The sequence below is a fragment of the Amblyomma americanum genome, chromosome 3 (genome assembly GCF_052857255.1).
Source record: "Amblyomma americanum isolate KBUSLIRL-KWMA chromosome 3, ASM5285725v1, whole genome shotgun sequence".
NCBI classification, from domain to species: Eukaryota; Metazoa; Arthropoda; class Arachnida; order Ixodida; family Ixodidae; genus Amblyomma; species Amblyomma americanum.
In genome coordinates, this window is record NC_135499.1 from 70,029,727 (window position 1) to 70,157,726 (window position 128,000).

At 47.1% G+C, this 128,000-nt stretch overlaps 1 protein-coding gene across 1 annotated transcript; it reads left to right on the forward strand.

Moving 5' to 3' along the window:
- Positions 1-29,868: 29,868 nt before the first annotated feature.
- LOC144124655 (arylsulfatase B-like) lies at positions 29,869-104,169 on the forward strand. Its single transcript, XM_077657465.1, has 11 exons — positions 29,869-29,966; positions 32,692-33,043; positions 69,064-69,223; positions 72,992-73,104; positions 76,666-76,776; positions 81,589-81,720; positions 84,239-84,365; positions 94,597-94,896; positions 96,508-96,779; positions 98,159-98,341; positions 103,890-104,169. Exons 2-11 carry the CDS (start codon positions 32,702-32,704, stop codon positions 104,028-104,030), a joined length of 1,881 nt encoding a protein of 626 aa, XP_077513591.1. The 5' UTR covers positions 29,869-29,966; positions 32,692-32,701; the 3' UTR covers positions 104,031-104,169.
- The last annotated feature ends 23,831 nt before the right edge of the window (positions 104,170-128,000 follow it).

Below are 128,000 nucleotides of genomic sequence, written 5' to 3' on the forward strand. Positions count from 1 at the left end.
CGGCACTCCGCATCCGCTACACCCATGACTCTCCCGCCAAGCCAACTATGTGCTACGACGCCACTTGCGGCTTTATCATATCTTCGGCGGCTGCTACTGCACCGGGCTGTTGAATGCCACACTGTAAAATGTCCGTGAATTGCTTCAAGTGCAACGAACCGGTGGAATCTGATGACGCATCAGTTGTCTGCACTGAATGCTTTTACAGCTTCCATGTCGGTGCGTGTTCAGGGCTGCAGGAAACAGTTGTCCGCACAAGGGGAGATGCAGCTCGTAAAAGCTATAAATGCCCACTCTGTCGTTCAGGCAAATCGCGGCAAACGCCTAAAGAAAAAAAGAGCGAGGAGGACGGAGTCGATGCTATCATGTTTGCAAATCTTGTTAAACAGGTAAATGAACTGTCATGCCTGAAGGCGACCGTTGCTGATCTCGAGGCTTCGGTGGAAATGATGTCATCAAAGTATGATGAGCTATTGGCTCGTGTGGACAAACAAGACCAAACAATCGAGAGCTTGCTAAAGCGCGTCGAGAAGGTAGAAGGTGGTCAACAGGTCGAGTTACGTCAACTAAAGGAGGACATGAACACGTTAGAACAGCACAGCCGTGCCCTCAACCTAGAAATCCACGGAGTTCAGAGCTGTCCAGGCGAGAACTTGCTATCAAAAGTGAACGAAGTGGCCGAAAAGATAAAGCTACCCGCGGTGACCCAACAGGAAGTTAACGATTTGCACAGACTGCCGGCTAAGGGCTCTAAAATTCCCATAATCCTTGTTCGCTTTGCCAACAAAGGCACACGCGATGAATGTCTTAGGAACAGGAACGAACTGCGGACAGATGAGAAGTGCTGCATATACCTGAACGAGAACCTCACAAAGCGGAATAGGCAACTGTTGCAGCGTGCAAAGACGTGGGCCGATGACCATGGATTCCGTTTTGCATGGTACAGACATGGTAGAATTTACGTGAGGAAAGAAAGCGGCGAAACCGCCTATCTAATCAAAGATGAGTGTGATCTTGACAAGATCGTGACCTAAGCCGCTACCACTTCGAAGTGCGGATAACACAAGCGAACAACAAAAATGAGTTTTTCCTACCTGCTCCCTGAGGAACTAAAAGACGTTCTTGGTTTGAAGTACCATTCATTATTTAAATGTTTTCATATAAATACGCGGTCGCTAAATAATAAACTTTCGGAAATAGAGCTGTTGTTATCTTCATTTCATTTCAGCAATGATGTTATCATGTTCACCGAAACTTGGTTGTCTGATGACGAGACGTTCATTCTGCCCCACTATAAGAGCTTTTTTCTTAACCGCAGCAGTCGTCGTGGCGGCGGCGGGTCTTTGCTTGTAAGCAACGAACTGAAATCTGACACGCTTGATCAATATTGTGTTTGCAGTGATGACTATGAGATATTGACTGTAATTACCGGCGACATGGTTCTCTCTGTAATCTACCGACCACCAGACGGAAACATTTCGAACTTCATTAATTTCATTGACCACTTTCTTGCCTTTATGAATGAAAAAAAGTTAAAGATAATACTTGGTGGTGACCTGAATTTAGACATGATGTGTGACAATATTCATACGCGATGTTTCAATGTTGTGGTTAAGAGCAATAACTGTGAAAATGTCATTTCTAAACCAACTCGTGTTACTTGTTCTACTGAAACTTTACTTGATCTCTTTATTACAAATTATGACACCTCATGTGTTGAATCAGAAGTACTGCTATGTGACATTAGTGACCACCTTGGTATATTTATGGGTGTTGAAAAGACTAACCGCCATAAAAAAACAAAGTCATGTCACGCTACCCAGTTCGTCTCTGAAAAAAGCTTAGAAATGTTCCGCGATGATATTAGCAACGCAGATTTCTCTGAGCTGTATTCTATGGAAGACTGCAACGTCGCCTATGAATTGTTTATTGATACTGTGAAAAAAGTGTACGCAAAGCATTTTCCATATGTAACCAAAAGGCAATCGACACGTATAAGAAAACCATGGATTACACGTGATTTATTAAAGCGAATAAAGGAAAAACACAAAATATACAATAACTTTATCAAATGTAGAGATCCTGCAGTGTTTACAACATTTAAAGCCTATCGAAATAAGCTAAACAAAGATATTAGGCTTGCTAGAGATCGATATTTCTGTGAATATTTTGAAGGATGTAGTAATAATTCAGACCTGCTATGGAAAAAACTTAATTCGCTGTTGAAGCCCTCGAGAAAGGAAGGCGCTATTGAAACCATAACATGTGGCGATAATGTCCTCACGGGTGCCGCTATGTCGAACGCTTTTAACAGCTTTTTCACAGATGTCACAAGCATGCCTTGTGACAATACTGACTACCCCTACATTAATGATCGCTTAGAAAATAGCTTGTTCCTTCATTCTGTTTCTGAGGCTGAGGTTGTGTCGGCATTTTTGGAACTTTCTAATAGTTCGGCCTGTGATGCGGACGATATCCAGGTCAAGCCAATTAAGTTTGTTATAGACATATTATCATCGCCACTAAGTTATTTTTTCAACTTATGTTTTTTAAAGGGCATATTTCCAAATAAAATGCAGGTGGCTAAAGTAGTAGTTATTTACAAGAAAGGTGACAAGAACTCCCTTGGAAATTACAGACCTATTTCTTTGCTCCCTGTCTTTTCTAAAGGCTTAGAAAAGCTTATCTTCTCTCGACTGCAAAAATTCATAGAAAAAAATGATATTATAACAGGATGGCAGTTTGGATTTCGGAAGAATAAATCCACTGAGCTTGCGCTTCTTCACGAGAAAGAATATATCCTAAACAGTTTTGAAAAGAAACATATCGTGCTAGCTACCTTCGTAGATTTCAAAAAAGCATTTGATTCTCTAAATCACGAACTGCTGATTAGAAAGCTTGAAATGTATGGAATTAGAGGTCTTCCTCTGCAACTTTTAAACTCTTATCTTTCTAATCGTGCACAATATACAACCATTAATGGTATTGAGTCTTCTTTAAAGAATATAAAATGTGGAGTGCCGCAGGGTAGCATATTGGGGCCTTTGCTCTCAACTTATTTATTAACGACATAGTAAACATCACCGACCAAGCATCGTTTTTTATTTATGCAGACGACACAAGTATTTTCCTCTCAACGAATGACTGCGATTCCCTGATAGACAAAGGAAACAATATTTTATGCCAACTAAACACCTGGACAGAACTAAATGGGTTAAAAATAAATGTGAATAAAAGCAAGGCTGTTATCTTCCGACCAAGGAATAAACTTCTGCATACAAATAAAAAGCTACTACTTAATTCAGAGGAGATTGAGATAGTAGAAAAATTTAAAACACTTGGAGTCGTCTTTCACGAAACAATGTCATGGGACCATCATGTAGATACTATCTTGCCTAAACTCGCTCGAGTCGTAGGACACCTATATCGCCTGAAAACAATGCTTCCTTCGAGGATTAAGGAGCTCATATACAAATCGTTGTTTTTGTCCCATTTAAATTATTGTCACCTTGTCTGGGGCATGACCACTCTGAATAATCTAGACAAAATTTATCTACTTCAAAAGAAAGCGATAAGGTGCATATTCCAGCTTAGTTTCAACCAGCATACAAACCAGTACTTTGAAGATGCATGTATTATGAAAATTTTTGACATCTATAGTTTTCAACTGCTTTCGAGATATAAGAAGGAGCTACTTCGTCATACTGTTTATTTGGGGAGACTGGCCTCCCTAACGCCGAGCGAGAAGCTGTATAACACTAGACAACACTACCCGTGGCAGACTAAAACTCCAAGAACAAACTACGGATTACAAATGATTGCCTTCCAGTTGCCTAAACACCTAAACACGTTACATCATAATAATATTGACATAATTAGTACGCCGATCCGTGACCTTTGTAAACATTTCCTGTGTTTCAAAAATTAGTCTGCTTTTATAATCTTTTCATTTTTCCTTTTTATTCAGTGTTTGCATCAAAAGTTTGTAGTACTAATTTGGTTATTGTGATACTGTTGCACAATATGTATTCTTTGTTCCGCTGATGCCTTTGTATATGTAGGGGCCGAGGGCTCGTCAAGCCTTGCTGGGTTTTTTCCTCGGCCCTTTTCATCGTTGTGATGAATAAATCTCTATTATTATTATTATTATTAACCCAGTTATTTCGTGATACCTTGAGTGGCGGTTCAATGCAACCACGCGCCCCACCTGACAGCGGCGAAGTTGGCCCAAGGCATAACTCACTGGCTGTGTGCCTTGCGCGGCAATGTCTTATCGGGAGTTTTTGGCGGCTATAGAAACATAACTACGGGGTTGCTAGGAATCTTCGCCTATATGCCGACGATACAACTCTAGTATTAGCAAATCGCGATGAATCCGCCGTGATTGGTATAGTAAAAATAGAACTACGAGAGGGAGAGATCGAAACATAGAACGGAAAGGGCAGGGAGGTTAACTAGGTTAGCCATGCCACCATACATGTGTAAACTGGAAGAAAAGGAGAGAAAGGAAGGCAAGAGAGGAAATAAAGATCAGTTTTACACATGAAATTACGAAATATACTTTGTAAATGTGTTTATTCGAAGCGCAGGTCGGTGGGCTTCCGTCGAACGGTGACACGACGGACACACTCACACGCGTCACTCGAAAATCCCAGCTGCACTTCGTCTACTTCTTTGATGCGCTGCTTAAACTCCTGCCGGTCGATCCCATTACAATTATTTCCCCGCCCAAAAAGGAACCATCCTGGTGACTTACGGGGAGGAAAGCATGTCCGGATCATAATAACGCTTGAGGCGCTCGACGTGCACAGTTTCGCGCCCCCGGCGACGGTGGTCCGAAGGGGGAGCGAGCGGCTCAACGATGTAATTCATAGGAGAATTTGTTGCACAACGTTGTAAGGTCATTAAAAGCGAGAAAGCAGTTTTGTGGCGAAGCTGTGAGTGGAGGAAGGCACCCAGAGCCAAACGAGGGCGCCAGATGGGTATGACGCTGGAGGGTCCGGGGAATCCCGACGGTGCTTCTGATGCCATTGGAGCTGCGTAGTGAAAGAGCGGGCGAGTTGCCGTCACTCTTCGGCATATAGGTGAGCTTCGGAAAGTGATGTGGTCTCGGAAGGCTCAGAGCGCTAAGGAAGGATGGTGTCCATGTCGGATGTAGGCTCCCGGCCATATAAGAGAAAGAAAGGAGAAAACCCCGTCGTTGTCTGCGTAGCCGTATTATACGCGTACGTGACGTAAGGGAGCACTTGATCCCAGTTGGAGTGGGCGGTGTCAACGTACATGGCAAGCATGTCATTGAGTGTGCGGTTGAACCGCTCAGTCATGTAGTTGGTCAGGGGGTGACAGGCGCTGGTGCAGCGATGAACGATTTGACATTGCTTTAGCGGGGCCTCGATGGCGTCCGAGAGAAAAACACGGCCGCGGTCACTTAGAAGTTCTTTCGAGGCGCCGTGACGGAGAACAAGACTGTGTAGAATGAAGCGAGCGACATCGTTTGCGGTAGCAGATTTGAGAGCCGACGTTTCGACGTAACACGTTAGGTGGTCAACAGGCACGATGACCCATCGATTGTTGACCGAAGTAGTTGGAAGCAGGCCATAAAGATCAATGCCGACGCGGTCAAAAGGCCGGCCAGGGCAACGTAACGGCTGCAAAGGAGCGGCGGAGGGGAGTGGGGGGGGGAGGTTTCTTGCGACGTTGACAGGCGGTGCATGACCGAATGTGTGGACGTATGTAGTGGTACCTACCTCGCCGGTAATATTGCAGACGAAGCCGAGCATATGTTTTCAGTACACCGGCGTGACTGCATTGTAGAACGGTGTGAAAATAGCCGTAAATGGCAGCACGGAGGCGTCTAGGGATCATCAACAGCCACTTCCGCCCGTAGGAGAGGTAGTTACGGCGGTATAAAAGGCCATCACGAACGGCGAAGTGGTGGGCTTGGCGGCGAAGGGCCCGGAACGAAGAATGAGGCGAGGGATTGTTCAGGAAGGTGAGCAGCGATGTGATCCAAGGATCCTTCAGTTGTTCAGAGAGCATATCATGGACATTGAACGACGAGAAATTGTAGGCACAGACGAGGGCAGAATTTGAATCGCACGGGAGCGGAGAACGAGAAAGGGCGTCGGCGTCCGAGTGCTTCCGGCCAGAGCGATAAATGACGTGAATATCAAACTCCTGGAGACGCAAAGCCCAGCAGGCGAGTCGGCCAGAAGGATCTTTGTGGGAGGATAGCCAGCAGAGGGCATAATGATGTGTGACGACATAGAAGGGCCGGCCGTAAATGTAAGGTCGGAACTTGGCAACAGCCCAAACGATGGCGAGACATTCTTTATCTGTGACAGAATAGTTCGACTCCGCCTTGGTGAGGGCGCGGCTGACGTAAGCGACAACATATTCCGGATACCCAGGCTTTCACTGGGCATGACCTGCGCCCAAGTCCACTCCGCACTCGCGTCAGGGTGAATTTCTGTCGGACAGGCGGGATCAAAATGGCGAAGGATTGGGGAGAGACCAGCAGGCGACGCAGAGCGCTGAACGGTGTATCGCAGGCTGGCGACCAAGACGAGAGGTTTGGGCTGCCGGCAAGAAGCTGCGTTAAATGGGCAATGATAGAGGCGAAATTGCGGAGCACCTCCACCAAGTGTAAAGGTGTTTATTCAAAGCGCAGGTCGGTTGGCGTTGGTCGAACGGCGACATGACGGACACACTTACGGGCCTCACTTGAAAATTTCAGCTGCATTTCGTCTACTTCTTCGCTGCGCTGCTTGAACTCCTTCCATTACCGTTACAACATTCCCATTACAACACAAATCACGCGTGGCGAACGCAATTAAACTTAATCCTAATGGGTCATTCCATGCCAAACGCGCCAGAGTTTCTACTCGACCCTCTCTCATTTCTTAAGCATTTGTGACTTTTTTTTTAAACTGTCAGATGCAATTAATATCCCAGGAGAAAATATTTGCCGTCATATGAAAGCCCTTTGAAATCTGCAAATTACTGAAAAACCTTGTGTTTTAAAAAAAGCCCTGGAAAGTGTTTATTTCCATTTCTGCGCTCCATATTTTAATAAAGAATGTATATAATTTGTACTTCTGTATCATGCATCAAGATATTACTAGTACAAAGCTTTTCTGTTTTTGAGTCCTATTGTTTAGCTCAAAGTACATTATTTTTTCACTTTTTTTGAAACTTGATGCGGTATTTATGAGTAATGTAAAAGCTGTATTCGGCACTGCATAACATGTGCTACTTAATAAAAATGATTACACTAAAAATAAACTAAATAACCATCAGAAAAAAAGGCCAAGGTTTCGAAAAAGTCCGCTGTGCTCATTACTCGGGCGAAAATTTCATACTGCGTTATTCCGAGCAAAAATGCTAAGTACGACCAAACTAACAGCGCTTTTTCTGTAAATTTTGATCAGCAGTTTTTATCACAGTCTTTGTTGATTTAGTGTAATTTTTTTAATTGCCGGCTGCACCACCAGTCACGGTTATCCAGTACTGTCACTTCACCGCACAACACAGGCTCGGCGCTACTCAACTGCTATCGTTCCGTACACTTACACCTTTAGGTGTTGCTCATCCGCTCTAGGCTTAGTCGGCGTCATCGCTTCTTACGTGCTCTATTTACAAGAACAGTGATATGAAGGAACCAAGTGACTCGAGGAGGCATCCATAACCGTGAATACGATCCCCACAGGAGGCCGGTGTCTCACCACCGGTACCCTCTGTTTTATTTCATTACGGCTACGAACTGGGCGGGTTGGTACTGATTCATATTTGAACAGCGCCATAAAACAACGGAACGCAACGACGAATGGACTTGTGGTGTCCATTCTTCGTTGTGTTCCATTGTTTTATTGCGCTGTTACAATATGAATCTGTTTTATGTAGCTTTCAGCAACCCATATGCCGAAGCCGACGCACTTTGCCGGGATCCCTAGTTTTTTAATGTCAGTCATCAACCTTTTATGATGGCAGAAAACAGCACTTTTGCGAAATACAGAAAGAAGGACATGGGGTGATGTATTTACCACAGATAGGCCTCGTGATGAAGAGTGGCCATTTTAACTAGTTAATTCAATAAGAAGAGGCCAGAAGGGCACGCGCGTGTTTGTCTTCAGTCGTCCGGGTTCTTTGCGTTCCTTGACCTCTTCCGGCCTCCTGTGGCATCATATTCGCGGATCTAGATGCTGCTAGAAATGACTTGATTCCATCCTCGCACATCACTGCTCTTGTAAGCACTGCGTGCAATAAGCGCTGATGCCCGCTACGTTAAAAGCGGATTCCCAACGTCTGAACGCTAAGTGCACGAAAAGACAGCAGATTGAGCACCCCCGAGAATATTTTCTGCAATTAGGTGACAGTACGGGCCAACTATGACCGATCTTGCGGCCCTTAAATTCAAAACGTTTTTTCTCAACAAAAAGAAAAAAGAATCCGATAAAAATTCCTGAGCGAAAGTACAATGAAACGGCTATTCGTTGATTTTGCATTTATTTAGGACCACACCAGTATGAAATTTGCGGCCTAATACGAAGCACAACACCCTTTTTTGCAACTTTGGTATTTTTTCCTGAATGTTAATCTGCAACATTACAGTGTAAACATTTTTGCCAAGAAGTACATGTTATAAGACCCAATTAAAGTTTTATATTGTTCATGAATCCGTGCAGGTATTTTAAAAACTTCAAAACTACTACGTCTAAGGCTGAAAAAGTAAACTAACCAAGATGAAAAATTTCTCGTAGAAATTTCATATGATGTGATGCATTATATAAAAGTACATGCACATTGCAGTAGAACACGTTCTGAGGTAAGTTGGGGCATAGCTTGAGTAGATGAAGCGCACAAAATGCAGCACACAGACAGAAAACAAAAGCGCCTGTCTCGTGTTATTCTTTGTCTGTGCGCTGTCTTTTGTGCGCTTCATCTACTCAATACATGTAAATTGTTCAAGAAAAGTTTGGAGCTAAAAGAACGAACTAAATGTTTTTGTTAATTTTTTCAGAGACCACGTTCCGCACAAGTTTGCACAATTATAAGGGCTATCCTCTGTAATTAAATGTTTCGCTGATAGATTTTAAGGGAAATTGGTTTTGTCAGTTCAGTAAGAAGCTACAAATTTTGTGTAAAAATCGAAAATGGCCGAGCATAAAGTCTGGTGCGTTTGGCACGGAATGACCACAGCAAAACTGATTTTAGCCTGTACCATTCTGAAGAAAGAAGTATTTCTCAACATTTGTGAGTAATTTAATATAACAGGCCTATTCAGCACGCTAATGGAGCGTAAGGTTTTGGTATTGTGACGAGCAAAACTACGAAGGACAGTTGCGACTGTTTACGTGCTTTGAATACGAAAACGCTGTCTCATCGAGAGCTGTGTTGCGAGGCTTATTAAAGATGCCTTCATTTCTAATGACACACCTACTCCTTAGCGTACATATAGTAGATAAGTCCGATAGGACTCCCGGCTACAAATAAGTACCGCGGGAATCCTTAGCGCACAGGTGAACCTAGTAACGTTGTGTTTACCTGTATTCACCATGAAGTAACATGGTTTCGTCGCTTATAGGTTGTGTATTCGCCTCGCAATCTGAAGCTTCTTGGTTTGATTTGGTTTATGGGGTTTAACGTCCCAAAGCGACTCAGGCTATGAGGGACACTGTGGCGGGGAGCTCCGGGCATCTCAACCACGCGGGGTTCTTTAACGCGCACTGCCATCGCTCAGTACACGAGCCTCTAGCGTATCGCCTTTATCGAAAAGCGACCGCTACAGCTGGGATTGAAACTTCGCATTGCGGCTCAGCAGCCGAGCGCCATAAGCACTGAGCCAGCCCGGCTGCGGCTCTTTGGTTCAATTCCGCGTACCTTCGAAAGAAATCTTATTTTTCTTATTTTCTGTAGATGCCACTATCATTGGTAATCAGCCACCGTGTTGGTTCAGTGATTATGGTACTCGGCTCCTGGCCGGAAAGACGGGGGTTCGATCCCAACTGTGGCGGTCGCTTTTCGATAGAGGCGAAACGCTAGAGGCTCGTGTACTGAGCGATGGCAGTGTGCGTTAAAGAACCCCACGTGGTTTGGATGTCCGGAGCCCCCAACCACGGCGTCCCTCATAGCCTGAGTCGCTTTAGGACGTTAAAACACATAAACGAAACCAAACAAAACTAATGTTTGTAATTCTTTATCATGCCTTATTCCATTCATATATGATTATTGTATATCTGTACAAAGACGTACTTATTCGCGGCATGTGGCCGTTTTTTTTCTAAATACAACACGAAATTCTCTCCATGATAATGCAGTTTTTTGCAGCAGTGGTTAGACCAAATATATATGACGTAGTAACACAATACCGTACATTCTGAAATTATCAAATAATTACCAACACAAAAATTTACCAAAAGCATGCTTTCTCCACTCACTGAGCACCACCAGGCCCACTGCACAAGATCGATTCGTGCTTCCATCACATACAAACATTACGGTCGACAAACACCGGAATTCTCAGGAATTCGTTTGCGAAATAACCTTCATTATTATGTTCAAATTTGACTACCACTTCATGCGTTTTGAAAACAGTTAAAATTTATCGACTCATCTCAGCATATTTTTCAACCATTAGCCTCTTAGCTTGGTGCTAGTAGAAGCAGCAGAAACAGAACCTTGTTTTGTGTTGTCAACCACTGTTCTGATCTAATGTGTCCTTCGTTAAGAGCAGTACGATTTTTTGTCTCGTCCTTATAGAATGACCAAGTTTACATGTGTAGGGAGCACTAAAGAAATTTGTTGGGCCGATGCGTTTGCAGTTTTTTAGCACTCTGTGAAAAATAAATGAACTTTGAGATTGGTAGCCCCGGTAAGTAGCGCGTCAGGATCATTTAAGATACAACACACGCGTCAGTGATGTTACAGGAACTGAGTACGAAGTAGTCCGTGCCAAAAGCAATGATTATAATAGCAAAGAAAAAAATACAAGCGGCCCGCACAGCCCAGATTATGGGTCCTTAAGCCAAGTATTGCTGCGGCGTGTGTTTTGAGCACTCTTTGGCGCACCACCGTAATAACATTCGCAACGGTGAGAAATAATGCTAGCAATTGTCATAATGAAGTGACAGCGCTACGGCGAAGAACATGCCAAGTGTGGTTGCAATCCACCTCACGTGAAGAAGGTATGAACAAGTGGCAGTGAAAGGGGGGTGGCACTTTTTCTGAACAAAACGTCACAATCAGGGGTGCCTGTGTAACTGCTGGCGTATTGTATTACAGATAGGACACTCCTAAGGCTATGGGCGATTTTCGCGAAATCACGCCACGCTGTGGCGGCGGCGCGAACTAGTCTAAGAACGATCGACATGCAGCATGCGGAAGCATTTGTTTGCTGCTTGGCGAGCGCTTCGCCGCCGCATTCAGACGTTGCTGTCATAGTTTTCCTGTAAAAATATTGACGGTTTTCACAACACAGGCGCCACACACTGCGGAGTCCCATTTGCGGAGAACTCGCCCCACAGATTCGCACGGAGTGCTGCTGGAGTCAGCGTTGCAAGCACTTTCGTATGTCATGCCCGGAACGTCGCTGCAAAAAGGAAGCTGGGCAGCGCTGCTGCGCACTTTTCTCGAACTCAACGAGATGCAAAAGCCGGGAGGTGTCATTCTGTAGCTTAACCGCGGCTGGCAGCTCAAAGAGAAACCTGCGCTGGCTGCAGAAAGTGCGGATTCGCGACCAGTAATAGCATTGATGGTCGTGTCTTCGCGATATATTAAGGAAGAATTTTTTCTTCCAGGTAAGTAGTCGATGTTATTATATCTTTCTTTGGTTATAATTGACCGACTTGGGCGATAGACGCGCCTGGTCGTTTCAATTTCTTCCGCGTTACAACCGTAATGCGAGATAAATTGTGTGTGGTCGCTTTCTAGTCTGCATTTAAAGTGGCGCCATTTTATTTTTACCTCGCTGCGTTTTACATTTTCGTAATGGTACCTGTTATTTCTAAACATTCGTGTTTCACAGTCCGCAAAATAAAACATTAAAGCGGAGAAACCCGCGCTAATCGTACCGTCGCGCCTCCGAGGGCAAGCTTACACACTGCAAACTGATAGTTGCTCGTTGACCTCCCGCGGTTGCTTAGTGGACGATATGCCAAACTGTAGAGAGGTGTCGCCACACCGTGCGCTTTCCGCTCGCAATTTTTTCTTCCTGTTCACTGATGGTCGGGAACATTACAGTGTACCCTTCTTAACGCGCTAAGGCACCGTCAGTAGAAGGTGGTGGTCGTGAACGTGGAAGCGAATGACAAGCTATTTCTCATGGAATTAACTCGCTACAATAGATGCCAGACGAGAGTAAACGAGGGGAACAGGACCAGCGCGCTATTTCTGACTGCGCCGCTGCAACTTGCTCGCACGCTGCTTGTACGTCGTGCGGATCACGTCTTCCAGACCCTAACGCGCCGTCTGTTACGCATGATTTCGTGACACTGGAATTCACTTGAATTCTGGCAGTACAATTTCAAAAGCCAAGCCTAGATCGCTGTTTTGTTTCTGTTGCCCAAATTTCATCAAATATAGTTTCTTCCTTGTCTTTCCATCAGCGCGATGAGTGCTAAAAATTACGCTCAGCAGGAGCTGTGTAATTAACTCCACCTATATTACGGCTGCGTAAACACCCACCTTTCTGCTTTCAGGGCTTCGTGTACCCTAAACCCTGTGAACAACTCTTCTTCTGTAGCTTCCGCAACGCCATCACCTCCCTCGCGTAGAAACTCACCCGCCCACCCTGCTGACCCACGCGAGGCAGTGTGTGGAGGAGCACGTCACGTACCCGGCGCACCGACTCGGCCATTGACTCTGCACGAGCTCCATGCCTTGAGTGCATCCCCAGCCCGCATTGCCAGTGTTTCTGACAGGCGGGCCCCAATTATTACGAGCTGCCATAAATATCTTCCCATACCCTGCCACAGCTGCCATATCCAACCGTAAATAGCTTCTGCTTTAAAATAAGTGCACCTCACACGTCTTTACCTGAATTGAAAGTTTGGCTTGAGCTGATAATGCCAAGAATAGGTACCGGGAAGTGCGTCGGAAGGTCAGACTCTGTAATGCTGTCGTTATGAGAAAAAGGCAGCTTTCTATGATCATTTTGTCGTTAAAATGCTCTCATTTTGGCACAGTAAGCCTCCTTGGTCCTGTCATGAAATGTTCTAATTTGGTCAAGGCTTCGAGTGCTGCATATACCACCCTTGCTTCATTTTTAAGGCTGAATGTTCGGCTGTCCGAGGGTTGGCAGTGGTTAAATCATGAATTCGTGTTGTTGTTGTGTTTCATGTACTAATTTTCATTAGAGCTGTCCAGAAGAAAGCTCGCGCTGATGAATTAAAAACCTTCGCGTGAGGTGTTCGCAACTGCTTGCCCCTCAGTGCATTTCATGCGTGCGCCTGCTGATGGCGACGATGCAGGCTTGAGTTAGATGGAGGTGCGCGATTTTATCGGCAGTGGCTCTGTGTGCCCACCGGTTGTCGATCGGTACAAACTTTACATTATCCTGGTGCTTGGCTGCTCTCAGATGGAATGCTTGACATATTTGTCTGACCCCACCTTGTGTAGACGAAAAAGACCCCGTGCCATGGCGCTCTTGGCCAAAGCTGCCCTTGAATAAAACTCATCCTCGTCATTATGTATGGTAGAATTTTTAGTGGCTTAGCCACCGCATAATCCTGTGCCACCTAACCAAAAACCACATCAATCATCCAACTCTCCAGAAGCTCCGCCCACCACATACCCGCTTTCATCACCTCCACGCACCCCCCCCCCCCCCCTCATATGTCCACGGCGAAGTGAAAATAGGAGGCGCAATTGGAAGAGCAGGATGTGTGCAAAACCATAACACTCTAACTAGTATTGCTATCAGTACCAGTAATGCCTGTGCATTTTTTAAAATTTCTAGTACAAAAATTGAACCTGCTTGCCTTAGTATCTGCTGTAATCGATGGACTTCTAATGATGAAAGCCCTCTCTACGCTTAGCAGGCAGGCCGGCACAGCAAGCCCAACCATTACAAGGGAGCACAGCTTTAGCCAACGGGGTTTCCACTTCTTCTGGTTTTCTAAAATAGCGTAATTTGTTCATAATACAGGCACCGAGAAGGCCCTGTGTTTCTGATATTTTCACTGAATACACGCTAGGCATATGTTGAAGTGTGTTTCCCCTTTCTTTTTCCGTCAAAAATGCCTGATGTTCGTCTTTAGCCTGTGAACTTATTTCGGCGGAACCTGATCGCCTCCGACAAACTCACGAAGCGGCCTTCACCTACTGCTGCTTGGCTCGACACCTTTGTCACTAGCGAGCGTGGCATGCATCAAAGATTTCTGTAAGCTGCAACGCAGAAGAGGTCTGTTTTCAATAAGAGCTTCTAGCTAATTTTATAAGCGACAGAAGCGTTTTTCATAGTTAATATCTTCGCGCTTTAGCCTGCACGGCGATATTTCAGTTAGGTGCCATAAAAATCACACTGCGTTGTTCCAAAGTTGCTTTTTCAGCAGACGACAATGCAAAGAACGACTGATTGCAAGACCACTGTGCGCTACACCACCGAAGCTAACGTAGTAAGGAAAGAAAAGAATGAGAAGTATCCTGGCTTCATAAATATCAGCAACCAATTTTAAGTACTCGAGCCAATAACAATCTTTAGAGCCATGTTTTACGAGTGCTCATTTGTAATTTCTTTTTTGAGGAGTCCTCATCAGTTGAAGATTTTATTTCCTAGTTTCCATTTGACAACTGCTTGAAGAATAGACGGAAATAAAGTCCTTATTATTTACCTAAAATTGTCCACAGCGGTACACTAAAAATAAGGGATTGTATGAGTGCCCAAGAAGAGGTTCCCGGCGAGCAGGATTTCACAGCTTAAAAATATGAGACAAATTCCTTAATGAAAACAAGCTGCAGTACAAATATTTTGTGCTCCGTTACGGTGTGGTATACCGAATATCGAAAGAGCGAAAGCGTGCAAAAAAATATATTTATATTTGCTTGTTTTGTATTGTGCTTTCTACTCGTTGACCCCATATGGAGATTCATTGATTTTGCTCGGTTAACACAGTAGTTCTGTTGAGGAATTAGACGTTTCTTCTGCTCAGCATTAATTAGTACACGAGGTAATGAGAGAAATAAGGGTGTCTTTCCGGACTCTCTGCTAGAGCGGAAGCACTCAGAGCGGGAGCGCTCCAAATGACTCGTAAGTGAAATGTGGTTCACCACGTGTGACACCATGGTACTAATCTTCTCCGACAGGATTACTTTGAGGGATATTTGCCGTGTCGTTGTTGAATTGCATGCGACTACACCGTTGCTATACAGCAGCCCAGAAAAACATCTTGTTTTCCGGATTAGGTTCGTTCTTGACTTTCCCCGTAACACGGTATGAGGCGATATAGTTGGCGCTATCATTGGTCAACTGGAAGACCGCCTGCAAACAGCGGCGAGCGTAGTGGAACGCTATGCTACGTACTGTGGTCTCCAGTGCTCTCCTCAAAAATCAGAATCCGTACATCTCCGCCCCTCGCAGAGATGCAAGACCCCAATACTTCTCTCTCTGGCTAGCGGACCCATACACGAAGCCACTGAGATTAGAGTCCTCGGACTATTTATTCACCAGAACCGTCGCGCTGACACAACCGTTGCCAAGCTCTGCAAGGTTGGCGATCAAGTGGGCCGCATGGTCCGCCGCGTCTCCAACAAGCGTGGGGGCCTCAGAAGTAGGGATGCGATGCGACTCGCCCATGCTTTTGTGACGAGTCGAATTCTATATTTGATTCCATACCTGCACTTGCGCAAGCATGACGAAGAAATCTTGGAGGTTACTCTCCGCAAGATGATCAAAAGGGCGCTCCAAACACAGCGTTTTCTATGTAGACGTTGCGGGCCCACATCATTCCAGGGGAGGATGGTACACGGCCGCAGTCGTTCACGAGGGAAGACAGGTGAACGGTCTCAGTTTTAAGGCACTTAGCACTACCCACGCGGAGGAGGTAGCAATCGCCCTAGCCGCCTCCCACGCTGAATCTAAATTCATCATATCTGACTCGCGAGGGTCTTGCCAGAATTATGAACTGGGCTGGATAACGCCAACAGCGCAACGAATACTTCAGAGAGCAGCTCGGGATCATGACCCCATGACCAGATTTCTCATTTGGACTCCAGGCCACCAGGGCCTACCAGGGAATGAGGCCTCCAACTCGGTCGCCCGCGCACTCACTAACCGGGCCCCCGACGTAGACCCTACCGATCTGGAGCAGGACTCCTATCCTCAGTTAACTTTCAAAGATATCTCCGCTTATTACCGGGACTCGCACCGTCAGTACCCGGCTCCTCTCAAGGGGCTAGGGAAAGCGGACGAGATAATACTGCTTAGACTTTTTACTAACACTCTACTGTGCCCGGCAGTGCTCAAACATTTCGACACTTCTTTCTCTGGCCTCTGCTCTTTCTGTGGGGAGGTGGCTGACACGTTCCACATGGTCTGGGCATGTCAACACAATCCTTCTCTTCCGCCCCTAACCCCTTCCCCTACCCGAGAGGACTGGGAGGCGGCCCTGCTCAGCTGCCTGGACCTACCGGCCCAACAAGCCCTAGTTCAGCGAGCTCGAGTGGCGGCCCAGAGCAGTGGTGTCCCTGAATAATGGACTCCACCTAGTACTGTAAGGGGAGCCGCCCACTAGGGATTGCTCCCCGCGCAACCTCTCTGCAATATACAAATAAATGCTTTCACCCTCACTGAGCGCCTTCAGCAGCCCTACCAAGTGAGTAGCCGATCAGCCACGCTTACGTCTATGTGCTCCTGTAAAGCAAAAAAAAAACTATAACTGAAGCTATGACGTCCTGATGATCGAGTGGATTTGCCGACCGGCGGGGGAAACTCGCGCCCGCCGGCCAAATCCTGGTTCGCGCCCGCTTTTTCCGGCGTTTGCTCTGGATGTATGAAGCCGATTCACTCCAGTATTACCATCGATATTACTGTGATATAGAAATTTTTTGTGAGGACACTGCAGAACGAGAAAATACTAGAGACGTGTGCATATTACCGTGTCAGAGATGCAGAGTTTGGAATACCTGACTCGTACAGCTCTACTATAGGTGCAGCATCAATTTTCCCTTGACTACATTGTTTTATTAGGCTCTGGCCTGAATACAAGTTCAAACGCCACATTACGGCAATTTTTCAAGTTTTGTTCTGAAAATGTCTGCCGAATCATGTAACCGTACTTCCTGTACTTTAACGAAATGCATGCTTAGTGCATTTACACGATGAACAGGGACCCACCGAATTTGGAATCATCGATAGAATATCAACTTGTATTTAAATTCGATACTGAAGCGAATGAGTAAACGAACAAAGTACAGTAAATCATGGTCATGGGACTATTTATCAGCACTTTTAGTGACACAAAAACGTAGCGCGCGTCTCAGCGCTACGTTTTCTCACGCTTTAATCCACGCACCGTTTTTACTTTTTTTTTCAAGGAGAGGGCCTTTACCATGAGCGAACTGCAGGCTTGCTGTAGATTGAAGCTTGCTGACATGATTTGTTAGCTGGTCTTATATATGCTGCTCACATCCGATCTCATATGACACCTTTGAGCCGCGGGCAGTGATTTCCGCACACCCCTCCCCGCCCTTGTCTTCCTGAATTATGTCATCCCCTTGATTCATAAAGAATTTCTTTTTCTTTGCACGCGAAGAGCAATTTTTGTCCTCGTCCTCATGAATGTTAGAGTGATAATTAAACGTTGCGAGTGCTACTCGACACATCAACGACACAAATAAAGATAAAAATGACTACTGCTTCTCTACTTCAATCCCCCACCCCACGCTCCCTAATTCTAATTTCTTCGAAAACCCCTCGCCGTGAGAAAGAGCTGTGTGGTTAGTGGAACCTTTAGCTTTGTCATACTAACCGAGCGAGCGAACGTCCAGGCAATCGCGAAAGTGTCCGTTTGCAGCAGGTGTGAATTGGAGGCTTCCCATTTTCACGCAGGCCTGCATTGGGCCGAGGCCACAGCAAGAAAGGGAACGCTGGCATTAAAAAAACTCTAGAACTCCCCATAGCGCTTGCGCTGCATAGAAAATATTTTGATAGCCTAAAAGCATTACATTCAATGACATGTGTAGTCCCGTACGTTCGGCTAATTTTTGCTTCAAGTTGCAATCACACACAAGGCGGATATCAATACTTATATACTTAGCCGGATGATGGACAACTCGCAGTTTGTAAACAATTTATAACACTATGGCACAAAAGTAATGAAACTTTTGGTCTCTTCCTCACCCGCTTTAAGCTGGCTATAAGGGTTTTTGTTTTTCATTCTCACCATAAAACATTAGGTCTGTTGCAAAACGCACTGTGCTAGAACTGACGGAAACAAAAAGACCTAAAGTAGATGCAGCGTTTTTCTTTAGCGTTTTATTGCCAAATAGTAAATATCTGCTTCAGCGCTAGAGTCTAGTGATAGTCAACACAAAAAGTAACGTTATGAGCCAAAAGCCGAGCTAGGCGAAAAGCCAAATGCATCCGCGGCGAGTATCAAACGATTCACAGCTTAGCGCTGGGGGCAGAACAGCAACGCCAGATTTGTTGTCATGAAGCGGAGGCTCGCGGAACTACGCTTTAGCCCATGCTGGCTGGCACACCTACTCCTTTAGCCACAGCACTGCAGCTGCAGGGGCACGCTGCACGTGATCCCGCGCCATGTTCTTTGCATGCAAAACGCCCAGTATTTCATTTCTTTGGCAGTTACGCTCTGTTGCTCTTTACCAGAGGGAGCTGCATATCTTTAAACTAGACTGTGCTTCCTAAGGGCTTGCGCAGAAGTGAAGCTGCCATTAAGACGATAGTTTTCATAGCGAGCTTAAATAACAGATGTATTTGAAGCAATATCTATTTAAATGTTCCATTCGAAGGGCACGTGGCAGGAAACCGACAACAGGCATGCTCCTGCTTTCTTGCGAGTTTCGCGAAGTAAGCCACGAATTATTTTTTTTTGCTGCAACTAGTTTTAATATTTTAACACGAAAAACGGCGCTAAGGTAAAAGAAAATGTAGAGAGGGAATGTGAGTGATGTGTGCATACCAAAGACCTCCAGAAACCTTTGCACAACGTAGACTTTTATCTCGTGGCGCTGCGGGCCCTCGGCGCTATCTGGGGAGTTACTGCAGTAAAGCTGCAGCGTGGTCAGGGAGCCTACGTACTCAGAGACGAGTACAGCATTTGCAAGGAACTGCTTTGAAAGCGACCTCTTAGCTGCTACACAAGAAAGGTTTTTTTTACACTCAACGTTCGATTCACAAAAGAACGTTTTTCTGTTAAATTTAGCCAGCTAAGTAAAAGAAAAATGGCCAGATATCTTCCTTTCCTCCTTTCAAATGTCCCTTTGTGACTAGAGCAACCTGTGCGCATTTTCTTGCTACTAAAGACACAATTGTATGTGCAGCGTGTTAAGCAAAGAGAGAGCTTTATTATGACCGGAAGACATACGTGTGGGCGTGAGGAAGTGTTGACAAGGAAAAAGTGCGCAGTAATCACCTGGAAACAGCCAAACGCTTGTTATCAAAATGTGGTTGCTCATGGTGCTTAGACAAAGAAGAATGTCCTTCCGTGCCTACTTAGTGTTAGCAGTTATGCTCTGCTTAGACAAGTTAGGTTGTTAGCCTTGTAAAATGGGGGTTTTAACGCCTGAGGAGGACAGTTTACCGAAGAAATACTAGGTGTCGGCTTTCTAAGGCAGTGCGCACTGATGCGGCGGAATACTCCCAGTTATTCAACGGACCATGCTATGCTGCTTAAGAAGAATTTTGACCCCCCGATCCGGCTCTTGCTGTTGTCCAATAAAGAGTGGGAACTCTCGCTGCACGAGAATGATGGTATATGGTATAAAGGCAATTTAACATATCCCTGTGGGAAATACGCATCCGCATGATACTGTAACACACGCGATCGCTGTTTCCTTTCAGAATTAAAATGTCACCACAACCGCATGAGAATCGCGTTCTTTGATGAGCACCTTGCAGCACATATATTACATTCCTCCTTTTAAGATCACCTAGCAAAGAACAAATAATAGAGTACCGTCGAAAAAAATTGTTCGCATTAGCTGCGCGATATGAAGCGGAAACGAATGAGATGAAATTCTGCGCCGCATGTCTATCCAGAAGTCTGAGCTCCGGAAAAGCTTAGTTTATTAAAGGTCTGTAACTAAGTAACATGCACAATTCCTCATATTATCTATCGGAGTGGAGTACTCGGCTATTGGCGAATAGAAGTATATAAAAGAAGCCGTAAGAAATAAGTCCTCATAATTTACAACCTCCTCTTCGTGTTCAATGTCCCAATATCAGGTAGTTCGCTCCACGGCTTGGTGTTCATAACCCGGTGTAGGCAAGATAGTCACAAGTGTCGCGGGGTAAACTTGTACCAGTCGGCTAGACGCCGAATATTATTCACCGAAATTTGTGACAGCAACATGAAAAGTTTAAGAGAAATACAACAATTAGGGCTCATTCCAAAGCCAAAGTGGTATTGTTTAGCTTAAGAGAAGCGGTACTCCTGTCAAATAACAGCAGTTCTACGGCTGCAGCGGCCAGGCCGGCGAGTGGTTCTTCCTGTTGCGCCATTTTCTCTTCCTGCCGGAAAGAAACCTGCTGATATTTGGAATTTTCCGGCTATTATATGTGGTTTGTCAAGGTCTTCTCGCGAAATACTTATGCCCAAAGGCAGCTCATAATCGGGGGAAGAAGCAAATTAACAATTGGCACAAGCTACTCAACGCCATTTTCAGTCAATATGAGTACATAGACTGCGCCCCCTACTTATCATCTTCATCATCATCATCATCAACAGCTTGACTACACCCACTGCAGGACAAATTCCACTCCCATATCTCTCCAATTAGCCTTGTCCTGCGGCAGTTGTGGCCACCCTATCCCCACAAACTTGTTAATGTCCGCCCACCAATCTTTCTGCCGCCGCCTGCTCCCTTGGAATCCACTGCCTTACCCTTAAGGACCATCGGTTATTTTCCTTCGCATTACATGCCTTGCACTAGTCCATTCTTGCCCTGCTGACCCTTGTGAAATATTTACACAGGTTCAAGCTGCCTGGGCCTAAGAGGTCTGCACCTCTCAGGTGCAGCGTTTAGATCAGCGATACGTCTATTTTTCGCGTTTATTGTCTAAAAAAGGGGGAATAACTGTAATACTCCAAAAATAGAATTCGCTCTCTATCCGATGAACTACGTAACAACTCTTTTATTTAACTCTACGGGCAGCAACTTGAACATCGTGATCGGCTACAATGCTTTGTTTTGACTTGATAATTGCACAGCCCCGTTCGGTCACACCGCTGGTATGAGTAAACGCCTCAAATAGTTTGGTAACATATTTGGTGATAACCCTCTAGAGTAAGTGTGCTGTCCAGTAGGCGATCTATAACTATAGTATTACAACAGTACACTGAAGGAAACTTCAGAGAGACAAGACACACAAGGCGCTGACTTCCGACTGAACGTTATGCATAACAGCTACGATTTATGTGCTTACTTCAGAGCAACAAAATAAAACGAAAAGGGCAGTGCAGTTGAGCTTAAAGTCAGCGGTTGAGTATCTTGTCTCCATTTCGTTTCTTTTTTTCAGTGTGGCGTTGTAGTACTTTAGCAATAAGAAATTCCCGATATATATCTACACACAATCCCCCATAATTGTTCCTTCCCCGCCACCGCAATGAAATGGGCAACATGTGATGACACTTTTGTGGAATCTCAAAGGGGCCGCATTTTGTACAGAGAAGGACGCATGGGCCTGAGGTTTTGAGGGTAATCTGTTGCGGCAGTTACTGACATGACACTACGGATCAAGAATAAAAATTTGAAAAAAAAATCTAGCACTACCTGATGTAAGGAGGTCTTTTAGAATAAGCTCCCCACCGATGTTGCTTTACTTCCCATATTTTGGATCGCTGGCATCGCTAAACAGAGGATATGATTACCTACGTTCCCTTATTTCACGATACAATCACACGGTGGCACATCCCACATAGAGCCTGCAGATAAGCTTTATTAAGTACCGAAAGCATTCGGGCGCAGCCGACGCTTACTGTTGGGCAGCGCCCACTTCCGGTATGGGAGCTACTTCCGTCCGTCATGTTCTTCCTCAAGCAGTCCTGCTCGAAGTCTCCTTGACGTTTCATGTTCGCAAGCTCTTATATTTTATGCTTTTTATGCGGGAAAGTTTTGTCCGTCGAAATTGTGCTTATTGTCATCAACTTATAAGCGTCCAGTTCATCTTTAGAGGGCCACCTGTTTTAACATTTCGACGCGAACTTCCTCACAGCAAGCGACGAAGCGATCAGGCATTAGGCCTATTTCACGCCGAGGGAAGGAGTGGGGTGTTGTGTGCGAGTGAGGGGCTACGAAAGAGAAGAAATGAAGTGGAATATGTGCTATGGTGCATTGCCCGCCTCTCTGCTGAGGACACAAGCACTTCACCTTCCAGGCAACCATTGTCTGCGCTGTAGAAGAACTTGATAGTCGAGAGATGAGACAGCCTGCCCGCACCGGCGGCTGCCTACCGGGCTCGGTTTGGTTTCGGCCGCTTAAATCTCCAGGAATGCTGGAAAGTTTATCGACGACTAACCGGGGTATGAACTGCATTCCTTGTTTGTGTACCTGGGTTGTGTGCAGCCTTTGCGGCTTCGATATCGCACTGAGATATTTTTCATCCGCGTAACGAGATACAACATCATCAACTTTGTTCTCCCGTGCGCTCTGCTAAAGATTCGTGCCATGTGTTCCATTAGGATATGCGAAACACATGAGCTCATTTTCGCCCTCTTGTGTGAGAAAAATGTGAATGAAGTTCGTCGCTAACATAAATTAGACTGACAGATATTTGTTTCTTTTTGTTCGTTTCTCACCCAAGTTATGCTAATATTAGGCAATCAAAGGATTTATTACAATCTGCATTGCAGGTGCTGCGCTTTGATATTTTTTTTTGTGCTTGTGTTCTGCACGTCCCTCGCAATGTAAATGGCTGCAAAAACGACGTAGTGGCAATAACGAAAGCGCTGTTCGTAGTTAATACATAAGATAACGCTTCCGGTGAAATATGACTGATAGTCTCTATGCTGGTCATGAAAAACGCGTCTATCTGCCTCTAAAGGCAGGCATACTTGTCATGCTTCCAATTAGTTCCATAGTAATTAGTGTAAGCGACGTTTTTGAGCTGGAGTTTAAATTCTAAATCTTTAGAAACGTGGCAGGGCATTGTTAATTCTGTCAGTTGTGGGCCTTGTCGCTGTGTTGTGGTGCAAACAGATGCAAAGGAGCTTTTTTTTTTCGCACGCCTTTCTTGTTGTGTGTCTTTTCGTACATATTTCCTATCGCGCTGCGGCTAAGTATATTAAAAAATAAGTGGGGTGATTTGCATGAACTGCACCGCACTAGCTCAGAATATCGCACACTGGGCCCTCCTGGCATCGTATAAAACGAGTTTCCTGTTTCTTTAGGCAGCCTTCTTGTGATAAGAACTGTTGGCTTCTTTTCATTGTCTAATGAGCTTGTTTTTCACAGTTCTGCTGCCATGCGCCTCGTTGCGAGACGACGACCCTAAACGGCCAGCCACATTTGCGCCTCTTCACTACAAAAAAGGCTGATAAGCAAAGGTCCCGGCTGAGGCCAGTTTTTTCAAACTTTTATAATCGCACAGTTCTGTAGTATTATTTTCATGGTCGCTGGTTTTAAACCTTTTATGATTCGAAAGCTGTTTTAAATTCCTTGTTGCGAGATGAGGTTGGTCTTCGGCCAGGATGACTGCAACCTCAAGTCGAACTGCTTTTGGTTCCGATTTCTGATATCTTCACGTTTGTTTTTGTATGTCTTTTCAACTCTTCTTTTTTATTGATTCGCTTGCAATAAACTGCCAGTTGTTAGTAGAGCTCGTTTTGTCTCTCCTGTCGTCCGATTTTCTGCGCTTACTCGTTGAGTCCTGTGCGCTTACTGCGGTAGCTGTAGCCTGTGCTTACACCCGCTTACTCCTCTGCGGTTACAAACGCCCACAACTTTTAAGGTTCCGAGGCTGCACGCGGCTACATGCCATTCAGAAGCGTTTCGTGCAGCTAATGCGTTGAAAATAACTAAACAACAGCGTACAGGCGATAAAGCATAAAAGAAACCACCCAGGAAATCGGCCACCGCGCTTTGCACTTTCGCCGTCCTGACTGACCGCTTGCGGCAAAACACCACGTACAATAAAGTTGGAATGCAGTAGTCACACTTCTTGCTTGTTGTCTGTGCCTAGCTCATTTACCATAACTTTCACTGTCCGCGATGGCAAAACCGTCACTCTTTAAGATCTCCCAGCGCACCGTCCAGATTCATGCTGCGGCATCGCCCGAGCGCGTTAGTAATAGCATGGCGGACGACGCGAGCAGCACAAGGAAGGAGGCTGAGTGAAAAAAACTGGTCGCTACTGAGCAAAGCCAATCTAGGGGCTTTGATATCCGCTTCTATGGAACTGTCCTGGCTTCGCCACCGGGCGTTCCATAATCGCACCCTACCACTTGAACTACTACTCCATTCTAGCAACGACTTTAATGTCCGATTGCATGGTTCTTGAAAGACATGGCTGCCTTAATGGCGTGATCAGAAGAATGTGAAGTGAATGACGACCGAGCAAACATTGAAGACTCTGTCCACTCTTCATTACCCTCTCCCATGGCCATGCGCTTTCCTTACCTAATAAAAGACTTTCAACTCAGTTAGACTTTAAGGGCTGAGTGGACTTAAGAATACAGATGCTTCCGCACCGTATCCTTATGGTGATGAACACGATACGGTGCGTGTCCAATGTAAGATGCAGACTGGGAGGCACAGAAATCCTCCTACTGAAAAAAGCCTAGTCAACTCGAATACCATCTATTATTTTTCCTAATTGAACTTCACCTTCAGCGACAGCTAAGAAGGTGCCGTTGTTTTGACGTATGGACATATAGATACGACACTGACAGCAGAGCTTCCAGCACTTAACGACAGGCTGCCAACAATCACAGGACGGCGAATGAAACAAACATAAGATAAGAAGTAATAGTAGTATGACATCCGTTGCGTGTTTCTGTGGTGGATGAGGCTTTTGACACAGCTGTGCGTGGACGGAGAAGCTATAATACGCCAAGCTTCGGCAGTACCTAACATCAGCGCGGAAATCACTCGGATATCCCTGTCATCCACCAGTGTACATAAATGACGTTGTACCGGTTTGCATCGCCGATACTGAGCTGAGTGAGGTTGTGAGTTGCAGTTTTGGACAGCCTGGCTAGTGGTGAGATCTCTGTTAGTGCGCACTTGCGTGGACACCTATCAGGTAATGACTAAATGCAACACTTACGTGCTGTTATTTCTCACCGCCATAGGCTTTTGATCATTGACCAAACTTCATTATACTTGTTACCTCTGACGCGCGACAACCCGTTTGGAAAAACAATGGCACCCACAAAACGGAGTACATTCCAAATAAAGCCTTTCTACATATTGCTGGAGACAAGGCTTCAACCCGACCGCAGGCCGCCAGTGTTGGGGATTGCGCTTCAACGCCACCGGTCCCACCAGAGTTGGAGACGGAGGGGCCCTTGTGTAGGCTGACTTATTCAGTACCGCAGGTCCCGGCTTCGAAGGACGTTGTCGGGCTCTGTTGAGAAGTAAAGTGTACAGTAGGCTTGTTTATATTTTTACTAGCATGAGGATCAAAAGTGGGGACGTATTCGAATGCTGTCGCTGTCGAGTTTTATAGCGGTCATCTTTCCTAGATTCCCGAGGTCGGGGACGCCCTCGAAGGGGTGGGAGTGGCCCGAAACTTTCACTTGTTAGCACAAACTCACACCACCGCACTAATGGACACGCCCCCGTCACATGTTGAGCTTTGGAGAGAGAAGTATGCCGTCGGAGTAATGTCCTCTGGCCAGCTGAAGGTTCCCACGCGTTGCCGACACCTGTGCTTTATCAGATGACAACCGACGGGCAAGGCCGAACGCTAGGTACGGAAGAGAAGTCGAAAAGTGGTTTCGTTTTTCCTGCGATGCCTGTGACGGTTGCGGACGATGACCTCCAGCCCACCGCGGTGCTCGGCGCGCTGAAGAGCCACCGAAAACGAGGCCCTTTTGTTCTCCGACATAGCTACGGCGATTGGGGAAGATAACGGCCGCTTGCTCGACGCAGCGGCGTCGGAGACTCCGGAAATAGGTCCGGTTATGCTCAAGCTTCAGGCCTCCGCTCTTTCGGGTCAGGGCCCCGCACTCCGACCGGGCAAAGCTCGACAATTGGAACCAGCTGACACCTGGGTCCTCTCCCCGTGGTCCTTGACGGCAGGCCTGGGAACGATCACCTTTGAATTGCTCGGAGCCACCCAGTAGAACCAAAGTGTTGGCTGCCAACAGGCGAGACTTGCTGTGGCCGTTGCTAAACCAGACTGGCTGTCGCCTTTCATAACAATGTGCTACTAAATAGTATTCGTACATTTCTGACCGCACGACTTCCTTTTATCTCTATCATAAGTTTGTTTCTAGTTTCATTTATCGAGATGCTAAATATTTTATGAGGAGAGCGGCGCTGTGAAGTAGGGTGGAAGAGAAATAAGCTTAAAAGAAAGAAAACTTTTTGGTCGATTTTTACTGGTTCCATATTTCTAAGAAAGGGATATTTCGAAGTGTTTTCCTTTTCGTTCTCGGGGAGCCTTCCGTCGGTTCTAAAAGGCTACGTACATGATCCACCGCCTAGGGAAATGTTTTGGGCGTTCTTGCTGTTTTTATTATTCGAGTTTTTTATTATTATTTATTATTGCGAAAATTTCAATGTGATGCTTTAACTAAATATGGCACACAGCCGCAGAATGTGTGGGCGATGACTGGTGATTGCGTGTATTGCCGTTAATACTGGCAAGTCTATCTTTCGCCGGAGGATGAAAGTTCGCCTTTGACAGTATTGAGATTTGAAGACACCCTTTGTATGGTTTCCTGCTTGATTGGCGTCGTTATCGCCACGCGGTCGGTTTTCCTTCATACTTGGCTGTACACTGTCCCCCTTTTTTGTAGCTGAGCGGTTTTACCACACGGAGGTAAAAACAGTTGTTCTTGCATTTGGTTTATTGTAGGTTCCAGCTGAAGAGTAACAACTCCACTAAAAATTCAGGCCACACATCACAACAGTGGATGCAGAATGATCAGCCTTAAAGGTAGACATTCCGAGATGTTGCTGAAATTTATGCACAACACACCGAAAGCAAAATAACATTATTAATGAGCTGATTATGAATAGATAACTTCTTTAGAACCTCTGATGACTCAAATTCTGGCGTAGCAGTAGCGGTGGTAAGTACTAATAATAAAAAAATGGCCTGGCTTAGCTTATGGTTAAGCCTAGGATGCGAAGCATACGTCGCTTGGCAAGCCGTACGTCTCGTTCTTCTCCCGTTTCCGTGGCTCTTTGTAACTTGCGCTTTGCGGTCTGGCGAACCGCCCTCTCCCTGGCCGACATCTCGCTGCTCAACTAACTCAACGAGTGCGTCGCCTTTTATACAATTGCGTGACGTCAGTATCTCCTAGCGGTAGGAGCGGGAGTTAGGCCGCCGGCGGAGGCTGCGCGTCCGCAAGCGAGCGCAAGAGTTGAGCCCCAGCTTTCACAGCTGTTGTGACGTCAAATCACGTGGTGCACCGATGTAGGTCAAGTGGTAGCTACGCGGCCGCGCGCGGCGCAGCAAGGAAGAGCTCGGTTGTGCGGCTAGTATGCTTCGCATAAAAGTGCTAGCTGCCATAGTGCTGCAACCGATTCACAACAGCTGCGGTAAGCTGGCACACCTGCTGCTACCTAACGGATTACACCTGCTGTTGTCGCCCACTAATGCTTAATTAGCACAGGGCGTTGACAAACTTTGCAATGAATTTTGAAGTTTTAAACTTATTCATCCTTTTAATCCCGGAGAAAGAAGAAAAGGCAAGAGCTAAAGGCAAAGCCTCACAAGGGCTCTTGATTCATCCAGCAGTCATAGGGAAGAGGATGCATATGTACATAAAACTTAGAATAACAAAGCGCTTATGTAATACACATTTGTACGCACATCGTGCATAAAAATCAATATCACAGAAAAGCAAAGACCCTGCTAGGAACAAAATTTCGTAATTACACACATACAAAACAACATTAATTATGAATACGGTCAGATATTACCATAACAATTTTCTAATAACTGCTTCTTCAGAAAATATTCGATATACACGAGCAGAAATCAAAGCTACCTGATTATGAAATCAAAAGAACTGGGACGCAGTCTAATGGTGTCTGAAAAGCTATATTGAGAATTGCAAAATAATAAAGAATCGCTCATATTCGCTAAAAAAAAGTTTTGAAAGGCAATTGAAGACCTATCTGTCTGTATAGGGGATTTTGAACTGCAGAACATTCGTCTCATATTAAAATCAAAGAAATTGCGTCGAGCCAAAGACAAGACGGCGTCACCGTTTCGGAAAAATAGAAACAAAGCTGTGCTACTGTATCAAGGAATGTGATCTTGATGTGGTTCACACTGTTGAGGCCAAAAAAGATTAGAACTAAAACGTATTAGCTAGATTTTTCTTCCACAGAAAGAACGGCTTCGTGGATAAAGCTGGCAAACCCCGCTTAAATACTACAGCCCTCAGTTTCACTCAGTCACGTTAAAACAACCTGTCCATGAATGCACACTTATCGCCTGGAAATAAATGGCTGTTTTAGAAAGCCCTTTCACCTTAGAACAAAAAGACAAATTTCTCTTGAACAAAAATTGCTACATCAACGGCAGGAAATTTGAAGACAGCTGTGTCTACACTGTCGGCGTTACCAAAAATCGATCCATAATTCATATTACATAGTCTTTCCATGGTCCATAAAGTGTTAATTTTCCAGGCGAACAAAATCTCTGAACGAAAGAGGAAGCTTGAACCATAAGGCCTTTGTTCATTTTAACTCATGTAACCTCTCAAAACACTGCCGCTGCTTACTTGTTCTCATAATTGAATCAATGCTATACTGTAATTTGCTTCTTTGAAACCGGGCCCACCTTGACTGACTTCCATCTACGTATTTCCTATTCCCCATTATTCTGTAAAAATACGCACCCGCGGGGACAACAGTTGTGCAGGACCTCCAGCAATTGTTCTCTCCAATCTGCCCTATCAGTGGCGTGAAGACATTTCCTTCACTATGCCTTATATAGAAGTATCGTGGCTATAATTTCAATCATTTTTACTCTCTGTGAGGTGCACAAAAGATCCTTGTAGGATTTGTGAACGCGGTGCGTCGACAGTGCTGCGTCGGACAGCGGAGCGCTGCGCGTGCCAGCCCAGCGGTGCGCGTGTGCGCGTGCGAATGGTGTGTGCGAGGCGACGGCGACAAAGAGCGTGGCGAGCACGAGGAGCGGAGAGCAGACGTGTCAGAAAGCCGAGTTGTGAAGGGAGACAGCGCAGTGGATACCGGGTCATTCAAGCGTGGAGGTGCAGCCGTTAGACGTTGAGTCCGTGCTGCCGTGGACCTCCCTCGTATCACCGACGCAAGCCTCCTGCGTTCCTTGCTAGCGTGGAGGTGGCAATCGATGGATGGAGGGTCCGTGCTGCCTAAAGGCACCCTTGGATAGCCTGCTTTAAGCCTCTCGCGTTTCGTGACGCCGTCGACGGGACCTGGCTACGTTTTTCCTGCTGCTGCCAAGTTCTTCAGGCTCTTGACGGGAGACCACCGGCGCCTCCCTGTGTTCCTCTCCGCTCCTATTAACACCCAGCTCCCTTTCGTCGGATTCTTCGATGCATCGCCAACTACGCGTCGCACTACAACCACCCGCGTTCGCCCTGTCTGCAAGGCATCCCCGCTTCACGTGGGACACTCAGCACCTGGTGAACTCTTTCCTTTTATTCTGTAGTGTTGTATGCTTGTTGAGTGTGTGTTTTCTTGTTTTCGTTCCGTATCGGCTATATTTTTTAATTATAATTACGGCTTCGTTTTGTTTTATTTGTTTCCTTTGTTCTCTTGTTGGAATGTGCACGCAATAGCGTTCCTCTTAGGAAAGTCGGGGACACGCTACCATTTCGCGACACTCTTCTAATGACCGCGTCAGCACGGAAATGGACACAAACCCAAGAAAACAAGTACAATGTTGCGCTTCGTCTTTCATGTGTTTGTGTAAATTCGTGATGACGCCACTCAAGCTATGTTCCAACCAGTTAAAATAAAACAAGTGTCTTAACTGACAATGCTTTGTCTAATATCATTCTGAAACAGTGATGAGGCGAATGAACTTACGTGTAACCGATAATTATCATTTTTACATACTCTTAAATTTAAGAGGATGCCTTGCAGGCACAACTCAGATAAATACTGCGGCAATTAAGCGAAGTTCATCATTTAAATTGGAAACAGTGATTTTTTCAGTTTTCTTACAGCTATTCCATTTTCGCTTTTGTAACACTTAACTCTCGTGCAAAAAAAAAAAACACTACTGAAGACTAAACCGTTCTTGCTAACGCGTCACATTGCTTTGAACTTCCTAGAAACTCTCCGGTGTCACCCTATTTATTTCAAGCATCATGACATGGTAAAACGTTCAAAGGAATCAGAACTGCATCTATTTTATCCCACACACAAATTTCAGATCAACCGAATATCCTGCCGTATTGCTCACGAGATTTGACTAATTATAAACTGCGGGTCCAAGACGGTCGCTTTTCCTGCCCTACTTAAACAGCGTAAAATCACTATGGTTGTGAAAAAAAAGGTCACACTGAAATTACATGCACATATAAGGCCATCGGTTTATTGTCATAATTGAGTAAAACTATCGCGAAAGAAATTGTAATCCAAATGACATATTGTCTTTAGGAATTTAAGCTGCAGTGAAGGGAGCAACATTTATTTTGGTCCAGGTGTTCTAGAGGACTACCTCTTATATCGTTTACTGATAAATAAACTAAATACACTAGAGTTTTAGGGCTGCTCCAGCAGCTTCTGTTAATTTTTTTGAATATGTATATATGCTGCTATGACAGTCAGCGAATTGGATACGGCCTGTTGGATTGCGTACCCGAGATTTGTTTTATTTTTCAAGCTACTTATCAAATAGGTCCGAATTGATAGAAGTCCTTAGGCTATCAGTAATCATCAAAACTCGGCGTATTTTCACGTCGAACCGTGCTGTCATTTACTGCGCATTAGTGCATAGTGAGCTCAAGTAATTCATCTCATAATGCCTACATTACGCATATCAATAACCTTTAGCATTTAGAAAACCAGGCGGCTAGGCTTATTTCATAAACCCTATAACCCATGCGGGTCCGATATCGACATCGCTAAACACGTTACCCTTGCATTATGTGTTCTAACAAAAGATAACGCTGTTAATTGCAAAGCTGCAAAAACAGATGTCTTTATTATGTAATGATGAAATACCTCTTCCATAAGGCCTTTAGGTCCATGAATAAAGGAATACACCAGGTTTTCTGAAGATAAGAGCATGTTATTTCCAAAATTTCATACAAGCTACAGAAGTTTTAAAGTGCATTTGACTCAAATAGATTTTTGGAACGAACTTCCTGATTCAAGAAAAACATGCCCACGAGGAGGAAAAGCCATTAAAAACGCCCTAATTATTGTTATTCTGTCAAAAATATACAGAGATGTCCCTGAGAGGTTGAAACATTAAGACCTTTTGCTGCATTAAAACGTGCCAATCAATGCCTCTCAATGCCTCCAACGACCTACTTTTTACCCATAGATGCCGAAGTCTTGATATGCAAAAAGAAGGTCGTTGTCTATTGAAACAAAACCCCGAGGGTGCTTTTGTTCGGCAACTATGCTCTTCTACTTGCACGCAGCCAGTATGAACCTGAAGCTCACTGCCTCAACGTGCATCGAAACGTAAATCCGTCAAAGTGGCCTGTACTTCTTAGTAACGAAACTGTGTCATCTGAGTAACGTAGCGCGCAGCCTATCACCTCTGGTGTCCCTTTGCTAAGACCATCCGTGTGGCCGCTCATAAAGGTCGCCTTATGTACTTTTTTACGCGTAACCCAAGTAGGTCACAATAATGGCAACACTTCTTCCCATCATTTTATTGTTAGACTGGTGCCTCCAGCTATTGAACTTTGCAGCAGCAGGAAGTGAAATTAGGTCACGTCCCACTTACCACGAGTAACTGTGTCAGTGTGCTGAGGTGAGCGCCGCCAAAGTCGTCATCAGTGCACAACAGTAGCGTGCCTCAAGAAAATCTGTCAGTTTTTTTATGCAGCCGTAGACATTCAGGGGAACCGAGACGAGCATTATTTTAATAAAGCTTCGCGGAACTGGTAAAACTTTCACTTCTGTGCCCAGTGCTATTTCATCCCTCTTTAACTATAGCTGGCGTCCAAAGGCCCTAGGTCTAATTTCCTCACGCAAGGTCGGCAATCTGACGTTGCGCCCACTTCGTCGCTATCAACGCTGGGCCGGCTCTGTTTAAACGCAACATTGGTTATCAGCGGCAGATAGCCCTGGCGCCTCCTTTGCCACTCTGGGTGTTTCGCGCCTTTTCTGCTTGCCCGGTGACAGCGCGTCCCCATAGTAACTGCGTGCACTCTTCCTTCTCAGGCACGAAGCCATGCCGCGGACTTCGGAGCTCAAGGCACGCTTTCCCGCCACAACAAATGAGAACGTCGCCGCTTCAGCAGTGGGGGCCAAAACCCCGAGCACCGAACAGAGTGCTGCTTCGGCGTCCATGAACAACGGCGGCGGTTCTCCTGCATCAAATGTCGACACAACAGAAGTCGCTGGTGCCTGCCACACAAGGCAACCCGCGCGATGGAGCTTCGGACTAGCTGTGCTGACAGGGGTCATGTTTCTCCTTGCGCTGACCCTGTTGCTCACGTCTCGGGACGAGCAGTCACAAGTGGCAGTGAAGAAGAGGTCTCCACACATCGTGTTCATCTTGGCCGATGACTTGGTAAGCATGTCGTTGTCATCGTGAATCGTTGTTCGAGCAAGGCGAACTTCCTTATCACACCAGGGCTTTCTCGCTTCTTGCAGATAATATTCACACGCATGAAAACGTGCCCAAACTACGTCAGATAAAACACATTACGAGCACGAAAACAGACACGAAAATCCTTCTGGCGGCTTAAACACTGCAAAGAGTAATTATACTGCGGCTGGTGTTTTAGGATGCTAACGATTTTTTAGACAGCCCGAATATATCTTTTGTTTTGCTATTCTCGAATGACGCCGACTCATAGGACAACTGCTACCTAAATTAAGGCACTAGAGGAAAAAACTATTCCACAGAACTGATTTGAATAAGCGGAGTAATAGTGCTACAGCCAGTTTCAGAAAAAAATGTCCAAGTTGTGGCCAGCGCCTCACACTGACTCACCCCTCGACACTCACATTAAGCTATTCGTTCGCTTGAGCTCTCGAGGATACTCAGGGCTGTGTCTTCAATACGTCTCGGCGCCGTTCAGTATTTTCTGCTTCTACGCTCATAGACAGCCGTCCTGATATTGGCGATATAGCGCTTGGTGTGTTTGCGTTTCCTTAGTTTATTCGCTCTTACAATACCTTTTGTGGGCATTCGGCAGCACTTGTGTATAGCGTAATGTGATAGGCATAGTTGTTCAGTGCCCTAGTACTTGGCGACGACCGAGAACGCCGTCGTATCTACCGCACAGCGTACGTGCATATGCGAACGCCATGGTCTCTCTTCGCAGTTTCGTTTCTTTCTTTTATGCGCCGTAGCTTTGTCTTAATATTGTCTTCAAGTATTAGAGACCTGCTCAGTGCTGACTTGTTTTGTCGCTTAATGAGAGCTTTGCTTTCACTCCATGAGCACGTGTTGTCCGTGAATAATAAGACACGATCTTTTCGTTTCTTTTTTTCAGAATTTCCAGAATTTGCTTGTTGTGAGCGGGGAGAGAAGCATTCGGGGTGTATGTATAAAAAAATAAAAGGGTCGCAGTAATAATTTAGGAAAACTTCCTGTTGGGCTAACAGGTGGTGGTTTATCTTTGATTTTAAAGACGCCGAACGAGTGGGGCGGAACACGAAGAGACGACAAGAAGAACCTTCTTTTGGTCGTATCTGTTCGTTTTCTGTCCTGGTTGCTTGGCGCCTTTAAAATCAACAATATCCACACTAAAAATCTTGATAAAACGATGAAATAATTTGTAACAAGCCTGAACTAATGACCATCAAAAATAAAACATTATTGCAGATATATGCTCGGAAGAGTTGAGCATAATGTTATTCAGAGATGGGCAGTTTACACATGAACCTTGTTCATTTTTACGACCTTCAGTCCTCTGTTTTCTCTTCCTTATTTGTTTATCGGCACCAGAACACGGCCTTATCATTTGCTCTTGGCCACACACTGCTGATTGTCTTTGACGTGCACCCTATGGAAGCCACGAGATATCTCTTGAAGTGTTGCGGTCACAGGCAGCCAATAATATGATGCAAGGAAGCTTGTTGTCTGGAAATTTCCAACCCGCGCTCCAACTATGATTCGCTGACAGCCACCACCTTTGTGATTCATGACAGTAGAGTGCGCATACAGGTAGAGACAGTAGAGTGCGCAGCCGGGCTTTGTTTTCAGGCTCAAGTTTGCCATTTAATCAGTTTGCTTTGCGAGCTTCCATTTTCTTCCTGCCGGCACCATTGATGTCGCCACGATTGCTGTCGCCACACGTGGTAGTATACTTGCCAAAATATATTTGGACGCGTTATTCTACAGACTTTATCGCAAGGTACGTGGGCGCGAATTCGGATGTTGCAGCTCACATCAGCAAATCCCAGGCTCAATACTGAAGGGACATTTTTGCATGAAGAAATGGCTCGTAAGATTCGCGCAGTCCCTACTTATAAAATCGCAATAGCCGGCCGTACGATATTACAATGTCGGCCAACCGTGCCTATAGCGTAAAACACGCGGAGAACTTCTAAGTTTGGGCTGGTTATCTGATGTTCGCAGATGTAAATGCCACTCACTTCCTTTTGTTTAGCGCATGAATTTTTCCTTTCCAACCTAAGCACAGCGTGCTTGTTGGTTGTTCAGGCAGTGCGGTAAATCCCCGAATGTGTACAAAACAGTACATACAAAAAATGGCATTAGCCACACTAGTACATACGTATTATGCAAAACATTATGTATACATATTGAGCACACAGGAATAAAACTCGAAAAAAAACAACAAAAACGAACAGCTCATAACAGCTTGAAATGAGCCATATCTAAACAAATCTAAAACCTGAAGCAAAACAGGGAAAGTAGAATACAGCATGCAAGAGGCCATCAGTGATCTGCAAGAGTGAGCACAATTTTCTGATTGCTTTAGTCATTTTACGTTTCATTTTGAAACTGCAGAACTCTTTGCGAAGTTCATTGAACATTTGTGGCACATATCTTCTTATTTTTTTACCCAGAATGTGTACAGCATCGTGACTTAATATAACTTTCTATCTTTCTTAAGGCAGCGTTTTTCTTGACGAGCATTTTGAATGCATTAGTAAAGTAATGACGGGTGAGCACTGTGTAATAAAATAGTTCCCGCATTACTAGTATTCTTAGTCTATTGTATTTTTTCTCTTTATTAACCTATAAATAGTGAGTCGAAATAAGAAAAATAATAACCATCCATCAACATCACTGTTGCTACTTTATGACCACGACGCTTCCCAACACACTTGTTCTGTGTGGGGATCTCCAGACACGTCCAACTCGATGCGCTTGCTATCGGTGACATTGCTATCGAGCGTTGCGATCGCCACCGCTCGGCTTTCTCAAAATGAGCAAAAGCCACGTTAACAAAAATCGAGAGAGCAAGATATTTCATACGCATCTTCAGTTAACTCTTCCCTCGATATTATTTCATATAATATTTGCACGTGTAAAATGAGCTACCTTAATTTCAGCCAGTAAATGAGAATGCATTATTTTTTGTAGTTATTAGTGTCTATAGTGATTGCACATGTCTCTTACGCATATGAAACAGCATGAATGGAAGATTTTAGTTTTAAATATTTTCTGTTTCGAAACGTGAACATCGGATAGAAAGAAACGGAAAGATGACCGCAGCATTTTGGCATCGACATCATGGTAACAAACCTCACAAAAATTGTGGGTGAGAGGAACATCTAGCTTCTGTTGCTAATGCCGCACCCTTTTCAAACTTTTAAAGGTGCGAAAAAACAGACGGTTTTTGGTCCTAACTCATCACATTGTTGCTTTGTGGAACCGCAGAGTAAACAGCACTCCGAATGCACGCCTCTCATGGTATCACTCGCTGTGTTCATGACATTAAAATAAATCACAAGGATGATTAGCAATGCCTAACACGGGATCTTCCAAGAGCTGTTAAGGTGTTTATGCTTTACGATATGTTGTTGTAGAGAATCTGAGAGCGATCTTAGAGCTGTATACCTCTAAAGCGTATTTTTCCACGCATAGTTGTCTTTCGCCGGGGCCTGCTTTCCTGTTAGCCGCTCTAGAAGCGTAGCGCCGCCAATGACCCTCTCATTGGGAGGCGCGTTTCGCTGCAGCTGCCGCAAATGGACCGTGCTAAATTACTCTGCTCTCGATATATACTCCCTCCTTCTTCCACGGTGACCATATTTCGTATGGTTAGCGTGGTACGCATTCCTACACACTCGCCGCGCACTCCTCCTTCCAAGGCTTACCGTCGTCCTTTATCTAGGGTAACTAACCCCTGGTTGGTTCCCGTTGCAACAACGTGCCGGTTGCGTCTTCCCACGCTCTTACCAAACTGACCTACTACCACGGTAATGATACTCCGGCTCGAGATTTCTCCGCTCTCGTCACACCCTCCTTCTTCCATGGTAACCATCTTCCAGCCGATCACCGTTGCAACCAACCTCTATTTATGTCTTCCTACCCTCTGCAATAAAGCCACCCTCATTAGTAACCCTCTTCGTCCATGAAACCTGCTGCAATTAAATCAGCAAACACTGCTAGATTAGCAAACAGCACTGCTAGACTGGACTAGAAATGAAAGAGAAAATGAAGAAAACTTTAAGGAGCAAAGAAAAGGGCAAAAGCAGCTGGTAAGGATCAGGTAATAACAGATCTGTTGAAGGATGGAGTGGAGAATCAGCTAGAAAAACTAGCCACCCTGTATACGGAATGCTTTATGATCTCGAGTGTTCCAGAAGCTTGGAAGAACGCTAATATAATCCAAATCCATAAGAAAGGAGGCGTCAAGGAATTGAAAAATCACAGACCGATCAGCTTACTGTCCGTTGCTTATAAGGGTTTTTCTTAAGTAATCGCTAATATAGCAAAGACAACCTTAGACTTCAATCAACCAAATGATAAAACAAGCTTTCGTGAAAGATACTCGACAATAGACCATATTCATATGATATATCAGGTGATAGAGAAATGCAAGCCGCCGCGGTGGATCAGTGGATATCGCTCTTGGCTGCTGACCCGAAAGACGCGGGGTCGATCCCGGACGCGGCAGTCGAATTTCGATGGAGGCGATATTCTAGAAGCGCGTCTACTGTGCAATGTCAGTGCTTGTTTAAGAACCTCAGGTGATTGAAATTTCCGGAGCCCTTCATCACGGCATCCCTCATAAACTGAGCAGCTTTGGGACTTTGAACCGCACAAAGATTGAAACAAATAGACAAACAAACAATCAAACACAGACCAGCAAATAATAAAGCAAACACAAAAAAACAATTAAATAATCAAACAGACAGACAAACCAACAAACTGACTAAGAAACAAACAAAAAGGCGACAAACAAAGAAACAAACTGAGTAAGAAACAAGCAAAAACTGACAGGCAAACAACCAAACAAACATATAAACAGAACAAACAAACAGACTAACAAACAAATAGAGAAATGCGTACAATATAACCAACCCTTATATATAGCCTTCATTCATTACGAGAAAGGATTTGACCCAGTGGAAACCTCAGAAGGAATGCAATAATTCCAAAATCAGGGTGCAGATCAGCTTTATATAAAGATACTGGAAGATATTTATAACGGCAGCGCAAACACCATAGTGCTCCGCAAAGTAAGCAATAAAATTTCAATAAGGAGGGGTGCCAGGCAGGGAGACACGGCGACAGCAGTGCTATTCACTGCCTTTTTACAGCGGGTATTTAGAGGCCTAGAATAGGAACAGTTGGGGACTATAGTCAATGGAGAAACCTTAATATAATTATGTGATTCGGTGATTGCATTGCCTTGCTATGTAATTTAGGAAATGAATTGCGAAGCATGATCAATGACTTAGGCAGAGTAGAACGGTAGGTCTGAAATTGGTATGCCGAAAACAATAGTTATCTTCGATTCTCTAGGAGGAGAACAGCAGTTTACAATTGGTAGCGAGGCGCTGGAAGGGGTAAAGGGGTAAGAAAATATTCTTTCTTGGTTCAGGCAGTGGCCGCAGATCCGGTTCACGAGAGTAAAATAAGTAGAAGAAGAAGAATGGGGTAGAGCGCATTAGGAGGTTCTCTCAGATCATGAATCGAAGTTTACCAACATCCCTCAAGAGGAAATTGTATAATAGCTGTATCTCAGCGTAACTCACCATTGGGGCAGAAATCGTGGAGCCCAACGAAAAGAGTTCATCTTAAGTGACGATGCAGTCTGCTACGCACAGAAAATTATTGGTGTGTTATGGGGGAAACCTTAAGACACGGGAAGACGCAGAGCGGGCCAGGGAGCAAACGTGGGGTAAGGAAATCCTAGTCGAAATGGAAAAGAAATGGGCTTCGGCCGGGCATGTAATGCGAAGGCAAGATATGCGGCGGTCATTAAGGGTGATGGACTGGTTACCTAGATAGTCAGGCTCATGATGATGATGTTGAGGATGATGATGGTGCTTCACGAGGAATATATTATACTGAAAGGCCAAACATAACCACATTATACCCCGCCCCCCGTCTTTTACTGTGACAAGGTTAATTTTGGACAGACAGGTCGTTTTCTAATGTCCGTCTGAAGTAGCATTTAGGGGTCTTATATTCCGACACACATTCACACGTAGCGGCACATTGCCGGAACTGTAAAGAAAAAAAAGGAAACAAGGGTGTCATCCGTTGTTTTCTCGCAGTGGCATACTTTTGCGCCATAAGGTTCGCCTATCATTACAGACGATGGAGAACTTATTAATCAAGAAAACAGCTAATACGTGCATTAGCCAGCCTTCTGTTTCACTTGCAGGCTGTAAATTTTGCTATCTAGACAACACGTGAAATTTTATGGGGGCGTCCCCGCTTTGATTGATGTTTGCATAGCTGCAATATTTTAATTAGATTTCTTTGGTCTTTATATATTCCTCATACATGGCCCAATAAAATCAGCTAAGAGTCTGTGCATATCCGGCCTTTTACATGGTTGTCTTTGTCCTTTTAGCGAAGGAAAGTTCTTTCTATCATGTGCAATCACTGATTGGCTGAGCAAATCTTCAAAGATAAGACAAGAGATGGTGTGTGGTGGAGTTAAGTCAATGATAATGCTGGCGAACTGATCGAAAAAGATGCATTAATATATACAATGTTAAGCAATTGAACAGAGTAGTTCAGAAGTACAACACGAGATACAGAGTTCTCACTGCAGGGTGTTGTAATTCAGGTAGTAGCATCCCGCCGCTGCCACGAGTTGTTGGGATTCAGGTAGAGTGACTGGGCCGCAGAAGAGACGAGGACGATCGGAGGAAGAAAACTTGGGAAACTTTATACAAGGACTATTTACATTATGTACAAGTACGGGCAACTGAGAGTGCTTCTCAGTCAAGAGAGCTTCTTAGCAGTCGGGAGTCTCTGGTATCTCTCAAGAAGGGGCTCTCTTGGTACCAAGCCAGCAGCTCCTTAAATACTCTTCGTATTCCCCAGATCCCTAGCTGAAAATACAGTTCGAAGAATGATGTCCAATCGCACGATGGCACTTGTGGTACCACCCACGGCAGGGCGGTCCAGATGTTTCCTCGCAGCTCGGTCGAGGGAAAGGGAATAGGACCCGGTCACGTTGTCGTCTACGCGGCCTCCAGGTGGGCGCGCACATCTGTCCGGACTGCGCCCATGTTGACCCGGAAGGCGCCTGCATGACCCAGGAATGCAGGCTGTCTCCCAGCAGTGGTTGAAAGATCTTGTACTGGTGACCGGAACGCGGAAGCTCTGTCGAATGTGCGGCACTCGGGCAATTGTTCAACCCCAGCGTGACCGAAGGGGACCACACTGGTACCGCACTTCGTAGTCTGAGGACCGGAACGAATACGCTTATGGTCGTCGCTGCTTCCGGCATTCCTGCTGCCACGTCTACCCCAGAGGGCTCACTCACCCTCGCGGTGGTCTTCAGGGAATCCTCCCCATGCCCAACTTCGCCGAAGTCCACAGCAGGAAGGAAGCGCGAGCACAACAGCACCCCCGCCGGCAGATATTGCGCCCAGAAGATGAACTGCTCGCACATAGCTCGGCTGACTGGGTGTGGCAGGAACCAGATGCTCTCTGGGAGTCTTTTGATGACCTTCAGTGCCGACGTTCGGCATCGCTTCCCCTCGTCAGATGGCCGTTTTGGGAAATTTTCTGCAATGCTAGCCAAAAGGGATCACAGACGCCAAACCCCACCTGACAAAAGCAAGTACCCCCAGGAACCACTCATCCCGCCAGAAAAAACTCAGGGCCAAAACTGCACTTAGCAAACAAAAATTCAACTAAAACTCGAGATCAAATGTTTTTCCTGAATGAACACATGGTGTCTCCCGACGAGTAGTTGTGACAGGACACCTGTCCAAGGCGTGTGCTCCCGCTCGAGGCGCACTTGGGTAGGAAAAAAAGTTCGCTAAATGAAATCAGGTTGTTGCTTAGAGGGCACGCGGTGCGGGAATACGTGACTGGATTTGGCCGACGTGGCGACAATTTTGCCCGCCCCAATACCTCAGAGTCAAGGATCGTTACACCACTCGCTCTTACTTATCCTGGCTTGTTTGAAAACACCGTCTCAAAGTCACGGACGACGTTTTTCATGTCTCCTCGTTGACTTTCCGTCACACGTGGCTCTCTGTCGATTGAATTTAGCAGCTCATTCGCGGCTTGCTCGTCCTCATGAGGGACATAAAGTATGTCTGAGATCTCTTCCTCTAGCATGTTCAGCGCTATATTAACCATAGCCTGACGCTGCACATAAGGCTTCATCAAATTACTGTTCATTATACGATTGTGTTTGTTCTTAAATTTGACAGTACTGTTGATTATCCGATTGTGTTTGTTCTTAAATTTGAACTCATAGTTGATGTCCGAAAGCATAGACACCACCTTAGCTGGCCCTTCCCAATTGTATCGTACATGATACGCATGCGCTGTGCGTGCCAGCCCATCCCGAACCGACCGCTACCGTTGACGCGAACACGTGCCTACATCGACCTGCCCTATAAAACCAAGCAGCTGCTATCAATAAACGTTCATTCTGTTCTTGCGTGACTTGGTCGTTACATGGTGTCAGAAGTGGGATCACTGTCTGCCTCTCAAGCAGTGGCTTGAACAAGAAACGCGAAGGCGTCGCCTACAAGCCAGGAAAAATGGAGCTACTCAAGCCGCCCGACCAGCTACTTCTGACCGGGAACATCGCGAAGAAGTGGGCGTTGTTTAAGCAGAAGTTCGAGCTCTTTTTGGAAGCAACAGCATCGACCAAGGAGCCAAGGACGGAAGCTGCTAAGACTGCGCTGCTGCTAAGTGTTGCCGGCGATGACGCTCTTGAGGTATTTAATAACTTCACTTTTTCGGCGGAAGAAAGCAAGAATGACTATGCAACGGTTGTGAGCAAGTTTGAAGCGTACTGTCAGGAGCAGCAGAATGAGGTCTACGAGAGGTGCGTGTTTCGCTCAAGGATTCAAGCGGAAGGCGAACCTTTTGAACAATTTCTACGCGACCTGCGAAAGCTAGCCCAGAGTTGCAACTTCTCAACACTGAGCGACGGAATGATCCGTGACCAGATTGTGTTCGGCACAAATAATCCGAAGCTACGGGAGAAACTGCTCAAAGTTGAAAGCCTAACGCTGCTTAAAGCAGAACAGAGCTGCAAAGCTGCCGAAGTGTCGGCTCACCAAAATGAGACCTGGGGCCAAATGGAAAGGCAAGTGGCGTCGGTAAAACGGCGTGAACGGTTCAGATGCAGCCGATGCAACCGATTGCACGAGCGGAACAAGTGTCCGGCGTTCGGGAAGACATGTTTTGCGTGCAAAGGGGCCAATCATTTCGCGGCCTGCTGCCAGAAAGAGCCTGCAGTCAGTGCAGTCGTTCACGACGAGGATAACTTCGACATCCTCAATGTAAGGGTATGCACAGTCGATAGGACCGCTGACTGGACAGTTGAAGTCAAGGTGTCGAACCAGAATGTTGTTTTTAAAGTAGACACTGGGTCCCAGGCAAACTTGCTGCCTTATTCAGTCTTTCGCAAGTTCAAAGCTACGCCATGCCTGACTCCAAGCAGCTCCGTTCTTCGGTCTTACAGTGGTGACGTAATTAAGCACTTCGGCGTGGCGACCCTACCAGTGGTCATTAACGACAAGTCCGGCACCTTCACCTTCTTCATAGTGAAGAAAAGCAAACAGGCGATACTTGGACTACATGCAACGGAGGCGCTGGGACTCGTAGTTCGTTCAGTCAACGCAGTGGATACAGCAGAGTCTGACAAAATATTGCAAGAATTCTCGCCGCTTTTTCAAGGTACCGGCTGTGTAGCCCGCCCATACCGGATGGTCCGGAGCGAAGACGCCATACCAGTGATACAGCCGGCGCGACGCGTCCCCTTGGCACTGCGAGAACCACTGCGAGAGGAGCTGCAGCGCATGGAAGAGGCCCATATCATTGAAAGGGTCAATGAACCAACAGAATGGGTGAGTCCGCTGGTCATTGTCAGGAAAAAGGATGGCAAACTTCGGGTCTGCATGGATCCTAGAAACATTAACGAATGCCTGAAACAGGAGCACTATCAGATGCCTAAACGTGACGATATTGAGGCAGAGCTGGCAGGCGCTAAATACTTCTCGCGCCTAGATGCAAACTCAGGGTTTCATCAAATTCCATTGGATCAGGCCACATCAACCATTTGCACGTTCGCGACACCTTTTGGGCGTTATCGTTTTTTGAGACTGCCGTTTGGGATTGCGTCAGCGCCTGAAGTGTTTCAAAGAACGTTGAGCTCAATTTTTGATCGAGCACCAGGCGTGCGCGTGTATGTCGATGACGTCCTGATATGGGGTGCTACCCGGGAAGAACACGACAAGCGCCTTCGTAGAGCGCTGGAACTAGCAAAGCAAGCAGGCTTGACGTTCAATCCAGCCAAATGCAAGTTCGCGTGCACCGAGGTTGAGTTCTTGGGCGACCTCATCAGCCAAGACGGGACAAAGCCGAATCTTTCATTCAGTGCATCGATTGCTGAAATGCCGCAAACGGCTGATAAGACCGCGGTTCAGCGAATTCTTGGTGTGGCCAATTATTTTGGGAAGTATATCCCGCATCTTGCTGAAAAGACCAAGTTGTTACGAGGTATTATAAAAAAAGAAACAGTCTTCGAGTGGACAGACAAGCATGCCGCTGAGTGGGCAGCTATTTGCGCACTTCTAAGCAGCGCACCGGTGCTGGCAAGTTTTGATCCAGCAAGAGAGACAAAAATTAGCTCTGATGCATCAAAAAATGGGCTAGGAGCCGCACTGTTGTAGCGACACGGAGATAGCTGGCGACCTGTCGCCTACGCATCACGCGTCATGAGTGAGACTGAGCAAAGGTACTCACAAATAGAGAAAGAAACAATGGGAATAACTTTTGGGTGTGAAAAATTTCACTATTTCGTTTACGGCCGAAGAATTGTAATCGAGACGGACCACCGCCCCCTCCTAGCAATTGCGTCGAAAGGAATCGGCGATATGCCACCACGGCTTCAGCGGTTTTTCTTGCGCTTGTGCAAGTACGATTATTCCCTTCAATTCGTACCAGGGAAAGAGCTGCTGCTGGCCGATATGCTGTCAAGGGCGTCACCCAAGAAACCACTGGGCATCACAGCCTCCGAAGACGAAGTAGAAGTTCATGCGGTTGGAGCGGTCACGGACATGGTGAGCAGAAAAACACTTAATCGACTTGTGGAGGCCACGGCAAACGATCCGGATCTAGAGTCGGTTATACGGTACATAACAGCCGGCGGTAACCTGGGTGGCAGCATAAAATCATTTGCGGCTGAATTGTCCCTGATTGAAGGCATTGTGTTTAAAGGCACTAAAGTAGTCATCCCAAAGTGTATGAGGGCGGAAATGCTTCAACGAATACATGAGGGACATTTGGGCCTGAATAAGTGTAAAGCAAGAGCTCGACAGCTAGTGTTCTGGCCCGGACTCAACTCCGATATCGAAACGATGTTAAAAGGTTGCACAGTCTGCCGGAAATATGCGTACCAACTTCAACGCGAGCCATTTCTGATGCGCCCAACACCACATTACGCGTGGTACAGAGTCGGCGTCGACATCTTCCAGCACGGCGGTAGTTCCTACTTGTGCGTGTATGATGCCCTATCGAACTTCCCAGAGGTTGAATGACTCAGCGACACAACAGCCCGCACTGTCATTGACAAATTGAGTGGGATCTTCGCCCGTTACGGGATCCCTGTGGAAATTTGCAGCGACAACGGTCCCCAGTTCTCCTCTCACGAATTTGCTGTTTTTGCATCCAGGTACGAGTTCAAGCACATTACGTCGAGCCCTGCATTTCCACAGTCTAATGGACTTGCCGAGAAGGGTGTTCAAATCGTAAAGAAAATCCTGAAAAAAACGCAAGAGACACGGGAAGACTTCTGGCTTGGACTGCTTTCCTACCGTTCGACTCCGTTGGAGGATGGTCGTTCGCCGGGTGAGCTCCTGCAAGGCAGAAGACTGCGTACGCGACTTCCCGACTTCAGCCAACAGCCAAAAACAACAGTCTTCAAACGCCAGCCGCTCGACACCGGCGCAAAATCCCTACCGGCCCTCCGGAAAGGAGAAGTGGTTAGGATCCGTCACAAACAGTGGACTCGCAAAGCGCACGTACTGGGGCCGGTAGCGCCGCGGTCATACCAGGTGCTTACCGAAGATAACAAGCTGCTTCGCCGCAACCGCAAGCATCTAAGTGCGACGTTGGAACCCTTCGAGAGCAACGCACTCGGAAGTGACGAGTCCGAGAGTGAGTGCGAGCTCGTCGACGAGCAGGGGCCCAGTCAAAGAAGAGTAGCTGCTGCGCCATCTACGGACGGACACACTACACCAGTGGTGAGGCGGTCCACCAGAAAGAGGAGGCCGCCAAACAGGCTTTACTACGATCGCAGCTTTAACCAAGTGAATTCGTGACGCATTCCCAAGATTCAATAAACAAAGGAAGATGTATCGTACATGATACGCATGCGCTGTGCGTGCCAGCCCATCCCGAACCGACCGCTGCCGTTGACGCGAACACGTGCCTACATCGACCTGCCCTATAAAACCAAGCAGCTGCTATCAATAAACGTTCATTCTGTTCTAGCGTGACTTGGTCGTTACACCAATCATCCTTATGCTCAAAGCACAGAGATCTAAGTATGCGCTTTAGCACTGAGTGCATACGCTCGACTGGATTTGACTGAGGGTGGTGAATGGAACTGGGGATTATTTTAATCCCACACCACTCAAAGAACGTTGTTGTCAAGCAGCTTGTGAACACGCTCCCGTTTTCGCTTTGTATCTTTGCAGGGCATCCCACGCGAGAGAAAATTGACAAAAGGGCGTCTACAACACATGCGGAACTTAGCTCCTGCAAGGGAATGGCCTCGGGAAATTTGGTTGCCACGCACAGTGTGGTCAGAATGTAGCGACAACCAGGGTTGGACGCTGGCAGTGCGCCGACAGTATCTATTACAAGACGCCGAAAGGGCTCTGTAATTATGGGAACTAGTGTCATGGGTGCTTTCCATTTATGCGTCGACTTGCCGACCCACTGGCAGGTGTCGCAAGATCTAAGAAGCTGTTCCATATCTTTCCAGCAGCGAGGCCAGTAATATTCGAGGGCTAATCTAGCTTTTGTTTTCTTTATGCCCAGGTGGCCCGCCCATGCATTTCCGTGTGCGAGCTCTAGAAGCTGCCGCCGGTACTTCTCAGGCACCAGGAGTTGCTCATATGCGCGTCCCTTTAAGTCGCAGTATTTCCGGTACTGAAGGCCTGATTTCTCATGAAAGCTGATGTTCTTTCTGGTGACTCCCTCGATCACCTTATTGCTTAGAGCTCTTAACGATGGGTTGCTTTTCTGCTCTGTAATAAGTGCTTTCCTATCAACCTTACCAAACTCATCCCAACAAGTCGAAGCAGGTGTTAAGTCGAACCCTTCGCGTTGGTTCCTGTTGCCCCATTCTGTGCGGAATCGGCAGTTCCTTGGATTTCATGAGCTACCGCTTGTTTGGGAACACCTTCATGGTCATGCTCATGCGGTTTAGACGGATCAGTTTTCCTGCAAGGATCCCCCGGCTGGTCGGGAGAATGGTTCGGTGCCTGCTCATTTATCGGAGCGTAGTCGAGTTTCTTTGCGAGCTCTCGCGCTCGAGAACGTGTTAGCTCCATGCAAGCCAAGGCAGAGGTGAAAGAGAGGCCTTTCTCTTGCAGCAGCTGCTCGGATTTGTTCGAAAACAGATAGGGCAAGTGTGTCGGCAAGTTTGCACTAACTTCCGCTTCTGTGTTTAGCCTGCCAAAAGTCCCCTCTAGAATCACCTTCGCTATAGGCAAGCATGCACTCTGTTTCTCGGCGGCCTGCTTAATCCAGGCGCATTCGCCGGTGTAGTCCGTGGAGGAAACACAGGACGGGTGAGCAACATCCATGGTAGCCGCTGAATCCTGCAGTGCCCTTAATGTCTTGCCATTTATCCCCACGTCCCGCATGTATGGCTCCAGCAATTTAAGGTTTTCCTCCGACTCTCGCATGCACGCGAACGCCATCTTTAGCAGTTTGCAGTTCACTGAGATGTGACCCTCCTTGTTGCAATTATTGCAGGCAATGAGCTTTCGCGCTTCAAACGCGCGAGCTCCAGGTGCCTGCTGTTTCGGCGAATCGGAATACTTGGGTGACACCATCTGGTTTTAGCCACGTCCTCCTTTTGATCTCGCTTCCTCTATTCGATGATCCCGGCGTGCTTGTATCACCATTCGGTCGGAGATTCTCTTTAAATAGGTTTCTCCCTTTCCTAACTTGTTATCGTACCCTGCCTTGCTTTGGAGGTTTCGGCGAACGTAATACTCGTCTGCGAGCTGTGCCGCTTTGTCTAGGTCTATATCTGTTAGCCTATCTTGCAGCCGTATCGTTAGATCTTCTGGAATCGCGCTATAGTACTGCTCTAGTGCGATGCACTTCAGTACCTTGTCATGACTTCCGTGCACCTCAGCGGTTTTGAGCCACTTTTTTAAGTTGACTTTAAGCCGGTACGCGAAGTCAGTATGCGACTCTCTGCCTTTCTTTGCCTGTCTGAATCGCTGCCTAAATGCTTCAGCAGAAAGCCGTTACTTTCTAAGCAGTGCGCTCTTTACCTTCTAGTAGTCATCACACTCTTCCCGTGAGAGGCGAGCCACCACTTCGGCCGCCTCGCACTGAAGGAGAGGAAGTAACTTCTCCGACCAAGCGCTCTTGTCTATGTGCACCTTCCCGCATGCGCGTTAGAAATTGACCAAAAAGAGTGCAATATCGCCTCCCACGCGGTATGGTGAGACGGGATCCTGCAATCTCTGCCTCCCTTGCTCCTCTACCGAAGCCAGAGGGCTAAGACGCGCCATATTCCTTCCGTTCGACGCGATTTCGAGCTCCTTCATTTTTCGAGCATGCCCATGGACTTCCCGTCTCTCTTGAGCCAACCGAAGCTCTTCTGTTTCTTTCTGTTCGCACAACTCTCGTCTCTCTTGAGCCAACCGTAGCTCTTCTTTTTCTTTCTGCTCGCACAACTCCCGTCTCTCTTGAGCCAACCGAAGCTCTTCCTTTTCTTTCTGCTCGCAAAACTCCCGTCTCTCTTGAGCCAACCGAAGCTCTTCCTTTTCTTTCTGCTCGCACAACTCCCGTCTCTCTTGAGCCAACCGAAGCTCTTCTTTCTGCTCGCACAACTCCCGTCTCTCTTGAGCCAACCGAAGCTCTCCTTTTTCTTTCTGCTCGCACAACTCCCGTCTGTCTTGAGCCAACCGAAGCTTTTCTTTTTCTTTCTGCTCGCACAACTCCCGTCTGTCTTGAGCCAACCGAAGCTCTTCTTTTTCTTTCTGCTCGCACAACTCCCGTCTGTCTTGAGCCAACCGAAGCTCTTCTTTTTCTTTCTGCTCGCACAACTCCCGTCTGTCTTGAGCCAACCGAAGCTCTTCTTTTTCTTTCTGCTCGCACAACTCCCGTCTCTCTTGAGCCAACCGAAGCTCTTCTTTTTCTTTCTGCTCGCACAACTCCCGTCTCTCTTGAGCCAACCGAAGCTCTTCTTTTTCTTTCTGCTCGCACAACTCCCGTCTGTCTTGAGCCAACCGAAGCTCTTCTTTTTCTTTCTGCTCGCACAACTCCCGTCTCTCTTGAGCCAACCGAAGCTCTTCTTTTTCTTTCTGCTCGCACAACTCCCGTCTGTCTTGAGCCAACCGAAGCTCTTCTTTTTCTTTCTGCTCGCACAACTCCCGTCTGTCTTGAGCCAACCGAAGCTCTTCTTTTTCTTTCTGCTCGCACAACTCCCGTCTCTCTTGAGCCAACCGAAGCTCTTCTTTTTCTTTCTGCTCGCACAACTCCCGTCTCTCTTGAGCCAACCGAAGCTCTTCTTTTTCTTTCTGCTCGCACAACTCCCGTCTCTCTTGAGCCAACCGAAGCTCTTCTTTTTCTTTCTGCTCGCACAACTCCCGTCTCTCTTGAGCCAACCGAAGCTCTTCTTTTTCTTTCTGCTCGCACAACTCCCGTCTGTGTTGAGCCAACCGAAGCTCTTCTTTTTCTTTCTGCTCGCACAACTCCCGTCTCTCTTGAGCCAACCGAAGCTCTTCTTTTTCTTTCTGCTCGCACAACTCCCGTCTGTCTTGAGCCAACCGAAGCTCTTCTTTTTCTTTCTGCTCGCACAACTCCCGTCTGTCTTGAGCCAACCGAAGCTCTTCTTTTTCTTTCTGCTCGCACAACTCCCGTCTGTCTTGAGCCAACCGAAGCTCTTCTTTTTCTTTCTGCTCGCACAACTCCCGTCTCTCTTGAGCCAACCGAAGCTCTTCTTTTTCTTTCTGCTCGCACAACTCCCGTCTCTCTTGAGCCAACCGAAGCTCTTCTTTTTCTTTCTGCTCGCACAACTCCCGTCTCTCTTGAGCCAACCGAAGCTCTTCTTTTTCTTTCTGCTCGCACAACTCCCGTCTCTCTTGAGCCAACCGAAGCTCTTCTTTTTCTTTCTGCTCGCACAACTCCCGTCTGTCTTGAGCCAACCGAAGCTCTTCCTTTTCTTTCTGCTCGCACAACTCCCGTCTGTCTTGAGCCAACCGAAGCTCTTCTTTTTCTTTCTGCTCGCACAACTCCCGTCTCTCTTGAGCCAACCGAAGCTCTTCTTTTTCTTTCTGCTCGCACAACTCCCGTCTCTCTTGAGCCAACCGAAGCTCTTCTTTTTCTTTCTGCTCGCACAACTCCCGTCTCTCTTGAGCCAACCGAAGCTCTTCTTTTTCTTTCTGCTCGCACAACTCCCGTCTGTCTTGAGCCAACCGAAGCTCTTCTTTTTCTTTCTGCTCGCACAACTCCCGTCTCTCTTGAGCCAACCGAAGCTCTTCTTTTTCTTTCTGCTCGCACAACTCCCGTCTGTCTTGAGCCAACCGAAGCTCTTCTTTTTCTTTCTGCTCGCACAACTCCCGTCTGTCTTGAGCCAACCGAAGCTCTTCTTTTTCTTTCTGCTCGCACAACTCCCGTCTCTCTTGAGCCAACCGAAGCTCTTCTTTTTCTTTCTGCTCGCACAACTCCCGTCTCTCTTGAGCCAACCGAAGCTCTTCTTTTTCTTTCTGCTCGCACAACTCCCGTCTCTCTTGAGCCAACCGAAGCTCTTCTTTTTCTTTCTGCTCGCACAACTCCCGTCTCTCTTGAGCCAACCGAAGCTCTTCTTTTTCTTTCTGCTCGCACAACTCCCGTCTGTCTTGAGCCAACCGAAGCTCTTCTTTTTCTTTCTGCTCGCACAACTCCCGTCTCTCTTGAGCCAACCGAAGCTCTTCTTTTTCTTTCTGCTCGCACAACTCCCGTCTGTCTTGAGCCAACCGAAGCTCTTCTTTTTCTTTCTGCTCGCACAACTCCCGTCTCTCTTGAGCCAACCGAAGCTCTTCTTTTTCTTTCTGCTCGCACAACTCCCGTCTGTCTTGAGCCAACCGAAGCTCTTCTTTTTCTTTCTGCTCGCACAACTCCCGTCTGTCTTGAGCCAACCGAAGCTCTTCTTTTTCTTTCTGCTCGCACAACTCCCGTCTCTCTTGAGCCAACCGAAGCTCTTCTTTTTCTTTCTGCTCGCACAACTCCCGTCTGTCTTGAGCCAACCGAAGCTCTTCTTTTTCTTTCTGCTCGCACAACTCCCGTCTGTCTTGAGCCAACCGAAGCTCTTCTTTTTCTTTCTGCTCGCACAACTCCCGTCTGTCTTGAGCCAACCGAAGCTCTTCTTTTTCTTTCTGCTCGCACAACTCCCGTCTGTCTTGAGCCAACCGAAGCTCTTCTTTTTCTTTCTGCTCGCACAACTCCCGTCTCTCTTGAGCCAACCGAAGCTCTTCTTTTTCTTTCTGCTCGCACAACTCCCGTCTCTCTTGAGCCAACCGAAGCTCTTCTTTTTCTTTCTGCTCGCACAACTCCCGTCTCTCTTGAGCCAACCGAAGCTCTTCTTTTTCTTTCTGCTCGCACAACTCCCGTCTCTCTTGAGCCAACCGAAGCTCTTCTTTTTCTTTCTGCTCGCACAACTCCCGTCTGTCTTGAGCCAACCGAAGCTCTTCTTTTTCTTTCTGCTCGCACAACTCCCGTCTGTCTTGAGCCAACCGAAGCTCTTCTTTTTCTTTCCGCTCGCACAACTCCCGTCTGTCTTGAGCCAACCGAAGCTCTTCTTTTTCTTTCTGCTCGCACAACTCCCGTCTGTCTTGAGCCAACCGAAGCTCTTCTTTTTCTTTCTGCTCGCACAACTCCCGTCTCTCTTGAGCCAACCGAAGCTCTTCTTTTTCTTTCTGCTCGCACAACTCCCGTCTCTCTTGAGCCAACCGAAGCTCTTCTTTTTCTTTCTGCTCGCACAACTCCCGTCTGTCTTGAGCCAACCGAAGCTCTTCTTTTTCTTTCTGCTCGCACAACTCCCGTCTCTCTTGAGCCAACCGAAGCTCTTCTTTTTCTTTCTGCTCGCACAACTCCCATCTGTCTTGAGCCAACCGAAGCTCTTCTTTTTCTTTCTGCTCGCACAACTCCCGTCTGTCTTGAGCCAACCGAAGCTCTTCTTTTTCTTTCTGCTCGCACAACTCCCGTCTCTCTTGAGCCAACCGAAGCTCTTCTTTTTCTTTCTGCTCGCACAACTCCCATCTGTCTTGAGCCAACCGAAGCTCTTCTTTTTCTTTCTGCTCGCACAACTCCCGTCTGTCTTGAGCCAAGCGAAGCTCTTCTTTTTCTTTCTGCTCGCACAACTCCCGTCACTCTTGAGCCAACCCAAGCTCTTCTTTTTCTTTCTGCTCGCACAACTCCCGTCTCTCTTGAGCCAACCGAAGCTCTTCTTTTTCTTTCTGCTCGCCCAACTGCCGTATCTCTTGAGACAGCCGAAGCTCTTCTTTTTCTTTCTGCTCGCACAACTCCCGTCTCTCTTGAGCCAACCGAAGCTCTTCTTTTTCTTTCTGCTCGCACAACTCCCGTCTCTCTTGAGCCAACCGAAGCTCTTCTTTTTCTTTCTGCTCGCGCAACGCTCGTCTCTCTTGAGCCAACCGAAGCTCTTCTTTTTCTTTCTGCTCGCACAACTCCCGTCTCTCTTGAGCCAACCGAAGCTCTTCTTTTTCTTTCTGCTCGCACAACTCCCGTCTCTCTTGAGAGAGCCGAAGCTCTTCTTTTTCTTTCTGCTCGCACAACTCCCGTCTCCCTTGAGCCAACCGAAGCTCTTCTTTTTCTTTCTGCTCACACAACTCCCGTCTCTCTTGAGCCAACCGAAGTTCTTCTTTTTCTTTCTGCTCGCAAAACTCCCGTCTCTCTTGAGCCAACCGAAGCTCTTCTTTTTCTTTTTTGCGTCCAACAATCGTTTCCAAAGCCTCGCCGACCTTGTCAGTAGTCACCTCCTCCTGCCGCATAACCTCGAGAATTTCTTTTTTCTTTTCGTAGAACGTAGCGAAATCCCCAGCTTCTGGCAAATTTAGAGCAGCTCCTGCACTTTTAACTTCTCCATCGTGAGTTCCGCAATGCGTTAGCAAGCCCACTAAAACAAAAGCCCTAGCTTGAAGTGGACAAAACAGTTTCCCTAAATCAATTTCCTAGACTAAAGAAATCCGCACCTAGCATCTGCCTGTGCTTGTTTGGTCTGGAGAAATGAACGGAAAACACTGGGCACTCGGAGTAACCAAGGTATAGCTGACGCCCGTCAGTCCCGTAGCTGCCTATAGGTCGGTTGGAGCCGGTAACTTCACGTGGACATCCAACAGCTGCCATCCAGTTTTTGGAATTCAGGTAGCAGCATCCCGCCACTGCCACCAGTTGTTGGTATTCAGGTAGCGTGACTGGGCCGGAGAAGAGACGAGGACGATCGGAGGAAGAAAACTTGGAAAATTTTATACAAGGGCTATTTACATTATGTACATGTACGGGCAACTGAGAGTGCTTCTCAGTTCAGAGAGCTTCTTAGCAGTCGAGAGTCTCTGGTATCTCTCAAGAGGGGGCTCTCTTGGTACCAAACCAGCAGCTCCTTAAATACTCTTCGTATTCCCCAGATCCCTAGCTGGGGAATACAGTTCGAAGAATGATGTCCAATCACACGATGGCACTAATGGTACCAACCACGGCAGGGCAGTCCTGATGTTTCCTCGCAGCTCGGTCGAGGGAAAGGGAACAGGACCCGGTCACGCTGTCGTCCACGCGGCCTCCAGGTGGGCACGCACGTGTGTACGGACAGCGCCCATGTTTACCCGGAAGGCGCCTGCATGACACAGGAATGCAGGCTATCTCCTAGCAGGGGTTGAAAGATCTTGTACTGGTGACCGGAACGCGGAAGCTCTGTCAAAGGTGCGGCACTCGGGCAATTGTTCAACCCCAGCGTGACCGAAGGGGACCACACTGGTGCCACACTTCGTAGTCTGAGGACCGGAACGAATACGCTTATGGTCGTCGCTGCTTCCCGTATTCCTGTTCGAACACGTGGGGACGCTATTTTCGTCGCTGCTTCCGGTATCCCTGCTGCCACGTCTCCCCCAGAGGGCTCACCCACCCTCGCGGTGGTCTTCAGGGAAGCCTCCCCATGCCCAACTTCGCCGAACTTCACAGCAGGAAGGAAGCCCGAGCACAACAACGGACAATAAACGTGTTTCTGTGAGCGAGGTGAGGCGAGGCGGCTTGTCTGCGGACTGGCTAAATAATTTCGATTTCCAGCCACATCCTTTGCTGACCTCTCACGCGTCGCAGACACTAACGTCCTCTAAGTAAAGTGCCCGGCTCGTGTTTGTCCAGCCGCCGCGGCATCGTAGTACAGAAAGGCGATGTAAAGGAACGGCGCGTGGGCACTCAAGCTAAATCTCGAAAAAAAGGCGAATGATGGTGATGATGGTGATGATGATGCAGCGTGGAAAGGAAACATTGAGGGCACAGATACAGACAGGACACAGTGAGAAAGACATAGGGACGCTGACTTTCAACTTTGAAGTTATTTCGAGGGGCGCAGCTGGCAGGGCAGGAAACGACACGGCTTTACAGGAGACGAAACCAATGAAAAGGGGAAAAAAAAACAGCAAAGCAAAACAAATAATAAAAATATTGGGTGAAACCCCGCACGAATGTAAAACCGGCGTTAAGGCAGTTCTGTTCCAAATCCTTCCGAAAAGGGGTTGGATCAGGCTGAAAGAAAACAATAAAATCAAGCGGCAAAAATAACAGGTGGCGGGACCGAACGGCTGGCCCAACAGAAGACAGCCTTAAAAATGCAACAGAAATGATTACTGAGGAGGGAAAAAAAATGCATGGAAAGGCCATGGGACAGGAGAAATTGAAATCTCTGTTCGATGACAATTCCCGCTAGTGGAAGGCACTCCTTTTCTCCTTCAGTGAAGGCAATTGAAGGGTCGCTCAAGTAGCGGGCGTAGCGCTGTTAATTTTTAAGGCTCCATGTAATGATCTCTCTCATAAGTCGACGCCGCTTTTTGTGACCATTAAGCAGATTTCTGAGCACGGAAGGCTGCCCGAATTCATGCTGTTATGTCGGTGTTTACGTAGAGTGAACATTGCCGCAATGATCGGATTGGGCGGTGTAGGCGGCACCATAGATGAAGGGAATGGAGTCAACTCTTATAGTTCACGGCACGAACAGCAATCTGTGATTCATAGCACATGAGCTTCCGTCTCCGGTAGGCAGGTTTGCGAGATTTCAAACCCTAGAAAGCTTGTCAGGAGTGGAGGACCTAACGTCCCCGTTGGCGCGTTGCCGATTCCCTTTAGGAGGGGTGAGAAATTGCGGTTGTAAGGAACGGTGGCGCGAGTTCTTTTTAGTCGCTAGCAATAAGGCTTCCAATGCAAAAAAAAAAACCGTTGTGTGAATGTCTGAAGCCATTTAGACGTGCATAAATAAAAGAAATAAGGCCATGAGTGCACTGCGCCTAAGTTTCGAGCCTGCGGCGGCGCGAAGAGAACAGCTTCGATGGTCACTTCACAAGAAAACTATACTACCACCGCAACCGATCACCACGCCCACTGATCCGTTGTGGCTAAATCGTGCCAGGATAAAAGCGCATTCGAAGCGCATGCAGGCATAGGAATCCATCTAGTAACTAGTAGAAATAGGCAAATTTTGTCGAGCCACAGCGCCAAGGGTAATCACGTTTACGAAATTCTAGAGCTGCTATGACGGTTACCCGCCGCGGTGGCTCAGTGGTTAGGGCGCTCGACTACTGATCCGGAGTTCCCGGGTTCGAACCCGACCGCGGCGGCTGCGTTTTTATGGAGGAAAAACGCTAAGGCGCCCGTGTGCTGTGCGATGTCAGTGCACGTTAAAGATCAACAGGAGGTCGAAATTATGCCGGAGCCCTCCACTACGGCACCTATTCTTCCTTTCTTCTTTCACTCCCTCCTTAATCCCATCCCTTACGGCGCGGTTCAGGTGTCCAAAGATATATGAGACAGATACTGCGCCATTTCCTTTCCCCCCAAACCCAATTATTATTATTATTATGACGGTTACATAACCACCGGCTACAGATCTTTTATTGCAACCAGGCGCCTTACTCTAATAGCTAAAAACATTGATCATTGAAAATTAGTTAACCAGCTAACTAGTTAAGATGATTCACCGGAATTCTGGTGTCCGTCAACCATGGCAATACCCTGCCAAGAAATGGATAATCTTACCTTAGATTACTAAGAGTCTTCCCTAAAACACCCGGTATAGGCGCGAGCTTTATTAGGCAAGACACACGAAAAATTTACTGCAAACTTCATGTGACCGCAAGAGTGTGCACCAGGCTGTCGGCGATTTACGACTCTTCCTTTTGAACAAAGACTCACGCATACACGGACGCCAGAAGCCAAGATAGAGGTTTTAAATTAATACGTACATTAAAATTCGGAAGGATTATTGCGCTTTTCCTGCCGCGTTTTTGTTACGGGTTGGTGCGCCATCTGCTGAATAAGCCCTTACAAAAATTAGCTTTGTGTTCCTGGTGTCGTGTTCATGCATTGCTTGTGATACATTTGGGAGTCATCAGGAAGTCAGGTATTCGGGCCTTTCAACAATGAATACTCAACAGAGGATCTGCAATGATACTGAAGATTTCCTTATGCCATTACACATTAAGAACTCTAATGTTGTTTGAATGAATTTCTTTGTGCGTACCAGAAAGGGATGCATGAAAGAACTGGACCAAGCGCGGAAGGCATTGATGGGGGATAAGAGGGTAGGCTGTATCTTTTCGTGACTCTGCCGTCAGTCTGGAAAAGGAGAGATGGGTCATTGACCAGTAAAGGTTTTCTGGGGGAAAAAATGCTTTTTACTGCTATTTGTACATTACACTGAAAGTTCTATGTTTTTGCACTTTATTTTCCAGATGAGTGCTCATTCCCTCTGTTCTTCATCCTGCGCGGTGAAAGTATCGCTCGGTGGGGTTCATATGAGTGGCTAACAAACATACGTGTTCCAGCAAGAGTGAAAGCAAGAGCTCAGTTTTTGTACTGCAAAGTGCAAAATAGAGGCTCGAAGACACTGGGGTACAGCAATGAACAGCTAAATAAGGCTCGCTCAATAGCAGGTTCAAACGGCGAGTGTAAGCGAGTGCTCTCTTCGAGCACTTTGTATAACTCCGAATATCAGTGCAAAAATGAACGCAACAAAAGAAAACTCAAGTGAGAAACATGCGGTGTACCAATGTGAACGATAAGAAAAACCGAAGGCAGTCCCTATTTATAATTACTTCTTGCTCTGTTTTTCCCTTTTTCACAGTCTCTCGATATTCAGTCACCTCGTAAGTATGTTTACAATTCTGAAATGTTTAGCTCGGTGTGACGGATGTGTGTCGCTGCCATGCTTACAAGTTGTGAAGCTGCCATAGCACATTATTCCAGTAATTTTTGTTCCGAAACGCAGTCTACTCTATGATGTAAGAATAAGCCGTGGTTTGTACCAATGATTAGGAGCGCTAGGAGACTTGTAATTGTTAGGATTAGGAGATTTCTAATTTCCGCAAAGGTTTGGTACGGCCAGTTATTTCCACGCAAGGATCGGATATGTTGGATGCCCAATGGGCTTGAAAGGGCGCACTGAACAACGTTGTTTTTTTTTCGAGCGCGCATATAGCTACTGCTGCTGCTACATTTACACGCAATGGAAGACAGGAAATAACTGTAGACACGCATATAAAGCCATAAAATTATGTTGGTTAGCAACAGGTGTTGTGGTGTATTGGTTAGCGCAGCGGACTACGGGTCCCAAAGGGGCGGATTGTAATCCCCATATGGTCTCGTTTTTGTTTTTTAGTCTTTTCTTTTTTGTTTTTGGTTTATTTTTGACGCCTATTTTGCAGTAATGATCCCAATGTTGGCGTCAGGATTTGCAACAGCCGGTAAGACATCAGAGAGTCAAGAACTATTCATCTGAAAAGCATTTTTTAGGAACACACTACAACCACGGTGGCCAATTCGCTTTTGAACACCATTAGGAATACATCAGGAAAAGGCACCAGAAATTCACAAGAAAGGCATATGAGCCTAAAGTCAATATTCATTAGAGTTTCTAAGAGAAGCAAGTACATGTTTTCTTAAGGGACGTCGCAACGTTCGGCACGTCTTGAACAGATGGCAGCCGTATGTCTCGTCTGGTAATCCTCTGGTCGTGAGCAGCAGAGGTGGCTGCTCTGTACTTAGTGTGCGGGAAATTTATTGGTTGCCTTTGTGCAGTAATCGCGCGTTTTATTTACTTTAGGGCAATGTGGGCCCACGGCTGTCATTTCGCTCGGACTACACGCTAATTCGAAAGAATGCATGCAGCGTGGCGTCGAAGGTCGAGTTATTTATGCGTGAGGTAAGAGCGGTCGCTATTGTGCCTGGCAGTGGCGTGGGGGCGAATCCCGTTCGGAGTATATGTTGTTGTTCGTTTATATTTCTCTGTTAGAAGAAGAGAGATGGAGAAAGAAGGCTCGAGAAAAGCAAATCACTGAGACGTCCTTGGGGGCCAGGAGGAATGCGAGCACTAAAACCCCGAGAAAAAGAGCGCTTCCTGCTGTGTGGCATATTGTTCATTTGCAGAGCCCAAGTGAATGCATGTAGTCCAGGAAAGGAGGCAATAAGGAGAGATAATCGAAGTACAGCCACAAAGTCTCAGTATTTAGATCTACTACAATGTTTGGTTCTGTGGGGTTTATTGTCGCAGGCTATGAGAGACGCCGTTGTGGGAGGCTCTGGATAGTTTGGACCACCTGGTGTCCTTAAAGGCACTGTCGTGCGCGGCTGGCTTGGACACATCCGGAGCCTCAAGTAATCACGTACGGAACGCCGCCTGTATGTGGACAAGAGTGCGTACGCTGTGATCCATTTCCTTTTGACTCCACATGGAACTAACGAGTCAACCGGACGGCGACTGAGGGGAGTTCGGGGTGCGCAGACGACGCAGCTTGGCCGGGCCCCATTGTTCGCAGCCCGCTCCGAGAAGCAGCAACGAAGGCGCGTCGCCTTTCATCCCTACCGCGGCGACGCTGCCCAAGGCCATTACCCTGGCGGCGGTCGTTCAGTGTGTGGCTAGGAGGCAATTTTGAAGACGCGTTCCTCGTGTTCACTGTGAGCGCTTATCAGCTCCATATGACTGCCAGGCACTTCCTGTGCACGTGAGGCATCAGGAAGAATTGGGGAGCGGTGGAGCCTTAAGTGGCACGGCTTTCGACAATCTGTGCGGCCCTCGCATGCTCTTTAAGCGAGTAATCATGCCGCCCCGCGGGGGAGGATGGAGTGATCCGAGAGGGGAATTGTTAGTATTCGTGACAGTGACCTGTCCTCTCTCCCCAATCTTTGATTGGGCGTGTTTTACGCTCCTCTGTCTCTTTTTCAATGTGTTTTCCTCTCCCATGTGTTTTATTGGATGTGTTTTCCTTTCCTCGGTCCTTGATTGGATGCGTGCTTGTGTTTTGACCTAATTGGTTGGTGTCCCCACTGAGGGCGGGTACTTAGGGATTAAAAGAAGACGTTTTGGTGGGACCGGGGGTTGATTTCGTCTGGTCACTCTGCGGATCAATCACTATGTACATAGTTGTTCTCCTTGTTGTACCTTCCGTTCTGTCTTAACTTTTTATGTGTGATTAAACAGTTTACTTCCTGAAGTTCCACGAGTAATGTGACTGAGCAAGTTTAGAACCTCAAGACGTCGGCATCCAACAACTTCTACCTTTCCCCTTCGGGCTGACATCAAGGAAGAGAAAGGGGTAAAAGGAACACAACTGGCGCAGTCGACAGAAATGCGACGTCTTCCTACTCGAGGCAACTGAAGGAGGGCGGAAGTACAAGGCGGCGGACGAGCTATAGCGTGGCACGTCCAGAGGAGAAGATTTCAAGAGTGACAGCTGGTCAACGCCGACGTGGCGCTGAAGGTCCAAGTCAGCGGGCAGCTGAAGGAACCAGGTGACCAGAGTCAAGGAGGGCGCTGTTGATCAGGAGGAGCCGACGACGACGCGGATCAAGGAGACGAGTTCCAACCGGGACCGTGCGGCGCAGCGACCAACTTCCGGGCCAGTCTTCCATGCTGGGGCACCGGCAGCCTCGTAAAGCGGAGCTTCGGTAGCCAGGCGAGTACCTTTCTGTTTCTGTCGGGCTTGTGCTTATGCCAAAGCCTTGGGTTTTGAGAAGTGACAGTGTTAAACAGAAAGAGATGGAGAACGGGGCAGGAAACGGAGAATTGGCAGCCGCGGGTCAGGCAAATGAGGGTCCGACGCACCCTCTGACAGTTAGCGCGCCGGTGCAACAAATGACCGAGTTGCAAGTGCAATTACGAATTGCTGAACTAGCGGTGGAAAAGGAGCGGTTGGCTTTGGAAAATACAAGGCTGAATCTTAAGCAGAGCGGAACAGCGGGTGGGCTTGGTGAGAGCGCGGGAGCGAGCGGAAGAATGGACGAGGACAGAAGGTTGAAATTTGCTAACCTTATGAAAGGCGTCCTCACGCCGATGCCGCTTCAAGAAGCCCTGGTACCAGGGTGGTTCGAGGACGTAGAGGCCACGTTGGGGTCATACGAAGCTCCAACCCAGTGGTGGGCTGGACTAGTTTTGCCACACCTAAGCGAGAGGGCACGCATGCTACTCACGCGGTTGTCCGCAGAGGAAAGGAGCGAGTACGCACTCCTGAAAGCTAAAGTGTTAGACAGCTTGAGGCTCACTGCCGCCGAATACAAGCGTCTTTACTCATCCGCGAACAAAAACCCAAATGAGACGTGGGAGCAGTTTGCGGTACGCCTGCAGAACTACCTGGAATACTATTTAAACAGCTGTCAGGTAACTTCGTTAGAGGAGTTCAAACTGCTAGCCGTCGCGGACCGACTAAAGGAAGCCCTCAGTGCAGAGGCGAGAGCGCACGTTGCTCTAAATGATAAGCCAGGGTTCCTAAAACCTAGTGAGATTGTCACGCTGGCAGAAAACCACGACGAAAGCCGAAGATATAAGGTCGGGAAAGCAGCGAGCGCGGCGGTGGCGACGAACGAGGCAGTCGAGGTAACACAGCGCGACGGAACCCAGTCCCGACCAAACAACACGCGGCCCCGGGGACGTGGACAGTGTTTCCATTGCCACGGGCATGGGCACATCGCAAGATTTTGCCCGAAAAGACAAACCGCGGAAAAGCCAGACATGGGGGGCGGACGCGCAGACCAGAAATCAGTAATCGCCCGAATATCGGTCCCCTTGCATGACAGGGAGACAGTGCACGGCTCAGTGGAAAGGCAGCCCGCGGAGGAGAAGGTCAGCGCCAGAGAGGTGACATTGTTGAGTAGCGGGAACGCTATAAGTGCGCGCATTGACTCAGGGGCCGACATCACGGTCATCCGCAGGTCGCTCGTGCCGCGATATGAATGCGCGGGGGCAACAATAAAACTCACCGGGGCGTTCGGAAAGCAGGTTGTCGCGGAGCTGGCGTACGTTCCCCTAGTAACAACTCAGGGAGCACCGCGAGTATCATTTGACCCGTCGGAGCGGGGCATACTGTGTGCAGTCACAGACGAGCTTATAACTGGGATAAGCGCGCTAATCACTCCCGAAGACTATGAGCAGCTTCTGAGCGATCGTGTCCATGCGCAAGAACAGGGAGAAGCCGAGGGTTCTGACGAAGAAATCGAAGAGAGGGAGAAGCGGGTTGACGGGGTTCTAGCGGGCGCGGTAGCAGCAGATTGCAGCGAAGGGGAAACCGCGGTGGCACAGACGACGCGGCAACGGTTTCGCGAGGCGCAGATTGGAGACGAATCACTCCAGGAAGCGTGGGCTCAGGCTAGAGAGGGAACACAAGGCATGGCGGTCCGGGACGAGCTTTTGTTCCACCAGGAGCCTGTTGCTGGGCATCCATGTACTCAGCTTGTCCTCCCAACCGAGCGACGCGCAGAGGTGTTAAAAATGGCGCACGACTCAGTGTGGGCAGGTCATCTCGGCGAGCGGAAAACGCTTCAGCGGATAAAGGCTTCATTCTTCTGGCCCGGGGTCACACGCGACGTGAAGCAGTACTGCCGCTCATGCCACTCGTGTCAGGTGAAGTCACGTGCACGCACAGCAGATCGAGTGCCGATCGCGCCGATCGCTAGACCAGAGGCCGCATTCCAAGTGGTAAACATCGACTGCATAGGACCGATAGAACCACCGTCAGCTCGAGGGCACCGCTATGCACTTTGTATAGTGGACATGAACACGCGTTGGCCCGAAGTCGTGTGTTTAAAAGCGCTGACCGCTAAGGCCACGTGTGACGCTCTTTTGCAAATATTCGCGCGCCTGGGAGTCCCTGAAACAGTGTGCTGTGACCAGGGCACAAATTTTACCGCAAAGCTTACACAAGAGCTTCTCAGAAAATTGGGCGCCTCTCCGAGGTTTTCCACGCCGGACCACCCTCAAAGCAACGGTCTGGTCGAGCGCTGGAATGGAACATTCAAATCCATTCTATTCCAGATTATTCAGGAGCACGGACGTGACTGGGATAGGCTTGTGCCATTCTTGCTCTGGGCTTACAGAGAGGTCCCTAATGAGACGACCGGGCAGTCGCCGTTTGAGTTAATGTATGGCAGAATACCGACCGGACCGCTATCCATTCTCCAAAAAACTTGGACGGGAGACTGGGCAGTACCAGATTCTTTGGCAACGCCGGCGGCAGAGTACCTGTCAGCTTTGCGCGAGAAGCTGGCCGAGGCAAACGCAAAGGCTAGTAACAACAGCACGGTAGCGCAACGCAGGTACACTGGACAATACAACTTGCGCGCTGTCGATAAACACTTCACAGATGGGCAGCAGGTGTTGTTGCTTGAAAGGGATGGCGAGGGAAAGTTGATGACCAAGTGGACGGGGCCGGTGACGGTAATGCGGAAGACGCGCCCGTACAGTTATCTGATCAAGCTCGACAATGGCGCATGTCGGACTGTCCACGCAAACAAGCTCAGAGCATACCACGCACGGGTGAATGTAGTAGGGGTGATATTCGAGGGCGACGCGGAGTTCGGCGACGTGCCCACGTTCCCCATGCGCTCAGTGCCAGGCGACGCGCTGCCGCCGGGTGCTCTCGAACATTTGAACGAAGCGCAGCGCCGAGATCTAGAGGCACTGATCGAGGAGAATGGCCAGGTTTTCAGCAGTAGGCCCGGCAAATGCACGCTAGGAGCGCACAAAATCGTGCTAAAGGAGGGTGCTCAGCCACGGGCTGGCCATGCATACAAGGTCCCGATGGCGTATCGGAAGGAAGTGGAGAGGCAAGTAGATGAGCTCCTGGAGTGGGGACTAATATATCCCGTTGAGAGTCCTCATGCTCACCCAGTGGTTTGCGCCTGTGCTGCGATTATCGGAAGTTGAATGCGATAACCGAGCAGGACGCCTTCCAGATGAGCCTACCGTCTGAGCTGCTGTTCCGAGTAGCGAAGGCCAACTTCATCAGCCTAATAGACATGCTGAGAGGCTATTGGCAAATATCCCTTGACGAGCAGGCACAGGCCCTCACGGCATTCGTCACTCCGGTGGAGCAGTACGCATGGAGGGTCATGCCCTTCGGCCTTCGAAATGCGAGTTCGACATTTCAGAGGGTCATAAACCAGGTACTAGCACCGCACCGCGAGTACGCATGCGCCTACATAGATGACCTCGCGATTTATTCAGACACCTGGGAGGAGCATTTGAGGCACGTTCGGGCGGTGCTCGCTTCGATCGCAGCCGCCGGGTTCACCGTGAACGCAGGCAAATGTCATTTCGCGAGACGAGAAGTCGAATTTTTGGGCCATGTGGTTGGGTCGGGGAAGCACAGCGCTAATCCAGGAAAGGTCAAGGCAATATACGAGATGCCGAGGCCCCAAACAAAGAAGGAGCTCAGAAGCTTTCTGGGCTTAGCTAACTATTACCGACAATATGTCCCCGACTATTCTCGCGTCGTGCTCCCACTGACGAGCTTAACTAACAGGCGGACACCGTAGCGGCTCCCATGGGATGACGAGGCGCAGAAAGCTTTTGATGAGGTGAAAGCTTGCTTGAAGAGCGCATCCTCACTTCATGCGCCTGACCCAAGTAAGGAGTTCGTGCTCGCAACCGATGCTTCGGACTACGCGGTGGGTGCCTGCCTTGCCCAGTGCGATGACGAGGGCCGCGAGCAGCCTATCGCTTTTCTGAGCAAAAAGCTAAGCCCGGCTCAGACCCGCTGGGCGACTATCGAGAAGGAGGCTTATGCCATCATTTGGGCATTAGGGCGACTTGAAGTCTGGTTGTGTGGCGCACAAATTAGGGTCATAACGGACCATAACCCGCTCAAATATTTGACTCTGAGTAGTCCGCACAGCGCCAAGCTGACACGCTGGGCACTCGCTCTGCAGAGATTCGATATCCGGGTCGAGCACAAAAAGGGGGAGCAAAACACTAATGCCGATGCAATGTCGCGACTCGTAGCTGCCAACTAGAGGCGTGGGGGTATCCAGGGCCTGGAGTTATGTCATGTATGGAGGTGTACCCTGAGGCTTTGGCAACGCATATGGTTCGGCAGCGGCAGATGGTGCTTCTTCGGCTCCGGGCCCGCGGCACGTTGGTCTGTTTCGGTTTTCTGTGTGTGCTTCATTCCAAGATGTTATGCAGCACACTTGGTGGGGAGGTGTCGTGCGCGGCTGGCTTAGACACATCCGGAGCCTCAAGTAATCACGTACGGAACGCCGCCTGTATGTGGACAAGAGTGCGTACGCTGTGATCCATTTCCTTTTGACTCCACATGGAACTAACGAGTCAAGCGGACGGCGACGGAGGGGAGTTCGGGGTGCGCAGACGACCCAGCTTGGCCGGGCCCCATTGTTCGCAGCCCGCTCCGAGAAGCAGCAACGAAGGCGCGTCGCCTTTCATCCCTACCGCGGCGACGCTGCCCAAGGCCATTACCCGGGCGGCGGTCGTTCAGTGTGTGGCTAGGAGGCAATTTTGAAGACGCGTTCCTCGTGTTCACTGTGAGCGCTTATCAGCTCCATATGACTGCCAGGCACTTCCTGTGCACGTGAGGCATCAGGAAGAATTGGGGAACGGTGGAGCCTTAAGTGGCACGGCTTTCGACAATCTGTGCGGCCCTCGCATGCTCTTTAAGCGAGTAATCATGCCGCCCCGCGGGGGAGGATGGAGTGATCCGAGAGGGGAATTGTTAGTATTCGTGACAGTGACCTGTCCCCTCTCCCCAATCTTTGATTGGGCGTGTTTTACGCTCCTCTGTCTCTTTTTCAATGTGTTTTCCTCTCCCATGTGTTTTATTGGATGTGTTTTCCTTTCCCCGGTCCTTGATTGGATGCGTGCTTGTGTTTTGAACTAATTGGTTGGTGTCCCCACTGAGGGCGGGTACTTAGGGATTAAAAGAAGACGTTTTGGTGGGACCGGGGGTTGATTTCGTCTGGTCACTCTGCGGATCAATCACTATGTACATAGTTGTTCTCCTTGTTGTACCTTCCGTTCTGTCTTAACTTTTTATGTGTGTATAAATAGTTTACTTCCTGAAGTTCCACGAGTAATGTGACTGAGCAAGTTTAGAACCTCAAGACGTCGGTATCCAACAACTTCTACCTTTCCCCTTCGGGCTGACATCAAGGAAGAGAAAGGGGTAAAAGGAACACAACTGGCACTATGCAATAAACTAATTGAAATTACGTAAAGCAGACGAGAGATAGACATTCAATCACTCGTCACACCAGTGCAAGAATTTTTGAGCTAGCATCAATAACAGCGAAGATATAGACGATTAAGAATTACGCTCCTCCTCTCCCCCCTCAACTCATACACGAGGAGCACCAGAAAAAAATAAAGAAAACAGCTCTGGGACTGGGCCCTGCCCATGAATACTTCATCCGCTGACGTTTATTTTGCTACTTCCGGTTGTCGCTCCTAGCCCACCAGCAGCAGCGTCGGCGTCGTGGCGGCATCTCTCCGGTCTCTTCGCCTTGCTGGATTGCGGCGCGCATCGGGTTTCTTTGCTTGTCATCTGTGGTAATTAGCAGTAATAAACCCGGACCTAGTGGTGCGACTGCTCGCTTTTACGGCCGCGATGGGCATCGAGCCCTATGCGTGCGCACGAAGAGCCGTGCGAGTGGCTCCGAAACTCCAGAAAGAAGGAGGCGGCCGAGGAAAATTGAAATCATATGCGCGAAGGCAATGCCCTCTCTCGCGCTTGCCCGAGTGGGTCGCGCGGCGGCACGAGCAGACGATTTTCACGGCTACCGGAAGTGTGCCCGTGACGTCGTGGCTGCCGTGGCTCCACCGAATGAGTGCGTGTGGTGGCCTGGCGACGTCATGGGTAGTGTGACGTCTTTTTTTCACGATTTTAGTTTCAAAATCGGTCACTACGAGCACACCAATCGGCCCGCGAATTAAAAAAAAAAAACACGGTTTTTAAAAGTTCATTATAAATTGCCGGCTCAGTTCTGAAGACTCATACTTGGTGTGAATGCTTCTTAGCATCATTTCTAAGCATTTAAAACATTTATAAGCGACTTTTTATTCATTGCATAGTCCCTTTAACGTGCACTGACATCGCCTCTAGGACAGGCCTCTAGCACGGCTACACAGGCCTCTAGAGTTTCCCCTCCATCGAAAGGAGACCGCCGTCGCCGGAATCGAACCTGCATCTTTCGGGATAGCACCCAAGAACCATAACCATTAAGCCACCGCGGAGGCTTGAAACGTGCAGTACATGCTTGTGTTTGTGTTTTAGTGATTTAGAGGTTTGGAGGAGACGAGGAAGCAAGCGCATTCGCACTGCTAATATGGTCGAAATAAAACGTTTCTGCACTGAACTTCTCATCATGCGCTTTCTCAGTCAAGAGCGGCGTAACAGCACCCAGGATTATTAAAGACCGGCTAGGATTTCAATGGCGCTCATGAGCCATTGGTATTAGACCAGTTCGCGGACATCCACATTGCAGGCTTCCTGCTCACGCAGCGTGCAGTGGCACTCGAGAAGCAGGCTACAGCTCTCGCTATAGTACACGCTATAGTACTCGCTATAGTACACCAATAGAGGCCTGTCGAGGCCCGAAGCACGCAGAGATGCTACAGGCAGTACCTTACCCAAACCATTAACTTTGGCACCTTACCCAACATCCGGATACCCGTACTGCTTGCGGGGTATCACTCACTTTATTATGCTTCCTATGGGAATGCTTACACCTACCGGGTAATGCCCCACTCATTTTTAGCTGCAAAATACTACCGGCTTTCTAACTTGAAAAATGCCGGCGTGTGGCGAAGCCTCTATAGTTAGTCACGTGGTGCAGGAAATGACGAGAAATAAACGAGGCTTATTGAGGTTGACTTTGACCAAACTGGAGAAATAAAATAAACATTGCCGCGACTGGGTTTCAAAGCCGCGGCGGCAACAATAGATTAGCTTTGCTGGCCACACTGAACGAGAGCACTATGGTATCGCCGCAGCTGAAACTGCAACACACACTCGCGCTGTGCATTGCCCGTCGTTGTCTTCATCAACTTCAATGTGTGCATAAATCACGAAAGGAAAAGAAACGCGCTTTCAAATGCGCTTTCAGGTACGTGGCGATGGTGCCCACTTGCAAAATCTGCTTTCGCACAACATTTCGTGGTTATCAATGCTAAACCACCAGCAATTTTTTTAACATCGTACTCGGTTTCGAGAGGCCCGTCTGACGAGCACGGCTCAAAAATAACTAAAGCTTATCTGGAGAGTGCGGCTGGTTGCCAAGGCCACTGGGGTCTAGGAATTAGGTCTGCACCTGGGACTTCGAATACATCACTGCTCTGCACTTTTGAATAAATTTGTTTCCTCCTTCTCTTCATGCGCCGGTAAAGTCATTTCTCTTTCGTGTGCAGTGTCCTTTCGATTTTAGTGCCACACTGCGAATGCGGAACGTCTCCGCTTCTGCTTGCCTGTGCGCGAAGGAATCTTAGTTGTCACTGAAGCGCGACAAACATTAACGACAACCCACATGAACGACGCGCGAACTTACAGCTTTTTATTGCAATCTGAAGCATACCTTCCTGCTAAACTGCTGTGGAAGCCATATCAAATTGCTACTTACATTGCCGCAGTATTTCTCTCTTGCCTCTCCATCAATTGATATCAAAAGTAAAGCGTTCAGTGACTGAATGTGGTTCCGAACAACTTGGTAAACCAAGCCTCCTTTCATTCACGAATCTTCCTCACTGACATTGCTCTCATTTAACTACCATTCAAATAAATTGATGTTCACGGAGGTTGAAATGGCTTTAGGACTTCCGTCACGCGAAAAAGCGTATAATATAAAAATAATCTTTTATTGTGTACTTCCTCTTGACACACCCCCTTTTTTTTTTCAAGCGTTCATTAGTAGGCCAGGAAAATGTGACTAGCATTGTATAAGACTGCTGGAGTGCCTTCGACCATGGCAATTGGTTATTTTCGGGAGTTTAAAATGGAATGCTTGGTATATCTACCTATCACCTATTTATAGCAAAATCTGACGACAGCTGCCATATTTTCTGACACCCCTTCATTAAAAGTAAAAACCTGCTCTATTATACTCTACTAAAATATTGCAGCCATATTGTTTTCACTTGTGCGTCAACTTTGAATGCGAAAGCGCTACTTCACGAGATCAAACAGGCTCACCGGTTTGTGTGAAGCTTGACCTTGAGGATGACCTTGGCCAAACCAGAAATAAATAAAATAAATATTGCCTCAACTGGGACTTGAACCCGCCGCGGCGCTTACAGAAGTGCTCTGCTGGCAGCTGCATGAGCGCAGCCGATCACAGTTCGTCGTAAATTGCAATACACTGTCGCGCTGTGCATTGCACATCTTATTCATAAACAAATGCAACTATCACACTAATATCCGCGCTTTGAGCTATGTCCCGGCAGTGACAGAGAGATGCGTGCGGCTTGTGTTGGCATGGACAAGGCTGTGGCAGAAACACGGCACTACAGCAATACCTGTTGGCGTTAATAACACTGCTTCAAAACCGCGGCACTGGAGCATAAGCCGCGGCGGCTGCGTTTTTATGGAGGAAAAACGCTAAGGCGCCCGTGTGCTATGCGATGTCAGTGCACGTTAAAGATCCCCAGGTGGTCGAAATTATTCCGGAGCCCTCCACTACGGCACCTCCTTCTTCCCTTCTTTTTTCACTCCCTCCCTTGTCCCTTCCCTTACGGCGCGGTTCAGGTGTTCAACGATATATGAGACAGATACTGCGCCATTTCCTTTCACCAAAAACCAATTATTATTATTATTATTAAGCCACCAGAGTACATTGGGCAAATTGGCATTTACGATGGAAAAGTTGAAGATGCGCATACCTGGCACCCTGTGTCGGTGGACACCTCAATCGCGCTTTCGGGTGCGTGGCGGCGGTGTCCACCTTTTTTTTCGTGATAATAGCAATGCTAAACCGCCATCCTTTTTTTCCCTTTAGTGCTACGGCAACGCATTGTACTGAGAGCTCTCCGCCTCGGCCTAGTAACACAAGTCACTTCAGCTGAAATGCGCGAGTTAACATTCCTGGACCTGCGTCTAAATGAAGCGTTTGACCATTCTACCCTTCAAGTGGTCGTGGAACCAGCTGTCATGAAATGGCGGTTCACATTGTTACCGTTATGTTTTCCTAGCAGTCTTCACTCAACAATCGCCTCTTTTTTGCAGGGTTGGGCCGATGTCAGCTACACCGGCAATGCACAGATTCGGACCCCAAATATTGATGCTCTCGCTTGGAACGGAGTTCGCCTCACGCGGCTTTACCACCATAACCTCTGCACGCCTTCCAGAGCAGCCCTCATGACTGGGCGCCACCCCATACACATCGGTGGGCTTCTTTCCAAAGTATTGGTAAAAATGCGAGGTGGAAACGATGTGCATATGACAGCACATACAAAAATGATGCTGGAGGTTTAACAGACGACATCTTAACGGGACAGCGTAAGGGCCTCGTGTCGCACAAAGACCAGTGTCGGCGTTGCGGTTGGTGTGACGGAAAAATCTGGATTGTTTGAAAAGGTTGCTGCTACAGTAGGCTCTCTCAAATGGCGCCAGCCACAACAGTGCGCACGGGTTGCGGAACACACGCTACTGCTACGCCACGCAGGACACGTTTGTACGGCTTCCTTAATATGTCGTGTGGTCTTTCACGATTGGTCTTCAGTGCGAGCTTTCATGGCTATTTTCATGATGGTAATTGTGAAAGAGGAAGCAGTGTCCGTGTCTGCGTGGGTAAGAGGAGTTGCTGTCACGTCATGCTCTTAAAGGCGGAGCTTAAAGGTCTCTTCGTTTTGGCTGCACTGACTGCACCAGTTCAAGGAGTGCAGGACTTTCACCTTCGTTTTGCAAAAGTGCCAGCCTAGTGCAGTGCGAGTTATTGGCTTGCTTGCACTCTCGGAATAGTAAGCGCAGCTGTAATGCAGTGATATGGTGCCCCCATGTGCAGGTTCTTCAATATTTAATCGTAGTTTAGAGGAAATGATAAGTGTTCATTACTGAAAGCGGCAGGTGGGTAATTTGGTGGCGTCATAATTTTCAACCTGTGCTGTCAAGTCGAGCCACATGAACAACATTTCATCGCATATTCGTAAGTCATCGGCGCACTTACATGCAACGGCTCTTTTTTCTACGTGTAAAACGACGATGTCCTGGGTCTCGCTCATGGCAACAATTATTGCTATTTGCTTCTTGAAAATTCTTCACGTGGTTAGAGATTTTGGCGGCCGTTGATGTCGACAGCACGCAGCTGGCTGTAATTTGGTGGCAACGCCAAGGTTGGCAGACGACTAGGCCTGCACTCGACTATTTGTTTTGGAAGCAGCCAATACAGCCAGTGCTAAGCTGCCCTTGAGCTGATGCTGTACGCTCTCGGCACCGCCGCTGAACTTGAACGAACTGGTGCAGCCAGTGCAGCCAAATCGAAGAGGCCTTAAGTGCCCCAGAATCGACATCTTTGAATTACCTCAAAAAGGGAAGTGTTGCACTGCTTCTGAAGCCAGAGAGCGAAAAGTGAGCTCAGATACATATAAGGCGAAAAATGTGAGTTGTACCGTGCCACATGAGGGGTATCGGTAATCGGATTTCAATAACGAATCGTTACCAGGCATCTACGATTGGACGAACGACTTTGTAAACATTAACAATCGGCTTTAAAGTTTGCTGAGTCATATGCTTTAAGCAAGAGAGAGTGCGCAAATTTAGCTGTAATAAGAAGATTTGATATCACGGTGTATGCGTAATTTTATCAGTTTTTCATTAATAACATTAAAAGTTCCATCCAGTTAAGTTCCATGGCTTGCGTTTGGCTAGGGACCTTGATGCAGGCTCTAATGGCGCCACGGCAGTTCACAAAACTTTGGGATGTCTTCGTGACGAAGTCGCCCATTGTATAGAAATATTTGTCCCTGACGAAGGTTTTGCGGAGTGCACGCAGCGCATATACACGGGAACCTTTCGTGCAGCTTCGAACTCTTCATACCTTATGAGACGTAAGCTGTATGCGTGTGTCGTATACATACAAATGACAACATTGCGCTTAGAATGACTAGCAATTGAATGCCATCATGTTCAAGCCAATTCAACCAATGGTTTCGTAACAGAATAAGGGGTAGACATTTTTACCAAGTGGCTTGTAAAAAGAACTCGGATGTGCTGCGTATTTGTACCTCAGTCTTTTCGACGCATAAGAAAACTTGGAGTAGAACAGAAATTTCATTTAGAAATATGATGAGGCAGTTTGGCGTCTAAAACGGTTTAAAAAACGAACACTTTCCCAAATTATATTTTTCTCACCAATATGGGTCCCGTCAAACGTTACGCCCTAGCTCGTAGAAACACACAGAACATCATGGAGCCCTGTTAGCGAAACTCGCTCAATGGTTGGTTGTATTAGACAGTTTTAGTTTCACGTACGTAGAAGCTTCACGCACGTAGAGCTGTTACGGGTGACCAGTGCGCATACGGAGAACGCAAAGGATGTGCGTGTGTCTCACGGACGTACGTGAGATTCGGATTTCACGTTGCCGTCTTTGTGTTTAATAAAACTTGTTGTTGGTCTAGTTGGTGACAATTGAATAAAAAATTCAGGGCACTTAGTTGACCTAAAGTGCGGTGAGGCGAAAGCCTTTAGCGCGGTGTTGCTGCTTGTGTCACTGATGTGTGGTTAAGATGTTTATTAAGTGCACAATTTTTTGTTAATCTGAAATGTTGGAGACACTGGAGGACATTTGGGAGGCATCCATCTGATTCGACGCCTTTCTGCAAACACTCTCCAGTGTCCTAGACAAGGAGAACTGCATACGCGTTGGCAGGAAGTGCGTAGTCGTTAGCACGCTCCACTGCAGAACGGAAGGATGTTGGCTGGAATCCCATCGTGCACATAGATTTTTGAATCTTATCCAGTTGAAGAGTGTCACGGACGGACGTTCACTGCGAGTATGAGCCATTAAACGTTGTCGCCTTAAAATGTAGCGCAAAAGCGACGAGCACGGGAGGAAGACATGACAAATACGAACGCTACCCTGCCGCATAACGACGAAGCCCCCTTCTTTGTCCGCCTGTAGCGGGTGGAGTTCTTAAACTTTAAAATACTTCACAATGCTATCTAAAACACGATTCGAGCGATGTCTGGAAGTTTTTAAAGCACACTATGTGACGCCGTCTACACCATCGAGGATGCACCTCTCAACTTCTTCCGCATTGACCTTCTGTGCTTCAAGAACTTCCCAATCCCTGGACACGATATCGTGTTTTGAAATCTTTTATTCGCCTTAATTTTGCCCATTCATGCACTCACATGACGTTTAAAGTGACAAATAGCTTTTGTTATTCAGATATAATGGTGATTTCGTGTTAAGTCTGAAGAAGCAGCGCTCCGACGCAGTTCGTCTGGATTTGTTTGGACTAGTCTTGTATCAGATTGGGTACAGCAGTGTCTGCATCTCTCAGTAGATGGCGGCAGGCACAACACACGGCGTCCGTCGAGTACGTGCAACTAAAAAGGTTTCAAACGACATGCGCGTATGCTACGTAGACTTCTCACGTTTGCGTACGTGAACTCTTTACGTACGTGAAACTAAAACTGCCTATTATTCTGCAGTGTTCAACTGACAAACATGTAGTACGTAGGCTCACTGTTTTCCGTTTGCCGGCACTTGAAGCAAGTAGATCAGCTTGGGTTCCAGTCTCCTACAAGGGATTAATACTACAAATATCATGTTCTAACTTATATCAGGTACAGTCGCGTTCAAAAATACGCGGCCCAGAGCCTGCGAAAGCACCGGTTTTGGAAAATGCGAGTTAATTTTAGTGACTTGCTTGCAGAAATGTGGAGGTAATTTGAAAGTTTGCTTGAAACATTGGGCTGTTATGTTTGAAAAATGAAGGACGTTAAGAAGCGCTGTACTGACGCCATGCAGTGACATTCATTGGAGGGCCAACGGTCGGCAGAAATATGTAAGTAAACTGATATGCACAAAATTTTACGACATGAAAGCCGTGCCCTTCAGCTACAACCTCTCGTAATGCATAAGTAGTCATCGCCTAGCGCTCATGTTCCATAGTGTCAGGCTGAAAGAAACTCTGCACTCATGCGCAGGAATGCAGCATTTTGTTATCATGATGTCGGAGCCAAGAGGACTGTCACTCGACTTGAAGCTTCTTCCAGAGTGGCTCAGCGACTTGGGCTACACGTCGTACATGTTAGGGAAGGTATGTGTCAGCTCCTCAACCCGCTTTCTGTGTTTGCGCCACCTGTATTATCGGTCCGGCCTTCTGATATAGATACTGCTGCTCTGAAGTGACACTAAAGAGAATCGTGCGTGCCGCTATGCTTCAGATTAAGCACTAAGACTCTTCCATTGATGCTGATTTGGGATCGGAAGGTCTTATTCATGAAACATAGCAACTGACAGACCTTTCAAGACACCGCAGACCCACATGTGGCGTCATCCCATACCGCCACGCGTAATGGCTGGCGTGTGATTGCCTTACAGCGTTATGTGTCGTCATGTTCTTGCTACTTGCGTTCGACAGCACTGCAGCCCCCCCTTTTTTTTCATAATACTTCTTCTCAAAAGGCTGTCCGTGACTTCTGGTGTGCCCCAATGCAGCGTCTTGGGGCCGCTATTGTTCTTTAGTGTATATCAATGACTTGAATGATGCCTTTCACGGTCATGTTTCTGTTTCTGTCCGGTTGTTTGCGAATGAATGTGCGGTTTACAAAGACATTACACCCTGAAATGATCATACAGTATTACAAACAAACCTGCACTATACATGAGTGGTGTATGCGTTGGGGAATGCAACTTAATACCGCAAAAACTGTTGAGTTGCGAGTTACAAGGAGGAAGATAATCAGTATCTATTCTTATTTACTTGACAACAATATTGAAGTAGACAAAGTACAAATACCTTGGCGTCAAGCTTACTAATAGGCTAACGTGGTCTCCTCACATATCTGCTATTTCCTCTTCAGCTTTTAGAAAGCTATGGTCTTTGAAGAGGAAACGTAAGGGTGCACCTGTACAAGCTAAACTTTTAGCCTATAATGCCTCCGTCAGAGCCAAACTTGAATATGTCTGCATTGTATGGAATCCGCATAGTAAGAAAGATACATTGCAGCTCGAGCGAATTGAGAGAAAAGCTGTACGCTAAATTTTCAGTAAATTTAAAAGAAATCGTTCTCCTTCCTTACTGATGCAGCAACGTAAAATAGGTTCTCTCGAATCTCGTTGCAAATTCAGTCGATTCGCATTTTTGCACACCTGCGCGTCATATAATTTGAAATTAAACTTCCTGGATTGGTCGATAACCAAAGAGCACCAGAAAGACTAGGCACACATACCCTCACTCTCTAGCTTCAATTTGTGCAAGAACAAACTCATTTAAATACGGTTTTTTCCCAGAACAATAAATGAGTGGAATTCCTTGCATTCGCACACTTTCGCAGCAAGCAACATTATTACGGAATTACAGCGTCAACTTCTGTGTTGCTAATTATATTTTGCTCGTAATGAATATTTTGCCTGTGTTTTCTGTATGTCATATGCTTTTTATGTGTGAACTTCCATGTGGTCACAAATGCACCTCCTGCCTGCATCATGTGTGTATGGCCTGCAGTATCTGCAAATAAGTAATTAAATAAGTTAATAAATAAATAAATAAATACCCTCCTCCACTGCGCTATTTTTATTTACCTCTTCCTTCAAACTTTAATTTTGCTATAAAAATGTCATGGTGTCAAAATCAAATAGTTCTGGTTTCCCTTTTGTTGGAAGTCCTGCACTAATATGACAAATGTTTCGGCTATATTTCTTAGGGCGCGAAAAATACAAACGAAATTTTTGATTTTTTTATTACGTAGATGAAACTGCGCCAAGGCATACTCCAAACGAACTGAACGTGGCCTTGCAATGGTGATTTTTATTGTGGTCATGACGTTTTCGTAGCTAAATGCTCGCTGAATAAAATAGCTGTTAGTGTTCATTCAACTAGGCCGTTGAACTAAACCTACAAGCACTGGCTCTACAGCAGTTTGCTGCTCACATAGAGCCAGTTTAGAAGCTCTTTCAGGCCATCAGATGCATAGAAGGGAACAACGACTTGCGTTATTTCTGATGCCTTACCGTACTCATAGCGACCTATGCCTTGCCTTCTTCATTTACATTAAGATGAGTTGAACCCAAATCGCACCATTATTTTTTAAATCTAATTAAGATGAAACGAAAGAAAAAGGAAAGGGCAGTGAAGAGCGGTTTATTTATTTATTTATTTATTTATTTATACATACTGCAGCGCAATTATATGCGCTATGGCAGGAGTGGGAAAACACAAAAATGCAAGGAAACAAAAATGCAGCAAAATGTACAAAGTGAGCACTACAAAAAGTTAAAATCACAAATGAAATATCAAACAAGAAAGGAACTGTTAACGACAGGGTAAGAATACACAGCTATTATGCGTCTTCAATGGCAGTAACAAAGTTTTGAAATGGACAAGAACGAATGGACCCGGGTAGAGAATTCCAGGCTTCTATTGAACGGGGAAAAAAACTGAATTTGAACAAATTAGCATGCGCAAAATACGGTAACAAATTAAGCTCGTGATGACTTCTTGTAGATGATATTGGTGCAAAGTTAATGTAGTGGTTAGCTGACAGCCTTACTGAGGAATTGACGACACAATGTAAAAATTTTAATGATTCAGTGTGGCGACGGACAGACAGCGTGGTTAAATTCAATGAGAGAAGTGTAGAAGAAGGTGAGAAATCGCGATCATAACGATGACATATAAAACGCACAGCTAGGTTAATGCGTTCGTGACCATTGCGGGGCTTCAAAATAGAAACGCAACAAAAAGTATGACACTGCCACTTTGGAACATCAATTTTACGTTGGAGATGATTGGAAGATCACGCATGTGTTATTAGGCGTAATGCATTCCTAATGCCGCATTGCGGCTTGTTTTCAAATGAAGGCTCAGAGTTAGCGCCCATCTTTGTGGAGGTAAAAACTTTTATTGACATAAAAAGGGTGTAGGTGGGCCCTCGCGGTAGCATTAGATGGCCGTGAGTCCTTGGTTCCCGGCAACCTTGGTGGCCCAGCGCACCAGGCGGAGTTGAGCTTCCGTCTGTGAGCTGAGCAGCGTGTCCTCCTACCGCTCCGGAAGTTGGAGTCCCGTAAATGGTAGCGCGGGTTCGTTTGCGCAAGTTCTATGGGTGTGAGTAAAGTCCCCTTTGGTGTGGCCGCTTAAGCGCCAATTTAGTGGCCCCTCTCTGGTGGTATAAATTAATGAGTTGAGGTAGTGCGTAGGAAGAGTTTCGATTGCAGTTGGGGTCAAGCGACCTGCTCAGGCTGATTTATTGTATAATGATTGGAGGATAGAAGAGGGGTTCTTACCTATCCTGTTTATTTCTGTCTCTCCGTCTATGTTCTTAAGAAGTGATTTTAGATGTCACGATTTCATGCCTGCATTCCCGCGAGGCATTGAACTAAAATGAAGTAAAATTCATTGTATTTAGGATTTGAAGAGAGAGATGATCCTGTCGCATAAGGAAAAACGTTTAGTTGCGCTGTTCTAGATTTAGGCAGTAGCTGCTGGAAAGCTGCCGGGTGATGTTGTGGCTGATGTAATTAAATTGCGGATTGCTAGTCGTTTCCGATCAACATCGCAGTACAGCACTTCGTTCACTTTTCTGAAGGACAGCATGCTTACTAAGTTCATCTATGCTGCATACTGTTTCTAAATGGAACCTGACCATTTCCTTTTCAGTGGCATCTGGGTTTTCACAAGGCAGCGTATACGCCCACGAAAAGAGGTTTCGTGAGCCATGTCGGCAGCTGGGGCGGAGCTTGTGAATACTACAGCCACGAGAGGGCTGCTGTAAGTTGTTTAGTAAAGTCACTGAACAAAATATCTATTCTTAAAGAGTCACTTAAAACTTTCCCAGCGACTGTAATTCTGAGAGCTGGGCAAGCAGGCCATACAATTGCTTATTTGATAGGTTAAACTGGATTGCTTAGAAAAAGGAATGGTGTGTAATATTACAGTGCTAAATATTAAACAACACGTGCAGTGTTGCCAAGGTTTTTGGGTAGCAAATATGTGCAGCATTCTGCCCATTTTTACCGAATTGTTCAGAGGTACTAATCAGAACCAAATGCTTTGCTACAGCAGGTAATTTTCTATGCAGTCAAGGTTTAAAATTAGTACCATAGGATTTGAAATTGGGGGGACTGAATAAAATAAACAGTCAGGATTTGAAACTTGCACATCTGAGAGGATAAGCAGAGCAAAGGAAGAGAAAGTGCATAATTAAACGACGGAGCAAAAATTTCTTTACTGGTAGAATGCCTTTATTGGATTGAGAATGTTTCGATGGCCTAGTTATTGTGAAGGAGAGTAGGAGTACAGACATTGGATTAGGCGGTCTAAGCCGGTAGCGCGCGCCAAATACCACAGCCATAGGAGCGTTGCCCTCGCGCGAGTGGTCTTCCGAACCAGGATACAGTCCTGCCGTGTGCGACTATCGAGAGTGAGGTGCAGGGCACAGATTTCCTGTAGCTCGACGCAATGGCTCAAAATGTGGTAGATCGTCGAGCCGGCACCTGTCTTATACGGAGAGCAAGACACCGGTGCTGCAGGCGATAATAAGGGCCTTATCTTGTTCGTCGGCCGTGTGCCATTGGGATATGTGTCGTCTTCTTTTGTGGATGTAGCTTCTCTGTTTAGTGAGGATGTCGACTGTTTAGGCCACTCCGCGTGGGCCTTCTTTAAGATAACCTGCGGCCCTCGCAGTTTGCTATTCACATCATCCGCTTTGCCGAACACGCCGCAATGAAGCCGGTGAAGCTATGTTTACTACAGAGCAGCCAAAATGACGCGTCTCGGAGGAAATACAAACGCACTTTTGAACTCCACTGCCGTGCTGCTTGTTGTTTTTTTCTTATGAAAAAATATGTCTTTAAAAACAAGCCTTCGTTATTTTCAGCACACTTGGCAGCAGTTTACGTGCAATGGAAATATAGTTTGCTGAATTGTTATCGTGCACAGTTTTTGCCTAGGTAAGCAGGCAGTGTTCTATATCACACGCATTATGTTTCTGTCAGGACCTGTGTCGGGTACGACGTATTTTATTGCAACATAGTACGTAAGTAAGCTTAAACCTGAGCTAGTTGTTATATGATATTGATAGAAAATCGCCCAGAAAACTATTACGGGCATTTATTTTTGGGTTCATCTGATATTTCTTACTGGTGTTAGTCGCTAAAATTTCATATGAATGCCGTGAAAAATACGCCGGTCCAGTATGCACCGGTAGGTTCTACCGCAAGGTGAATATTATTTAGGTAACAGAGAGCAATTAGAGATTGTTTGATGCATTGACTGATTGAGTGATTGTTTAAATGAAATTAACAAATGCACTTTTAAATTTTTGATTTAGGACGCAAGATTATTTGGCGAAACTGAAGGCCACGACAGCAAAGGTTAATCTTGTATTTAATATTGCCAAGTCGGCAATGTCGTTCTAGATATGGGAAGACATTCCACGTAAAGGCATGATCACCTATTCTGTCCCTCCGAGAAGGGTTTAGAGAGCAAAACGCAATCAAAATAGCCGGAGCCATCTTCTAACGGCGCAAATGACGCTTTGCCAATAAGCTCTAAATGAATATATAAAGTGAAATGCGCTCTTGAGTTGCCTGAGGATTGAGAATGCAATGTGAGGACTTGAATATATTACTTTGTGAAGAACACCTTTGCTGGCGCGAGAGGGTAATTCATTGGTGAGGGGCGCCGCGGTGGCTGAGTGGTTATGGCGCTCGGCTGCCGGCCCAAAAGACGCGGGTTCGATCCCGGCCGCGGCGGTCGAATTTCGATAGAGGTGAAATTCTGAAGGCCCGTGTGCTGTGCGTTGTCAGTGCACGTAAAAGAACCCCAGGTGGTCGAAATTTCCGCAGCCCCTCTCTACGGCGCCCCTCATAGCCTGAGTCGCTTTGGGACGTTAAACCCTCATAAACCATAAACCAACCATTGGTGTAATTTTAACACTGAAAAATTAAAAAAAAAACTATCTAGGCGCGCTTGGTGGACGCAATAAAGAAATCCTGCAATTCTGATGTAAGCGGAATCGTGGTGATTGTAGTGTGGCGTCTGAGAGCAAGTCGTCATCAAGGTCTGCTCTTTCTATTAGAAGCCGAAAAGTTTGTTAAGACCGCTATGTGGCGAATAAAAAACGAATAAAAAAAGATACTGGCACATTCATAACGGTGCCTTATATTAGTGTAGCCGTGAATAGACTGCAGAAAATGGTTCATATGTTTTCAAAGGCCAAAGTGAATTTGGCGCCACAAGTAGATTAAAGGTATCTCACGCAAGCCAAGGCAATCGTCCATCGCCTTAGCCTACACAGTCGGAAAGCGTCTCAGAATTTGTCTCTCTGTATACAGTGAAAGTGTATCATCTAGAAGCGATTGCTACGGTTTCTTTAGGTATGGATCAGGCTTTATACATAGAGTGCATTCTGTGAATCGCTGTGACGTATGTCCCTCGCGAAAAAACCTGCTGCCGACACTAAGCAATTAGAAGTTGAATATAGTGGATCTTTCGATTTCCAATTTCCAGCTGTGAAGCTAAACAATATCAGATTGGTCTAAAAAAAATTCACGCTATCCTTGCGTAAGGAGAACAGCATTTCGCGACAATAATTTGGCCAGAAAATGCTTTATCATAATACTTAAGTGGCTTGCAAATCGTGCGGATGGAAACAAAGCATGGTGAGAGGGAGAAATAATCTAAAATATTAGGTGTTTCGTCCATGGCATCGAATTACATTCATCTCCTACACTTACACAAGCTCACAACTGATGCATAACAATGTACGGACCACAGTTCCTTTTTTGTTTTTTCTTAGTCCTTAGAGTTATGACCTGAAAATGTGGCTGTTCAAGGAGTTTATAAAACAGAGTGTTTTAGTCCGGGCGTCAAACTTTATTCCAGCTTTCGAAAGACTTGTCAAGACGTCGTACGGCTATAAAAGGGGGGCCTTGCCTCCGTTATTAAAATATTATTTTGTCAACATCATCATCATCATCATCATCATCATCATCATCATCATCGTCATCATCACGACTATGCCCACGGCAGGCAATTAGATCTCCGATATCCCTGAAGTTTTCTCTCAATAAGGAATAAACATCGTACTTTCTCGTATTCGGTTGCCAATTGTGCGCACTGACAATCGGAGTTAGCATTTGAACCATGGCTTGCTTATAAACCGAGTTTATCAACTATGAACTCACGGAATTTCACCTCAGTAAATTTTATTTTCAAAAATGAATGTTTGAATTTGAGCAGTCGCGGTGCATCCCCAATCACACGCCAGATTCACCGCGCAAGAGGTCGGTGGCCATTCGCTATCATTGGCGTGATCGGTGGCAATTTTCTTTTTTCATTTAGTCTTTCTGCAGCTTTGTTCTTGCAGTAAATGCACCTTTAAGGATTGCAACACCGAGACGTTAGAGGGCCTGTGGACACATGAGAATTTTGTATCTCGAGGGCTCCCTTCTAACCTCAGGAAAAGAAAATCACGTTAATGTTGCAGTGAAAAATGAAACCGCAGTGACTATTTTTCAACACTGCATTGCAACTTTACCTTCAAACGTTTAGTACTGGAAATATCGGGAAATCTTTAGTAATGCTTCATGGTTAAATAGTAAATTTGGCGCACAAAATTGATTTTATTCTGGCGATATTAATTGCGAATAATCCTGCAGTTGTGGGCTCATCGGTGTGGGAATTTGTTCGCGCTGTTATTTTAAAATACGATCATACTTAGCTGAAACAGCCTGTATGCACGTGCTTGACTTTTGAAAGCAGGCGAGAAACGGACGCAAGTCAGCTTTCCCAGTTGTTGAGCGCTCTTGCATGCTCTGTAAAGTGGCTGGTAGCACCACAAATGCTCTTTGAACGTAATAGGTGGGACTAAACTGATAGTGTGGCTTAGTTGGAAACAATACCTAATCAATATATATATATAGATTATACATGTTTAAGACTTGACATACCACTGATGATGTTGCTTGTACATGACAGTAAGTATTAAGCGCAGTCAAGAGATAGCCTTTTCAGAAGGGTCTTTTCATTGTGCAGCGCGCTTCTGCTGCACTTTAAACATTGAAATGGTTGGTTCCTGTATTTCATCTTATGTGACACTAAGGCAATTATAAATATAACAAATCTACAACTTGCCGCACTGCCTCCACACGTTTTTTTTCTGGGGCGTTACTATGCAGAGGATTGAGATTTAGACAATTTGAGTGCGATTCCTTTTTTTCGCCGGTGCATTTGGGCTTCTGCATTGTGAGAGCGTATATTTAATGCCTTGCACTTGATAGACAATGGCTCAATACGGCAACGTGGTTACGCCTATCGCGACACGCAGAAGCAGGATCTCAATTCGACCAAGAACCAGCCGCGATCGTCGCACAATTCCTGTAGGAAGTTTTGACAACAAAACAAAACCTTGTTGATTAGAAGTGACACGTCGAGCAAATGCTATATCAAATTTTTATGAGGTCTCTGAAGCAAGTCTAATGCGTTCTTGCACACGGAATCTTGCTTGAACTCCTTTTGCCAAAGATCAAAGAGGAAGATTTGCAGAAATAATTGATTTACTTGATGCGTGTCTCCCAGATCGGCTCGAATGATTACGGCCTGGACTTCAGAAGGAATTTATCGCTGGCGCCCCAGGACAGCGGCAGATACTACACCGAAATCGTGACAGAAGAAGCCATTTCAGTCATTAGAAATCACCCGATCGATAAGGTGGGTCACATCTTTTTCTTTTTTATTGCGCGAATTCGTCCTTCAAAATGAGGGCCAAACAAGGCTATTCAAAACATCCTGTATTCGTTCAGCAGAGGAGCTCTTTTTCTGCCTGGTGCCTTTGTGCAGTAATCATGCGACGTTCTCACTCATTTTCGGGCTTTCAGTGTGCCTTTGGACCCGGTTTCGACATATTAACTAAAAAAAACGTACATTCTGTCTTTTTTTCTCTATCTGCTGACAGAATATATCAATCAATCCTAAATTTTGCTGGATAGTTTTTATTAGTAAGGAATACTTGTCCTATTTTCTTTTCTTCTTTCATTAAAAAGAGCGCTCTAATGACACGCTATGATGTACTCCAATAAAGTAATTTTTTTTAAATTTATAGATGAATGAAATGTTTACACACACCACACTGAAATTGTTTGGGTCGCTGAAGTAAGGATACAGGTAAGGTGACGTCTTTGCGTATAAAGTTACGAAACCATTATGAGAGGCAGATAAAAAGGTATGGAATAAACCAGCGATTAGAGTAGCGTTTATGAGGGGCAGGATAGATAGCTTTGTAGCGCACTCTTTGCGCAGAAAAAGAACTCACACCACACATTTGCACATTGATACATTCCTATACAAGCCTAGCAGCTATTGTGCAAGAAAGGCAGCCGAGTCAAAGCAGGAAATGAAAGCCAGAAGGCAGAAAATACTCCAAAGTAGCTGTCCTTTTACCTGCCAGCGGCCGCGGCTAGTTGCGTTGACAAAACGATGGAGTGAACGGTGCTGGCTAGGCTGAATGGTTTGTGGAGAAGGCTGGCGCCCATCAGTAGTAGTAAGTGGTTTTATTAAAATAATAGCAAAAATGAAGGAAAATATTTTTGCTAGCCCCGGCATCTGCCATAGATCCTGAAGCACCTGAGCTGGGGCAGCGGAAATAAAGGATAGCCTGCAGAATGGAGAAATGAAACGAAAGAGGTGCGGAGACAGGAAAAGAGGATAGCATCAGGAGACGATGACCGGGGATCGGAGTTAAAGTCTTTCTGTTGAAACGTCATCAGCCTTGTATACGATAGGAGCCACTTCGCCGACGAGTCGTAGTAGCAGTTTTACTGAGCGTCAAAGGCGCTACCTCCAATACGCCATTTTTTATGTTCATGAAAACTTGGTGACAGCGGCAGGCTTTACCTCTGGATCATCTGATACATCAGCGGCCACTGGCGTTCGTCTGTCCGTCCATTCGTCCGAGCATTCGTCCTGTCGTATGTGTGTCTTTTTCGTCCCCGTTTTTCCGTGATGCTTCGTTTTTTGAAGACGTCCGTGACTCCCCTCCCCCATTCTCTCGTCTATCCCTGCGAAAGAAAAACTTGTCTCTGGTCTTGTCAGGAGTAACACACAAAATGTCTACTCTCTACCTCTTGCTTTTCGCAATTTTGTGGGTCAAACCGAAGACATACGTGACTACCTCCCTTCCAAGGGATGGAATCGCAGGAGCAATAGAAGGTTGCTTTGCGCAGCCCACATGCGGACCTACAGCGTCACATCGTGGGCAGCGCCTTAAAGATCGCCGCGGCCCAACAGTGCCCGGTCATCTAGAGCGGCCATCTAGAGCGGAAGACTAATAGTCAAGTTCATTCCTTCTTCCACATCTTGTTCTCGGCATTGCAAATACACGACGCATTACCGAATGTGGTTTGCCGAAAGGATTCAAGTCACATCACGCTGTCAGAATAATGCTTGTAGTTTGTTTTGATTTCTGTTGTCTTTGAGTCCAAGAAATATGAAGCGATTTCAATTTTATGGTTGCGAACATTGTGTAGTTTCATAAATATGCAGCCAATTTTTTTAATAGCATCGTTTGAGACATTAGAACAGATTTATTAAATGCTCGATTGTATCGTTAGGCTTCGATCAATTTCTAACTATAACAACACTGCCTGCCACGTGCGAGAACTTCGTCATGAATTTGTAAATAGCGTAAGGCGGGTGATTCTTCAATTGTAGGTCGGAAAAACCTAGTTAGTCATGACTACAACTAATATGTGTCATTATTGGCAATCGTTATCATGTTTTCAAGACGATGTTTATGTCGCTAACACAGTACCTCGCTTTTCGTACGAATGCCGCGCAAGCAAGTAGCAGTAATATCTCTACCTTTTGAAGTGCAGATGAACAAGGTGTAGACGTAGTCACGCTTCTTACATTTGCTACCAGGCTTTTTTTTGTTTTTAATTCTTGGTAGGCGGTAGTTTCGAGTTTTGGTGTTGCCGATTCACAGCATAATCACAATTCTTTTAAGTTGGAGTTTTATTACAGTGTCACTCTTTCAATCACATTGCGCGCGGCGTAAGGTTTCTGAAAGATACTTTAGTTTTGTGACAAACTCTCGGCGGTAACAGGTGATGACGCCGTAATATATTTTCAAGGCCAGGTACACGGCAAAACATCCATTGCCATGTGAAATAACTAATATTTTCGCCTGTGACCCGGCGCAGCTCACGTCCCGCACTGATTTTCATCGCAGCCCATGTTCCTGTACGTCGCCCACTTTGCTCCGCACTACGGCACTGTTCGAAAACCACTTGAGGTGCCCGGACAGCACCTGGGCGGCTACGACTTTATTGGCCATGACAACCGCACCGTTTATGCAGGCAAGTGCCCTGAATTATGACTCACAGAGAAGAAATCGCTATTGTTGAGGAATTTTACCAGCCAAACAGATTTGGACGAGGAGGCTTGTCATAAGGTGGCTGTCATTTTAGGTTCATGGCGTGTCCAGCTTGCGTGTTTTCTGGCATTCTGTCTCCGGGTGAAGGCGAGTAGGGTTCCTTCAAATCATTTTTTTTGGTGCGCTGGCAGAGGGCAGCACGGATACTAAATTGACATTTTGGCACTGTTTTCGAATGTAAATTTGTCTGGTAGTGTTTAATGCTGATGCCAGCATGTGCTTTGAACTGATCGACATTATGGAGCACCAAAGCGCACACCTATCAATATATACCATGGGGATCAAGTCAGCTGTCAAGGCTTCACATTCATGTTATTGTTATGGTCTGCTCTCAATCCAGCGCGACCGTCTGGGTGCTCATACTTTACATTAAACGAGGCATCAGCACTTTTGGAGAGACCTGAATGTCTACTGGCAGGTTGCCGGCGAGCCGCTATTTATTCATAGTTGGCTATGCGCTTACCGCATAAGATATAAAGAAATTGTTTCAGCAGGTATGTACAGTAGTGTATATATAAATAGCGTAATCTGAGGACCGTCAGTTCTACCGTAATACAGAAATATATAGAAACATGTACTCTGTACCAAGGAGACAAATGTGGCGCTGCAAACCACGGCGCGGGGCCTTGCTCTGAGAGCCAGTGCACAGTTCTGTAGAAAGAGATGTGCCTCAACAGCAATAAAGGACCTACTGATTATGGAATTAAAGGGGTCATTGAAATTAGGGTGGCAAAATGAGTTGCGGCTGGAGTCAGAATGTTTGGCTCGATTCGTCGAGCACTAGTCTCAATCAGTTCTCAACGCTTCGGCTTGGGATGTCGTATACGCTGTTTAAAAGCGCACGTACACTTATGTCAATAATTAAACTCAGCAATGACTGAACGGAAGTTAGGCATCAGTGCTGGAATGCATCGAGAGAGCTAAGTGGCCCAAAGCGCGAACTGATACGTACATTCATACGTGCGCACATACATACATAAAAATTAGAGAAGACTTAAGCTCCATTTTAAGGATATGATACCATAGCGTAGTGGGTTAAGCTTTCTATTCTGAGCCGTTTGACACCTTTAACCGCATTTTTCATTTTTTTAATTATTTCAATTATTTAATAGATCTCTGGCACACTCTAAATTTTCTTAATTAGCATAATTAATCATTGGCTTTTCATTCTGAGCATTCTGACAACCTATGAACAAATTTTTTTCAATTTTTTCGTTTTCTCATTTCTTTCATTAACCTATCCATCAAATAAATAATTAAAATTATTTCATTACCTCGTTATCGCCTATCATACATCAGTCAATCACTAGAACCACGAACTGCCATGATAGGATTTCTGTTAAGCAGCCCCCGCTTATTTATGACACGCAGTGCCAACGACTACTACTATGCCGACGGTATTTAACTGGATCGACTATGCAGGCATTCCAAATCGGTTTCAAAACGAAAGACAAGAAATACATTAACGTGAGAGGGATGGGGGGAAGAAGAGGGGGTCGAGTAAATATTCCAAGCAATATATATATATATATATATATATATATATATATATATATATATATATATATATATATATATATATATATATATATATATACTTACGAAGGGAGCCAACAGTCACCGAAACCAAGGTGCATAGGAGAATGGTTTTTTTTATGTGTTGACCTTATCAGTGGGATATTATAGTACTTAGATTAATCTAAGTACTATAATATCCCACTGATAAGCACAACACATAAAAAAACCCAGTCAGTGGGATATTATAGTACTTAGATTAATCTAAGTACTATAATATCCTACTGATAAGCACAACACATAAAAAAAACCATTCCCCCATGCACCTTGGTTTCGGTGCTTGTTGGCTCCCTTCGTAAGTTTGTCAAACGGGCACCTCATTTCTTTTAAAGTATCTGCATATATATATATATATATATATATATATATATATATATATATATATATATATATATATATATATTGTCACGAAGTGGTGACTGCAGTAAGGAGAGCAGAAAAGCTGCGAAAATGATGTCTAAATGAAACTCCTTAATTGGGCTGACTTAAAGCAACAGGCGCGCTCGGCGGTCGTCAAGCGGAATGCCCGCCGCTCTCGGCCGTGCTCAATTTAAAGCTGATAGTGAACTTTCTAGATAAAGCGTGCAAAGTTACAAGAACATTCCGGAACATAGGATCAGCTCTGCCTGGCTGCAATCAATCGAGATAAATCTAGTCTGTCTTGCATCGCAAACAAAGCGATAAAGCGGCGTGCCAGCAGCTTTGAAGAATGGACAAACACTGCAAATGTTCGCGGTATCACTCGACTCTGAAAGAAGCATCGACCAGATGCATTAAAAAAAAATAATGCGACTCGCAACAAATAAAGCGGATCGTGAGAAAATACAGTGTGGAAATGTAGCGTCATTTAGCGCACATAATAGGACTTCAGACGGACGACATGGACAACTTCGCTGCAATGCAGTCATTGCGTCAGGGATGACTTCATAATCCAGTTCACCAAGCCGACGAAGAACCTTGTATGGCCGAAATAGCGGCGCAAAAGCTTTTCACTCTATCCACGGCGGCGAATGGGCGTCCAAACCGAGACTTGGTCCCCTGGCTTGTAGTCCGCGTTGCAACTTCGTAGGTTGTAGCGTTTGGCGTCGGTCCGCTGCTGGTCTCTTATCCGTAATCGGGCAAGCCTTCGAGCCGTTTCTGCGCGTTGAAGGTAAGCGGCGACGTCGACGTTCTCTTCTTCGGTAACGTTGGGCAGCATGGCGTCTAGCATGGTCGTGACCTCCCTGCCATGAACGAGCCTAAAAGGTGCCATCTTGGTGGGTTCCTGCACTGCGGTGTTGTAGGCGAAGACGAAGTAATGCAGGATGACGTCCCAGTTCTTGTGTTCGGCATTGACATGCATGGCGAGCATATCAGCGACGGTTTTGTTCAAGCGCTCGGTCAGTCCGTTGGTATGCGGATGGTATGCATTTGTCCTCCGGTGGCTGGTTTGGCTGTAAGACAGAATGGCTTGCGTTAGTTCCGCCGTGAATTCTGTTTCTCTGTCCGTGATCAGCGCATCGGGGGCGCCGTGTTGGAGAAGAATGCACTCCACGAAAAATTTGTCAACTTCTGCTGCTGTTTCATTCGGTAGCGCTTTAGCCCCGGTGTACCGGGTCAGGTTGTCATTCGGTCGGTAAGACGATCTCACTTATTTCAAAACGCTGTCTTCAGTAAACGGCTAAGCAAGACTGTGCCGATCTGCTGAAAGGGTCTTGAGGGGGGTTCAATGGGGTTCAGAAATCCTGCTGGTCTAGTGGGAGGGGTCTTTCGTCGCTGACAATCGCGGCAGGTTTTCACATAATGTGCGACATCGGCAGACAGTCGGAACCAGTAATACTTGTCTTGAATGCGGCGGAGGGTGCGAGTAAACCTGAAGTTTCCACCTGTTGTCTCGTCGTGTGAAGCCTGTAGAACTTCTTCGCGGAGACAAGCAGGTACAACAAGAAGGTAGGCTGTTTTGTTCACTGCGAAGTTCTTGTTTATGAGGAAATCTTTCTGTACACAGAAGGAAGAAAGTCCTCGCTTAAATGAGGCGGAGGGTGAAGAAACTTTGCCTCCTAAGTAATCGATGAGGCGTTTTAGGTCGGGGTCCGAGCGTTGCTGCTGGGTAAAATAGCTGGAGCTGATGGGTCCCAGGAAGGCGTCCTCATCATCGTCCGGCGGCGGCGCATCTAGACGGGCTTGTGAGAGGCAATCGGCGTCCAAGTGCTTGCGTCTGGACTTGTAAACGACGGTGACGTCAAACTCCTGGAGACGCAGACTCCATCGAGCGAGTCGGCCATAGGGGTCCTTCAAATTGGCAAGCCAGCACCGCGCGTGGTGGTCGCTGACAACCTTAAACGGTCGCCCGTAAAGGTAGGGGCGGAAATTCGACGTAGCCCAGATGATGGCAAGGCACTCCTTCTCAGTTGTCGAATAGTTGTCTCGGCCTTGGAGAGGGAACGGCTAGCGTATGCGCTGACTTTCTCCAGACCGTCGCTTTTTTGAACGAGAACGGCGCCTAGGCCCCCGCTGCTTGTGTCGGTATGAACTTCTGTATCGGCGTTTTCATCAAAATGCGCTAGGATCGGTGGGGACTGTAAACGACGCTGAAGTTCTTTGAAGGCTTCTTCTTGAGGCGCTTCCCATTTAAATGGCACGTCTGCCTTTGTAAGTTCAGTCACAGGCTCTGCGATGCGCGAAAAGTTCTTCACAATCGTCGGTAAAATGCGCACATTCCAAGAAATATGTGCACTTCTTTTTTATCGGCCGGCGGTGGAAACTGTCAATAGCAGCTGTTTTCTGCGGATCTAGGCGCACTCCCTCCTTGCTAACGATGTGGCCTAGGAATAGCAGCTCTTCAAAGTCAAAGCGGCACTTCTGTGCTTTCAAGTTTAGGCCAGACGACTTTATGCATCTAGTACTGTTCGAAGTCATTTGAAGTTTTCTTCGAAGCTCGAGGCGAAGACAACGATGCCATGTAAATATACCAGAAACATTTACCACTTCAGGCCTGCCAGCACTGTATTCATTACTCACTGCAACGTCGCTGGTGCGGAACAGAGACCAAATGGCATCACATTAAATCGACGAGCCCATCCGGAGTGATGAATGCCGTCTTCTCGCGATATCTTTCATCGACCTCAATTTGCCAGTAACCGCTCTTGAGGTCCGTCGATGAAAAATACTTGGCGTTGCAGAGCCGGTGCCGTGTGTCGTCCATGCGGGGGACGGGGTATACGTCCTTCTTTCTTATGTTGTTCCAGCGGCAGGAATAAACGCAGAATCGAAGTGCGCCGTCTTTCTTTCTCACTAGAGCAACCGGTTCCTTCCATGGGCTGTTTGAAGGCTGGATGACGTCGTCGCGAAGCATTTCTTCCAATTGGTCCCGCATGGCTTGTCATTCTTGCGGTGACACACGGTAGGGGCTTTGACGGAGAGGTCGGACATGCTGGCAGGTTATAATGCGATGCTTGGCAATTGGCGTTTGTCGGACCTTCGGCGATGACGGAAAACACTCGCTGTAGCTCCGAAGCAGATTGCGCATCTGATCTTGTCTGTTCCGGGGCAGGGCAGGGCTGATGTCGAAAGTGGGCGAGTTTTCTTGGTGAGGTGAATCTTCTGGGGATGGGTCGGAGAGGGAGGAGTCCCGCATGTCGGATATTTCGTCGAAGATAGCAATCGTCGTTCCTCTGTTAGTGTGCCAGTATCCTTCGCTGAAGTTAGTCAGCAGTACTTCGGCCTGGCCATTGCGAAAATTTGCGATGCCTCTTGCGATACTGATTTCTCGGTCTATAAACAAGTCCATGTTATCCTCGATGATAGCTTCAGCGTTAATGACGTTTATGGCGCTTACGGTCACGATATTGCTTGAACGGGGTGGGACGCTCACTTCTTCCTCCAGGGCACTCAGGGCAACGGTATTTTCCAGAGTTCTCATCGAAGGGATAGACTTGTCCGTCGAAAGCGTGATCAACTCGTCTCACAGGTCGATGATCGCCTGATGCTCATTCAGGAAATCCACACCCAATATCACTTCGCGAGAGAATTGCGGTAGCACAACGAAGATCGCAGGATAGGTATGTACTTTGACAGTTACTCGCGCTGTGCATCGTCCTGATGGCGTAATGAAGTGGCCCCCTGCGGTGCGAATTTGTGGGCCGTTCCAAGCCGTCGTGGCTTTTCTCAGCTTCGCACCGAATGTTCCATTCATCACCGAGTAATCGGCTCCTGTGTCAACTAGAGCGGTAACTATTCGGCCGTCGATAGTCACTTCTAAGTCGGATGTCCTGACTCTTGCATTGCATGTCGCCCTCAGCGTCGGGTCACGGCTTCGTCGCGTATGCGAGTCGCGGGTGGGACGTGTCGTCAAAGATTTCTGGGTGGCGGCGTCGTTTTGAAGGCATTTCGCGTCGTGGTCGAGGTTGTCATTTTGTGTGGCGTTGGTGCAGCGATTGTAACTTTTTCATGCCGCGTAGCGGGTGCATCGTCTTCATAGGGTGTGGTCGGTGGAGAATCTTCGGCGTTTCGCTCGTGAGCAACCTCACCTCAGAGGTTGCTGTCTTTAGTTTCCCCTACGGGGGCTGGAAGACCTTCCTCGTACCGCTGCTGCGTAGCTACGGCGTGGCGACGCAAAGCGCGAGGTTGACGGCGATGGTGAGCGTGAAAGGCGGTTCGGCGTGTACTCCTCTCGACGCAAGAATACTCGTAAATTTCCAGCAGGCGTTGGCCGAAGCGTGGTCGTGGGGCGACACCAGCATATCCTCGAAGACCAGTACGTCGGTACCGGAAGTGACTAAGAATATGGCTGGCCTCGCTGCAATGGGAGCACAACGGCCGGTTGTCGGAAGTCCTCCAGGCTTCGCATTTCCCGGGGCTTGAACGTCGCGCATAGGTTGGGCGAGCGGGGGCAGGGAGGCGGCGTTCGGGAACAAGTGGTTCATGTCGGAGAGGACGTAAGGGTTGTCGTTGGGGCTGGAGAGTGCGTACTGCAACGGCATAGGTCATGGCCTGGGGTTCTGTGGCCGTCGGGATGCCAAGTGCCTCTTGCAGTTCTTCCCGTACCAAATCTATGAAGGTCGGTGCTTGCGGCTGTGGGAAGGATGGCAGTAATCGGCGTAGCTCCTCGCGGACGATTTCGCGGATGACTTCCCGCAAGTTGTCGCTGGTGGTGGTCGTCCTGTCCGGACGAATTGCACAGGCAAAGGAAGGGCGGTTGTACTGCCGAGCCCAGACGTCGATGGTCTTCTCGATAATGCAGGCTTCTTGCATGAATTCGCCGCCTTTTTTTTTTTGGTGGCTAGCGGATGAGGCTGAGAAAGAGTTGTTTCTTTACGCCACGCATTAAAAACTTACTTTTCCTCGGTAATATCCAGATCGGCGCGGCGAAAGAGGAGCTTCATATCTTCAACGCAACCGCGGACGGGCTCGTTTGGAAGTTGGATCCTGGATCGAGGAGTCGTTCAGCTCTACGTTCGACGATTTACCGAGATGAACAAGGTTCAGGCCACGGTTACTGCTTGTACAGTATCTTCATTATTATCTGTGACGCTCGAGCGGATTATTTCACAGTGAAAGGTGTTATAGCTTGAATTTCACCATGAGCCCTGCATTCTAGAGCGGAATCTCGAGCGTTGTAGTTTATGGTTGTATGAGGGTTTAACGTCTCAATGTAACTCATGCTATGAGGGACGCGTTAGTGAATGGCTCCAGAAATTTGGACCACCTGCGGTTCTTTAACGTGCACTGACATCGCACAGCACACGGTCCTCTAGCATTTTGCCTCCATCGAAATGAGACTGCCACGGCCAGGATTGAACCCGCGTATTTTGGGTCAGTAGCCGAGCGCCATAACCACCCAGCCAACGCGGCGCCCGCTGCAGCGTTAGCGCTGAGACATTACGTGTTTATTGGAATAATTAAATTTGCTTCAGTAATAAAATTCTACATAGTTTATTTAATTTTAATCATTAAAATTCAACGGGCGCCCCCGTGCCAACCATGGCAGGTCGCGGCGACCTGCCACGGTTGGAAGGTTTCAAATTGTAGAGAGGGAAATTCTCCACGTTTAGGGGAGATGACGGGGAGGCCAAGCGTGAGAGGGAATAGATAACTATGGTGGGAGAGTGGGACTAACCTATATGCATTTTTTTGTACTTAGGGTCATCCTACAGTGGGCTATGGCTGGGTGGCTATGGCCTTATACCTGCGAGTAAGAAGTGAACATGTGGAATCCTGGCTGCAACGGCCGCATTTAACGACAGGCGAATAGCGTAAGCGCTTTTGTGCTGTTAGATCGCTGCAAGTTAAACTATCCCGGGTGGTCAAGCCTGATTGCCCTGTCTTCCACTACAGCGTACCTAAATGCGGCACCTTCGGCTTTGCCCTGCAAGAATGGAAGATAGATGACAACAAAGTAAAAACGCTTTTGTATTGACGTCCCCATGCGCCTTGCAGAAAGCGGAGCAATTGAGCTTATTTCACAGTTAGTGAATGTGATACAGGCGTTAGCAGAGTCAGGTTTTGTCAGGACATGCTGAGCGGGTTGAAGGCTGGTTGGCGCCAAAATTATAATCAATCGAGTCAGCATACTGACCGCTGCACTCTCCGTAAATTTAGAAGGGGTGGAGCGGCAAACTTCTCCCGCGTGCGAAAGAAGAGGTTCGGACTGATGACCGGCGATAGGGCCACACCTGATTAGCCGTTGACCGGAGACATGAAGCGTAGATGGATTCAGTAACAAACACTTTTACTTGGATAACGAACAACTAGGAAATATTACAACACTTGCAAGCTTAACAAAATACCGTCAGTTGGTCAGGCGCGAGACAATCAACAACACAGCTATGATCCCAACAAACGCGTTAATATGAAGAAGGAACACAATGGCAATAGATATGCAGCAATGCTACGGGAGAAAGAAATCCTATACAAAGGATTAAGACGAGGAACAGAGAGCGACAAGACAAATAAATGAGTTGAAAAGAGTGGAAATAAGCAGTGGCTAAGCTGCGGAACGTCAAGGTCCGGTCGCACGGAGCGTCGAGCTGCGGATGCTCGTTGCGGGGCTGATGGGGTGTCGCGGACACGGGCTAACTTGGGCCAGCGTCCACGCGTCTTCACGGCCGCCGTCACCGCGCTCTACGCGCTGGCGCGTAAGTCCCCGCCTAAGTTTGCTTGCCAACCTCACTCACGAACGCGCACGCCGATTTCTTCGCGCCAACTGCTCGGCTCGCGGCTTTCCCGCCGCCGTGTTCTCGTGACAAACAAACAAACAAACAAACAAACAAACGCTTAAGGACACACACACAAAGCTTGAGCACGCCGCGCCGCGACATGTTTGCGAAAATCAGAAGCGCCTTGGCCACCTCGGCCGAAAAAGTGAACGAAGAACAGGGCAGGCACGAATTTTGTCACAGGTTTTCAGCTGGAATATTCATATGTTGCATTTCCTCGTATCTAAATGTGGTCTCCATAATGTTTTATACTTAGGAAAGAGTTGAAGAATAACGTTATGTAACTGCACTTTCGCCCCTTTTTCTTGCTGTACTATGTGCAAAGACAGATTACAAGGATAAGGAAGGGAAAGAATAAACAAGAAAATTAAGATGGTGGCTACATCAATGTCGATTTCGTGGAAGTACCTTGATGAGGCAGGTTTCCTAATCCTGGAAAAAACGCGGTGAACTGACCTGAGACAGGTGAAATTCTCTATGAGGCGTACGTTACAGCCGTAAAAAAATGTCATCAGAGTTTCCCCTGGCCCAGGAGAGGTTAACTGACAGGAACAGTTGTACTATCGCAGTGACTGCTTTACCACACAGCGGCCGTTCCCTCGACAGCCTGGATGAACACAGATGGCACGTTCGCAAAAGCGCCTACAGTCCTTACGTGTGCAGTACCTAAGACCAGTCTAAAAGCATTCGCTTTAGGCGACAGAATATAGCGATTTTTCGCCAAGGACGAGCGGCAACCAAGCCATTCACTCTCAAAAATTTCTGACATAGAGAAATCTGTGCAGAACGCTTAGGAATACACTTAAGAAAACAGCAATTTGATGTGGGGCGCTGCACGTTGGTTCTCGTAAACGGTGCGGAGCGTTCTGTGACCTTGCAAGCGTTTGGAGAGACATGTAGCGACGGCGTACAGCAATGACGTAGGCCTGGTGTGATGCCTGATCCTGTAGACGAGAGCCGAGAGCGCACACTCTCACCACAATACGATGGCCGCCCCGATGTGGCGTTGGGACACCACGTCCTATATTAACCCAATGATTAAGCCTAGTCCCCACTGGCAGCAAGTAAATTGACCAAGTCGATGGTCCCCACAGCCCGCCAACGTGATTCACATATACAACCCTCAGTGTCAACGTCCTCTCCACGTCGCACGCCCTTTACATCACCTCTTTCCTTCTGTCAGCTTCCTGCTGGGCGACCATGTATACTTACAGGCGCTAGCCGCAGCCTCCATTCTCCCCTGAAGAAGGAGCCAAGCCGGCTTCGAAGCGTTGGGTTTGAATTGAAAAATTTTGGTTGGAGCCGTGTCAGAGCTTATTATGATTTATAAAACCCAACCATCAAGAAAATTTTTTCCATGATATCTCTGTCTACTCTGTGCAGGAATGGTGGCAGCCCTCGATGAGTCCGTTGGGAAGATTTTTTCCGCATTGGAAGAGCGAGGAATGCTCGAGGACACATTTGTGTCATTCAGCTCGGACAATGGCGCTGCCTCTACATTCTGGGGCGTGAACGCGGCCTCCTCGTGGCCCCTTAGAGGCGAGAAATCCACGCTGTGGGAAGGCGGAGTGAGGGTGCCGGGTTTCGTGTGGACTGCGAAACCTCTGTGGCAGGGCCCTGGGTCTGAATACGACCGTCTCTTCCACGTCACGGACTGGTTACCAACACTCTATGAGATGGCTGGTAAGCTCTTTTCAAAACAATGCTTGAATAATTGTATTCGTCGAGGTGGTAGCTAAATTAGAACCAGTTAGCTTTTACATTGATAGTCACGCCATTTAGTACATCAAGGACTGCCGCCGATTGAAAATTTCAGTTTTGGTCTTGCTCCCTTCATTACTTGCCTCCTTTTTTTTTCGTCTCCCTTGTTCTTTCATTTCGTCTTTCTTGTTCTTTCGTTTTGTCTTTCTTTACTTCGTTCTTCGTTCCTTTCTGTATTCCTCACTCCCTTTCTTTCTTTCTTTCTTTCTTTCTTTCTTTCTTTCTTTCTTTCTTTCTTTCTTTCTTTCTTTCTTTCTTTCTTTCTTTCTTTCTTTCTTTCTTTCTTTCTTTCTTTCTTTCTTTCTCCCTCCCTTTCTTCATTCATTCCTTCATTTGTCCTCTCTTTCTTCATGCCTGTATTTATTTTTATTTGGTCTGTCTCTCTCGTTTTTCTCTTGCCATTTCTCCTTGCTTCCTGATCTATACCTTCCATTGCTTGCTTATTCGGAGGTTTGGAGCGCGCTTTTTTTAACGCGATAGCTTTAGAAGCCCCATCCTGAAGAAAAGGAGCTCCAGGCGTCATGTTGCCTACACCACTTGCTACCTGTCAAGGCTGGCAGGTGGCTGTGTGGAGAGGAGAGACAGCCCACAAGGTGGCTGCCACGGGGCGGACCCTTCTTACTTTCAAAAATGTTTGAAAAGTGTTCCGCACAATTTTAGTTGTCTGAAGGATTTATGGAATCTTTTAGCCTGTAATTATTGTGGGGCAGCCACCTGTTGTATACCTATTAACCGCCAACTCTGAGCTGTGCTAGTCGTGAGAAACTGTACCAATATCGCAAAGGACGAGTCACACTAGTCCAGCCTGATGTTGCGCCGCTCACACTACCAAAAACAAGGTACCGTCGGCAGTTGCGTCGCCTGCAATTCTCAACACTAGAGGGCAGTAGTTCATGAAACAAACGCGTTTCCCGTCTTTAGCGTCTGCTTAAAACCTTAAAACAGTCATTTTGTAAAGGCGTGTCCCATGAATAGTAAAAGAGCTGTTTCTTAGAGACATTCTGTCAGCAGCGTTGATGACGATCTAGAATTTGTTTTCGACAGCCACTCTGAATACGTTTGCGAGCCGAATACGGCTTCATTTCGCGACGAGAGCAACGGAGGCTACGATCACGGTGACGTGCTGCGTTGTGCACGTTAACTACGATTGCTTAAACCTTGTTTGTGTTAGTACAAAGCAACGTCTCGGAACTTTGCATTGTGTTACAGCGTGTCGGGTAAAAAAGTGCTGCGCATTTCTTTACGTTGGAACCCATTATTATGCGTGCACTGAGGGAAAGCAGTCCCGAAGAGCAGGTTTCTCTTTTTTAAATTTTTTGCGTTTATTCTAACAGGAAAAGAATGAAGTAGCAGATTTTCAGGATGAAATTTGCACAGAGAAAAGTTTGACACCTTAAAAAATTTGGCCAGAAATTTGGCCATTCTGGTATGTTTTTCGGGAATTAATTTGACGTTTAAATGGCTAAGGAATGACCCATGCTCGATCCGTGCATTACCGCCGCCCCGATTGACGAGACTGCATCGTACATGCAGGCGGAGACCCGGCCCAGCTAGTGGGTGTCGACGGTGTCAGCCATTTGCAGTCTTTGGTCAACCCGACCGCCACTGCTCCTCGAAACGAGGCTCTTCTTAATATCGACCCAGTAGATGGCAACGCTGGAATAATCTCGGATAGATTTAAGCTCGTCGTTGGTTCATTTCCGGATGGCTCCTCAGACTGGATAGAGTTACCAGGAGAGAGACAGTCATTGGAAGAGGAAGCCGATACGGCGCACCAAAGCTGCCTGAATTCAACCGCTTACCAGGTGGGTCATCACATAGTCTGTTAGTAATGTACGCCGGCAAAGTATTTCTGAAAGCTGCAAATGGAAACGGTCTATTTTAGATTAAATTAAAGTTCTAAATGTGGAAGTTTCGACGCAGACGACGTAACGTGACCGCTGAGACTGCGTGAGGTAATTGTTTCCTATGAAGACAAGAACGCGGAACAAAACCCCAAATTAATCGTGAAACGTGCCGAAGTGCTATAGGCTTGACTCATCCGCGCTGATCTTTGTCCTGTTTCGAGTACGAAGTTATTGGCTTGGTATTGATTTCGGTATTGATATTGATAATGATATTGATTGATATTGATATTGGAATGATTGGCTTGATATGGGCGCTTTGGGAGCGATACAGCATGCACTCAGAAAGTAATGGCTTACGCCCGTGTTACCCGGACAGATTTAATGCGACTAAGTGCTTGCGGGCTTAAATTTTAATGGCGGTCGCGCGGTGCCACACAAACCAATTTAATTGCATTTGATGTGCCGCCATTCATAACTCAGTGAGTCTGCCACAACTCATTTGCCTGCGAAATGCGTTATATCGTCCCCTTTCCACGCGCCGAAAAGCGTGCAACTTTGTCACCACTTCCTATAAAGTAGGAAATGGTTTATTCAATTCATGACTTTCAGTTAAACGAGTAACTTATCCACTTTAGATGCAAATCGTGCCCTTTCCATCGGCGATTGTGACAGACTAGACTTGTTTGCTGAGACGCGATTTTATGGCAACATTTTCTACTTGCTAACCAAAACAACGGCATTTCCTGCAAAATAATTTTAATATTATACTGGGCCACACTGCCAAGATTAAATGCCCATGATGGCTCTTTATAATCAGACAAAATTTCTGACTGGGTTTTAGGCGTTGTCGTCATTTTGTCGTACGTATAATCACAAAAAATTTCCAGTGTGTATCACGAAGTCCGAAAATAATAGCATCAGCAATCTTAATTAAGGCACTAAGTATTTACTGTCATTTCTTGCAAGTGTGTCATAAGGGCATTAGACTCAATGATCGTTGCGCAGAATATTTTTCAGTACTTTGTAAAAGAGATGTACGGTAACTGTAAACAAGGCAGTGCTGCGGGTGTTAACAAGACAAGAGCTGGGGCTAGTTGGTGGTTCATGTTATGAAACGCGATATCTATTATACTATGCAGTTGGTAAGTAGGAGCAGATATTCTGCATTGCTGGGCTCAGTGGTGATGCAGACATTGCGAGCAAATAAGCGCCTTCTTGTGTCTTCTCTGTGGTTCATAGTTACCTTTGCATACCGTTTACTGTTAGTCAAGCGGCTACTCGTCATCTTGTTAGATGACATTCAAAAATTTCTTGGCCTATTCTTCATCTATACGTAGGTTCTCTCGGGTCGTGGCGCGAACCCAAAATGCGGTTCAGCACAGGGTGCCTACTCAGCACCTGTCCGATGCGGTGATAAAATGCTGAGCAAAGCGCCCTGTGATTCAGCGCGGCAACCCTGCCTGTATGACATCATCGCGGATCCGTGCGAGTACCACAATATAGGGAACGAGTATCCCCAGGTGAGCAGAAATTCCATGGCTGCACTCGTTACAGGCTTAAACATTTAATGCGAAAGCATTTCTTGCCTCATTGAAGTGACTACGAGATGTGGGCGCGAGGTAACGACGATAAGAAAGATGTTAAATAATGATAACCAGGTAATTAACGAGTAACATTTAATGAAATGAAACAGGTAGTAAAAATGAAATATGATAACATGTAAATAATAATGAAAAAATATTGACAGTAATACTGACAGTAAGAATAGTTAGTGAGACTAATAGTTGGGGGTACTAACAGTGACACTAATTGTTAGTGGTAATACCAGTGGTAATAATTGTGGTAGTGACGTCATAAACCTGTCACGTGATAGGACCCAACTAGTCATATGATAGGAACATTACTAAAAAGAAGTGTCCAACGAGTTGATGACGTCCCTAAAGACAAAAGGACAAAAACATGCCTAGACAAGAAGTTGCACCGCTCCTTCTCCGTTCGTTCGTGGATGCTGAGACGTGCGGTACTCTAAACGCTTTTGCATTTACACACGTAAGGAGACTTAATTGCACGCCTTATTACACAATATATTTAATCTAGTGCTACGCTTGACTAAAAAAGCATATAGAATGGCAATGCTTCGTATATCGCCTACATACAATAGTTCTCTCTTAAATGCGCCTGACCCACATAGTAGTGATATTGAAGAACATTAAGTTGTGTAAAATAGATATAGAAGTGTTTTTAAGTACAGTAATATCAGCATCACTGGCTTCGTTATGAAAACTATAGGACTATAGAGGCACATCTGATAGCATGCAATAAGCCCTCTCCTATGTCAGCCGCGGCTACCTTGTACCAAGGTATTTGCTAATCTCGTCTTTTTGCCCGAGTCTCTGTCGCCTCCGTTTATGTTGTACTTCCAATGGTATGCACTCTGATGCTCTAGCGGGCGATCTGTCATCAGTTCCGCGCAGTTCGTGTCTCGCCCAATCCTCTTTCCCTTCTCTTAACTTACACCTTTACTGATCATTGTCGCAAATTCCCAACGCACTGCTTGCACACCATGGCCTAGATACTACTTAAACCTTGGAAAAAGTTTTATGCCAACATGCTCTTAGATGCCAGCGCTTTCCGAATCGAATGTTACATCCCTGTGGACAAGCTGTCTGAAGATTAACGAGGCGCGACAGCGAGATTTACCTGTCACTGTGCAGCAATTCATCCCATCCCATATTCCGGCAAGTGTTTCGGAAGAAATAGCAATTTGCTGGATGAAAAATGTTGTTTGTCTCTGGACCTTTATGTCGTTTCCAGATTTCCATCTTATCCTTTAAAGAGCCAGGGGCCGTATTCTATAAACTGCCAATTTTCCGTGTCCATTTCGCGTCCGTTTCTTCCTGTGTCAGTGGTCATTCATATGTACCCGCGGCTTTCACCATTCATCCAGAGGCCATTATCATCATCGTCATAACCTGGGGCAGGCGACCCGGCCATTGGGTGGTTGGGGACCATACCTTACCATTGGCTGAAATTGGATGCAATATACAGCTAATGGTTTGGTGCATCGCAGCGTTGTCTCATCAGCAACGCGCCAGACCTGACCACGGGCTGCCACTAAGCTGTGATAGGCAGCCAATGGTGAGACCCTGTCGCCAACCAGCCAATGGCTGGGTCGCCTGCCCCAGACGCTTGAAGGCCGCGGGTATATTTGAATGACCACTGACAGAGGACCGAGTCGTCACGAATTGGACAACGGAAATGTACAGTTTATAGGATAAAACCACAGGGCTAGCAGCTAAAAATGGACGAAATGATAATAGGTGAGTTTCCAGGTTGTTGCTGAGGACGCATCGCGCAAGTACCCTCAACCCGGTAACATGGCCTCCTTGGTTTTGTGTGTGTTAGCTCTTTGTCGGGGCTTCTCGAGTAGCCGTCATCCCGGCGCCGCCGGAATGGGTTTGTTTTGAAACAAAGGCGGCAGATGGCGGCAATGACTGTTAACTGGCAGTGAGGAGACCTGGCCTTGCAGGGTCGCGTTCAGGCCGCAAGACGCGGCTGACGCGCGGGCCCCTGGGGTTTTGAGGGGGAGGGGGGTGCTAAAAATTTATTGGTTTCGACAGCACAGCGCATGACGGACCGGATGCCTCATAGGCGAGAAGCGAAGGGGGGAGCCCGACCAGGGCACTGTGCGTGGTTCAGACTGGATGTTCGCTGTCCCCGTGCTTCCGCTGGCGTTTTTGTGCGTCTGTGTCTCGGTTCTCTAATCAAGGAGAAATGCGTAACGTCTTCATATAATTCGCGCGGTGCCCGCGACAAAACAACCCCATGAGCACCGGCGTGCTATGGGTTCCTTATGTTTGAACAAAATTCTCCTGATTGGCTCTGACCAGCACATTTCCTAATGCTTACAAAAAGGGTTCATAGAATGCTGGGCAAGGAAATTTAAGGGCGAGTTTTTGGCACAGAAGGGGAATCGGAGGGCATGTTACTGGTGAGTTCCCGTGCAGTGAAGTACATAGAGCCGCAAAGATGTTGTACCGTCTGTTCCGCCACGTGTCGCCGGATCACCGAACCATCAGAATATTTCAAGGTCAACACCACCTATCTGTCGCGCATCAAAATCATCACATCACACTTTCAAAATTTACTGTAGTGGTTGCTTATCGGTGACGAGCTGATTTCTGAAAGTTAGGGAAGCTAATAATGTTTTGATGTTGGACTTTTATTGAGGCTACTTTAGGTTCAATAATTTCCAGGTAGTGCTTCTTTCGTTTCTTCATAATTTGCGCAGCGAGGGTTAGGTTATGGTATCATTAACTCTATTTTCTTCTTTTACTCATTCTATGTTTTTTTATCTCAGGACGTTATCTCTATTATATTTCTCTCCAGAATGCGCAGCATAGTGGTGTGTTTCCTTTCAAAGCTTTGCGGCTGCCTAAACATTTTCGCGCTTACAAAATACTAATGCATTTCAAAGCAACTAAGCACGGTTGCTTAATTGAAATGTACACAAATTCTTATTATTTTGATCCTTCGAGGAATTAATTTCTCTGGGGATCTACATGTTAAAGAACTTGTTTAGCAGATGGCTTCAAAAATTGCGCAGACCAGGATAGTAGGTGGTGTACACACGCAGAAAGAGGAGATTAGGTAGCAAAAATGAGTACGGCCCCACTGCCTCTCTTTAGTGGTTCTTTAATAAATCGCCTCCCAATCACTTCCAGTTGACCTCTGATGTCATCACGCGAAGGGAGGGAATCCACCTAGAGAGTTTATCCTGTGAAAAACGCGCGCCAAGACTCATTCTTGTTGTTCTTGACAGCGTTGGCCAGATAATTATGTTGTGTCTTATTACGTAACTTCCTACCAGGCAGAAAGCTGTCACGAGGCTGCTGGAAGCGATTCGAAAGGAATTTCTTGAAGCGGCCCTTGAAAGAATTAGTGGGGTCGAGCCCTTTCTCGGCAGTTAATCTGCGCTCTTTTCGTGTGTCCTTTTTCCTTTCGTCTTCATTTTTCTGCACAGCTTTTGAAGCTGAACGAATCGCACCAACTAGTCGGCCAGAAAACACTGCTTAGTTTCTGTTATGAGAGCTCCGGCATGTATATGAGTGCTCTGTGCTAAATATTCATGCCAGGGTTGCGGCAATTTGACAAGAAACTCTCCGTCAACTGGCTGGAATTACGACTGCTTTGTGGTGAGTTCGATAACCGGAAACGCATCTTGTGGCGTGTAGTGGTTAACCGATGGTGATGCCGGGCGGTCGCTGCGGAAGCGCAGGCGATCTGACGCAGAGAAAGTGTAACCAAGCAGATTTACCTCGAATTGCTTGTGAAACGCCGCCGCGGCTCATTAGGCTTCCGCTTGCCTCTGGCACCTCCTTGCTTATGTTTCTGCTCACGCAGTGCGGTGTCTTGACGCTGAACGTGCGTTGCCTCCGCTACGGGCGGCTCACACTGGAAGGGTTCCTTCCTAGAACTTCTTTGCGCCTTCTTCGATGTCGTGCACTGCGATGTCTCGACTCCATTTTCAAGCGCATGAAGCTCTATGTCTTGGTGGGCTCACCACTTTTTTTCCCGGCTTCCAGCACGTCGTAGCGGTTGCTCAGCGGCACGCCGTGTTACGGCAAGTGGCCGCTGCGCAGCGAGTGGTACGCTTTGTTCATCGCAGTGTCCAAGAGAAAGACAACAAAGATCGAGGTCGCAGACAGCTGGCTCTGAGCAGTCGACAGCACCTTGCCCTCTTTTCTTTCCCAGTCAACCTCTCTTATGACGCGCGCCTTCCATCGCGCTCTCCCCCTCTCAGCAGGCGCCGACGACAGCGGAACCATGACATCGGGGTTTGAGGCACTAACAGCTGTCGATGTAAGAGGAATCTTGGGGCCGCATTTACTAACCATATATTGCATTTTTCATTCATCTCTACCCATACCGTTGGTCGCTGGTTTCTGTGACGTACGCTGTCCAAGAAGTCGGCACGGTCGTCGTGGCAAAAACAGGTCCGTGCTGCCACTTGCGTAAACGCGCACTGCGCCCATGTCGCACTGGCGCCGGCGTTGAATCACGGAGCGCGACGACGTGTTTGCCACTTCTGAGGAATTTATCAGTGGAATATAATCTAAGGAATGCACCTGTGCATCGGTTGTGTAACGAACTGGCGCAGCGGGGTCCGTGTGTCTCAGATGGGCTGGATGTGGCGTGCCACGACCAGATCGGCTCTCTGATTAGTCTTTTGCTTCTTCACCTAGTGTTGCTTTCGTCATTAATGAAGCCACGGCCAAATTATATTGAAAAGAATATAAATAATTTTCAATAAAACGTGCACTGGTTTCTAAACATGAGCGAAACACAGTTTCAGCGTTAACGACAGAAACGCTTGATGCATGAATTCAAACGAATATGAATTGAAATTACATTTGAAACAAGAGTAGATTATGTAGAAAGCACAACCACCAATTCAGTGCAAAATACGATATGAAGTATTAGCGGTTCGGTAGCGCTTATGGAACGTGGAACCTAACTTCCGTCGTTTGTTGGATCATTGATACGTGATCCGTGTTTCGTCGAGTTTGCTGCTCTTCTGAGGTGCTGATGTTCGTTGAAAAATGAGCAACGATTTCGCAAATAAAGCCATTAGACGTCGAACGTTCTATAGCAAACTCTTTACTACCTTTTATGAGGCGGCGGGGGGGGGGGGGGGGGAGCCTAAAATAGGTAGACTATTTAGCGCTGTCCTACTTTCGCATCGCCGCTGAATGTACAAAAAATATCAAAATTCACCATATATCCCGACTATATATAAACGCAGTAAATTAGGTGGACAGAACCGAGTACCTTTACCACTGGAACGCAAACGTGGTAAAGGAGCACGATTACTGAGTTCATTTGTTATAAACATCCTCGGTACATTTGAGTTACTCCGACGTATAGGAATTATATTTTTTAATGCTAAGCCCTAGGGACAAAAGCCTTCTCTCACACGCCCCTTATATACCGATATGCTGCGACAGCTGTAGAATTGTTTGAATGCGGTCGGTGATATTGCGATTTGTCTTTCCACTTTTTATCCAGGTAGTGAAGCGGCTGCAGAATAGACTGGCAGCCTACGAGGAGGGCGCCGTCAAGCCAGGCAACCTTGGGCAAGACCAAGCCTCCTTTCCCGCACGTCATGGAGCTACATGGGTTACGTGGAATGATGATGTTCCCGTTTGAGCTCAGAACAACTCGTTTAGATGATTTAGAAAAACGGCGACTGCCACAAGTGGTGCTCCACTAACTGCGCTGCAAAGGTTGATCGAGCTAATATCGTCTAGCTTTAAACCTGTTGTGACTGATCGTGCGAGCTCTCATTTTTTGCGTTCATAGAGAGCATGGCTATGTAGCCACACACCTATTCTGTTAAAGCCTTAGGAGTACGACAATAAGGTTTTTGTGACGGTGGCGTGAATATGCTGTTTGGCATAGATACAAAGACTCGGATAACATAATAAAAGTGTAGCCCGACGATCTAGAAGCGCGTTTGTATATAGCGCGACACACCTTACAGCTAAAAAAGGCTATTCTGCTGGTCCTACTCTTTCTCAAGCGTAGAATTCACAAATTCTAAACATGACAGCAATTAGGTGAAATGAGGTGTGCGCAGCTGCAGGGACTGCCATTAAGCTATAAACGTTAAAACAATGCTCGGCTGGCGTTTTGACAATGCTTTAAGGATAGAAATTTATCTAACGGGCGTTGACCGATGCACAATATGTGCACAGGCGAGCAGAACTTTCTGAAGAACAAATTTAGCATAGGCACGAGGTATAGTTAGCGGTTGGTTCATCAACCGCTCTTCGTTTGGGGGCTAGACTGGATATCTTCAAAGAAAATATGTGAGCGGAGGATTTAATGCTTTTATCCACCCACTGCCAAATTTTTCGAATTTTATGTCAATTTTCTTGAACATGCGAAATCATGGAAGCGTTCTTTTCAAGACATCACCTTTGCTTCACTACCATGTTCTCATGCACATTATCATTGTGAAGTAACTGCTCAGCACGATAAATAAAATGCCATCGGAGAGACCGTACTGTACAGCCGGCTGGTATGCGCATGAAAACTATGCACCATTTCGTGCTTAGATGTGTTCGGAATGATGGGTTGGGAAACAAGTGATGCACACAAGCCAAAAATGACATCTCTTAGGACGCTCTGAGGAAACGAGCATAAGATCATCTTGTATGTCTACATCGCCCGTCGTTGTAAGGCCATTCTTTATTCTTGCAGCTCTTCGCTTTGCCTTTTCTGAGCAAAGCGAAAATAAAGTAAAAAGTGAAAGAACAAAAACCCTTACTATTTTTTTGCCATTCTCTGTTGTTAAGCTGTTTGTTTCTCCTGCTTTTGTGGTTTAGTAGTACTTCCTCCATGCTACTCACTTGGTGGCTGCTAAGCAATCAAGTAGTGCGCTCGAAAGAGTGGTGCCTGAGATTTTCAGAGCTCCGCATAAGTCTATAGTCTATCATAACCGCATGATTGCTTAGGCTAATCGCCTGCTGAAGACCTACATATAAACTATTAACATTAAACGTAATTTTGGGACTCCGAATGCATGTTGGACAAGAAAAACCATGCCAAGCTTTCTTACAACATTAGAAGTAGCTGACTCTATGGTCGAAAAGTCATTGGCATGGTAACAGGAAAAAGTTGTTTTGCGTATAGTGGAATCTGAGATATAACAATCTGCCTGGTCGGGGGCTGCTGTTCCTGCAAAGCCGGATAATCAGCGAGGCCCTGTGGAGCAGGCGACCCACTTTGCACGGTCTTAATCTGATTACAAAACAAAGTGGTTCTGAATGACTCACTTATCGGTTAGGATTAATGGGGTTAAAACTTTCCACAAAAGTGCAAACCACTGTAAGTAGGTCGGTCTTAAGGAACCTCTCTCTGTTTAAAGCTTAAAGGCGTCCCCGGCCCCAGCCGCTGTTAGTTTTCTTGCTGTTAGTCAGATATTGGAGCAAACCAGAGAATGATACAATATTTGTTCTTCTTAGGCAGCAAATACACCAGCAGTGCTCAGCACTGAGCGACGTTGAAGCATGCTTCGATTTGCACTCCGGGATTACAGAAAGCAGAGTCAGGCACAGGAAGACCGTTTAACTTGTGTGTGAGGTTTGGAAACCAACTGGCGAATATTGTACCCCTCTGCCAGAAGGAACCGAGCAACAGATTCTTGCTTCTCCACTCTATAGGGAAGCCTTTACGGCATCCCTAAAGACCGAAAGGTGTCGTAACGTGGGCGTAAGCTTTCATCTTACTTTACACAGATTCAGAGCTTAAGGGCTGTCATAAATTCTGCGCTACGCGGCTAAGAAACAAACCACTGTTGCCAGGTGACTTTTGGCAAAGAGGGTACATGCTCTCTGTTGGATGGATTTTTTCTCATCCTTTGGCACTTAAATGGCTGCTGCAAGTACGTCAGAGCACCGCTGTGACGACCACTAAGTCCAGTTCTCTAGGGGGCGTGACGAAATCCGGTCGACAAGTGTGACAAGGGATGTTGAAGTGTTTATAGATATTATAGAAAAAACATCTGCTCCTATCTGGCGACCCAGCGTGCGAATCCGCTGATGTGACGAGTGTCGATTGCTGATCAGAAGCTCGTTCATGGACCGTCTTGTGTGCTTCCCAATAGATCACATTAACGAGGTTCCGCTCCCTCTCCGTGAAGTGTTTGTTCTCTCCAATCGCTGCATTAAGAGTTTTGAAGCAAGAAAAGTGTAGCACGAATGACATAAAGAACTGACTCACAACAGCATACTGTTGGGTGAGTTGGTGCATGTTGCTAAAGAACGCTGGCGCAACGACGCCGTTATAAAAATGAAAACGCATCCGCAAGAGAGAAACACATGAAAGTGAGGAACACATGTGCGCATGTGTTGTTCTCTTTCTTGTGGCGTCCTCGTTGCACCGCCATTCTCCAGAGAGTGCGTCCTGATGCTATAGCCGACACGAATGCAGCCAGACATGTGACGTATGATCACCCACGTTGTCGTGAAGCTCTGCTTTATAATAATTGCTGCAGGAAATTAAGAACGTTTGTGTAAGGCTGCTAGTAATCATTAGCGCTCTTCTAATATTTAATTTCGATTGCACGTCTCTGGTACTCACGACAAATGAACAACAAATTCTTCGTGCCCATTGCAATGGTCCAGGATTGAAAACTGCTTGCTTGACAAAATTTTAACGAAATCGTTCGCGGAGTTTCGGCGCAGTGGCAGGGCGTAGTTTGCTCCGCAGCGTCAGTAGTCCACACTCAGACGTTGTTCTGAAAATTTCTTGGCAAAAATAAAGATTAGAGACGTTGTTAAATGGGTGTTTGAATGGTAGCGCGAGGCAGGGGCTGCTAAATGTCACTCGTCAGTTCTCTCATGTTGAAGACACACAGAGAGAGCACTGAGAGCACAGAGAGCACTCCCGTGAAGTAAACATCTTCACTAGCACTGTAACACTAAGTGGACGTTCGCTCCTCGAAACGCTCCTACAATTGACTGCGAGCTTCAAAGAACGTGAAGGGCCAGCACACACAGTACTGAAAGCGAAAACCATTCAACTTCAATAAAGAACGTAAACTAGGCACAGTACAATGCACTCCTCCAAATATAGACACATTGGCTGCTGACTTTTGGAAATGTTTGCGTTACCGGTAAACTTTTGCCGAGAGCATCTTGTTTGTCTACTATAAACGTGCAATACAGATATTAGGTGAGTCCGAAGAGGTGGACTCCCCGTTTCCCTGCACTGCCACGGGTAATACGTGCGATACAGAATATAAGTGGAGGCAATAAAAATGATTGAAAAATAATAGCCCCTCCCGCATCACTACTGTATGGTGGGGTAATCAAAATAGTAATATAAAAGATGTGGCCCTGAGGCAATAGAAATTTTGCCACTCGAAAGTGGAAAGAAATCAATAAGGGAATGCTACTATAGTGGCCCACAGTCAGGGGAGCGGGCCCGGGGAGACTCCCCTGATCTCCCCTTGGAAGTAGCGGAAGGGGTTGGATAAAAGGGTTATGGGACTCGGGATGGGAATGGGGACAGCGAGTTTTTCGTTCACATCCGTCGAATGTCTCGACTCCATTAATGGCCTGCCTGGCAAGGACAAAAAAAATATTGTGGGGCAGCCAGAAAAAGAATGTAAACCAATAGGCCCCAGCCTGTGCCACTAAGTATAACAGGCTCCTGGCCAGGACAAAAAGTATGGTGGAGCAGCCAGAAAAAGAATGTAAACCAATAGGCCCTGCCTGTGCCACTATCCTGGCCAGGACATATATGGACATATATTATGGTGGAGCTGCCATAAAAAGAATGTAAACCAATAAGCTCCTGCCTGCACCACTGACGTATAACAGGCTTGACCCAATCGTAAAATAAATGAAAAGGCCCGAAGGCAATCCATCGTTTTGCCACCCGTAGGTGGAAAAATAAAAGAAAAGGGGAAATGCTACAAGCGACCCATCGCCGGGGGAACGGGCCCGGGGAGACTCCCCTGATCTCCCCTAGGACGTAGCGGAGGGGGTGGGATGTAGGGTATGGGAAATTGGAATTGGGAAAGGGTTAAGGGAATTGGGATGGGAATGGGGACAGCAAGATTTTGCTCTGATCCTTCGTTTGACATCGACTCCATTTCTGGCCCGCCTGGCCAGGACAGGTAGGGCATCGAGCTTTTCCAATGGTGCGGCTCCCCCACGGGATGCACGACCACCCACTGGCTCCGACCGTCGGAGTCAGGAAAGAAAGAAAAAAAAATTCCTAAATTGGGGTCCGCAGCCACCTGCTCCTCCACGATTTTAAGGGTTGGATCGGACCGGCCGGTTACTAGCCGTCGACTGTGTTTCGCGGTTTTTCAGACTCCGGAAGTGTGTGTGGTGTGGTCCGGCCAACAGAGGCCCAGGTCGTCAGCCTATCGGCGCTTGGCCCTCGGCACCATAACCCGGTAACCCTGGGGGACCCACCTGTGCTACCTTCCAACCACCATGCACTTATTTCCTCCCCTTTCTTGCTCCACGCCTACTGAGGAGGGAGTATTCAAGGCCGGGCGCCCGGGCCACGAACCAAGAATCGGGCAAAGGGTGAGATAAGCCGGGCCTACTCCACCGGTACTCCACACATCGACGGTTTTCGCACTGGTCCTACTGCACACCCTCTACCTCGGCGTCCCCAGTGGTCCCCAAGACCGGGTCAGCCTCGGCGTCCGCAATATGCCACCCATCATAAGCGATCCGCAATGAGGCTGCTTCCCCGAGGACATCGATTCCGAGGAGCTCGGGCTGTCGGAACCCCCGCGCGGACCTGGCCTCTATGTAGCCAGAAACCGTGCGTCGGCACGCTACCGCGCGGACCTGACCTCTTCGTAGCCAGAAATCGAGCATTAGTAGCCGTGCACGTTCCCGTGAGCGGAGGTTTTTGACTTTTGACATTCCTTCCTACCGGATTTCGTGGGTCCAACCTGGTCTGCCTCCAGGCCTGCCTCCGCACAGACAACGGATCTCACGATTCGGCTGGCCCTCACAGCCGTGGGAGTCGCTGCAGCTCCCAAGAGGATGGGCCCCGGACAACCCATCCCCACCGCTGGCGTTGAACCGGAACAAAGCCTAGTAGCCGAAACTACACCGGCCCGTATCCGGCGGCAGGGGGGGGGGGGGGGCACGGGCAGGCCGCACAGTCGGATTTGCCCCCCCCCCCTGGCCAGGACAGGAAGGACGTCGAGATTGGCCAATCCATGGTGGGGCCCCACTCACGGGATGCCCAACCACCCACCAAACGCAACGGGCTCCGACCGCCGGAGACAGGAGAACCTACGACGGGGTTAGCTACCTGGGGCACCTCCACGACACCTGGTTCCGCAGTCCGTATCGACCGCAGACCAGGTCGTCGGTTGTTCCCACTCACAGGGGTTGTTCTGGACCTCCCGGCTACAAGCCGTCGAGTGCTTTTCACGGTTTTTCAGACGCCGGAAGTATGTGTGGTGAGATCCGGCCAGTAGAGGCTAGGTCGTCAGCATGACGACCCTCGGCCCTCGGCACCATGACCCACACCTCAGCGGGGACCCACCTTTGCTTCCATCCAACCAACCATATACTTATTTTCTCCCTAGCTTGCTCCACGCCTACTGAGGAGGGAGTGTTCAAGGCCGTGTTGACCGGGCTACAAACCAAGAACATGGCTGTGGGTGAGATGATCCGGCCCTACTCCACCGGTACTACAGAACATCGACGGTTTTTGCACAAGTCGTACTGCAACCTCATTCCTCGGTGTCCGGCGATGGTCCTTACGGCCCCGCGACCGGCCTGAGACCGCTTCCCTGAGGCGTCGGTTAGAGCCCGGCTAATATGAACCGCCGCGCGCACCTGGTTTCTCCGGAACCAGAAACCGGCGCGTCGATAGCCGGACTTTTTACGCCCCCGCGTGCGGAGGGAGGTAGATGCATGTATTTGAAAACCTTTTGCTTTTTGCCATGCCTTCCATGCCGGATTCCGTGGGTCCAGTCTGATAATATAACCAGGCCTGCCCTCGCTCAGGCATCGGACCACACGGGCGCGGCTGGCCCTCACAGTCGCTTGGGAGTCGCTGCCACTCCCATAGGGTTTTGCATCCCCAGAGGATGGGCCCCGTCCAACCCATCCCCACCACTGGTGTTGCACCGGTACAGAGCCTAGTAGCCGAAACTACACCAGCCCGTAACCGGTGGCGGATGGCGGGGGGGGGGGGGGGGGGCGTCGGCACGGGCAGGCCGCACAGTCGGATTTCCAGTCGAGACACTTGATGTGGAACATGTCTTGCGCTTTCAGAGATTGAACAGTGTTTTTGCACACATTTCTTTTGTCTAACGAACGCGCCGCTGTGGTTGAATAACTTACGCGTTCCGACAATGAAAACGAGGTCGCGGGCAGGTCTTCGAGCGTAGAGGCCGCCATGCAGTAAAACTGCAAATATTAAAACTGCCATGCAGTGGTAACTAGTGGCCCATTAAATAAAAGTTTAGGCACGCAAGATTAACCCAGAGTAAGTGAGTGAATAAACTGTATTGCTCTAATAAAGGAGACTTGCTGCTTGCCCGAAGATTGCCGATTTCTTCCAGGCTGAGCGTGGTTGGCGCCCCTTGTTGAAGGCACCACTGTCCCTGGCCATCCGGCATTCGTGGCTCACTAGGTCTCTTTGGACCTTGAGCTGGCTGCTGGTTAGCCGGTCCTCCCACGGCTCCGCATTTGGCTCTTTGTTACCTCGGAAAGCTACATTGTGTATTTATTCCCATGTGATATGATACAGCGTGGGGGTTGCCCCGCACTACGGGGGTTGCACCCAGAGCGTTTCAGAATGGCGCTCTGGCTAGTAAACAGCTATTTATTGGCACACACATGCAATTACCCTATAGTCCTTTCCAGACACCAGAACTATTTGATTTTAAGTGTAGGTGATTTTTCTAGTGCTTTTCTTAATTAGCTAAGGGGCGCTGTTTTGCAATAAACTTGCTTGGAGCGCACGTAAAACTGGGCAGGGCATACGTAACGATGCTTCTATTTATCGCCGTTGTTTACGACTTTTAAGAACGGCGACAGCACGTCTAGTAATTATCCACGGTGACAGCAAGTCTCGCCTGCAGGCATCTGTTTCTACTGGATGGCTTCAAGCAACTCGATGGTGATCGCTCCAAGGCCGGCCGTCAAGCACCACACGGAGAGGATCCAGGTGTCAGCTGGTTCCAAATATCGAGCTCTGCCAAATCGGAGTGTGAGACCCGAAAGAGCGGAAGGCTGAAGTTTTGAGTACATCCGGACTCTTTCAACGCCGCCGCGGCGGCAAGCTGACGTTATTTTCCCGAATTGCCGCTTGTTACGGACGGAGAACGCCAACATGCCAAGAATGTTCAAGCGACTGGGAGTCGTCAATCGGCAGATGCTTCAAGGAGGCGTCGGCGTGGCTGCGGCGCCACGAATACAGGTGGCAGTGTCAACGAGGGACCCCCCCCCCCCTTTTGTTTACGGGGGTGAAATGGACATCCGTTGCCTGGGAACTATTCTCGGGACCGTGGTTCTCATTAGTGCACGGCACCGGACCTATCCCGGACGCAACGACATGGTGTCGAGTGTCGGCGGAGGCGGCGGGCAGCAGTGCTTCGAGTGAGTCACGGCGGACGCGGCTCTGTTTGCTTAAGGCGAGCAACGACGCCGAAATGCTAGCGCTTCGGAGGAGACCTCGTCTTCTCCTAAGTGTCTCCCTTAAGTTAAACCATCTGTGCAAGTGCAGCGGCTGCCTTTCGTTCCCACGGAGCACTGTGCAGGGCAGGCGTCTGACCTTCGACGCCGATTGGCACTCCAGTCGGGTTTTTCATCACTGCTGCTTGTTTGCTGCTTGCTTGTTGCTATGAGAAGAGGCGGGGGAGGGGATACTGGCCCAGACGTATGTTGGCCCTTTGGGCGTCACTCTTGGGGGCCAGGGGACAGGAATTGGGATGTTGAGAAGGGGGGGCACCGTCTTTGTCCGCCCGGTCACCACTGGCACAGCACACATTTCAGGCACGTAACCCATGGGCGCGGCGGCAGATGGTCCTCGGGTTCCAGGAAGGCAGGTCACCGCAGCAGCAGCAGCCACAACAGGGAAGGGGAGGATGAATGGCGCGCGCGCGTCGGGGGCTTACGGGAGGCAAGCAGCCATGACCCCGGACTAGCCGAAAGGCTGGCCAGAGGCGGACAAGGACTGCAGGGCAGCCGGGGCTGCCTGCAGGGGGCCACCACGTGGCGGCCGGTGAGGACCGCGAAAAAGTCCTACAGGGTAGCAGCGCGGCCGGGTGCGCTGGATAGCGCCGGTTCCGGCGGCACGCAGGAGCTGTTTAACAGCTGGGGCGTCAGTAGGCTGGCGCGCACAAGGACCGGCGGTCGTGTTTAGGATCATGGGATGCGGGCCTGGGCGTACCGCAGGGGTCTGCGTCAGGACAGCAGCAGGGGAGAAACGCTGAAGGCCGCCATGGAAGGCGGCGCGTCGGGGCCCCGCGCGCACGCCCCGCACGCACCAGTGCTTGCGGGTGCGTGCGGGGAGGGCGGAGGGCAGCAGTGAAGCCGCGCTCTCGAACAGGGCAGCGCAGCACGCGTTGAGGTGGTGGACGGGCCGCCGCCATCGTTGTCGGCTGTGCCGGCTGCTGGGGGGTTTCAGGAACATGGGTCGTCGCCGCTGCAGCTGACGACGACGGCCCGAAGAGGCTCTCCCGGCGGGCGAGGGTTACCCGGCCACAGAAGCGGCCGCCGGGTAAGAAGGCCTACGAGGAGTAGGGCGAGGGGTGCCTACGCGGGCGACGGGCCGGCGGGGCGGCCTAGTAGCTGGCGGAAAGGGCGGAAAGGAGGGTGAACCGGGCGCAGCTGAGGCGAGTCGGTGGTGTCGTCGAGCGCGAACACGTCTCGGGAAATGAGGCAAGCAGCATCCACTCTCCTCGGAGGTCCAGACGGAACTGTCACTGCTGCAGAGACAAGACGGACCATAACTTTCCAGAAGTGGCGAGAGTGTGTTGGTGGTTGCGTCCTGGTTTGCGGATCCTAAAGACTGGACGCGTGATCGACATCACAGTGATTGGACGCATTTTAAATTAACTAAACTCCCCAACTAGGGACCTGGGGACAGGGGACCCTATTTAAGCAGCAGGCTGGCATGTGATCGAGCAGCTCCCGATTCTCTCCTTTGAACTCTGTAAAAATGTAAATAAACCCACTCGTAACCTTCGTCCCATTACCCAACTCCTTTAACTCGTCGGCAGTCCTGTCCTATAGTAGTGGTGGTGGTGGAAGCGGGCGTCGTCCGTCAGAGTGCGACTCCGAGCCCCACCATCCAACATCATACGCGCAGAAAACATCCCCTTTGCGTTTTGAAATCTTAAACCCTTGGAAGGCGTTTAACCTACCTTAAATAGAGCAATGCCATAGCATGATGACACGTCACAGATGTAGCTTCCGGTTGTTCAATGCCCACAGGCTGTGTCTATTTGGTGACGGTAATTGGCAACTACTACTAAGTGTTTTTTTGCAGCGTCTGCAGTATGAGCTACCACACTAAACGAACGCTCCTCAGTGAACCGCGACCCAGAGGGAAGCGGTTAGATTCCTGCTCAGCCACTTTTTCATTTCCGCGAAAGGGCTTGCAACTACATCACGACGCTCTCTACCAAAGGTGGTTTTTCATGACAGACACAGACTGAAGCACGCCGGTTTTTCTCGAGAACGTAACCTCCAATCTCGCTGCATTAAAACCATCCAATTACTCAATCGGGGCAAGGTTCTCAGCTTTTGAGAAGGGGGTACTTTTGGTGAAATACGTCTTTGGCCAGAACTTGGCGCCACGAAAAAAAAAATAGATCAGGGTAAAAGCTAGCCACATCAACACATTACCTTCTTGGGAGGAAGCGATAGTTTTTTTCAGAATGCCACTGACGAATAATGTTTTGGAATTTAAATAGATGCAGAAAAATGCTTGACGGGCCAGTAAAACTGGGTGAATTAATCGTGACTATTTCTGTAAATCCCTAACACCTTGCCCCATTATGCTTTCTGAACTATTCATTTTATTGAAAATCAATGAAGCAATTCACGAAAAGACCACAGTGTCTCTTTCTTGGAGGTTCGCTTATTTTTCATCTGAAATTCTTCATGTGTCATAATCGGAAGGCATATATCTGCTTAATCTTGCCTTAGCAGAGAAGGAATACGATGTCACAGCTAGGTAGAGTGCACCAAAATATACAGAACAGAGTTTTATAAGTGTCCAGAATTTTCGTCATTGTAAGACAATTTTCGTAAAGGCAATATGTCCTCTAAACTCGTCTTCGTATTCCCACAGTGATGTCCTTGGTAGTTAGGATGGTGGCACCGTCACGCAACTCGAGGGGAACCTCCAAAAGAAAGAAAGGCACAGGATTCCGGAAGGGCGTGTGCCCCATCACGTTTAGATTTCATTTTTATTGCAACGTTTTTGTCAGCAAAACAGGTCTCATTCTGTCATACACTATCCGGAGCACCAATGTATTGCATTTTAGCCAACATCATTACTATACCTTCTTCCACAGTCAACCTATTAATATGGTTAACTTTCTTGTAATCAGTCTTTCTTCCACAAACCACGGCTTTAGCAGGAGAAGGCTGATCTGGTACTGAAGAGGGTGTGCTTAGATGAGGTACTCATGCTGTCAAGAATTAGTGGCCAAAGTGACTTAGCAAGCGAGCAACGCTTTTTCGTCAATTAGGCACTGCGTCGAGTGCAACTCTGTTTCATTACTTTCGATATTTCTGATGCCGATGAAGCAGGAAGAGCCCGGCGCGCCTCCTGTACCAAACTAACCAGGCTGCACGCTTTGCTACTTAGGCCAATAGTGCGCTCTAAACAAGAATACGCCTGTATGGGAGTAAAAGTGGTTAAGCTGTCGTCTAGAGCACCTACATTTTAAATGAAAGTGCGCTAGAAGACAGTTACTTTCTTTTTTACTCCTTTCTGTTGAGTAAATAAAGCATTTATGCCACCCTTTAAGCTATAAATCTCACTAAGATGAGAAGCAGTCTATGCTGCCTTGTTACTTTTGGCAAAGTCTATATGTACATTCAATTGTTCTTCACCTTATTTGAGCGAAATTAATCGAAATGCAGTGTGCTGTGGCTTTCAGTATTCTATAAACTAATCTCAGTAATTTTATAAGCCGTAATACTTTATATCCAGTAGTGGGCGCCTTATAACGCTAAATGCTCTTAAGCGAATGGTTTTGTTAACTCTAAACAACGAAATCGGAAACAACCGCCTGTTTGGTGAAACCATCAAAATCAATGCTTATGTTGGCGATCTGAAGGCGCATTCCGCCGCATTTGCTTTGTTCTCGAGTTCTCAGGGCATTAATTTTGGAAATGCGCACTCTTACTAATGTCAGTACGAATTTTTCACAACAAAGCGTTACCAGTAGTGATGATGCCATGTTTTGTAACAGCACATATCCCGCATAACTGCCACACAAGGAAAAGCAGCGAAGGCCACCGTGTCGGCACTCATGCCTTGTCAGTTCTGAGTAGCTTGACGTTGCGGACAGCGTACAGCACGCAGAGCTTGACGGCCTGAAGGGGGAAACGCATACCAATGCAGTTACGGAGCCCTGCGCCGAATGGCAGATACGTGTACGGCTGGATAGATCCCATGTTCTCCTCGTTGAACCTGCAGGAGGAACTGGAAGCAGAAAACAAAATTTGTCACCGTTCTTTTTGAACTGCTGTGGTTTGTATGAAGCAGTAAGGAACACTTCAAGACTTGAAATCGCTCTTGCAATAAGGTGCCCTTCATGGTATCCTTGCGGCTTGGAAACACCGGGTACTTTTGGAAAATTACACAAAAATACCGCGTTTTATATTGGTTTAAAAATTAATGCCTTTATTGGCAGCACAGCTTACTGCTTGCAACTCTGAATGCAATTCATCGTGCTGTGCAGGATGCACAGGTGGGCTGATATATACCCGTTGAACTGAAACATAGTGCACCCTCTTCGGACTTAATCGGGCTTTTCGCTCAATCAGTTTGCCGGCCGCTGTTTCCGCGCCGGCTTTGAGCGAAATAGTTTACGATTTGCCACACCCCTTCACACTTCCACATTTCTTCGCATCAACAAACTCTGCACCGGATAATTTCGGTAATTGGACCGGCGGATCCATGCCAAGGGAAGCGTTTACTTTTTTCTCGAGAAATATGACGAAAATTTTATTCCACGGCACGTTTTGTAATCATGGTAAACTCAGTGAATCTGCAGAACTGCTGCGAAATTATGAGGAGTGAAAGAGCACGCAACTTAGCTCACCTTTCCGGGTCAAAAGTGTATGAATTATGAACGTACTTCGGGTCCCGATACATAGCAAAAAGAGGAATGGCAATCATGTCCCCTTTCTTAATCGCCACGCCGGTATCACCGAGAACGTTGTCGTCATGTGCCGTGCGCTCAATTCTGGAGAGGAAAAAAGAACGTGGTTTTCGTTCAAATCGATGAATTCTGATTGCACAGGATGCGCTGTTCTTCCGCTTTTAGAAGCTACATGCATCCTGAACCTTGTGCTGAATTCATCGCATCGCTGTATTTAGTTGTACCAGGTGTTTAAGGGAGGACTTTATGTTTTCTCAAAAATAGGTTTTTTGAGCTTTTTCAGCATAGTATTACCAGTGTTGGCGGACACCAGAAAACCGGCAAATTGCTTTATGTAGTAGGCTGGCTAACTAATCTTTAATAATTAAATTTTTAACTATTAGAGTCGGCGTCTAGAAGGAATTAGAGATTTGTAGCCGATCGTTAGAAATAGCCAAATCTGATTTTAGAATGTAGAATACGCGAATACCCTTGGCGCTGTGGCTCGACAAATTTTGGCTTTTTTGACTAGCTGCGCGCATTAGAAAGGTTGCTTTGCCTGCATGCTTTGCGAAAGCGCACCTACTTTGGCACTATTTCTCCATATTTGTCGAGCCACAGCGCCAAGGATAATCGCGTTTTAGAAATTCTAAAAACTGATATGGCTTGTAATAACGACGGGCTACAAATATTTATTTGCAGATAGGCGCCTAAGTATAACAGTTAAAAAGTAGTTGCTAAAAATCAGTTCACCAGCTGTCCACTTAAAGTGATTCGCCGGTTTTCTGCTGTTCGCCAACACTACTGATACTATGCGGCAAAAACGATATTTTTACCCCAAAAAGACTGGTTATGAAAAATTGCTTAAATTCTTCCCTGAAGCTCTTGGTATATGTCTATGGCATTATAAGTCGTAAAATAACTGCTGTATCTGACAGAGATAATTAATTACAGATAGCATTGAAGAAGGAATATTCCTATCACGGGCTACAACTTCGCCCATGAAAGAAAAATGCAGCCAAAATCAGACGAGCAAGCAATACAAGCGACACTCCGACAGACAGTGCCTTCAAAGAAAATTTCTTTGACTGTTAATTCTTTTCGTGTTTTGCTTTTGTTCGCCCCAGCCCTGTGTTATTTTTTCCTTTAAGTCTGAAGAAATCGTCACTCAGGTCTCAGATATTTACAGTTAACATGTTTCTGCCGAAGAAAAAGAATTAAAACTAGAATGTTCCCGCTCCTGCCACTAGGCATGTAGTACTTATCAGGAACAATTCGAATTAATATATTGTTGACAACCAAAAAAAAAACAATTAAAATGTGAAGTCAATGCCCGTGCCACTACAATCGGAACTTATGTTGGCTTCGGATGAGGCGCACTAACACTACGCCGAAGCCCAGGAAATGACGGCAAGCTCAAAGCGACTAGGACGTCCCACCGGGTCACAGCCAAACGTGCGATAATCGGTTGGTACCGTCCCTTTTCATGCCATCTGTTCACTGTGGCCTCCGAGACTCCCGCAGAGACTTCCCGAGGACTGCGGTGAGCGATTTGTACAATTAGTAACAAGCCCTTCAGTAATGCTAACTCGATAAAGCTGCAGATTTTAAAAAGGGCAAAGAGTGCACTGAACTGCGCTGAAACCAGGCGGTTGCAGACAACGTGGGCAAAGAGCGACTGACGCGTACTCGCGAAATGCTGCGAAAAAAAAAACAACCTCACCTTGACATTAGGCTTACCGCTTTTGGTGCATGCGTTCTAGAGCTTCAGCTACGGTAATTCCCCGATTTGTTCGTGCACGATTCTAAGTATGTTCTCCGCCCGCCACGAAGACCTCTTGTTCATAACTGTTCACTAGCCTATACGTTGCCAGAAAGCGTAGTGTGATAACAGACGCAGTGTCAGCCGTCGGCTGCATGAGCAAAGGTGGAATGAAATATATTGGCTCCAATCCTAAATTCTCTCTTAAGCGGAATGTGCACGGGTTCCGCTCGGTGGGCAACAGAGGGAAAGAAGAGCAAATAAATGCTCCTGAAGATGACGTCGAATTTTTATGGCGCAAGGGCATCTAGGGCCAAAGAGCGCCATGGAACAAGGGTTTTTCACCTACTGAAGGTGAGGTCAAAGACCCATTTCCCAAGCAATTCACCCTGATTAAGCCGAGCACCAGGCAAGGGGAAAGCTTGTACCCGTTCTGTCACTGGTGAGCAAATAAATGCTACGAAACTCTACCATATCCATCATTTGTTTAAGAGATGTCAACTTGGGCAGTTTTTGAAGCTCTGTACGAGTGAAAACCGTGTGCACCTTTTCATGTTTAAACAACATCACTCGAACGTAGGCCTCCTCCTTGATCAGCGTGATGTGACAGAGCGAATCGGCTAACTCGGCGAGGGTTGCCGCATGCGCACGCAGCAGAGATCAGGGCGACCATCGTCTGCTAGGCTGTTCCTAAAGCTTATTTCAACCCCCGCTTTTGCTCGTTTGCTTATCTCATCGCTTCTCATACGCGCCACTGATGTTCAGGACAAGCTGCAAGGTACCAGCTGCTAACCGCGTGCTCAACGATTCACGAACTATTCTGGCAGTCAAAGTAGCATGTATTTTTGTTGACAGAAGTTTCGTCATTAATCATCATCATCATCATCATCATCATCATCATCATCATCATCATCATCATCATCATCATCATCATCATCCTAACTACATCGACTGCAAGATCAAGGCCTCTGCCATGTCGCTCCAATTATCCCCTATCTGTGCGAGGTATGGTCACCTTATCCCAGCAGACTTCTTAACTTCATCGGCCCACCGAACTCTCTACCTCGTCCTGCTATTCTTTCCAGATGCTTACTGAACGCCTATGGCCTGCGAGGGCAGTAAATGTCTTTTTTTTCCATTATGACATTCCGAAAAAAATAAAAACCTGGATGAAAAAGTTGGCGGAGACTCTTAAGACTGTTACGTTTCAGAAAGCATAAGCGCGCCCGCTCACATTGTGAACGCAGTCGCCGCGCGCTGCGGCGTGATGTTACCCGATGGCACGCAGCTGGCTATTCTACGTCTGCATGGCTTTACGTACCCGCCACAACTACGCCGCCGCACACAATCATAGCTGCGCGCTACTTTGTAAAGGCGGTCACCGCCCTACCGTGACCCGCGCTCTGCCTTAAGGTTATGACGTGATAGAAAATGTGTTAATGCCCAAATGTGTAGAATTGATCTTTCTCTACTTAATGTTTATAGATCAGCGGTTAAGCGGTGCGCCAATGCCCTCGGATGGAAGGTGCTGCCACCCGTGGGGCTTGCGCTAACGACGAAGAGCAACCTCGTGCAACCAATCATTAATTTAACCGGCACCGGCCAGGTTAACACACACACACACACACACACACACACACACACACACACACACACACACACACACACACACACACACACACACACACACACACACACACACACACACACACACACACACACACACACACACACACACACACACACACACACACACACACACACACACACACACACACACACACACACACACACACACACACACACACACACACACACACACGCGCGCGCGCGCACACACACACACACACACACACACACACACACACACACACACACACACACACACACACACACACACTGTAATTAAACTGTAAGTCGAGAGAGAAACGCAACAAAAAAATATTACACAGACGACGTTTCTACTGCATAACGTCATATTCAGCGACAGCGTTCTCCTCCGGCCGAATGTATTATTGTTCAATCGTTATTTCTTGTTGTGTCTGCTAGAGGGCGTGAGAGGCCATTAGGCTGTCGTTCCTGACAGCACTGTGTTCCGAACTCTCCGAACTCTCAGCCGTTCACGTTGTACTGACGTCATGTGCGATGTTACTACATGCTGACCGGTCTTCATGGGTTGACGTTAGTGCAACGCCAACGCCAGCACCGCTGATCCGTGGATGCCCGTAGCAGATGTCACTGTAATATCACCATGCAAGTAAGTACCCTTCAAGTTGTGAATGACGAGACAATAAACAATGCATATAAAATTTTGATATTAAGCGCTGAGACGAGTACATGCAGCTGGTACTATGCCTTTCGGGTCGACATTAAGCTTGAAAACACTTGGGGGACACAAGCTCACATTAAGAGTATGCTGTTACGGTCGTTTGGAGGTCCCCTGGCGCAAGCTTTCGCAGACATCGACACGCTTGTTGCCATCGCATATTGGTTTATTAAAGATCAAAGTCTATAATTATTTGTGACGCTAACTAGTGAACGAAATCCGTAGTGTTACTCTAATTTAAATCGCATACAGTGTGCTGTGAGGTGCTCTTCCAAGGCCTCTATCTCACAGAACGAATGTTCCTCAATGGTGTTATTAGCGGCTCTATCGCGCATGAGAAGGTGGAACTAGCGATTGATCAGTTACCTCTCTCAGAAACAGCTGTTCCTGACAGCATTTCGAGTGAATTTTCGAAAGCATTTAAATCCCTTCTAGCTCCTATCCTGCTACAGGTCTTCACGATGAGTTTTGATGTAAAGGCCGTTACACTGTCTTTCACAAGAAGCCTTACACTCTTAATTCCGAAAAGTAGTGATGAAGAAAAACTGAGCTCAGTGGAGGGCTGTAGGCCCATCACGTTGGCAAATGCCGATTATGAAATATTTGCTTGAAGGTTCATCAAATCGCCTACAATTCGAAATGTCGGTTCTCATTGGCCCTCACCAGTCGTGCGGTCTGGAAGGCCGCTCAATTGAAATTAATGTGCACATTATGCGTAGAATTCTAGAAACTTGCTTTGCTTCAGGTCGATCTTGTGAAGGCGTTTAACGACGTTCGCCAGTCATTCGTTTCCTCTTCTAGAGCGAGCAAAATTTGAGGCTACTGCACTTAAAAGGGTGCAACTTTGCTACATCAATTGTTCTACTAGCTTAATTGTTCATGGTAATTCGTCCAACCCCGTGCCAATCCGCTCTTCTGGGATTCAAGACTGCCCGATGTCCCCGCTGCTTTTTGCCCTATATATGGAGCTGCTTTGTCTGAGTGTTTTGTGTAACAGTAACGTTAATTCATGGCTTCTCTGTGTTGGTCAATAAAGTCAAAGTGCTTGCGTATGCTGAAGATCTCGCTTTTTTTCTGCATTGGCACACCTGCGATCTGCAATGGATCAATTCGGCATCGTCTCTGGCGCTCCGATTAATTGCTCTAAAAGTTTGGGCCTATGGTGTGGTTCTTGAGGATCAACGCCGCTCCGTATAAATGCTGGAATAGAATTTTCATGTGTGCACCCTATATATCTTGGCGTTTCACTCCATGTATTTAAGCCAAGTGCACATCACTGGAAGGAACGACTTCTGGACATTGTGCGTTAGGTTCAGAGCTTCTTCCAACATCGTCTTTCGATTTTTGGTCGTGATCAGGCCTGGAACATCTTTCTGGCAGGAAAAATTCGTTATGTATTTCAGGTCTTACACTGCGCTAGACATTATATCTAGTTGATTCATAGAATATTTGCGACTTTTATTTGGGCATGCAATTTCGAGCCGATGCAACGTGACAATATTTCCAAGCCGGTTTGCGCAGGAGGATTGGGCTTAGCGCACCTGTATGTGAGACAATTAGTTGACCATATCTTTATTTTTTTTGTAAGCTTCCACTGGCCTGGTACTCGGCTTCATCAGGCGGAACTGCTTGGGTAATGGGTCTTTGACTTCACCTTGAGCAAACGAAAACACTTAGTGCCATGGCGCTCTTTGGCCGCAGATGCCCTTGCGCCATAAAAAAATCACTGTCAACATCATTCTTTTTCCATGAATGTTCCCATCCGATTATTAGAACAATGTTGCAGTTGAATTTCATGACCCCGTTTCCAAACTTAGTGGTTTCCTGAAATTTTATTCAGCGCCTCTCTTTACTAGGCTTTATGCAGGAATTTCGTACATCTGTGATGATTGTGACATTTAGATTTTTTAATTTGTGCTTATTATCTGACTCGAGTAAAAGAATGTGCAAAGATTTGATAGCGATGCTGCTTTCGCCGCCATTTTATCGTTCTGTATATTTGGCGTCATGGGTCATGATGTGTTAAAGCGCGTGTGCAAGATGTCGCTTCTTGCTTGCCTCTCATAGCCTATGGAAAACGCGCATGTTGTACCGCAAAGCTGAACCTCTTGTTTCAGTCAGAAACCATTTCAGTGGAATGATGCTCCAACTCAGGGACATTTATGTTGAAAGAGACGTTCTACCGGATTGGTTTCCACTGTTGATACGGCGTCTATCGTTACCGCCCTTTTAGTCTTGTTGTCTTCTGTCAGGCTGGTGGAGTGCTGCCAATAGCTGAGGTAATTGTAAATAATCTCTATATATCCCCTTCTGCACATAAATAACCACGTACAGTAGATGATACCATGTTAGATATTAAAACGTTCCTCAGTGGTTCAGAGGCACCGTGCCCAACTCCCGGGGCAAAGAACAGCGTTTCATTACGCTGGACAGCCTCATGTATTTCTTCAGCGAGAGTACTTTTCTACATTTCTACCCTCTCGACCAATCGCAACGACGCCGAGACGCTGCTTTTTTCACCGAACGGGACCTTTAACGCTATCGCGTTAATTAATGTGTAAAATGGCAAAACCTGGAAATATTTATCTACGTATTCCTATTTACACCGAGAACACCCTGACTGCCACTCACACCAGCTGCTAACTTTTTCCTTATTTGGATCCGGTAAACAGAACGATACGTTATTTCATTATTGTAGCCACCGTCTTCAGCCGAGTTTAAAATACATCCGTATAAAGACCTATACCACTAACCTGCAGGACCTCCTGCTTACATGACAGTGAGTACGCTATCCAGCAAACTTTCTCAGCTAGTCACTGCACCTGGCTTTTTGCCGCCCTGCCACCGTACATTCACGTATACGCACACACGCGCACACACGTGCACGCACACACACGCATACTGAGCGCCTATGCCGGGAACCAAACGTGCTGTCCAAGGCAGAAGACTTCAGATCGAATCAGCGGCGAACGAACCTGACAGTTGTTTTTTTAGCCAGTGATTCCATACCACAATTAACAGAAGTGAAAGGCTGATTTGTACTGTGTCATCGTTGGTGATCGTATGAGGTTACAGGAGATGAAGATAGCATTTATGAGCCCTAGATAGCTTTTGTTGCATCCTGGAGAATCTTTTCCTGATAATGGTAGTTTGAAAATATATCAAATGTTCAAAAGCCCATACATTATATGTAATTAAGCCTTATTTTAACCTCTTGAAGAGCTGACGGTAACGATAAATATCATAGCATTTTAATGGCCAAATAGTAGCTTGGCAGAAGAGCGCCGTGTACTGGGTACTTGGGGTCTTTGAATACATTGCAGGTTGTCAGGTTTCTTGAAATATTATTAAGAATAAATATTCTAAGGCATGGGAAAGACTATGCGGCATATCGGCGCCTATAAACAATGTGGTCCTTCGTCTTCTTTGAAATACAATGTTTCAACTCATTCTTGGCTTCGTTTTTGTTTGCTAATAATAGTCATACGTGCACTTCACTTCCCACTGCTAATTTAGCAGACAAGGCAGTCAGCCTCTGTCACCGTCCGTAAGGTGCTGGTGATTCTCATTTAGGGCCGATTCTGATGGGGGGGGGGGGGGGGCTGCTGCGTTAAGTGGTTGGGTGTTTCCGGCTGGCATTTCCGGCCATACCTCGCCAGATTGTACCGTTACACCGAGCCCTTAGTTCACAGTAGTGAAAATTCACTACAAGTTAATCACTGCTTTCAATCACGGCATTTCCGCTTGATGTTTTGAGAAAGCAGAAGAGAGAGAATGTATTTGATCTTATTTAAATTTAAGGTGCTGTGGTAGAATTTCGGGGCCATTGGGTAAGGGCTGGGACACGTCAATAGTGCGCGCAAGTGCCTCGCGCTTAAGTAAGGTTCGCGAGGAAGTATAGTGCGATCATAGTGATGTTACTGCAATTCTGATAAGCGACTTTTCTGGTGACATTTTCGCACGCTTTACAGTAACATGAATTAAACTGCCGGCAACCGAACTACAGCAGGAAAGGAAAGCAAAAGTAAGAATTCCACAGGGAAGGAAGGCAAGTTGTTGGGTTATTACATTTGTGGCGAAGCACTCGTCCGCTTCGTCTCTCAGCTTTTCCTGCACATTGGGATGAACAGAGAGCCGATACAGGGTGTGCGCTATCGCAGTAGACACCGTGTCTTGGCCAGCAACGAGAAACGCCAGACACTGAGCCATTGCCTCGTGTGCAGTGAGCGCTGAAAAAAATACGTACACCCCCTCTTGCACCTGCCCGCGTAATTGCAGTTAATTTTGTGGCAGATCAAGAAAGCTCCTATTGAAATGCATGGACCGCGTCAACACGTCGTTCGCACTTCGTCATTTTAGATTATTGCAAGCGTTTTTATACAAATCACAGGAGGTTTGCATTGCCTGTAGGCTTATCTGCGAACATGAGATTCTTGTTTTCACCGGCAAGTTCTACTAGAAACTGGGCAGTGTTATAGCTACTACACAGAAGGCTCAAGCAAACAATACACTGTTTGCGAGTCTTTTACGCAGCTCACACTATCATTATTCAACAAACTGTTTTTCAGCTCCTGTAAACTCTTTCTCCACGTCTTGTCTCGCAACAGCGCTTGCCCCGCTGCAGAAGCCACTTATCTAGCCTTCCAATCTACGACATTCCTCCTCAGCGCTCTACCGGGCTGGCACTCCACTTCCTCATTTCCTTCCTCACACCGTACCTTTCACTAATCTTCACCTCTCCATACCCTCTAAAACTCCTTCATTCTTGTGTCGAATGCCTATCGCAGTGGCTCACTTTTTGGGGCGCTGGGCTGCTGAGCCCGAGGACGCGAGTTGTATCCTGGTGACGGCGGTCGCGTTTTAAAGGAAGCGAAGCACACAGGCGCTCGTGTGCTGTGTGGCCAAAAACACCCTAAAGAACTGCAGCTGCTTCCAATTATCCCGGAGCCTTCTGCTATGGTACCTCTTCCTCTCTTCCTTCTTTCCCTGCCTGTTGCACTTTTCTGAAAATTACGGCAAGTGCCGTTAACGTCAATCGCTGGGAAAGAAAAGGCCAGAGGCGAGACAAGAAAAGGAGCGCCGCTATACAAACTAGAACAGGCTCGTGGCTACAGAGTGCCGCTTGAACAAAGACTCTCAGACGGAAATGTGGCGCATTTGTGCTCGGCGGACTTGGCGCATTTGTCTTTCGGCGGACTGTAGTAGAGAAACGCCGGCTGAATCTTCTTTTTTTTCTCAAAATAAGTTGTTGGGCAAGTATCGCTGCGCAGGCCATCGATGGAAACGGCTGCCGCTCACATTCATACACTAAGATTCAAAATACGGTTTGCAGCGCACGCACCCACGCACGCACACATCCACCCAACCGCACACGCACCCCCCCCCCCCCCCCCCCCACACACACACACTGTTACGTGACGGCAAGCCAATGAGCTAATCGTGATGGCGGATGACGATTACATGATTTAATGGCTGCGGGCCTAGCACGAGCGCTCCTGCCGCGCCACTGCGCGCTTCATCGTCTTCTAGTCCGTGACAATGTATATAAAGCAGTTAAAGGAAGGGAAATGAAGGGCTCGCTTGGCATACATATGAAGAAAGCCAACAGCCACCGAAAAAAAGGCACTATACAGGCGAATGTTCGTATCATTTTTTGCAAATTTGTGGCGCTGCTCAATAGAAAAATAATATTGTGCTTATTGTGTCGATTAAGGGCAATTAATTATATAGGAAAAAAGGAAAAAAGCAGCCATGCCTCCGGTGGGATCCGAACCCACAATGGTGAACACTCTCAAAGTTCGGTTACACGCAAGCATAAGTGCACCCGTAAAGCAGACGATTGGACTGCCCTGCCCGTACGTCAGCTGGTAAGGCAGGGGAAGTGAAATTCTGAGGTAGTGGGTTCGGATCCCAAAGGCGGCAAGGTTATTTTTTTATTGTATATATACACTTCTAATTTTTCTAACGGGCTTGACGAACTGCTTGGCTGTATGAACTGCAGTGGTAGGGCCACATTGAGGGAAAGTTGACCGGCGAGCCCTCGTTTCACACGAACGCTTACTCGCTGATAAAGCCGCGGCGGGTAACATCCTTAAGAATAAAAAAAAGAATCCTGCTCTCAGCGCACTGTGGAAGCTCGGGTGGTCATAGATTGTTTCTTCCGTGAGTCATCTGATGCGTGGCAAGGTTTTGCAGTGGTTAGTTCTCTGCTCCATAGAGGTGTGCATGATTGTGTCTAATCAGATTGTTCCGCATTTCGCTTCTCGCTCGTGGCTTAACCGCAGCGCGTCCGTTTCCCGCACCGGAAGGCTCAGCAGCAGGGGTTCTCGCTCTTGTTCAAATATGCGATTGACGTTACGTGAAGAAAATCTCGGGGAATAAATAGCGAGAAAGCTTTAACAAACAGGCAGAAGCTGAGACAGGATTTTAAGCGCCAAAACAAGACGCGTAGACATCCCTGCGCTGAAAAAAATTTCACTGCGGCATGTCGGCGCCACAGAGTGTGCACACTTTTGGACATGCTCGGAAAGGTAGTCTGTGTCTTTCATCTATTTCTAGTCTATCTCTCGTGAATCCGCCCATAGTAACCTTTTATTCACTGTTACTATAACTGGATGTGGTGGCGTGAAATTAAATGAATCCTCACCTTGGTTTGATGACGACGCTGTATCAGGCCTCACTTCTGAGCCAAGGTTGAACATCTGATCGTCCCGCTCGGAAGAAGTTTCTGCTGTACCATCAACTTTTCTTTCTTGGGCATCCATCATCAACTGCAGGAAATCTTCATGGCGCTAAGAACGTAAAGAAACACATTGCCAATAGAAACTCAAGGAAGTGAACGTAGTATTTAGAAATATACTCACCTCTTGTCCCTACCTTTGCCTTTTTATGATGTTTTGGCAGGTTTGTATCAGATACATAAAAGAATCGGAGGTAGCAAGTCGAAGGCCAAGCAGATTCGCAACGGCCGGAAATGCAACTGCAAAAGAAAAGATGTAATTGTGAACGTAAATGAAAATAAGAGATAATGAGTGTCAATCAAGAAATTTGGCCGCACGTATCACTGATAGTACGAAAGAGCTTAATGCGATATTTTGATGAACACATTCGAAAGCATAAATAAGGCAATGTCCTAAGGCAGAGGAAAACCGGTGTGGAAAAGAGATAAATACGTCATGAAATGTCCTCGTCTCTGTTTTTCTGAGG

Bases quoted from the DNA above. Each gene is read 5' to 3' on its own strand.
- LOC144124655 (XM_077657465.1), top strand. From the start codon at position 32,702: ATGCCGCGGACTTCGGAGCTCAAGGCACGCTTTCCCGCCACAACAAAT. The intron at 69,224-72,991 runs GTGGGCTTCTTT...ACTCATGCGCAG, and splicing joins GCGCCACCCCATACACATCG to GAATGCAGCATTTTGTTATC. The intron at 81,721-84,238 runs GTGGGTCACATC...TTTTCATCGCAG, and splicing joins GAAATCACCCGATCGATAAG to CCCATGTTCCTGTACGTCGC.